The sequence below is a fragment of the Juglans regia genome, chromosome 2 (genome assembly GCF_001411555.2).
Source record: "Juglans regia cultivar Chandler chromosome 2, Walnut 2.0, whole genome shotgun sequence".
Taxonomy (NCBI): Eukaryota; Viridiplantae; Streptophyta; class Magnoliopsida; order Fagales; family Juglandaceae; genus Juglans; species Juglans regia.
In genome coordinates this window covers 35,093,650-35,237,100 of record NC_049902.1, presented here as the reverse complement: position 1 = coordinate 35,237,100, position 143,451 = coordinate 35,093,650, and the positions used below count along the sequence as shown (strand labels likewise).

Here is a 143,451-nt window from a genome sequence, read left to right as displayed (position 1 = left end):
ATATACGTCGGATATAAAATTTGAGGTACCGAACCGTCAATATTACATTTAGGCTTCATTTAGAAATTAAAATTATCTCAATTTATCTCAATTCAACTCATCATTATAATTTTTTTAAATCTCAATATAAAATATAATAAACAATTCAATTTTTTCAAATCTCAAAATAATAATAATAATAAATAATATTTTAACAATATTTTATTATTTCAATTCAACATCTAACTGCACCCTTAGTGCAGTCTACAGAGTACTATTAATAATTAATAGATGATAACCGACTATACATCCAAGGATATAAGTAGGAAAATGTTAAATATATTGAGGATAATTTATTAAAAAATTTATTCTTTATATATCAGTTATTTATATGTTAAAAAATTTAAATAATATTATAAATAAAATTATAACTATATATAATACTACTCTTAATAACATATTGTGCAATATAATACGAAGAATAAAATTTTGCCATGCTTTATTTTATTTTATTTTCTGGTCTAAAATTATAGTTGCCAATTTCTAGCTTGTTGTCGGGCAAACATCATGAGAAACGTCTTAAAATTATTTTGCAGGTGTTTTGTAAACATGACTCTTATTTTTTAAAGGTTGTTATAACTAGCTAGGTAGTTAAAAACAGTTGAGAGTAAGTAATCCAACTAATTATAAGGATTATATATAGTTTCAATCAATTAGCTAGGTGGTCAAGTTACATTTAGATCGAATAAGAATTCGTCGATCTATTTCTTTAGGGATATTTTTTTTTTATGGTAGTGCTATTATGTCACCCAAGTTTGCTTGCTCGGTGTGCCTCTAGTGTAAATTGTACTTTTTTTTTTCTGACTTTTTGTTTCAAATATTTTTTAAACATGTTTAAACATTTAAAAAAAAACACAAATACACTAATAATCACTTTTTTAATCATTAAGTAAAAAAATATTAAAAAATAAAATAAAATATATGAGCGATCAAATTGAGGAAGTAAATTCAGAAGATATAGTAGAACTATACAAGAAACCGTAAAATCGACCGGGACTAACTCAGACCGACCGCTGGAGCTCGAAATAGGTCGACCGGCGGTTGAATTTAGCTAGAACCGATGTCTAGCGGTTCGGTCCCGATTTGAGCCTGGACCGGACCGCTGAATCGACCAATACTTGAAATGTTTTTTTTTTAAATTATACATATATGAAACAACGTTGTTTTACTTAAATGAGTAAAACGACGTCGTTTTGAGACTTAATGTTTGAAAAAAATATAAATGAAAGCCAAACGGCACCGTTTCCTCTAGGGTTTAAATACTCGCACTCACCCTTCTTCTTCCTCATTTCTTTCTTCTCCTTTCTGATTTCACACCAGTTCACAGTACCGCTCCACCCTCTCTCTCTCTCTCTCTCTCAAATCTCACCTCATGGCTCGCAGCGTCATCTATCTCAAATTGCAACCACCTTCATCGCCACCGAAGACGCCGACAAATCGATCGGAGTTACGTCGAGACCGATGTAAACAGTTTTCTCCTCCTTCACCGGCCAATTTCGGTCGAGATTCATACAATTTCACATATCAGTGCTGTTTTCGGTTTTGGACGGAAACCGAACCTTCGGTTTTCACCCCTAGAATATAGTACTATCATTCTCCTTTTTTTTAATAAAAGATAATAATTAAGACATTGGTTAGTCTAAGGGTCTTTCGTACTCAAATGGATTATAGATTTTGATGAAATAAAGTTTTTGAGGCAGTATTACTGTATTAGTTGCCATATTTTCTCCCACCCTTCTTTGGATTGTACGTGGGCGGTGGACCACCGAGTTCTTTCTCCCTCTATTATAATAAAGTAACATTAGAGCCACCGCTAGGAGCCCCTTTAGTGTATTTTATGTTTTTTTTCTTTTTTTACATACATTTTTTAACACTTTTAAATATTTTAAAAAATATAAAAAAATTACAATATCATTAAAAAGTATTTTCTTAATTATGAAGTAAAATAAGAAAATCAAAATATCCATATATATATATATATATATGTTATATATATATATATATAGTAACTCGGACCATCTTATGCGCTTGACGATCAGTATTGTCTTCTGCTTTCTTTTACGTATTGTCTTCTACCATCTTATCCTGATCATAAGTACTATTTAATTGGTAATGGTAATATTGGTTGACTGTTATGTACAAAGACAAAGACAATAGATGCGTATGAGAGTAGCTAGGGAAACTGGTCAAACGTGAATAAAGATAAATAAATAAATAAATAAAGGAGCATCCAGGGCTTTTGGATAAGGCTATAGAAGTTCAATTGTCGGTTTGCTTGTATTCTTTTGATTTCATGTAGATCATGGCAGATATCTCGTGTTTTGTTGCACATGATGATCGAGCACATGCATGCGTTGGTCATCAACATTTTTATTATTATTATTATTATTATTATTATTATATTTTTCATATATGCACCTATATATGAATTCTGTTACATACAATTATTTTTGCCTATAAAATTACTGTACATAATATTTTTGCATTTATATATATATATATATATATATATATATATATATAGAGTTTTTCAAAGTTCCAAATGGGGGGAGATATCATTATCTGATAAAGAATGTTTAGTTTTTTCCTGTATTTAATAGCAGTGTTAATACGCACACAGTACTCGCTGCTTGTCATCATGATAACATTCATGACACCGATCAGAGTGACTAAACGAATTAGGATATATCATAACTATGATCATACCGTGATGATAATATTTTTTAAAGTTGCGGTGCTCACCCCTTTTGTTATAAAATCCTCTAATGTACGTCTACTTTTGCTGCTAACGACCCTTCTTCTCAGAAGGCCACTCTCACATAGCTTTAATAAATGCCCAACAAGCGAAGAAAATAATAAAAAGATGCCTGCCAAGAATAATGGAATAATGTCACGGTATACAACGTCAATAATTAATTAGAGAAACTCTTTGAAACAGCCCTGTTGCTGTTGGGCGAAAAACAGCCCACCTGATTGCACCTAAGATGATGGATGTGATAAAATATTGTTAGAATATTATTTTTAAATATTATTATTATTTTAGGATTTGAAAAAGTTGAATTGTTTATTATATTTTGTATTGAAATTTGAAAAAATTGTAATGATGAATTGAGATGAGTTGAGATGAGTTTAGATCCAAACTCACCAATTGAAGGAAAGCAGCTGATTAGTCTCTTTTCCCCTTCCCCTTCCCCTTCCCCTTCCCCTGCACTGATTACATTCCAGCCTTCTCCTGCATCGAATACTCCAGCCCTTCCCCTTCCACTACTCCGAAGTTGATTTTTAACAACTCAAAAATTACTATAAAATCACTGACCATAGAAAGTCAATCTTGTCGTTGCCTTTCACTCCTCCGAGATCCCTCCGAGAAGAAAAGTAGCTGATTTGGAAAAAAAAAATTTCTTTTCTTTTTTTTTCACTTGTAAAATAAAAAGGATTCTCAATTCTGTTTTCTTTTCATGAATGCTTTTTTGCTGCTCTTTTATTGATCTTCAATGAAAGCAAGTTACTCTACAGGATTTTGAGCTTAATATATACAATCCTAAAGGGTTGTCAACGAGCAGAAATGTTACTTGCAACAACTGTTTTTGTGCACACCGTAGTCGATGCATTGGAACATTCGACAATTGCCCTTACATGGTCTCTTATGTCTCAACTGAAACATCTACATATGGGATATTGGTAGTGGATGTTCTGCACTTAACAACAGAAGATAGTTATCATGAACTTGTTGATGCGTACATAAAAGGGTAGCTGCCGTCGAGAGGCAATTGCCGGTTCTCTATAGTTGGGGATGAGTGGGGTGCCGTCGAGTTTGGGTTGGGATGGAGTGGGGTGTCGTTGGGTGGTGGGTTCGAATAGAAAGAAAGGGGAATGGAGTGTGCTGTTCGGGTGTAGTGGGATGAATGGTAATGGTGTTAACATGATGACATCTCGCATTCTGATTGGAGGGCTGGTTTTATGAGATAACTAGATGGACTGACCTCCAGGTTTTCTCAATTAATTAATGCCTACAAGAATTATTATATCTTTTCAGTATTCAACGTGAATAATGTCACAGCATAACTAGTGTAAGGCAGTACTGCATGCAACATTCGTTGATTAAACCCTTGAAAACGAACTCTTCCCCTCCCCCAAGAAAACAAAAATAATTAGGTACGAAGTACATTTGTAGACAGATGTTGTGGAGTACATACATAATATTTGTGCATGCATATGAAATAAGATTATTCGCCTGATTAGTGTTTTTTTTTTTTTTTGCAAGCTAATTGAGTTTACATGAGCAGCATATCACGACTGACATTTATATTGTCTCCTAATTTCAGGTGCTGGGATATTTGGCCATCTTTCAGACTCCTTCCTGGGGAGAAAGGGCTCTCTTACAGTAGTTTGTATCTTAAATGCCGTCTTTGGTTGCTTGACAGCGTTTTCCCCAGACTACTGGATCTACGTCTTACTACGCCTCCTAACTGGTTTCAGCACAGGCGGCGTTGGCCTTTGTGCTTTCGTCCTAGCCACCGAGCCCGTTGGCCCTTCAAAGCGCGGGTATGCCGGGATGTCCACATTCTACTTCTTTTCAACCGGAATCGCGCTACTCTCCGGTATAGCCTACATTTTCCGGTCATGGCGTGCTCTCTACATTGCTTCCTCCATTCCTTCCCTTCTCTTCCTCGTCACTGTCCTTCCTTTTATCTCCGAGTCCCCAAGATGGTATCTTGTTCGAGGAAAATTAACGGAGGCCATGAAACTCTTGCACTCCATCGCTAAATACAATGGAAAGCACCTCCCCGATGGAGTTTTTCTGGCACTAGACGAGGAAGCAAATAACAGTTCAAACTATGAACAGACCTGCAAGCATGAGCAACTGGAAACTAACAAAGCAATAAGTGGTTCTCTCGTAGATGTGGTTCGCTCACCAGTCTCTCGCATCCGTCTTTTTCTTGCCGTGACCATTAATTTCCTGTGCTCGGTTGTGTACTATGGCCTTAGCCTAAACGTTGTCAACCTAGAAACTAATCTTTACCTCAACGTGTTCCTTAATGCAGTAGCCGAAATGCCAGCTTTTACGATCACAGCAGTGTTGCTGGAAAAGTTCGGAAGGAAGCCATTAGCAATAGGGACGTTATGGTTCAGTGGATTTTTCTGCTTATTGGGAAGCTTAATGAGAAGCGTGGGGATATGGAAGGTAGTGAGAATGGTTTGTGGGATTTTGGGAATCTTTGGAATGGCTGGAACTTACAACTTGCTGTTCATTTATACAACAGAGCTGTTTCCAACGGTGGTCAGAAATGCAGCACTGGGATGTGCAACACAGGCGGCGCAAATGGGGGCAATCTTAGCACCGTTCGTGGTGGTTTTAGGGGGTGGGTTGCCGTTTGCGGTGTTTGGAGTGTGTGGGATTGTGGGAGGGATGCTTGCGTTTTACTTGCCGGAGACATTAAATAAGCCTATGTATGATACTATGGCAGGTATGGAGGATGGAGAAAGCTGTGCTGATAGATCAAGTACTGTGTCAAGTTGTTGATACTAGCTAGGGCTAGGGTGTTTACCCTAGTTTCCTTTTCTTTCCTTTTTCTTTTCTTTTGACGAGAGGTTGGTTTCTTAAGAGTTATGTTGTTCATCTTTGACAAAGAGTTACGTTGCAGGGAAGCGGGTACGGTTTCTCTTTGTGATGTGCGAGCTATGTATTCGGCTGGCCGGGCATATGCATGGGCATGGAAATAGTTTTTATCACGAAATAATTGGTGACAAATAAATAATTTTTCTTATATATAGTGATATTTTCAAGCACGCTCGGGAGACGAATTTTATTACAGCTTTTATTATAAGTAGTCTGAAAATAGATGATGCGTTATTCTCATCTTAACACTACGTGTCAATTGGATGGTCTGTTGTGTGTTGTGTAAAGACCTTATAATAACATTTTTCTATTAAAATTTCTTATATAATCACAAATTTAAATTGATATCTATAACATTTTACAATGAGACCCGAATATTATGATATCTTAATTTAAGACTATCTAATAATTATTCAAATAATAACAATATCGGTGATATACAGAAAAATGGTTACTGGAGCAGGTAAGTTTGACCTATAAATTAGTATGGAGAAGAAAGTTCACAATCGGTTCATAGTTGGAAAGGCCTACCAAACATTACGGTAGGTGGGCTACTTGAGCTAGCCCTCTTCTTGCAGCAGGAGTCAGGCCTGTCGCGCAAGACTTGGTTGCGTTTGGATGTTGAAATGAGTTGAGTTGAGTTGAGTTGAGATAAAAAAATATTGTTAGAATATTATTTATTATTATTTTGAGATTTAAAAAAATTAAATTATTTATTATATTTTGTATTGGAATTTTAAAAAGTTGTAATGATGAGTTGAGATGAGTTGAGATGAGTTTTAATTCCAAACGTACCCTTAGAGCAGCTCAACCACACAGGCTTTCCAAAGGTATAGGGGCAAATCGTCAAGAACTGCCAGCAATGAAAAAAGACTCTTGACGAGGATCTATCTAACTTTGCAAAAAGTTCGGATTCCAAATTATACCACGAAAACTTGATAGATTACGAGGAAGTTACTTCTGTATAAATCTATTTACAAGCCTCTAATTTATTGATACACTAAACTTATTATTAATGTGAAAGTCTGACATATAATTTACATAAAAATTTATGGGTACTTTGACTTTCATTATAAATATAATAGATCTCACAATAAATAACATGTTACACATTAGATTTGTAAATAGTGTAACCTATTTTTTAATTCCAAGCCATGGTAGTCATGTATAGTGGTTCCGAACCACAGGAAGTGGAGACATCACGGCATAAGTTGGCTAATATATATAAATATATGTACCATAGAGGCTTTTTGGCTTATGGAGGTCTCGAGTATTGTTCTAATTCTTTTTCATGTCTAAAGTGAAAAATAACATATATGGCTTCGAAAGAGGGTAAAGCCTCAAAGTATTGAGCAGCTTGGTCGACAGTTTAGGTCATGGGGCTAAGGCCAATCAAGCAATTTGTTGCAGTATATATAAGAGAGGGAAAGAGTGAATTCATGATGATTTACATTTTGTGTACCAACGGATGTTAGAACTTACAAGTGGCGTTTTTACATGTTGAGAAGAAATTTGAAGGTGTAATGTCTGGATTAAGGAATTTAGAAACGGTTTTTTTTTTTTTAATTTTTAATTTTTTCATTTCTAATAAAAAAAAAAAAAAAGAGGAGAAAATTTTCTAAAGTTATAGTAGATCTCACTACATAAGTAGTGTGTTAACACATAAACGAATGTGTAGCAAAACTCATAAAAAATAACATATTTAAAATTTATCATATCAACAAATATGACTAAAAAATAATAAGATTTAAAATGAAGATCAATATTATTATTACTCCTCAATTAAACAACTAATTAATAAGCAATTTGTACGATGTTCGATTACAAGCAGTAATTAATCCCTCAGTTGGCAGAGTAAAGCCAAAGTCCATAACAGATTGTGCTTAAGACGTTTGAGTAGGCACCGTGGATTCTATCAAAATGTGTTTGAACATGTGAACTAAATTAGATGTATTTTAATTTTTTTATAAGAAGTTATTAAAGTAGTAGTCCTAGCAATTATTGGTTTATGGTTGTAATGATATAATAATAATAATAAAAGTCTCATCAATAAATAGTACCGAGTTAAGATTATTTCAAATAAAATAAGTTATGTATATTTAAATTGAAAGTATCTCCATCCGTACGGATCACTTAGCATCAAAATGGATTCTTAGCATTGGTATCGGATTAGTTATCTTAGGATACGTTTGAATGTTGAAGTAAGTTGAGTTGAGTTGAGTTGAGATAATAAAATATTATTAGAATATTATTTATTATTATTATTATTATTTTGAGATTTGAAAAAGTTGAATTGTTTATTATATTTTGTGTTGAAATTTAAAAAAGTTGTAATGATAAGTTGAGATGAGTTGAGAGGAGTTTTAGTTCCAAACGAAGCTAATTTTCAAAATTTGAAAAATATGTAACTTTTTTACATTTAGGGTAGATTTGGAGGGTGAGATGAGAATTTTGTGTTTTGTTTTGAAGTTTAAAATATTATGTTTTAATATTATTATTGTTTTGGGATTTGAAAAATGTGTATTGGGATTTGAAAAAGTTGAATTGTTTATTATATTTTATATAGAGATTTAAAAAATGTGTAATGATGAGATGAGATGAGATAAGAATTTTGTGTTTTGTTTTGGTTACCAAACCAGCTCTTAGCTAATTATTCAAAATTTGAAGTCTACATTAAATTAATCATCATATTCTTTATAATAATAAAATATTATTATTTTTTATTATTTATATTTCTTTGATTAATTTTTATTTTTTAAATATTTTTATTTTTATTTTTATTTTTATAATCTCCAATAACTCTTTCATAAGCGATATTGCTTAAAATAAATAGATCTACTGCAGCAGTATTCACACCAGAATTATCGAAGTCATGTATTCATAAAAACTCATGCTTAACTCTGTTATACATTTCAAGTCTAATAAAAAACAGAACAAAATGCAATTAAAAAACATCAAAACCAACTATGTTTTCACTATAAACAAAAGATATATCAAACGAAAGTAAATAAATCTAACCCAAAGTTGAAACTAGGAAACCCAATGGTTCATCCAGAGAGTGATCACATCTTTTATTTTTCTTTATTTTCCTATGCTTGGAAGGTAGGAAAAGATAGGAAACAACAAACGGCTATAACACCATGTGAAAATAAGACTTGGAACCAAATCAACAAATTGTAATCGCAAGAAAATTGACCAGATCTAGACCGAAAAATCGTGCCAACCAAATCAACAACAAGATTTCCCAAGAAAAACATCAAACACTCAAAATATAAAGAACCGGGAAGATGGCTGTATGAGGAATTAAATTAGTTTCGTTAGCTTCCATTGCATACTGACCTGCAAATGTCTCGGAGTGAAACTGTCGTGGATTTTACCAACTTGCAAAACCAATACTTCCTTCATGGAAATAAAGAGGAAAGATGAAGAGAAAAAACAGGAAAACAAAAAAACAAAACTAGAAGAAGAGAAAGAAGGAAGATACGCGTGATAGAAATAGGGAAGAATGAGAGAAAGAGAGAGAGAGAGAGAGAGCTATAGGAGAGTGGAGTGAAATTAATAAACAATTCATTTAGACTTTCAACAGTACTTTTCATATTTAGAAATATGGATGAAATTACTGTAAGTTATATTTTAAATGAAAAGGATTTAGCTAATTCAATGTGCAACAATTTTTGATAAAATTGGTTACATTTAAAGATGAAAAGTACTTTAAAGAAGCTAATGAGGACGCTCTTGGAGCATTAGCATTGTACTCATCAAATGAGTCTAATTTTCAAATTTTGATGAATTTAACTGTAAAATTACTGTATTGAATTCATTATATACACAAATCTTAAATTTTGAGGTACAAGATATTCATCTTTATCTTCAAATTTGAAAAACTAATGTTCATAGCTATCCGGATTATTTTATACTTATTTGAATGACGTTGGCAGCTGGACCACATTAAATAAATGTATTGAGACTGGCCAAACATTGTCGTTTTGATACATGAAGCAAACAAAACGAAATAGAAAATTATGCATTATATTGTTGCTCAAATCACATGAATTCTTATAAAAAAAAAATCACATGAATTTGTAGTTTTTTATACAATTCTCTTTATAAACTTAATATTTTTCTACGTCTCAAATAAATATATTAAGTCTAAACGTGAATAAAAATTAAAAAATTATATAAAAATTGTGCATTATAATTTATATATATGATCGTTGGATAGAAAAAAAAGTTAGTAAAATGTGTTTATTAAATAATTAGGTTAAAGAAAAAAATTAATTGGAAAATAATAATTTAAGTATCAAATTAAATTATTAATTAATATATAATTAATATAATTGTAAAATACGAAAGAAAAGAGCGCTGCTACACCACACTTTTTGAAAAAAAACTTCCGAATACTCTTTGCGAATAGCACGTTTCAATTTTTTACTTTTTTCTTTTTTTTTTATATATATTTAAAACACTTTTTAAATTTCGAATTCAAGACGTTTAGCATTTCTCTTGGCTAAATGATGATCTGAGGTAGAGGCCACACAGAAATACACATTAATCATGATGTTTATTGTTTACTGGTGTTCGACACGAAGGGCCCAGTAGGAGGGGAACCCACCACTGAGTCGCACTGACCACTCATCCAAATTCAGCATTAGATTTCACAATCTTGCACTCAAAAAATAGATTACCACATCAATATTATCAAATGATCACCACTTGGACCCCCTTTGCTGTATTTTCTTTAAATTTCTATTATATTATTCAAAAGCAAAAACCTTTCAATTTATCTTCTTTTAACCAAAAATAAAATAAAAATCTTCTTGTAATGGCATTCTTTCATTAATATTAATACGATTTTTAATTATCATTCTTTCATCTTTATTAACACGATTTACAGTTAAATAAATAAATAATCAATCTTTTTAATAATTTAGTGCCACTACAAAAATAAGAATAAAAAATAACGTGTATAAATAATAATATGATTAATAATAAAAATAGCAAATTTATGGTTAAAAATTAATGAAGAACATATTTATCAGTTTATTCAACTAAATTTGGAGGAAAATTCTCTGCCGATTGAATCCATACATGTGAAAGAAAATACGTACACAAAATCCAGGAAAAGTTAATGGGAATTTATTTTCTAAAGTTACGCTTTCAATCCATAAGATTATTTACAAGCATATGAAGAAAATGAGGAAACCTCGAGTGAACGCTAATCAAAACATGAACGGAGTCGGAGCGAATGCCGGAATGACAGTCGGAATATGATGAGTTCGCCTGCAAATATTCACCACCAATAAAAAATCCTCAACTATGTTTTCTATTAATCAACTAAAAGTTTAACATAAACAAAAAGAGTGCCGGCCCGTGACCGTGGAGAATTAAAAGGAAAGGTTGTTTTACCCGTAATCGTCACCGTAGCTACGGACATGAACATGAACTCCGGCTCCGGACCCGCTCTTCCTCTTCGCAGACCTCTGAGCCTCAGATCCAGAATCATTGGCGCAACCGGGTTTCTCTTTCTCCATCATCACCACCATCGCGTTGTCCTCTGCGATGGCGCACAGAGACGGCTTCCACTCGGACTCGGCCGCCGGCTGGCCCAGCCGCCCCCGCCTCGTCCGCCGATTCCTTCTAGTCGGAAAAGACGGAGCTAGGCACCTCGTCTCCTCATCGTACTCCGCTCTCTCCGGCGCCGCTCCCTGGCCCGAGCAGGCTGCGGATCCACAGCACGACACAAATTCCAATAAGAACTTCATTCCAACAATACGTGAGTCTGTATTCTCTCAGACTATGATAAAAGAAATTATAGGTGAATACATTGTAGGAGAAGCGGAGGTTCCCTCCTTGTAGCCTTCATTTTCTCCATCTCCATCTGCTATACTACGGAAACCGGAGGGAGAGTGATCAGAAGTTTTATAGAGGGTCGATTTTGTCTTTATCCGTAAGTGCATAACATCGCCCCTAGTTTTATGAATTTATTGCGAGCGTGCCCATGAGTTTGATGGGTGGATGTGCGGCGGGACCGGGGGCTTGTTAGGATACTCCACACATTAAGGAGGGCTAATTACCTTTGTAGCTAGCATGTGCCATGTCAATGTGTATCTCACTCTACATATGCATCATATTCTCGCTCTATTTTTAGTTTATTCATAATTTTTCTTTTTTATTTCAAGTCTCAGTAAGAGTCATGGGCTTTTTAAAAAGTGAATAAATTTAAAATTTGCATAAAAAATATATTTTATTAATAATTTCATTTTTTTAAATATTTTTTACCTAATATTGTATAACTCAGAATGGTATCTAGTATTATTTTTTTAAAATAGATTTTACCTAATATTGTTTTATAAAAAACAGAATAACATGCTAATATTTATTGCTGAGATATATAATATTCTAAAATCTATTTATAATATTTAGTTATTTCGAAAGATTATAAAAAGTATTTAAACCAGAAAATAATAGGGAATGATCATTTTGATGTCATAACATTAAAATGGATGGTTATGAGAACATTTTTAATAATAGAAAATCTTACAATAAGATGGAAGCATTCTCTAATTTATAGTTGGAAATTATCTAATAATTAACTCCATAAACAGATGAACTATCCAATGTTCGTAGACGATATATACAACCCATAAATAGATGAGGTCCCTGCCTGGTGCATATGAGTTATATTTGCTAGACTACCTAACCCAACAAAAGTATCAAAAGAAAAGGCAAATAATAATATAGAAATAATATTTATAATTGTGAATGTGCAAGCAACACACAATCATATTAAAAAAGAATAAATATGAGATTCATATAAAAAAATTAATTAATTTTTTAATAATAGACTTAACTTAACTTTTTTTTTAAATAACTGTACGATATTTATGTATTCTACGACTATAAATATGATTATTCTAAATAATATTATTAGCGTTAGGTTAACAAAGTGGTGTGTGTATATCTTTAAGAAAAAAATCTTGCAAGATAATGGGATTTATATGTGGGCCTTTCGACACGAAATTGGATGTAGATTCCACTTAACTCTTTTATTGCCGCTTTAGTTGAAAAGATCCATAAGCCTTGAGTTTGATTGGCGCTTTGCTTAAATATTATTGAAGAAGAAATCTTGCAAGTATCGTTAAAGATCAGAGAGCTTTGTCTTGGAAGCAACTTGGGTGACGTGTGTTGTCAAGTTCTGACATAATGAAGTTTGATCAAATGAATTAGGTTAAGAGTCTCTTTTTTTTTTTTTTCTTTTTCTTTTTTCTTTTTCAGATGAGAAATCGACTCGACCATATCTCTCCCCTTAACATAATACCTCATTTTTCTTTTTCTTTTCCTTATTGACATGACATGATACCATTCTTTTCTTTGTATATTCCAAGCAAATTAATTAACCACGTGGGTCAGCTCCTTTCAATCGATTTTGAAACCACAATTCCTCTTAATTCATCTCAATTTATTATTATAATTTTTTTAAATTTTAATATAAAATATAATAAACAATTCAACTTTTTCAAATTCTAAAATAATAATAATAATAATAATAAATAATATTCTAATAATATTTTATCAACTCAACTCAACTCAACTCAACTCACATCCAAACGCAATCTTAGATATTCATGCATGAATTCAGTGACCCAATCAGCATCCTACTACTACTATTATTATTAGTATTATCGGTGATGTTGGTATTTTTGGCTTTCACTCTTTGTTATTGCGTGTGCTTGCTGCCAGTCACCCGTCCTACATATAACCTACAGAAGAATCTATTAAATTGTTTGTGATAAGTGATAACTGTTGAAGTTTCTCACACATGATCCTTTGGATTTTTATGAAGTTTTCTCGTAAATAGTGGACGATATTCTATTTTTTATTTTTTATTTTTTACGCAGTTTCATGGAGTTGACCGAGTTTTTGCTCCATGTGCAATTCCAAAATTATATTTACTCAATTAAAAAAAAGAAATTTTATTTATAATTTTAAGTGGAAATTACGTCTACAGTCTCATTAATAAATGAGATAAAAAAAATATTATTATAATTTTAAAATTTTGTTAAATATAATTGTATGAATTTATATGAATAGTCTCTATTTAAAAATTATATATAGATTAACTCATTAGAAAATACGTACCTGCAATGCTCTGCTCATTTACACCTTCAGAGCATATTTAAGAACTGTTAGCAGCAATGTTGTCATGTATTGTAGCAAACGTGGAAAATAAAATTAATATAATAAAATTAAATAGGGCAATATATAAGTTACGTATTGGTAAAATCATCTAATTATTTAAAGAGAGCTTTCATATTGAAGGGAAAAAAAATACAATTTTTCATATATCTGTAAAATTAAAATTATAAAAAACACATCTTATCGTCCATTTTAGATTTCTCATGACAGCCTTTCCTGAAATAATATTCACATTCCATTATCATTTTTGTAATGATATTTTTAAAAATTTTGTTCTCAATAAAACCTAACAGTTGATTTCTCATTATAAGCTCATCTTCTATTATAGTATGTAAGCTAGTTTAACAATTTTTATGAAAAATCTAGATATTTTAACGCCACATTAAATATATAATGCTACATTTGAGATCTCTAATAAGGATTTTCTTACTTAGCGAATTCTAAAGAATAAAAAGTTCTCAACTACCTTTTTATATACAAGATAATAATATATCAATCTTAAATGATTCTTTTAATGCTTGTTTCGTTCCATATTAAGAAATTTAATATTGTATAATCAATAACTTTGGGGTCCATATTAATAATTTATTATTCTCATAAATCTAATTTTAATTTTAAGCTTTTTAGAATTTACCCATCAAATTAAAAGAATTATTGGGGGCAATGATATATAAAAATTAAATATAATATAGGTAAGAAATAGAGAGAGGCATTTCTATATGTATACATATTTTAGAAAATTTTGAGGAGTACATAAAGGTTATAATATCTTTGGGGGAAATTCTGATAAAAAAATTTTGAAGAGTACATAGAATTTTTATAAAAAGAAAAAGGGAAGAAAATTCTGAATTATAATTTTTTTTTGGAGGTGGTTCTGCCACTGCTTTGGACAAGATGCATCAGGGGTGTAGGAGGGCGGGGATGGGTGGTGCATGGTAGTCACGCACATTGAAGATGGTGTGCGATGATTACGTGGCGATGGGATGAGAATAGAAAATTGTTTTGACATATTGAAAAAATCTATTCAGTCGTCGATTTTATTTTTGGAAAAAACTACTTTCCTTTTCTAAACGTACTTGACCGTTCAGGATTAGTATTTTTTATATAATAATTTGAATTGTATTAGTATATTTTTTTATTTTTAAAAAATATGAAAAGAAAAAAAAAATCAAAAGTAACGTGCGATGAAGGCTACTCCGACTCTTTATTTTTCTACACCGCACACTGACGTGACAAACCCGGTTTGGGGCCAAATCACGATTCTTGGTGAAAAATGAAAAAATGGATCCCATGCTTCGTCTCTCTTCCCTCCCGTCTGAAGTTTTCTCTTCTCCCTCCCATGCTCCTCTCTCTATCTCACTCGTTCAGATTTCATCCTCTCACTCGTGCTCCCGTTGGACTCTCTGTCTCTCACTCTCACTTCTTCTATGCTCCTCTTTGTGATTAATTAGTTATTATCGAAGTAAATGGGAAAGAGTGTATGTTGTGGAATTAAATTCATCGCCCATAGCTCTTCACCAAGCTCATCCTCGTCGGTGCTTCTCCAAGGTAAAACCAATAATGAAGAAATCTGCTTGAATACACATGTGATCCTGTGTGATTAAAACTATCTCCGTCTATTGGGTCGATTGCAGTCTACAAAAAAAATATAAATTGGTGCTTAAATTGGAGGGGGAAATACAGAGAAAAAAAAGAAAAGAAGAAGCTTCGTAGGGGGACGAGATTCAACGAAGAGGGAGAAAACGGAGAGACGAGCCAGAAGGGAGGCGGTAATATAATGCATTTCGAAAAGAAAAGCTTTGTAGATTCAACGAGGAGGGAGAAGAAAACGCAGGACCGGGTTTTTTTTTAGTGAACCCGGTTCACACGTGGGGTGTGGGGTTTAGGACAGTGGCCGATGAAAAGAATTTTCCTTAAACATATTGTCATAGCTTTTGAAAGTTCCAGTTCCTCGCCAAATGTTGCTGATTTCCCCTACTTTCCTTCTAAAATATTCTGATAATTTAGTTAGTTTGGATAAGTGTTTGATTTCATCTCATTATTATAATTTTTATATAAAATATAATAAAAAACTTAAAATTTTTAAATTTTATAATAATAATAATATTAAAAAATAATATTTTAATAATATTTTATACAAATTTTAAATTCTATTTAAAATCATCACATCTCAATATCCAAATCACACCTTTTGTCTGAATCAAGGAACAGGTGTACACTTGCAAGCTTATAAGAAAGCAACCAGTGATGATATGCAATAGCCACAATGAATTTGAAACCAACGTCAAATCATAATGTAAAATCAAAATGCTATGTGATGCATGTGTGTGTGTGTGTATATATATATATATAGAGAGAGAGAGAGGTAGGTGTCGAGAAACGAAGATGCATTCATTCCATTTCATGGACTACTTCAATTCCCTCCAAACACTTGTATCGAACTAAAACGATTTCTTTGTCCTAGTTTGATGACAATGCACTTGAATTCGAAATATCCAATGTTCAGTTGCTTTCAGTTTACGTTTTGTTTTTTGTTTGCTTCAACGGCAAGGCAAATCAGGTGCCCTCGAAAATAATGCGCCCGGCATTTACTCACTTTGTGTCTTTAAGAGATATGAAATTATTGAGCACGGGGCCCATCCGATGCGTGTTTACGAGTATAACCTAATCCAAATTCTAGAGTCGGGGATGGGAGAGCGATTGATGCATGAAAGTGTATTTTATAACATTTCAAATAAAATTTTCAAGTAATATTAAATGCCCAGTAAATACTGTAAAGTTCACTTCACGGAGATAAACAACCACATCCACACTTTCTACTAAACCTCTTGTATTTGAAATCAAGTTTCCAACCACATCCACAATTTCCACTAAACAACTATACCTCTTGAATTCATTCAGCGCATTGAAGAAGTATAGGCATAACCAACAGCTTCACCTGACTAGTAAACAACATGAAGGAAGTTCTACAAAATGTTCATAAATAGCCAATCCAGATCTTGCCACGACAGTCGCAACATATAACAATTAAAGACTTGTATTTTTTCAGTTTGATCTGATCAATATGCATTTATAAGGCTAATATCCACCACAATTTAAAACTCTGAGGCCATAAAAAACCAACCATCCCGTCCCTTTAGAAAAAAGATAGAGAGCCACGATTCATAATTGCTATTTGCAGACCGAGCCAGTTTCATGAATGACAAACTTTTTCGTTTATTGGAGTCACTGACGGTAATATGGAGAAGCCATGTTGTTCTCAGGTGGGCCAGGTGGTTGCCTGGGTCTTGCATACTCAGCAAATATAACCCAACCATCAAGAAACTGCACAACAAAAACAGAAAGAATGATACAATTACCAATTTTGATACAACTATATATTTACCAATGGAAGCAATTAAAGAAACAAAAAACCAACACCATCAACGGAACAGGGAAAACAGAAAAAACGTTGAATGATCATTATCACCACCGTTCACTTGCCAGTAGTATATGGACTTCTTTCTTTCTATAAATTAAATATTGAAAAAGTGTGCCTTAAAGTAACTTAATTCATTCTCCAGGAGTTCATGAAAAAGTTAACAAAAAGATTCCATGACTGTGCATTGTTTATCTCTATCTCAATAGGACGTTGTGAATGAAGATGAAACATTTCCTCAAGACCAGAATTTATATATCAACATAACATATGAACTTCACTTTTCAGAGGTTTGTGCCTGAACAGGAGCACATTTGTTCGTATACCTTTTTTTTTTTTTTTTTTTTATCAGTAATCAAGAAATTTTATTCATAAGAATAGGCAAAGCCCAAGTACACAGGGAGACATTTGTTCATATATTTAATTGACAGAAAGATTGGGACATCTTGACATTCAGAATGCAAAGTCACAGTCACACAACTTTTAACTTCTCAAGGGAACAATGTCAACTCACCTTCCCATCCATGCCCTCGATACCTTTTGCAGCCTCTTCTAGAGTAGCATACCTTACAAAACCAAAGCCCTTCGAATATCCCGACACCCTATCGGTCACAACCCTAGCTGTATATAGCAAAAAGTAAATCTGACAGTTTGCTGGTGAACAGAAAAGTAGAAACGTAAATAACAAGAGAACAAACCATGCAGAACTTCACCAAACTGGGAAAAGGCTTCTTGAAGTTTTTCTGTAGTAGTACGCTTACTAAGCCCTGTAAATAGAACAGAAAGAGAACCTCATAAACCTCACCATCACCAACAAAAGTAATCTGATCATCCCAGTCATTGACAAGTCTGGTTAAGATGATTATAAGAGGTTGAATGTGATACAGAGAGATTCAATGAAGCAAGGTCTCTCCAACTTTTGTTTTTTTTTATAAGTAATAAGAATTTATTAATCCACATAATTAGGAAGAGCCCAAGTAGAAGTATACAAGAGAAAAACCTAATTACAAGCTAATTGCTGTGAAAAGCAGCATAAAAGTCATTAAAGCTAGTCCCATTCAATACAATAGCAGAAGCCCATACGAGTCTTTGCTTTGTATGAAAATAAATCCATGCAAGTCTATCTCTAAAAAAACATACAATAGCAGAAACCCAAGATAACAAAGTATGAAAGAAAAAATCTCTAAACCCTCCCATTGGACGATCCCTATTATCAAAACAGCAACCATTCCTCTCATTCCAAGTACACCACATTAGGCATAATCACCATATTCCAGACAGCTGCAATTTGACAATTGCCCCAAATTCCTCTACAACATGAAAATAAATCTACCACCCTCCTAGGCATTACCCAAACGATACCAAGCCTACTAAAGATTTCAACCCATAAAGCATTAGCCACATCACAATGAAGAAAAAGGTGGTCCACCGATTCTCCATTTCTTTTACACATAAAACACCAATCCGTTACGATGATGCCGCGCTTTATTAGCTTGTTGATAGTCAGGATTTTCCCATGGGAGGCCAGCCAACAAAAGAAAGCAACCTTGAGAGGAACTTTACTTCTCCAAATGCTCTTCCAAGGGAAATTAATAGAAGAATGGGACGACATTACCTTATAAAAGGAATTTTCCCATGGGAGGCCAGCCAACAAAAGAAAGCAACCTTGAGAGGTACATTACTTCTCCAAATGCTCTTCCAAGGGAAATTAATAGAAGAATGAGACGACATTACCTTATAAAAGGATCCGACCGAAAAGTTCATATTTCCCGAGTGAATCCAAAGCATCTTATCCTCCCTTCCAGCCTTTAAATACAGTGCATATAACACTATAAAATTCAGTAATGTCTCCCACCACTCAATACTGGACAGCTCTAATAAACCTCACAGACCACTGAAGAAAACCAGTAGATATGTCCACGTAATCAGCCACAGAGGCACCCAAGGTCCCAAACCCAATGCAATCCTATATAGAGAAGGGAAAGCATTCTTCAAAGAAACATTGCCACACCATATCATGCCAAAATCTGATTCACGTTCCCCTTCCCACCTCAAATCTGAAATTTCTGAAAAAAATCTCCCCAACCATTCCGGATAAATTTCCAAACACCCACACTATATAACTTATCAAAAAAAAAAAAAAACACCCACACCATACACCACTCTTACTTCATTTGAGCACCAACCCCCCCAAATACTCCCATATTTGACATCAATAACATTCCTCCACACAGAAACCCCTTCCCGATGATACTGCCACAACCATTTCCATAAATGTGCCTTATTGAAAATTCTCAGTTTTCTAACCCCCAATCCTCCACAAGATTAAGGGGTACAAACAATTATGTTGTGACCCCCAATTCTCCAACTAAGCAGCATAAGGAATACAAGCATGTTGTGAAAAGAAATTAAGTATCAAACAATTAAAAACATTGAATCTTGACAGCATTTACAATAGAGAAATTTAATAGACACAATGAATACTTGAGAAGGAAAAGAAAAAAGAAGAGCGGGGAAGACAAAAAGGAATACATCATTCAATTCTAAATTAAATTGATTTGAAGGGTTATATATCTTGGTTCCCCTCTTCTATGAGAATTCATTTGTTTGCCTCAAGACTCGTATTCTCTTCTCGTATATATTATTTTTATAAGTGTATTCTCTTCTCATATAATTTGAGTCTGTGTAAAAAGTTAAACTTGAGAAATAATGAGGGTGAAAGCAACAAGGGAGAAAAAATGAACTATGGCTACTTTAAGAAGACATAACTAGCCAAGCTTCAATTGTTATGCCCCTTTGTCACCTCAAAAAGTTGCATGTTGGGTAGAGTACATTTACTTAGTCACGGGGGGAAGGGGGGGGGGAATCATCCCATTTCAACCCAGCCAAGTCAACTAACAGTAGTCTACAACAAATAAGACTCTCTAAGATCATTCAATAAAGTCAATTCTTAGCCCAAAAACCCTTTCCAGAATGATGACCTATGAGCTCGTCTATTTTGATTGGGAAGTTAATCACCAAACTCAATGGTCCAAGCATTAAGCAATGGTTGCTTTGTACCAACTAGACTATGTATCATAGTCAGAAAAGGCAACACGATATAAAAGCACAACATTCCCTTCACCCAAGTATATCAGCTAAGGTCGGGCATACCCACAAGCCATAATGTCACAAATTCCATTCGTAGCCCAAAAATCCAAGACCTTTTCTCAAGTCCAGTAACAAATCTGTGCAACAGCTAGACTGACACCAATTAGACATCCAAATACATATAATTCTATCGGTCCATACCCTCCACTGATTTATATTTTTTATTAGTAAAGCTTCAACAATGAACAAAAGAAGGTGTTGCCTGAGTAAACATACATGAGCAACACCAAGCAAAAAGAAGAAGAAGAAAGAATAAGGAAGTCCTGAAAATTAGAAAAATGGAAAACCAAACCCTACATTGATTTATACTTAAAAATTATTTGAATCTATAACCCCAAGGTAATGGCTAGTTAAAGTAACAAGAGTATTTAGAGGAGCTATTATTTTGTGAGCTACAAAACAGATGAGACGCCCAATAATGAAGAGTACAATACAATAGAAGCAGGATTTCCTTTCATGATTTTATTGTTCTTGTATTGAATGGGGATAATCTTCATGTATTTTTTTTTATAGGTATCTTCATGTATTGAATGGGGATAATCTTCATGATTTTCTTTCAGCTTTTCCTAGTTCCTAGTTTCTAGCATGTATGCATGCATTTAGGTGTTTCCGCTTGTATACTTCCGTCTACTTGGGCTATGCCTATTTACTTGTCTTAATAAAATTTCTTATTCCTTATAAAAAATACAAAGGAGCAGGATTTCCTTTCGCTTAGTACATCTTCTCAGGAGGCAAACACAGCATTGAAGTACTCACAAGAAGTGAATCACAAAACTGAATGTCACCAAATTCTTAGAGAAGAAAACGGAACAACATGAACAAAAGTACGATAACCCAAAAAAAGCACAAGGAAAAATATGATATAAATGAAAAAATATGACAGAAATGAATGGTAAAAAATGAAGATAGATAGAGAGAGATTAAGAGACGTGCCAGAGACGAAGAGGTTAGTGCTGGGCTCGGCCTTTTCTCTCTGCTGAGCCGCTGCGGCTGCCGAAGGGGGAAAATTGAAGGCTGGGATCGAAGTTGAGAAGAAACGCCTCAAACCGCAAGGCGCAGCCGCAGCCGCTGTTCTCAAAGCCATGGCCTTGGGTTTGGGCTGTGTGGCACAACTCTTTACCTAAAACCCTCACTCTAAGTTCTGAGACCAAAGATTGGGACTTTTCTTCAGAGAGAGAGAGAGAGATTGATTTTACAACAAAATAAGATAATAGAAGCGTCAGTAACCGAAATTACCAAAGTAACCCAACATTTTTGTAAGTCAAAGCATACATCACATTGGACAATGGACAATAACTAGGCGTTTGTCCGGAGGCTTGATTAACTTGACTTCGTGGCTGAGTTAGTTTTGGGCCATTAGAATCAGCATCAATGACCAAGCAGCAAGGTTTATATGGTACGTGTGTATATACATATATATATATATATATGTTTTATTAGAATATATTACATGTGCCTAACAACATGCACGTGCCTAACAATACGTGCCTAACATAGGTATTATGTTTGGGGCAAAATGCGAACATGAAATTATATATATAATCACGAGCGACATAAAAACTTTGACTTAACATGTCGAAATAATCCTCATTTTCTTGAATTTTATAACCATTTTATTGCTATATAAAAAAAGTATTTATAACAATCTGAATGACTGTTCGTAAGATGTTGCAGAGAGCCGGTTGTTGGAACAAGGCGAGCGTGATTGAACTGAACACAAAGGTTATAAATGGACAAGGACAAGGTGGTAGGTATTTGGGTCCATACACTAGACAACTCTTGATTAATTAGGTAATAAACTAGACAACTAATCTTCATGGCGTTGTGGGACTTTGCAATTAATCATTTTGTAAAAGATACCGTGTACGCATGCCCAATAATATTATATATATATATATTTTGTTCGAAGATTTTATTTAAAACTCCAATATGGTTTTTTTTTTTTTTTTAATATATAGAGACTAGCTAGAGATGATAACATTTTTAATCACGAGAGAGTATGCCTGACTTTGTTTTTTTAGTAAAAGGATTTGTTATATTCGATCGATAATCTCTAATAAAATCTGAAATGCAATGATGCATTTGATTTTTTTATAAAAAAAAAAAAAAACCAATTTGATATTAAAATAAATAAATAGATAAAGCAGTGCAGAAAGTTGATCACGATCTTCACATGTCATCGCCATTATCTCTTTCCCCTACTGTTCATTTTTGGGCAGAGTTGCCCACGCAGTTCATGCACCTACAGGCAACAACTCATTTCGATAAAGATATATCTTCAACCATCAAAAAAAGAAAAAAAAGAAAAAGCTATCAAATCCTATTGTTCTCCACTCCCCCCAATAGGACAAACATCTATTGACATATGGATATATGTACTTATATTTCTTTATAATGCAATTTAAAAATAGTTCATAGGGTAAACATTTTAATTACCTACTACAGGTACGTCGCATAAGTTCCATGTTCTGTGAGAATGGCATAGGACCTAACATCATTACCTACTGATATTACTTCAGCATGCATTTTAACCAAATATCTCAACGCATCATATCGCTTGTTAAAAATATGTTTATTTTTTTATTTTTTTATTTTTTTTAAAAAAATGAGAACGGAATCTCTATAATTTTATTAATCTCTATGCTTTACATAAGTCGTACCCATTTTATCTAACCTATACAAACCTTTCAAAGAACGTGGAAGCTGTGCAACATCTAAAATTAAATTATCCTCTCCCAACGCATTATATTTGGTTAAATCATCCGCCACTTTATTCCATTTTCTAAATAATTGTTTGATAGAGAAATTAAAACCTTCCACCAAACCCATCAAATGGTCCCAATAAGTGTTTGTTTAAAAAATGCCTAAACACATCAACAATTTTTTTTGTATAATGAAGATTAATTAAGACGTGATAAACTGAAATCATAATGTTTTTTTTTTTCCAGAAATAAAGACAAAACTAGCAGATCAATGAGAAAACTCAAATAATTTATGAAAAAATAAAGAACCAAAGGAGATAATTGGAGAAAATATATAGTCCTCTTCTTACCTTACCAACTAAAACCCACAGTTGACGTTTTTGTTTGAACTTCAACATATCCATCTTAACAAAACAACCAAAAATAAAATAGATAAAAATTCCTCTGAAGTCTGAACTCGTCATCTCTAACGAGCACCTGGATTCTCTGTACAAAAATCGTATAACATGTGTCATCTCCGATCCTACTTTTTTTTCCTTTTTTCGCCTGGTTAGTATCCGACCTCTATCTCTCTCTCTCTCTCTCCCCCCATATATTATTGCATAACGTGTACACAAAGGGCAAAGAAAAGTTTTTTGAGCTAACATACCCACGCCATCTTTCCGAGAAAACCAACCTTTCGGTACAAGAGTTCCCGGAGTCGCTTTTGCCCATTAACCTTTACAACTAATATAACCAGAGATGCCTTCCTCCATATAATGGTAACCTGCAATTTCTTCTGAAAACTCTTTGGAAACAATTCATATTCAGTCCAAAACCTCTGGTCACCATGGAAGTCAGCCTGCTTTTCTTTCTTCTAACCCGTCTCTTCGTGAACTCAGAATCAATTAGCAGAGTTGATTTCTCGGATGGGTTCGTTTTTGGAACAGCTTCCTCTGCTTACCAGGTACTGCTTTCACCTTTGCTAGTACTAAAATTCAGCCACAAATATACTATGTACACCATATATAGAAGCAGCTTAACAATCAGGGTGATTCTCTGTGTGCTAGTTTGAGGGGGCTGTGAATGAAGGAAACAAGGGAGCTAGCATATGGGATACTTTTGCGAGGCAACCCGGTAAGAAATCAAACGCTTATTTATACAGAAAAGAATACATAATTACCTTTACCCCTGCATTTAATTTCTCAACACTTAAAAAAACTTTTATGTTACAACAGGAAGGATTTTAGATTTCAGCAATGCAGACGTGGCTGTCGATCAGTATCATCGATTCAAGGTGCATTACAAAGATACATTTGTTGGTTTCAGATTATATTTTTTCAAGTAAAAGCAGCACATGATTAGTTTATGATTCTATTTCTTCAAGTTTATCCTTGCATAGCCGATAGGTTCCTACAACATATATTGTCCAGGACAGGCAAAATTTAAGGAGAAAATCATCATTGCGGTTAGAAATCCTGATATAATCAATTCATAAGAATCATGGTGTACTCTTGTAAAAGCAAGATTAGTGAGATCATGTTGACAGTGATGAATCACCAACTTTGTAGTGCAAGGATAAATGTAGAATCACCCATTTCTCCCCATGAAAGGCCTAATAGGAGGAGTGAGGTAACTCCTTATAAAGCCCAGGATGAGTTTGTTTCTAAGCCGTGTGGGACTTCTCAACACGCCTTCTCACGTGTGGGCTGGTATTTTCGGTACCATCATCGTGGGTAGGTCGCAGGAGCTCATAATCAGTCATAGGTTAACCTGCTCTGATACCATGTAGAAACACTTATTTCTCCCCATAAAAAGCCTAATAGGAGGAGTGAGGTAACTCCTTATAAAACCAATGATGAATTTGTTCCTAAGTCATGTGGGAATTCTCAAGAATAACGAATATGGGAATAAAACTCCCCCCAAATAAAAAATAAATGCAGCAATTTGCATATATTCTATAATATTTTCAGTCAATAAAAGACTATAAAATGTAGCATGCTGACCAAACCTGACATAAAACCTCAAAATAACAGAGTGACAGCCACAGAGCTTGACCAAAATTGAGCCCCAATCATCTGGATAAAAGTAGGTGATGCAATCCATTCTTAACAACCATAAACTAAACAATTTTTTTTATAACTATGGTATTTATTTAAAAAAAATTAAGATTAAGACGATGATCGAGATGCTTGATAATGATGTGTTAGTAACTTCTATACATAAGAGTATTTGAAGCAGACATTGGCATAAATTTTTAAATATAATGCAAGTGTGCAGTTTGTTGGTTACTGATTGAGATAAAAATTTAAAACTCACAGAGTGATATAGAGTTGATGAAGGATTTAGGAATGGATGCTTACAGATTCTCAATATCATGGCCGAGAATCTTTCCAAGTAAGATACTATTCTGACCAAAAGTTACTTTCTATCTATTTTCCATCTTCCTCTGTCTATCACTAATTTCTACTATAATAACCTTTTACAGATGGAACAGGAGAACCAAACCCAGAAGGCATAAACTACTACAACTGCCTCATAGATGCTTTACTGGAAAAAGGTGACACTAGAAACATCAGATAGAAATTGATTTGTCTATTTTACAATATTGTTAAAGGTAAGCTGCTCTTTCAATCAGGAATCCAGCCTTATGTAACTCTTTATCACTGGGATCTTCCACAGATGCTTGAAGATGAATACGAAGGATGGTTGAGCTCTCGGATAGTGTAAGTAATACAAACCATATATCAATTTACGACATCTTTGTGATTATCAATCAAGCTTCACAATAGCCTCCTCCATTTACTTACAGAAAAGACTTTGAGAATTATGCCTTTACCTGCTTTCAAGCTTTTGGAGATAGAGTAAAGCACTGGATCACCTTCAATGAACCTCGTGGTTACTCAATCCAAGGTTATGACTTAGGCGTTCAAGCTCCTGGAAGATGTTCTCTTCTTGGTCATCTGTTCTGTAAAATGGGAAAATCGTCCACTGAACCATACATTGTCGCCCACAACATCCTCTTGTCTCATGCTGCTGTTTATCATGGTTATCAGCAGCATTTCAAGGTACTCTGATTTGCGTACACGACCCTTATAATACATAGGGAAATAATTCCCACATGTGGAAAAAAAAAAATCAGAGAATGAAAAGCATCTTTTTTTTGTTTACCTAATCGGGTCATTCAGGAAAGACAAGGAGGTCAAATAGGAATAGCACTGGATGTCAAATGGTATGAACCCATATCTGAGAGCGATGAGGATAAAGATGCAGCACACAGAGCAATTGATTTTGGGCTTGGATGGTAATTTCTTTACTAAAAGTATAAACACATGACATTTGGGAAGAGATCAACTTTCATATAGAAATAAATCTAACACAGCAAAATGATCCAGGTTCCTTGATCCACTTATATTCGGCGAATACCCTCTTTCAATGAAGAAACTTGTTGGTGGGAGATTACCAAACATTTCATGCGCAATCTCAAAATCCCTCACCGGATCCTTTGATTTTGTTGGCATAAACCACTATACCACATTGTATGCCCGGAACGACAGAACAGGGATTCGGAAACTGATACTGCAGGATGCCTCATCCGATGCTGCTGTCATTGCAACCCGTAAGATGTCAAAACTGTGTTATCTCATACACACGCACACTGACACACGCGCAGGTAAAACAGAAGTTGGATCGAACTTTTGACTGATAATCCACGAATCCTCTGTTGTAGCATACCGAAGTGGAGTTGCTATCGGAGAAAGAGTATGTTTCTATGACACTCACTAAAGCTTAAGGTTCATAGGTTTGAAACTAGAATTGGCTCATGAGTTGTTCCTCCAGGCAGCTTCCCGTTGGCTACATATAGTCCCATGGGGCATCCGAAAGTTGGCAAGATATGTGAAGGATAAGTATGGGAACCCCCCAATGATTATAACAGAAAATGGCAAGTATTTTCTTGGTGAAAAAGCTAAACATCTATACTGTTTAGAATGCAAATAAAATATGAAATTTACATCTTCAAAATTCATGACAACAGGTATGGATGATCCAAATAAAGCGTCTATAGCTTTAGACAAGGCTTTACAGGACGAGAAAAGGATAAGATTCCATAGGGACTATCTCTCAAATCTGTCTGCTGCTATAAGGTAAATAACAAGTAACAACACCCCAGGCTGATTGCTCACCACATCTTAAGTTGGGTTGCTGCGTTTTATGAATTGCTGTGCCATATGATATAGGACCTCAAAACTACAAATTAATGCCATCTAACATAAAACACTGCATATACAAATGCAGGGAAGACAACTGCAATGTACGTGGTTATTTCGTGTGGGCTTTGCTTGACAACTGGGAATGGAACTTCGGCTATAGTGTGCGGTTTGGACTCTACTACGTGGATTACAAGAATAACCTGACAAGAATTCCCAAAGATTCTGCTCGATGGTTCAAAAGCATTCTCAGAGAAAAAAATATGATCCAAGATTGAATTTACTTTGTTGTTGTTGAATACAACATATAAAGTCAAACACTTCAATTTATCATTTTTTTTAACGAAGATTGCATTCAATTCAAAACAAAGTACAGTAGGCAGATGTGGGGTTCCAATTTTACCGTGTAGATTCCTTGAGAAACTCCCTGTGTCTCTGTAAACATAATAAATCTTATGAAACTTTCTTTATTTTCATCTTTCTTTCACTTTAAACTTAGAATTTAAATTAATTTATCCAGAATTTGATGAATATTCACATACATTCCTCTCACCCATCATTATTTTAAGAAATTTCTGTGTCGGCAGGATAGGAAGTTGATGAGTAAGGCACTTTAGTCAAAGATAATACCTAAAAGTATAGTTTTGATTCTTGAATAAAATGTAAAATTAGATTTTTTGAGCAAATAAAATAATGCATATATGGCCAAGAGAATATTTATGTATATTATTGTCGAATGAAAATAAATTGAGTTGTAAAAAAAATCGTGTTTATATAAATACTAAATCAGAGATCATAATAGAAAAACCCTTTGCCCAGTACTAAATAATACTCTACCAGCAAAGTAGTTTTTAGAATCTTATTTATGCACATAAAGATTTAGGTCTCTCGTTTGAATTCAGAAAGTGTTTTATGTAATTATTATAATTTTTTTAAATTTTTACATAAAATATAATAAATAATTCAACTTTTTCAAATCTCAATTTAACTTTTTCAAATCTAAAAATAATAATAATATTAAAAAATAATATTCTTACAATATTTTTTTTTTATTTTTATTTTTTATCTAAAACCATCTCATCTTATCTACCTCTGAATCCAAACTAGCCTTAAAATTCTTTTATGTGAAATGATATTTGCATCACAATAAAACTTGCAGTTCACGTAGAAGGATTTCGCATCATGACATGTTTAATTCTAAGTTGCTTAGGACTTATGCTATATGCTACATTTTTATTTTATTTGATCATTCTATAATTTCTATTTGACGTTTCGTTAATTCTTAAATTTTTTTTCTTAAAAAATTAAGTGTTGATATAAGGGTTTTTAATAACACCACGCAAACTTTATGAAACAAAAGTAATATATATTTATATATAAATAAGAAGAATTTCAGATCTACAAAGAGATTTTATTAAAATAAATTTACAAAATAATTTGACTTGGTGTAATATATCAAATATATTTTATAGTAAAAAAATTTACAATTTGATATACAACGTACATTAGTTATAAGTTAATTTTTATGAGATGTCTCTCTAAAAAAGAAATCATATAAGAGTACAGTATATAAAATTTTTGTTTGTTTATAATCTCAGCAGTCATCTTTGTTTTAATTGAGTATATAATTACCTTAAAATGTTCTGTAAATGGTAACCGAGATGTTGTAATTTTAGTTTAAAATGATCATTAATTTTTTTCTTTTCTTAACTTCGAAATGTACGGCAGAGATATCTATAGCGAAAGTGGTCTCCTAGTTTGACCCATTTAGGCGGTGTTTGGTCCAGCTTGAGCTCGCATAGTTTATACCTCCGTTCAAATCTGCCCCAATCGAAGACGCAAAAATCCCTCTTTGCTCTCTCCAGCTCGTTGCCCCCCCCGCCCTTTTTTTTTTCCCCTCTGATCAAACCCGATAAAGAACGCACCTTTACATTTCCTGTGTTCCTTGTTCTCGGAAACAAAAACCGCTTGATTGGTGCCAAACCCACATTTCATCCTATTCATCAGAAACCCAGAACCTGTTTTGAATCAGAGTCGTTATCATTTTGATCGTTTAGAAATGAAACGAGGGTACCCAGAATCTTCGTCGGCCTCTGTGGGGCCACCTCAGTCCAAATTCAAGTATAACCCTGAAGGTAAATTTTTGTCCTTTCCCCGGGTTCTTATTTGTAGGATTATGATGATGTTGATAGGTTTTGAGGTTTAATTTGGGAGCTTTTGGATCTGTGGTTTGTGGCTTAGTTTGGTTGCTGGAAATTGGAGGAAAGACAGGATTTTTTGTTGTGTTTTATGTTATTGAGTATTCTGGTTTCGAAAATAGCCACTAAAATGTGATTTTAATAACAACAACAATAATAAAGCTTACCTCATTTCACTAAAGTTAGTATCAGAGTTTGCCTTGTATAAGTTTAAATGAGCGTCAAGATCTTGTTTAATTGCAAGTGTTTTGCTCTGTGGTCTTAGGTGATGCACACTTTTTAGAGGATGAAAGCACCAAGATTATTGCGCGGAAAGTGGCTGAGCATTACAGTGCAAGGACGAATCAGACTCTGGAAGAAAGAGAAAATAGTCCAATCATCCATTTAAAGAAACTCAACAATTGGGTTTGTCCTGTGATCTAATGAATTATGTTTTAAGTTTTTTACACAGCATGCATATGAATGTTATAATTGGTTGTACTTCCTTCTTTTATTAAACAGATTAAAAGTGTACTTATTCAGCTCTATGCTCGCCGAGGGGATGCAGTTCTTGATCTTGCCTGTGGCAAGGTACTACAAAAAATCCCCCCTCCCCCCAAAGCACCAAAACAAAGAAAAGAAAAAGTAACTTTTTTCTTTCCATGTTGATCAGGGTGGCGATCTGATCAAATGGGACAAGGCAAAAATTGGATATTATGTTGGTGTTGATATAGCCAAAGGCTCAGTAAGTGCTTAAGATTTTCATATTACCGTTCATTTGTTCACTTTTTCTTGGAGATGGTATAGGTTGAGATATAATTGAATGCCCACAGTGGGGTTGTCTAACAACTCATTATGGTAGTCAGTCTTATCAGTGAGAGACCAAAATTATTTATCCAGTTATCATCTTTCTTAATATGTCAATCTCCAATTCAAAGCAAACAGACTGATGAAATGGCTTGTGATAGTGCAAGTTATTTTGTGGCCACATTATGTACCTTTTGGTGCTGTAGAAAAATAATATAAATTCTTTTCATCAACCATCTTATCATTGTTTTCAGCATTTACGTGCAGATAGAAGACTGTCGTACACGTTATAATGGTGATGCTGATCATCATCAGCGTCGTAAAAAATTCACATTTCCTGCCCGACTCATATGCGGAGACTGTTTTGAGGTATCTACGGTTCTTGTTATCCAGGTTATTTAGTCTTGGCATCAATTGATCGGTGGAGTATTGTGTTAATGTAATATGTTGTTGTGAAGGCCTTGGTCTTGGGGTATCACTCCCTTCAAGGTCCCAGGTTCAACACCTCATGGGTGCAAACAATCATTTGGGGTCACACCTCCTGGTGAAAAACCAGTGATTTAACTAGTTCCGTGTAAGGAAACTTCCAAGGGTGCAATGCATGGGACCAAGGTTTACTCTGCAGGGGTGGATCCAAAGGGCCCTACCTTGGAGAGGTTCCCTGACATAAAAAAAAAAAAAAAAAAAAAAAAGAAAAAGAAAAAAGAGTGGAATATGTTGTTGTGAACAATAGTTGTGCATTCCGTAGAACGGGAACATCAAAATGACTTTATGATCAGCTTCTTTAGTATCAGTTCATGTATTTCGTCAAGACCACAGCAGAAATAATTGATTTTTATGTTCTCAGATTCGCTTGGACAAAGTACTTGCAGATGATTCACCTTTTGATATTTGCAGTTGTCAGGTGAGTGATATCCTTTAGCTATGTTTGCAATACATTATACATCTACATATACACATATATAAAAGAACATGGATGCTAAATCTGCAGAAACAGCCAAGCTATTGTCTTTATTTCATTGAAATGATTATTGTTTGACTTTACCTTGATTTCTGAGTGAGTAAAATACATACTCTAGGAACTGTGTTTTGCAAGTGCATGTGTCAAGTTGTCATATTATGATAGTTTCATTGCAGACATGGAATCACGATTTTTTTTTCACGTCTTCAATAAAGCTCAATATTGTCTAACTTTCCCTTCCAGTATATTGTGAAAATCATCTATATGGATATTTGTCACTTTTTCAAGGCATAGCTTCGTGGATTCTGAACATCAAAATTCCATAATTTTTGTAGTTTGCCTTGCATTACTCCTGGTCCACTGAGGCACGTGCACGGCGAGCCTTGGCAAACATATCAGCTTTACTTCGTCCAGGGGGCACCTTGATTGGGACTATGCCAGATGCCAATGTTATTGTAAAAAAACTTAGAGAAGGTTTTATCATGCACCTCATCATGTTTACTTTTGTTGTTTAAACTGCAATGTGAAAGAAGCTGAAGTCTAGAGTCTTAGAATTTCCTTCTTTCCTTGATTCATTTTGTTTTCTTTCTTTCTTCCCCTAATTTTCTTTTACTTTTTCTGGGTCAATTAGAGCAACAATTTGATAAAGAGCGAGTTCAGGGATTATGATTTCCATAAAATATCTAAATATATGAGCAACGGCTTAATTAGGTTACTTCTATGTTCAAACACATTGTGGTGAACGATATGCTGCCCTTCTGATTTCTAGAAGACTTAATTTTTCTTGCTTCCTTAATAATAAATAGCAGAACATAAATTTGTTTCTCACTTTTGGTGCATTACATCATGAAGGAAAAGTTACGGACCTCACCAGGAAACTAATTTCTTTCCTACAAGAAATATTTTCTCCCAAATGTCAACCTGTACATCTGACAGAACAAGCCATTGTGAGAAATTTGAGACTGTTTTCCCAGTAACTTTCCTGCTTAACTTTCCTTCTAAACCAAGTAGTGAAGAGGAGAGGTTTCTTTTCTTTTCTCTTTACCTTGCTTTCCCACTTTTTCTGCAAATTACATATTTTCTCCAACCAAACAAAGCATCGAGCTGGCAAAACCTAATGGTAGCTACAAGGGGAAAAATGTAAGGGGTCTTGGATAAAGACACTTGTTGTGACTTGGAAACAGTAGAAGTATGAATATCACAAAAGTTTCTCTGAGTTAAATTTTGATTCTAGTCAGATTGTGATTAACCAGTTCTGATGTATGACTGATGATTTAGTTACATGAAGCTTGAAAATTTTTCCTAGCATATACAAGCATTGAGATTCTTGAGTTTGGCAGATCATTTTGTTCTTCATGAAGACATTTTTACACTCTGAATATGAAATGCAGCTGAAGGGTTGGCCTTTGGTAATAGTGTCTACTGGATACATTTTGATGAAGAATTTTCTGGGAAGGTCTTTCACTTCTTGCATCTACCCGTTCTTTCATTTGATTTTTGCTTTCTTCCTGTTTTCTCTGCTGTTTCTTGAAAATGAGGGTTTTTTCCTATAATTTATTTACTGGAGATCACTTCTAACTTGACATATCTTCATTATCTTGTGCAGAAATTCAAATCTTCTCATCCTTTTGGTATCAAGTACAAATTTCACCTAGAGGTACCATTAGTTATGAGTTTTCTTTATTACTTCTATTTATAATAGTGTGTAACTATGTATCTGTATTGCTGTAATGTTAAAGGACTTGCGTCTCAGAGCATGTGTGTATGTTGTATAGTAGTCAGTTAGCTCAAATTGATTGAATTATTGCAGATATATCCATTGGATAGCTAATTGGTATGTTTTAGGCCAATTAGCCCAAATTGCATGCTTTATGGAATTAGATACTACTGTACAGCCAATGGTATTCAAATTTAAACCCTTTTTTTGCAGGATGCTGTTGATTGCCCAGAATGGATTGTCCCCTTTCATGTCTTCAAATCATTGGCAGAAGAGGCATTTATAACTTTGTGTGCTGGTTACTGCCTTTATGATATTTGTGGCAAAACTCTATTGTTACTTTTGTTGAAGCCTTATTGAAATAATTTAGGCATTGGGGTGCATAAACCTGTTTTGTCGAAACAACTTAATGTGTTTTCATTTTTTTCAGTATGATTTGGAGCTAGTTTTTGCGAAGAACTCGCATGAATTTGTGCATGAATATATGAAAAGGTCAGACTATGTGGAGCTCATGCGTAGGCTTGGTGCTTTGGGTGATGGTAACCAAGATCAGAGTAAGTTTCTTTTGCCGTAATTCCTTTTCCTTTCTCACTGGGTGGGAAACAAGTCGATCTGAGAGACTCTTGTTCTAGTTGAAGATCTTTTGACCTCATCTTATGTGATTTCGTACCATACTCTATGCTTAAACTCCTTAAAAAATTGGATCTAATTTTTATTTTTTAGTCATTCACCTCTGTCATCAAAGTGCTTCAGATCCACCTGTCCTACCACTGAGAGTACTAGTCTTGCTTTGTTTTATGCAGGTACACTCTCACAAGATGAATGGGAAGTAGCTTATCTATACTTGGCATTTGTCTTGAAGAAGGTGAGTACCTCAACCCTTTTCCGGCAGATATAGAGAAGAGAAGAACGAGCGTATGTGAGACGACTATATTATACATGTTACAAATCTCTTGAAACTGACTAGGGTTTGTATTATTCTCAGCGTGGCCAACCTGATCAGACACAAGGAAAAGCCAGGAGAGACAGGGGGCAGATGCATATATCAAAGGAGGACATCATGTCCCTTAGTAGCGATTTTTAAACAATGCAATAACACCGGTTGTTAGGGCATGGGGAAGCCTGTGCAATGGAGTGGTTTTGTTTTAAAATGCTCTGCCACCAATTTATCCGAATTACAGACTTACAGATATATCAATTCAATTTTGTAGAACCAAAATAATAAGGGTAGTATTTTCAATCTGTCTTGCTGCTCCCTAAAAGATAAGTCTATACTTGTCAAAAGAGGAATGTTTAGAGAGAAGAAAGGCTGTGGTGACGGCAACCATTGCTGGATTGGAAGTTTGATGTTATTTGAGTTGTATTGGAACATGTACTGGAAATGCCATGCTAATTTTTCTCGGTAGATGAACGGTGAAACCATTGTAATAACGTAATCACGTTCATTGGATTATTTTTAATAATTTTAATGGCCAACCTAGCAACTTGACCACCATTATTAGAAGGCTGGCATGGGAGGGGAACTTGACCTTTCAGAAGCCAATTATGAACACGAAAGGAGACAAAGCGACCCACCAACACATTATGAAAAAGATAAAATCTTTAAAAGATTAGAAATCTTATAATCATCAGGTCCCACCTATAATAATCATACAAATAAATTTGAAGGGAAAGCTAGAACAAGTACTTGCACTAAAAAACTGTTTGTGTTATATTAATTGTATGGTAGTGATCATCTTTATGCATGCAAGCCAAAAATACTTGAACATGATATTGATAAAATAAAAATAAAAAAATTTATTTTCTGTCTCTTACGACGTTACTAATTGTTGTAGGTGAGGTGAGGTGAGGTGAGGTGGTAAAATAATTGAGCTTGGCCAATACCAATCAGAGCCTTGATCTCTAGCTAGCTGTTAGCTGTACCCAATTTTCTTATTCTTCTTTTGTGACCTGACTCTGAGCCCCTCCATGTTTCGCATGCATTCAGATTTCACTGTAATGTCAATGCCCAGATCACAAGTGTTTTGGTTCAAATAAACCATACACAAAACTATTATCCTTTCATGGCAGACGGCAGCTAGCTGTTGAATATTATATAATTGTGGGCCAGAAAGGCTTAAAATTAGGGCGGAAAGAACACCAAACTTCGTGCACACGAAGACAGACCATCGATCCCATCTCAAACATGCATGCATGGTTCCAACCAAACAAAGAAAATGATATATAATTATAGTATTATATGTGAGAATGTTGTAGTGGCCGGGAGATAAGTCTCATGACAGTGCAAATTAGGGCCAAGTCGCAACAAAGCAAAAGAAATGGGACAAAGTGATCGGCCAATAGGGTCCACCCCTAGCAAAGGTGCATGCGTCGGACCCACATAATACAGAAGACCAGTATTGGTGAATCTGATTGGCCCGCATTTCCCGCGTTACACAAAAGAAGTCGCCAGCGGGATCGATGAATGGAAAGATTATAATGACATATATGGACTATTCTTGGGGGGGGGAAAATAAGAGAGTTACAGATCAAATCTTCGTATAAAAATACAAATTCTTGAAAGACCGGAAGTGTTACGATTTGTCGGCACCACGGTCCACAGCACAGATCAGTTCGCCCGTGACCAGAATATTTTCCCCTTCATTAATTCATTTGTCGATCGAGGATCAATAAACCTCGTTAATTGATCTACAGCCTCAATATGAAAGCTATGAAGATTCAAACGACTTTCAGATCAATCAAAAGTAAATAAAATCATAAAAGAATTATACTTGGCAATATTATTAGCTTGCTACTTTCTGTCAGTTCCGATTTTCTTCATTCTGCTTGAACATTTCATGTTATCACTTCATGGAAATTCATGTACGTCTTTAGAAATTGTTATCAATTTCGATATTCGTTTTTTAAAGGGTTTGAAAAAGTTAGAGAGAGATGGGGATCATCTATCATTGAGATACAGGATAATTAGATTCTTTCCTTTGACAGTCATCTAATGATCTTTTTCCTCTAAATAGATTTAAACATATATAAAGGAATGAACAAAAGTTTGAAGTTTAGAACTTAATATCTCTTCTAATATTGGGACATCTGATTCCAGAATGCACATCTTTACAAAATATTACGTACTCAACCTCTAATCTAATTCCACCTCTACGCATATAACTATCATTAGGTTATTACATCGCATAAAAAAACATAAACAAAACAAAGTACTTGAAACAGATCGACATACGTTCGTCTCTCTATCTCATAACCTCAAAACCTTTCTCCTTCCTCTCATGATTCTTCCAGGCACCTGCACTACCACATATATAGTTAGCCTTAATCATATATAGTTCACAACTTAATAAAATGATATATATATATATATATATATATATATATATATATGCACACACATTGATATTTGCACTGGTTCCCTTTACTGAAAAAGGCTCTTCCACTTGTATTTTAATACGAAAGTTGATTCAAATTAATTATTTTTTTTTTATCAATTAATGTTATTTATTTGGTAGGACGGTTCCCTTTTTTAGGGTTGTTTAGAAGACAGAAAATGAGAGGAAATTAAGTATGTGTTCAGTTTTTGAAAGCACCAAAGAAGATGTAACTGGAATTATCAGCTATCACATATTACTGGAGTTATAGCTGCAGCTTCGTACTCGAGCTATAACAGAAACCAACATCAAAACAAAACAAACCGCTGCAGCTGTTACAAACTCCAAAGCATACAAACAGACAAGGAGAACAAAGAAAAATAAAAGAAGAGTAAAGCACCCAAAATATATAGGATCAATTAAAACCAATATGAAAATTAAGAAAAAACCAAATGCTATGATAATTGAAGAAAAGTAAGCCAATCTGATCTGAGACCCAGATACCAATTTACCTACCTTGAGGCTTACAACTCGGCGGATCTTCAAAGAGTGACAAAGAAAGTTGCTTGTGAGCGACACCTATGTCAAACAGTATCAGCCCCGATCTTGGATCATCGACTATGATATCTTTCACTGGCAGCCATAAGAAAAGCTCTTCTTGGGATAGACCCACCACTCCTATGAGACTCCCATAGGTGAGATTAGCCCTCACAACACTGTCAAAATACACCCTGTTCTCAAACTTGGTCAGGCATGGCCCATCCAGAAAGACTTCTAGGGTACCATTCTCTAAGAGAGTGTAGGACTTGACCTCCCTGGGGAGCAGACCAGGTGGTAAGCCTTTGGAGCGAAGGAGGTCATGGATGGAGGAGTCGGAGAGCGAGAGAGGTAGAGAGAAAAGGATCAGAAAAGTGCAAAGGAGGACTGTGAAGTAGGTGTTAAAGAACTTGGCCATGGTTAGAGAGAGAGAGAGAGATAGAGAGGGTTTAAGGCGTGGTTTTTGGGTAGAGCTGGAGGGAGGGTGGACACTGGAAAGTGGAAAGACTGTTTTAAAAAAGGGTTTTTATAGACAGAATTACGAGTTTACCCCTGGTTTGGTGACTAGGTGGGCCATTGGGTTTGTCCCCATGGGTTTAATTGTTTTGTAGTGTACCAACTAATGGACCTTAATTAATTATTAGATCTGCGGTGATTATACTTTTATACTTTACGTGGGGGTCATTAATTTGGTGCCTTGCTCATTGTTTCATTTAATTGTCTTCTAAGCCTTAACTTTGTTACTTTAGCATATACTTTGCAAAATTTAAGAGAAAAAAGAAAATATTCTAGTTACAAAGAGATTACATAAAAACAATCTCACAAACTGATGTGGTTTAATGTGACTCATCAGATTATAAAATTATTTTTATTGTAAAATAGATCTAAAGGATCAGATGAAATCACATTAATTTATAATATTACTCTTATGCAAATCATTTATAGATGTAACAATACTTAAAGCATATTAGACTACCTGTCTACTTTCATTAGACTAATTTCAAGAGCAAAACTCCTCAACTTTGAGTCATTTCTATGATATTTCTCTCAATCTTAGCACATGTTAATTACATAATATGCACTTTGAATGTCATCCTTGTCGAATAATTCTATTATCAAATCAATGTGTAGAACATATTATTCATTTAACTTAAATAGTAAGATTTGATTTGTAAGATTTAAATTTTTAATTTTATCTTTTAAATCAAATTATATCACATAAGCAATGAGTGGTATAAAATTCTTAGAATAAAAATATTCTCTCATTGCTATACAGTATAATGAGATTATTTTTGTAATCGTGAAGTGTCCCAATTTGTTACTGTAGTATTCTTCATAGCTATAGGTAATAGACAGGCAATAAAATTACGATGTATCATATTCTTTTCTAAAAAATATTATATAGTAAACATGTAAATTAAAAGGTGACAGTATAAATCAATTCATTCTCATCACCTAACATTAAAGCCAATAATAGAATAAAAGGAAGGGTGATATCACTATTGCATATTTCATGCAGTCATGTCATGGTCACAACCCAATATATATATATATATATATAAATATATTAATATATACCTTGTTGGGTTTGTCAGACCTTGCATATTAATTTACTCTTTTCATATGGTAATAATAATATAAATATCTATATAGAAGTGGTCCAAACAGCCCAACCGGTGTACATCCATGTTGGTCACATTTCGTGATAGGAATTGACAGAAAGATTAATTAACATGCAAGCCTAAGTTGTTGCACTTGCACCCCATTATTATTGCAATAGAAAGAAATTAACCAGGGTTAAGCGGCAAAAGGGTATTTAGGTCAATCAACGATTTTCACGGCGTAGTACACTGAGAACGTAACGGTTGCATCTGCAGTCAAAAAGCCAGAACTCAATTTGTTACAGAGTGAAGGGCGGAAAGCGAGCTGTATAGCCTATGTCTTAGGAGAAAATTACGAAGTTTTGATTTAACTTTGACGAAGAAGGACAGGATAGCTATCTGGATTTTCCGTTTATGCCACTCAAGTGTCACGCACGCTGTGATAGTGCTCGGGCAGGAAAATTTCTAGAGATAATGATTACGTTACCCATATGGGGACCTGAGTAGTAGGGTGCCCACAGGTGAATGATTTGATAAACGTGGACAAAAGGGTGACCGGCGGTTTACACCTTTCATTAATTTTATCATGGGATTTCTCGAAATATCCAATTGAGAATTGTGAGCTATGTTACCAGGTTGCCGGTTGAATTTGGCCCACGTGTGGGTTATGCAGGTCCCCTAGCGTCGTAACATGTGCGTGAGCCCCCTCCTCTATGATGATTAATTTGTACCCATATAAATCATTTCTATTAGAAAAGGATAAAAGGATAAAAAAAAATCTCCTCTCTCTCTCTGTCTTTTTTTTTTAATTAATAGTTCTTTTTAAAAAAAAAAAAAAATCATAAAATTCCCTACAATCACATATATAATGACTCTTTTTTAATCCTTTTCTTATAATTTTGAAGTGGTGAAAAAGTTGTTGTTTAGGTATTTAGGAAGAGAGAAAAGTAATGAAAATATATTTTTTCTGTCTTATAAATTAAATGGATATTTATCCATATGAAATTACATAATCTCGTTTTAATTTTTTATTTCTCAGCAGCTTAGCTTTTGAATTTAAATTGACAACTTTGTGAAATTCTGATAGACGAAATGGCGATCGATTCGAGTAATTGGAATTAAGAGGCAATGGCCATTTAAAATTAATATGCTATACCCTTTTTTTTTTTTTTTTTTCTGTTTAAATCTAAATAGGTTGTTTGTGTAATAATTGAAGAAGAGTGAAAAGTAGAAAAACACTTTGTTATAAAAAATAAAAAAAAAATGATATCAGGTTGCCTGCCAAATGTGCCCACTAAATGTGCAGACCGATACAAATCAGTTTTTTTAAGTATTTTTTAAATATTTTTAATGATTAAAAAAATAAAAATATATATAAATTCATTATTAATCATTTTCTTAATCATTAAAAAAATATTTATATATATATATAAGTGGATATATTTGATATTCGTACTATCATTTTCTTAAAAAATAATATTAGTGTACGTAATGATGTGATTAGACATTATGCTATATAGATATTACTTTTTTTTTTATGTTAAAATATAATTTTTTCATCCTTTTATATTATTTTAGTTACTGGATGACAATGAAGTAGAATGAGATATTTCTCATTAATTGACAATATATTCATCTCATGATCTTAATTTGCATGGTTTTCCAGCTAGCTGACAGCTATTTAATTAGTTTGAAAGTAGCTTTAATAACATTTTAGTCTTCAGTTACAATCTAGCAAGGGTTGTCTGGTTAGATGATTATTTACGTTTCATAATTTATTGAATATAATGTACAAAATACTCCATGAAATCCAATCCAAAGTGCCTTGCAAGGTTATCTACGGGTGGATGATTTTGGTCTATAAATGAATTAAGGATCATTCACTCAAATCAAGTAACTGTTTGTACGATCATGTTGAATGTCAATAATTATTATCATTAATATATAAAAAATGAAAAAGAAGAAGAATAAATTGGAGACGCAAATACTTACAACATATACTGATAGAGAGGATGCCTACCTCTCTTGCGGTGAAAAAAGATCATGAAAGAAAATAAAAAATTAATTATACCATATAAATATTTCCATAGTTCAGTAACGTGTTTACGTTCACGGAGTTGCAGATATTTTTATTAACTTGAGGAATGATAAAATACACTTTACTTTCAGACGGTTATATTGTTCATTAATTACATATTTATAGAGTTCTAAGGCGTAAATTCTAATTTTACAATTTATGAGTTATTCATTTAAACAAAGTGTCAAACGAGTCTCGAGCAGACTCTCTGCCTATTAATTAATGTTTACTCAAGTGACTCTCTGCTAGAATTTCATTTGAGCGATTTGTTAGGCAAATTTTTTATTTGGCATGTCTCGAGTCACAAATCGGGTCAAAAGGTTTTTTCGAAGGCTTTGCCTTTGGACCCTTGCAAGTCTTGTCCATGTTCGTAATCGTATCAGCCCAAGCCTACACTTCATGGCTGAAGCTTTATTGAAACTCTACTAAAAAATTGTGACGAATCTTTATCAAGTAAGATCGGATCATCAAATCGAACCACACCAAGAATGAACCAGACACTGAAAACCCAACACCTCTAAGAACCATAAGCCCCTCGATGTATGCAACGTAGAACTTGAATTTTTAACCTCCGATACAATTATTTTGTAAATAGTTCATAATTTGGGGGTTCTTGAAAAGATTCTCTTTTCTAGAGGCTATATTAGGTCGACAAGGCTAATTGGGAGCATCCAATGCTCTAAAGACGATAACCAGTAACTTTAGTCAACAAAAGAAGCTGCAAAAAGTTATCAAGTCCATAAATTATAAAAATGGCTCGATCGGAGGCACAATCTCCCATGCAAAAATTATTTAAATTGATGCAAAATTAGACGCTCGAAGAGGAGTATGTAGTATGTACTATCTACCTAAGAAAAAAAGGAAAAATTAGTTACCTTAATTAACAGAAAAATCGGAAACAAAAGAAGATCATAGGTGGTCATGTAGTGCCAATCATTATTATACATCCAATGACCAAAACTCCGACGTGGCATTGTCTTTGTTCGTGAATCTTTACCCTATAAGATATATGATTACAGTGCTGGTTACGCCGGCTGTGCTTCCACAAATTAGTACTTAATTTTAAAGGATTTATTCCCATGTATACTACGGCAGAAGGACAAAGAAAGTTCATTTTTTATTTGAACTCCTTTAGGAATTCTTTAGGGTCCCTTGAGGCTTGTGTTTGGGTGTTTAACAAAGCCGATTTACATGGCTTACTTTATCGTGACTGACTGGCAGACAGAACGAGGCACACCTCTTTCATTTGTTAAAAGTCAAAGGAACATGATGCAGATAACAAGAGCAGATGGTCCTTTTACCCCTCGGACCCTTTTCCACTGTTGGGAATGTATGCGGTATGTTTGAGGATTGATCTTCAGCAAAATTTTATACATGGGTTTTTGGACAGCCAGAGATTAATATACATTCATTCATATATGAAGGAATGTCACGGGCCTCATGTTAATTGATTGATTGTGAACATTCGGTGCACGCATCATAAATTATGCCCAACCATGGCCCGGTACAAGCCATATAATTATTGATTAAAAAAAAAGGAATCCAGATTGATTGTGTACTTGGTTTACAAGAAAGAATGTTCTATTGAAAAAGATAGATTTAAATTCATGCTCTCAGAGACTGTGTTTTTGGCCTCCGTCTTTGTGAGCACGGTCCATGCAAATTATATATGTAGGTAATTGAAGAAAGTGTTGAGGAATAATCTCACATTGACTGTGGACAAGGTCTTGGGCATGTTTATAAGTAATGAGCAATCATCTCTTATACAACCGGTTTTATGAGATGAGTTAGGCCCATAAATTTCATCATGGTATCAAAGCCTGCCACAGGACGAATGTGGACCTACACTACTTATCCCGTGACAAGGACCAGAAAAAATACTGGTCTGCACGTGAGGGAGGGTGTTGAGGAATAATCTCACATTGACTGTGGACAAGGTCTTGGGCATGTTTATAAGTAATGAGCAATCCTCTCTTATACAACCGGTTTTATGAGATGAGTTAGGCCCATAAATTTCATCAGAAAGCAAATCTCAAACTTTGATCTTGATCTGATGCAATACATGAAATAACTTTCACGACATTAATTTGTTAGATTCATGCTTTTTTTTGCAGGAAAACTTTACCTGGAATGTATATATATCAAGCTGCAGCTTGCTGTTTGAATATTGAAGTTTCTAGCTAGATTGCAATAATCCCTTACAGGAAAATTTCTAAGAAGTTCGCGGCAATGGAACCCATCATAATGTGGTTGGCAAAAGAAGTGTAAGAATCATTGTTAACGAATACAACGTGAAGAAGAAACAATAATTTGTAAGTAGCCCGTTTATCATTACCCAAAAGTCACTTTCCCCGAAAGGCAACCCAGTAGTGATTGGAATATTCAATCACTGTATACCATTAACTTTTAGTAGTTTTTGACCACCATTATATATTTGCCTGGCATACACAGACCGATGGTCAAATTCCACAAAAATATATATGTATGTGTGTATGTATTCTGGAAAGCTGTATAAGCTGCTGCCACTATAATTCAGTAGTAGCTCAGCGTCAGTCTTGTCACCTGAAAGTGATCTCTAGTGCTGCCCCGCAGCATTCAGCAATCACAGTTAGATATCCATTCTGATCAGAGAAATGAACTTTTAGATAGAACTAATTATATATCAAGAGTAAGGATTTCTCAAATATATATCAAGTTTTTGGATTTGAAGTTCGTCATGAAAGTCACGGCTAGCTACGATTATAGTGAAGTAGTACTAGTACTTCTCGATGATCTGCAGGCTTTGCCATGTATCTAATTGTTTGTCCCTATTTAATTAGTTATATCCAGCATATATAACATGATTTGTTGTTTTTATCAAGAAACCGTGCTATTTCCCTATAACTGATTTCACTTTATATTCATGTATTTCATTCGAACATTGATCGATAAACCAAAGACTCCACAACCATATAATTAATTGAGTTTCCTACAAGATCAAGATCATTGTATTCCCCTATCTTGGTGCGTACTTCATTTAAAAACAGCACACAAATTAAGATCTTGACCTGTAAGGAACACATGAGAATTCCATTTTAAGACAAAATACGTATGAGAAAATTCCAATATTGCACTAATAAGATGGCTTAGCGACGTGGTAGTGATGATAAATCATAAATCCTAGGTAAGACAACAATGATATTCTCAAAGAGAAATATTTTAACTATAAAAAATTATGTAAATTAAATTTAAAAATTAGATATAATATGTCAAATTATTTTTGTTATAAAATATGAATCATTATATTAAACAGTTTCTCAATTTTTAAATTTATTTTTATATAATTTCTTTACGATTGAATCACTTTCTTTGTCAAAATTCGTGCCAATGTCCGAAGCAGTGTGCTTTAAGAGTTAAAAGTGATCAAGAGACTAACGACAATAACAGGTATAAGCCCAAGAGCAACCGCCTAACAATTTTTTTTTACCGATACACTATTAAACGGCCGTGACATGACGAGAAAAATAATATTTTGTTAAAAAATAATGGTATCTAATTTTATTCATAGTGGTTTATGAAAGAGGAATACCATATTACAAACAAGTCTCAGGTTAGCAAAGTCTCAAACTAAGGTTTCAAAAAATCCTTATTTAAGTTTTACAATATGTGAGCAATAATAGGGCTGTACAAAAACTGGTGAAACCCACCGGTGCCGACTCAGACCGACCGTTGAAGTAGAGAGCCGTTTCAAAATGGGATTAATAAACACCCCCCTTTTTCTTCTTCTTCCCCACTCCTCTGTTTTCTCCTCTGCAACTTTTCTTCTCATACTCATGACAAACGATGCAGCTTCCATCTTCTGTCACAAAGATGTCGATGCTAGATCGAAAAACTGCACCGATACACGTCGAGACCGAGACTATCGGGTTTCTCTCACCCAATCGATCGATTTCCACCCCTAGTGAGCAATGGAAGCATTAATTATCAATCCAAAAACAAGTCTATATAATACAAAAACTGAAACATCTTTTTCCCTCTGAAATTTAGCAAACTAGATTTATCAGTAACAAAGATTTCATAAAGTTGTCAAGACAGTTGAGAAGTAGAAAAAAAAATAAAGTAATTAATACCTGTAGATCTAAGGTTAGTCAAACCATCTGCCATTCTATTGCCTTCTCTCTCTATTAACTTTGTGTTTCGTACGTTTTTGGGTCAAGTTCCAGTAATTCAGGTTTTCAAAATTGGACCTACGAAAATAGAGAAGAAAAAAATTGGGAAAGGGTCACCTCGGAGTTGGGGAGTCTCCGATGCCAAAATTAGCAGAGTATTTTAGAAGTTTGTAAATAATGAAAGAGTCTAGGGATTAGAGATATTTTTTCGTACCTGAAAATTGCTATTTATACCGGGGGTCTGGAGGGGGGGGGGGGATAGATCGTGTTTGCCTCCATGGAGTTCGTGTCCTTTTTACCGTTCTTTTTGTCAGAGTCATTTAATGCGGCATGTCTCTACGACGACGTCATTAATGTGGCGTATAGCTCGAGTAGTGGTGCCATTAATGCGGCGTGGTTCCTCGATTTGTCTTACCCTGCTGGTGCCCTAGGTGGTCCATCGATGTCTCATTGTCAAAAAATTGAAGGTCCCCCTTACTTCTCACCCATTTACGTGGACAGGTACTCAAGAGTCAGATGTTGTTCCAGGGACCTGCAGGATGGCCAGGCCCATCCCCCTGCAATATGCTCCCTCATAGAGGCTGTGTCTATGGGGCTAGCCCATGAGCCGGGCTGAAAAGTCTATTCGTTCTAGGCTGAACCTTCATTTCTTATTTACTTAGTTACCCTTCTAAGGCCTATTCAAATAGAGGGGGAAAACCCCTTACACACACACTCTCTCTCTCTCTCTCTCTCTCTCTCTCTCTCTCTCTATATATATATATATATATATATATATGCGCGCGGGGGCTGAATATCAAAGTCCAGGTATATTTTCTCAAAGATCCACTTACATGGAAGGAAGGTTTTTCTTATTCTTATACCGGTTCATGCACACAGGCCACAGCGATGAAAAAAGTAGAAGAATGAAATGGAAGAAAAATAAACAAATTAAAGCAAATATCAACTCGACCAATTGAAAGAAGCGTTATTTATATAGAATGGATATCGTTTGGTCAGAATAAACTATCTTCTAATTGGGCTTTAGGTCACTTTTAAGTTGCTCGTGGCGTTAGATTAAGCCTAAGTTCAAGAGACATCTGAGTGCACACGATTGAATCGGCTGGGCCTCATTCAATGACGTGTATAATTTATTGGTTTCGTTGCAACCTAGTACGGCTTCGTTTTCTGATCTTTAGTTGCTTATTTCCAATGTCTAGTTTTCTACATTCACGTATCTCATGTTTTAGACCCACCCACAAAAACCCAACACTGTTCATGCTTCATTCAAGTAACTTTTTGCCCCTCTTTTTTCTTAAGCTAATTATAGTTTTAGAACGTAAGAGGGAGGGGAGTGCATTCAAAATTTCAAATCCCTTTTTCTTTTCTTTCTTTTTTTTGATTGGAGAGAAGGATTTCAAACTTTAAGCTTCCATTTTGAAAGCTAGAGGTGGAGGTTATATCAATCAGACCACAAGCTTTTACTTAAACAAATTGAACAATATATAATATGGATGCATCATGCGTAATGAGGTGGAATGAGGTTTAGGTAGGTCACAAATTCCAATCTTTTTTGGTTTTTTATTCTTGAAATCGAACGGTGGCAATGTATGCAGAATGCACTCATGTAACATTTTGGTCCCCTCTCCGATCCCCTCCTTTTCCTCTGCCTGATCTCTCCTAATTCGTCCACTCGAGAAATTAATGAATTTCGGAGGAGTAGATCAAGCGTATGATATAAATATTAAATACTCTCACATATATACATCTAAAAATATCATTCTTTGAAGCAAGGGGATAAGTACAATATCCCCAGAAGACAAAACAATAATGCTAGAGAAGATGATTGGGTAACTGATCTTTATTCTTAAACTAGTACTCTTTCAAGCCCTAATCATATTATATAGAGGTAGGAGAAAGTGTGACCTAAAGACGTTGTCATGACAATTTTCTATCAGCCATGTTGATGTTGTGGTCCTTAATCTCATGCACGCAGATCACTAGGTGGCTAATATTTGAGAAATGCGAGCATTAATCGAGTTAAGAATATTATATATATAATATAAGGTCAAGACACTAATTAAAAGAGTAGTTCTGGGCGGCCGGCTACCTGATCTTCATATCAAACCTGTCTCTCGACACTGTGCCTAACTGCATGCATCATGATGTTTTCTCTCTATCCTCATCATCAACACATATATGCATATAGGTGGTCGCCATTGTCGTAAGCAAGCGAATAAGATTTAGTTGAATCTTTTGCAGTGTTAGACATCAGAAAACATGTTTTCCTCAACATCCATTTATAACGAATATTAATTAATGACAACTATTAAAACTATCAATCATACTTTGAAGAAGCAGGCGTGTACATATATATAAGAGCTAGGAATCTCAGCATGCAGTGCAGTAATATATATATATATATATATATATATTTACACATATACACACACACAGGGCATAATATCCTATATATCCAAGAAAGTTTAGGAAAAGATCAAAAGGGCCAAATTAACAGAATGCAATATTTCAGGAGCCAGCCTTGTATTGAAGTGGTCCAATGCCTGCAATAAAACCGGCATCACATTCGGAGCGAGTTCATACCAGCTAGCTACTTTCTGATCAACATGAGTCCAAACATCATATATATATATATATATATATAACAACAATTATTTACGCGTAATTATGCTTTGAAACTGCAATCATGAACCGAGGAATCTGGGCAGTGAGCATCTACCTCACATTTTAAAGGAATGCATTGCATTATTTTAAAACCTAACACTGAAATTAGAGTGGTCCAACGTCATTAATACAACCTGCCTCAGCTTTGGGGTGTATTTCTTATATTATTTTCCAGTCTTCCACTTCTCCTGTAGCATCATTGAATACGCCATGTTGAAAGCAACACAGCAACTAAAGAAGTTGAAGATTAGGGTAAAAAGAAGCACGATAAGCTAAAGAAACAAAAAAGAAGAAGAAAAGATTCAGTGCTATTTATTGTCTATTTTTCTGACTGTAATTAATTAAGACTGGACATCATCATGCAAGACTACGGCACATTTGTTAGATCTTCTGGGACGATCGACATGAAGAACGCAATAATAATCGAAGGCAAAAGGAATATTATTCTTTTCTTTCCATATTTAAGAATGTTAAAGTCGAGCAGCAATCAGTGATGAAGCTTAAATATTATTATCGAAACTTTTTTTAAAAATATAAAATATAAAATATAAACCCCGATTGGTCGTCAATAGATCAGTACTGCAAATAAACAACAGGCCAGAGTAGTGATCTTATATGAACGACGAATGGTCGTGTTTTGATGGCTATATACATACGTACATATACATATATATTTATATATACGTCTTTATCAATATATTATATAGTACTGCCTAAGTGCCTAAGTCTGTTTTCAAGTACATAAATATATATTGATCTGCAACATCTTTTCAACTTAATTTTTTTTTTTTATACACATTATGATTCCTTGTGGTTTTACAGCTTTGACGTAACTATCAAAAAATAGATTAATTCAGCAATGCTAGATGTTAGGAGGACATTAACATCCATATATACATAAACTGCTCAACGATCCCCAACAGGATATATAATATTATGAAATTGCAGTACTACTAGTCATCAGGAATCTTAGCAGAATGGTAACATATATATATATATAATATATGTATATATATAAGCACGCATGTCTTCTAGAAACCACATTAAAATACTAACCCAATATATATATATATATATATATATAAGAAAATAAAAGGCGTTTTCGTGTGGGCATATTAAATCTAGAACTTATAAAAATTTCAACTTGCTAGAAAGCCTGATCTGATTGGGTCTCCTTGGCCAATAATATTAAGATGAATTAGGTAGTTAGTCGTGACATCATTGTTTATAATCTTTGTTTTTTTTTTTTTTTAATTAAGGTTCACAAAGATTATGTATGAGTAGATGGTGGTACTGAATGTTATCATCTTGCGATTTGTTTGATTCTTTCAAACCATATTAGGTCTGACACTTATTTAATAATTCAATATTAATCGAACACAAGAAGCATGTTTTTCTTTTTGAAAAAAAAAAAAAAAAACCTGGAGACCACCACGGATAGTTACAAAAACACTGTTCATGACACATTTTGGGCCCGGAATGGGCCAACCAAAGAGATTGTAAGGGCCCAGCTAGGAAACAAACCAGATATCTCCCCACGTGCGGGGTGGTGTTTAGCTGGGGCCAGTCAAATTTCAATATTCCTTCAGGGTCCACACGTGTTTCGAGGCTACTGTCTTTTAGGATGGCCACGTGTGAGGTGACATCAGATTGTGCCGTCTCAATGACACAGGTTAGGCCGTCGCCTTCGTCCCGCCGATCCGTAACATTTTCACGTGAGTTTTGGGCCAACATCTAGTCTTTAAATAAGTGGCTCTTGTTTAACTGGGCTTCTTCTATGATTAATATTGTTTTTATTAATATATTACTATATTTATATATATATATATATGAGAAATTATTTATACAAGTTTCAAATAGAAGAGTCTCATATAACTATACAAGTCATTGTAAAAAAATAGATCTCACTTTAAAAAAATATAAAAAAGACTATTATTTATTAGTGAGATCTATTATTTTACAAAAGATTTATATGAGATTTATCTATGGATAGTGCTACAGCCCCCGCTGGGGGCTCCCGCTGGAAGCTCCCGCTGGGGGCTGTAGCATGTATTTGTTTGTGTTTTTTTTTTTTAATTGTTTTTTATATAAATTTTTTTAATATTTTTTAATATTTTTAAAATATAAAATAAATATAAAATATTATTAAAAACACTTTCTTAATCAAGAAGTAAAAAAAAAATTATTAAAAAATACTTCCTTAATTATGAAGTAAAATAAAAAAATATTAAAAATATATTTTTTATTTTACTTCTTGATTAAGAAAGTATTATTTAATAATATTATAAATTTTTTTATTTTTTAAAAATATTAAAAATTATTAAAAACATCTATATAAAAAAAGAATTAAAAAATACACATATAAAATACACTAGAGCTCCAGCATTTTCCTTTATCTATTTAAAACTTGTATCTAGCATTACTATATATATATATATATATATATACACGTGTTGCCCAATATGGGGGCTCCTTTTTATTTGAATTTTCCACTTTTGACTCAGTTGGGAGAATGGTGATCAAACCATATACCCAAAAAAGGGAAGAAAAAGGAAAAATAAATATAATATCTTCTCAAGTTGCAACTCTTATCTACCCAAAAATAAAATATTGTAATGTGGGTTTGAGGGTGTTGAAAGCTTTGAATCTTTTGAAGCCTGTCGACGTGTTTATTATTTTTTAACTTAAAGAATAATTATAGGATGTACTTCGTATATCATGTATATATTATAGTACTCGGGCTTGTTTGAATAGAGAAGTGATATCATCATTCTAATTTTTTTAAATTCTTGCACAAAATATAATAAATAATTTAATTTTTTTAAATTTTAAAATAATAATAATATTAAAAAATAATATTCTAATAATATTTTATTCATATTATCTTACTATCCAAACGAGCCCATTAACATACTGTACAAATTTATTGATAGGTCAGGAAGCCTTATATATTCATAACTAGCACAAAAGAAATTCGTGCTTTGAATTTTTGTTTTTATAGTTGTAATTAGTTTTATAACAAATGGTGTATTTACAACTTATAAGTAGAAAGACTGTTAAAATCTAGTATTTATTTAAACAATTTTAATGACCTAATAAATTTAATATTGCATTATTCAATAGTTCAAGAATAATTATTCATTTATATATATAAAAAAAATAATAAGCATTTGTGATGAATTATTTATGACGATAACGATTATTTACGATAAAAATAGACTTATTTTAATAAAAAAATAATTATTTTTATTAAAAATAATTGATTACGAATAAATAATTTTCTTTCAATATTTAGAATTACATGTCATATCAATATCTTATCACGTGGGACGCATGCGCACACATGATGCAATTAGTTAAAACTGCACCAAAACGGAAGCGTTTGCTTATGTATGTGAAAATAGATAGATAATTTATACTGTTAATTATTTTTATAATTTTTTTATTCATATCTTATGTATGTATCTGAGATAAATACATGATATGATATAAAATAAGAGGGATGCTACCTTGTCGTTTGAGTAGTATCGCTTATTTATACTGTTAATTATTTTTACTTTGTCGTTTGAGTAGTATCGCTTATTTATACTGTTAATTATTTTTATAATTTTTTTATTCATATTTTTTTAATATATTTAAATATTTAAAAAAAATAAAAAAAATTAATATATTTAAAATTATTTTTTTCATCATTAAATATTAAAAAAAAAACACTGAGCGGTGGAATGGAAAAGTAAGTTTTAAGCAGCATAATAATTTTTTTCAAAAAATAATTATCTCCCTGGCCAAGTAATAATGGATCGGATATATCTCCAAAAAGCCTGCTACAAATTTTTATATATAAAGTGTGTAAAAGAAAAGAAAAAGACCTTGGTTTTATCTGGTTGATCGCTCATCACAGTTGATCATCCACTTTTAAAAGATATATCTGTCAATCTTGCTCTCGAAAACCCAACTGAACAATATTTTGATTCATTCATTCTCCGGCCTTTCTGATCACATTGCTGTCAACCTTTCTTTCGTATCAATCATTCTATGCTTAATTGTTGTTACAATTATTCTCAATATTGGCTGCTCTGATATATTATTTTTCACTTTTATATATGTTTTGTCTTGTCCTGATGATCAGTGCAGACGTTATAATGGCCATCTCTTTCATTGTTGCACTAATTGGCTCTAAAGGTATTGATAATTTTTAGTCAGTCCCAAAACTGTCCATGTCTTATTAGTCATTCATGCATCTTTCAATCACTCTCAAACCTGTTTTTTCACCATCGCTGTTGATCAGATGCATATATGCTCGCTAGAATCCTTTATAACCTCGCCTCTCTCACTGATTCATATAAATTAACACTTCATCGATCCATCCCTACTGGCTTTCTTATGTCTTAATTATTTTTGTTTATTACTTATTATAATTAACTCGATCAATTGATTCCAAATCCTAATTCCCGTTGTATGTATGCATAAAATAAAAAAACTCATGTATATAGGATCCCAAATGTTCACAACATGAATCTATTAAAAATATGACATATCTCAGCAAATATTCTTGAATGTTTCAAGCTTATCCATAAATAAATAAATAAATATCTAGAAATCATTTACATAAATGAATAGAATGCCAATTTAGGAGTTGTTTGGATACAAGAAACCTATCAACTTATTTCATTTCATTTTATCTAATTATTAAAAAAATTTTAAACCCCACACAAGAAACAATAAACAATTTAATTTTTTTTTAAATTCTAAAATAAAGATATACTAAAAAATTATATTTTATTTAATTTTTAACTTTTATCTCATTTCATATCATCTCAATTAATTTTTTGAGTTATACCAGAAAGTATGGTCATCAATTTTATTATTTGATTGATTTGATTTTAATGCATACATTGTTGTAGCTTGCAAGTCAATTCTCAATCGTTTCATTCTCTTTATTCACATGAGAGTATTAGTATTAGATTCATTATTTTTATCTTTAAAATTTAATGAAAAGTACATATTTTTTATAAATCTAAAATCTCTTTATCTATAACTCTACATTGGATTAGTTATTAGATTCATCCAAATAAAATATAATATTATTTTTTTAATAATAATATTTTTAATTTATTTTTTTTATATTTTATAATTACACTAACTATATGTTCATTAATAATTTAATTTAATACTTAAATTATTATTTCCTAATTTAAATATATGGTGGCTCAAAATAATAATTTAAATAAATAAAATAATAGTTATAAAGTGTGAATTGTGAGTCTTTAAATTTAAAGATGAAAAAAAATATACTGTAATTAAAAACTTGACATTTGAACATATGATGAATCTAATATTAAAATTTTAAAACTAAAATTATCAAATTTTGAAGATTTGACTCATCAATGAGTCAAATATTAATGCTCTAAGTAGCTCAATTATATTTTTTTAAAAAAAATAGGAAATTAAAAACCTGACTAGTTTTTATGTTTATTTCAATGTAAAAGAATTTTGAAACATAATTTCGTGTTTCCAAAAAAGAAAAAACGCAGTCTCAGATCTAAACCGCTTGTGATGCACGTAAGGAGGGGCCGACCAAGAGAAAACAGCCCCACGTGGATCGCTGTGCTGTGATTGGCGAAATCCATGGGGGTCCCACGAACAGCCCTGTGTCTTAATTCTAGGCTCGACCCTCTATTTAAAGCGTCAGGTCAACGCTGATGCTTAACACGTGGCGAGATTTTATGCATGGTCCCCCACTGAAGAGCTTACCCCCATCAGAATAATTTTTTTTTTTTCCGGATTCCACGCTACTCGGGAGCCGTGACTGCATGGTCCGTGGACCCCGCAGACAATGCGATCGTTGGTTACGTGGATCTGTTCCCTGCCCCTCCCAAGTCCTCCTCGCCGTTTATTTGGCATTGCATTTTTCTTTTTCTTAAGCACGAAAAAGAAAAGAAAAATATATGTATATAGATATTTTAAGAAAAATAAAAACGTAATTATCTTCTTTTTATAATGAAGAAAGTGATTGGACAGCAGTACAGTCTCCCATGTTTGGCCTTTTAGCGGCATCACTTTATTGGGATTGTTTTACCACAAGTTTTTCACTCAAGTGTCAACTGACTCAACTATACCTTTTCTTTTTTTTTTCTTTGTTACTTTTAATTGGTCACTACGGCAAGATATTTTGCTACAGCTGGACAACTTCCATCAATATTCAATGGAACTAAAAAATAATAATAATAATCTTAGGATAAGTCAAAATAATTTGTGCTATTTTTAAGAAAAAATTAGTCATTATTTACTATTTATTATTTTATATCTTATAAAAAATACCTTCATATTCTATATAAAAAAAAAATCTATATATCAATTTATAAATTTAATTTTATAAAAAAATTTTGTGAGCATGAATCATGTCGAAGCACTAAAAATTTAAAACAACTAGCAAGCTAGCTAGCCATCCGATAAAGTTATAAGCATAAAAAACATTTACCGAATTCATAGTAATTAAATTACCATTTTACTTCTTACAACCAAGAAATTCATAGTCCAAGTTGCTTTCAAATGTCTGCTGATTAGTGATTACAAGCTTATCCAAAAATCAACCTTATCATCAACGTATTACGTGAGACAGTCAGGAAGCACTTTGCCAATGAAAGCATAGAGTATATTCTAAAAAGAGTAAGTTGACGAGATAGGAGACGGCTTCGGTGTGGGTTTTCTCGGTTCATAAATAAATTTAGATAAATAACATATATATATATATATATATATAAAATTTTGTGTAAAAAATTATAATGGATATTCGGAAGTGATTTAATATTTTATCCAATTGAAATCATGGTAAAAATATGTGGCCCGAGTTCCGACGTGATTAATCATGATCAGAATTTTGCACCTAGCTAGCTCGCCGATTGCATTTGGGTGGAATTGGCATACGTGAACATATATTCGTGTTGATCAATTTTGGAGGTGCGCATGGAAAGTCGGCAAGTAAATGGAAAATCATGAAGAAGACAAAGGCGTATGAATGATACAGTTGCTTGCACCACTACTGGAACAGAAACAAAAAAGACCTTATCCCCAACCTGAAGTGCTTTTGAAGCTTTTTTCAATCTGCAACCTGAAGATTTGTCTGTGAAGAATTGTCTCTTTTTTCTATCTTTTTCTGGTGTTGTCTGGGGGGACTACTGTTTTTTGTCGACTCACAGCACCTTGAAAACATTTTCAGGAAATCAAAAACTGTTTTTGTTTGTTTTCTCATACAAAGGCACACACAGGCCAGGAACAGTCTTCTGACTCTACCCTCATCTGTCTAGTCTTGGCACTCCAATACAAAACTCCCTTGCCCTTCCACCAGTTCTTGTCTTTTGATTGGTTGTGCAAATTCCCGGCTAGTTTCATGGCCGGAACAGAGATGGGTCCTAGTGTTCTTGCGTTCAACGTCACTGATCATCGCAGAGAGGTGGCTCCATTTTTTTTTTTTCATTTTCGATCTCCAGGTGCTGAATACATCATGGGTGGGCTTAAAAGTGTATTTTAGCATGCAGGCATGCAATTTTGGCATGTACATAAATACATTACAGCTGCTTACTTCATCACATGAGTTGAATATAATATGATCTAGACTTGACCAAACAAATAGGAACAGGAATCCCAAAACCAGGCGGCAGGCGCATGAGACTGATAGATATGTATAATATGATATGAATGCTTTTAGGTTATCCATCCACAGTTGGAAATTAATGGTCATATATATATATTAATAGATCATCCCATCCAGAACTGTATTATTTATTTACTTTTTTCTTTTTTTTTTGTTCATATAAGGCCGCTGCCTTTATTAATAGTCATCTAACAAGGATTTTTTTTCGAACACCGACTTATAACAAGGAATTAATTGGTTTAATTTAAATATATATGACTTCCTATAGAAACAAGTCCTGCCCTAATATTCTGGACCAACCAAGCACATGCAAGGCTACAGTTGTGTTCGGATGAAGACGGAAATAGCTACCATCCATTTTCCTTTTTAAAAAAAAATATATATATATATGATTAACTTTTATTATGCCAGATCAATAATTATCATATGCCGCACGTATTGATAAGTACTGGATATATCTTGGTGAATAGGTTTTGTTCCCTTTTTATATATTGTGTCTTGTGACATGGATATATATATAGTTTATTTAATCAATGGGTCATTTGACAATACACACAGATAATGGAGAGAAGCTGTATCCGACCAAAGGAAAGGAAAGGAAAAGAAAAGAGATTTGCGTTCCGAGAGAGAGAGAGAGAGAGAGAGAGAGAGAGAGATAGCTTCGTGTGTCATGTGGACAAGTCACTCGACAATTGGATTAGTTTATCTTTAGGAGACTGATTTATACCTAGACTAAAACACAATTACTATTAGAAAAGTTGGGTGTCCTTTTCTTGAAAATTATGGAAAAAGATAGTTCAGATCAGGAACTGGCTTTCTAGCGGCCGTTTTGGCAAGGTAGCCCATCAGACTTCAGTGGTCATGATTCCTTCCAGGAATATTTAAGAATCAAATTCGCATAAAACGTGATGATTATTGCAAGAACAACAGCAAACAACTGAAATAGAAAAGCGAGTTAAAAGAAAGAAAATAAGAGAAAGCTTTCCTTGAAACAGGAACCGTTTTTGTACATGGGCTAATTCAAAGTCTATGCATATTAGACAGCGACTAAAATATTCGGGAAAAAAAAATGAAAAAGGGAAACATTCAAGAGATGGGTTAACCTAAAATGGATAATTAACTTTTTTCCTAAGATGATCACAAAAACAGTTCTTGTGAACCTCCATGAAAGCTACCAAGACTGAGTACTGGTACTTGTTCCGCAGTCCCTGATCTTTAGTTTCCTTCAATCCTGATTGTTCCATTGCCTGTGGCCCGGAACCCACTTGGGACATTTGGGACTGAAGTAGTTTGACAGAACCCTCGAGTTCAAGAGCTCAACAATGGGTAAAAATTTCACACACCTCGGGGTCTTGTACTGGTTTATGGACGCCCCTAAGCTAATGGCATAATCCATGAGCTTATCGAAGGTCCCGGGCTCAACAATCTTAATCTCTAGGGGGCCAATTGACTTGTCAGAGACACGTCCCTGGCGGTACACGCTGTTGAGGGACTCTTCAATAGTCAAGCAGCAGTCCTCAAACACTGAGGGCGGAATTGGGGTTGACCCATTGAGGCTAAGCTCCCAGAATAGCACATAGTGGCCTGGGATTGTTGAGGTTTCCGCATGGCTAGTGTATTCAGCCAGAGTTGCATTAAATTGCATCAAATGGTTCACCGCATTCTTTACTGCATTTTGCAGCTCAACTTCATCAGTCTTGTCAGAATCAATGCTGAGGACCACATTTTTCCGGCATATGAAGTTGAACTGAGGGGCCTTGTTCTTGAATCCAGCTACTCGGAGCACATCTCCAACCCTATAGCGATAAAGTCCTGCAATATCACATACTCGTTAAGCACACACAAGTTCCAATATGGCAAAATATTGTAACTATATGCTTTAAATCGCGAGTTGTTTATAAAAGAACAGGAAAAACATACCAGAATAAGTGGTAACAACAAGCTCATATTCTTGCCCAAGCTTGACATCAACTAGATCCACTAACTCTTTCTGTTCTTTTTCACTGAGGGATTTAGGGACGGAGGGAGAGTAAGTGACCCCATTATTTCTGTGAACGGGCAGGAATTCGAAATAGCACATGGTGGGAATGAGGGTGTAGGAAACTTCACTAGGCTTGCAAAGAGGATTAAGGTTGACACCGAAGTAGCATTCAGAGGATGCATACATGGTGCACACAAGTGGGAGGCCATTGCTATAGTGATCAAGAGTTGGAATGTACTGTGACATGGTCCCAGTCACAATAACATCCACATACTTGGTGTTGGGCCACAACCTGGTTATGATTCCTTGCCAAGAATCTTTGCTACACTCGACTTCAATGAAATCTGCAAGCTTGGGATCAGGTTTTAGGATCTTCATGACAGCCTCTCGGACAGAAGGGTCAGTGATTTGGGGATTGATGTTTCCGGTTCTGATATCGTTGCAAAGAGAGGCCCAATGCTTCTCTAGGAAACGGATGGCGCGGATAAAACCAGAGGCAAAAACAGCTCCAACCCTTATAACTTCCTTGTTATGGCAGAGGCCACAAAGTAGTTGTGTATACATGCTTTGGTAGGAGTCAGGGCAGAGGATGGTTTCGTTTGGGCTGGTGTAGTTCGTGTAAGGGTCATATTGCCTTTCTTTGAAGTGGGAGCTTTTGTAATAGCTAGTTAGAACAGGGCGAGCCAAAAGACCTCCAGGTGTCTTGGCCTCGGATTTTATGAACAAAAAGTACATTCCTTTGCCTTCCTCTAGGCCAGCAACAAATTGGCTCATCACAGGCATCAAGAGGCTATATAGCTGTGACCTCCTTCCTAGTTCTTCTTCTATGGTGGGCATCAATTTTCTCTCTCCACCAGATGTCCCAGAGCTACAAAGCCGAATCCAAAGAAAAAAGTTAACCCATTTAGCGAAACCATCCAAAAACACCACTCACACCAACACCAACACCAACACCAACACCAAAACAAACCATTAAGCCAAAATAGTCAAAGAAATGTCAAACAGTTCCAGATTAAGCATGGAAAAAAAAGGTTCTTGCAGGCAGACCTCGTCAAGAACTCCGAAATGGGCCTTGAGCAGAGGATTGGGGAAGTGTCACCATTGGCAATACGAGTGATATCTGACTGGATATCCTCGTAGGTGATCACAGGCATGACTTTCTTGAAGGTATCGCGGTCAGTGTGACCTTTGAGGCCGTGCCTTTGCAAGTACTCTACGTTAGCATTGCGAGAGAGGATTTCGGAAAGAATACGCTTCTGAACTTCATCAGCGTTGGCCGTGACATCTTCAATGAACTGAAGAGTCTTCTTGTTTTTCTCTACAAGATTGTAGTTTGTGGGTTTCAATGAGCAGTTTGGAGCCTCAGGCATGGTGTTTCTTCCCGGCCCCTTTTTTCTTGGCACCGTGAAAGAGAGGTAGCTTTTCAAGTATATGGGAGGATGCTAAAGAGAGAGGGAGAGAAAAAGAGAGTGTGTTCGTTATAAACGGGATGATGCTTTTGTGCGTGGGGGAAGAGGAAAGAGAGCAAGTGGGTTTATATAGAGGCAGAGACCAAGCTGGCTGTGCTTCACCCAAGGGATTAGGAAGTAAACAAACAGTACGACCAAGGGTGAAAGAGTAAATTAAAACACTCTCTGTTATCTTTTATTTCCCTTTTAGAGTTTGAACTTTGAATATAATTATTTTTATTTTATTATTTATCTGAAAGTTCGAATATTATTAAAAATTTCGTGACGAATGTGAAAACGCACCACTAAACGGTGAGGCAATTAAAATTTACGGAAAAAATAAAAATATATTCATTTTATATAACTCATGTGACAAACTTCTATATTATCTATCATATTACATGTACATAATAAAGTCTGTCAATATGACGGCTTAAAAATTTGATGTTTTAATCAGTTTCCACATCACATACAAGTACGGAGAGATTACTGATCTGCTACTTTTGTCATCTGCTACCAGCTGAGCCTCCCTTAATGGACCATTTCTCCGCGTTGTTTCATTCAAATTCCATGCACCCACTCGTCGCCGTACGGCTTCACCCACCCTCGAAGTCTTTAAAATACTACTCGATCGGCTAATTTTAACTCGTGCACGCAAAGCCCATTTCAAATTTCTCCTTCTCTTCTCCAGAGGAGGAGACCGATGGGGGGTGCCAATCGTGGTGCTTGTCGTACAAGGAAACCCAGGATATAAATGCATCAAGCTAGCTGTTTCAACGACACAAACATGTCATTCTTAACCGACCGTATCCGATATTTAAACACGTAGTGAAATCCACCGGTTATGTGCGTGCTTGTACTGCGCGTGTTCCATAAAATACCGGCACCGACTCGCATTTTCCTCATCATACCCGAAAAACGGCCTTCTTTGCAATTTTATCGTATGGTATTTTTTTTTTTTTTTTTGCGTCCTATGTTTCTTGTTGGAGAATACAATTAGCAGCTGGCTGCCTAACTTGATAGATTGACAGGTGTACAGATAGGCCGAATGCATGCATCCTGTGCCTTGGCGTAGTAGTTTATGTGGTTATTTGCAAGAATTTTTTTTGGAGTAATGCTACGTGCAGTCATAAAATGCGCAACTGTCGTACAATCACTTTTAAAAAAGAGTGAGATCTATTATTAAAAAATTAATTTCTTTTCATGTAGATCTCATATTTATTCTTTTTTTCAAAGCGATTGCACGATACTTAAATTTTCACGACTGTAAGTATCGTTTATCTTTTATTTTTTACACCTTTATGCATTTTATATACATCATGCATGTACGTATTAGATGATAACAAAATTTTTTTCCCATCTTTAGTTAGCAAAGACAAAATTTTGATATAAATTATATATTGAGATTTTATTTATTTCTATTAATTGTTCTTCATGTTGTTCAAATTCAATGCCTTTTTTAGATGCACAATCGTGTCAAAATGATAGTGTCTGAATAAGAGTTTGACAAAAGAAATGACCGAATATGATTGATATTGGGTACCGGTGGGTGTGAAAAGAGGGAGAAAAGTAGGCTGATGAAAATCTTAGTATACAATTAACCTAACCACGACTCATGAAGTGGAAGAGAAAATAGATCACCCATCATCTACATATTAATTGCACCAATTATATATATATATATATATATATAATATTCTTTGGTTTCTGGCCGGCATTTTTGCTGACTATATATATATTTCTCTAAAGATCTATTTGATCACGTACGATGCCAGTTATGAGGATCAAAAGCGCTCTAGTTAGTGATCCCTAGATGGCATATATAATATCAAATGCAAGCAAAAATGGTTACAATTTTCTACTAGTTATAAACATTGATCAATTAACGTACGTAAGTTGAGTTAATGTCAACTAGCTAGAGAGGCCAGGTAATGGATATATTTATGATCGCTACTTGTGTGTATATATGTTTCTCTAAATTCAAACCATATATATATATATATATATATATATATATCGATGGGCCGCTAATATTTAAGTAGGACGAGATCTTATCCATTTCATTCTTTGTTTTTTATTTATTTATTAGGAATTTAGATAACTATTTGTTATAAAGGAAGAAATATTACCATATGTCGCAGATCAAGTTATCGATATACATATATAATTAGTCTTTATTTAACTCTAAATACTTAAATTTCAAGACCAATTACTTATACCAATTAGCCTTACAAGCTTAATAACTTTACTACAAATTAGTCAATTCAAATTACGTCAGTATCATGTACATGTGTAGATTATTGACAATGTATAAGAAATAACTACTGCACGGTTCTTTTGTCTTATGATAACGATTATGGAAAACAAAACATGATTTATTGATGTTACTCTCCATATTATTACAAAAAAATATTAAAGTTCTAGTGTCTTATGATAATATTAAATGTTTTAGGTTTTTAATTTGATGTATGAGTTTTGGTCCTTTATGATTATTTGTAACCTACAGGTGTCTATCTGTAATCACGATTTTTTTTTTTGTCACAAGTGAGAACTATTAATAAATTTGAGATACCGTCCTCTTCTTTAAAAAAAATAATAAGCACAAAGATAACACGTTTAATTCGATGTGGGAAATCAGAGCAAGATAAACAAAATGATCAAAATACTGATCTATTCGACTTGGTCAACCAAATGTATTTATAAACACAATATATTATACATATATCAAAGTACTCCATGATTTTCACATAATAGATCATATTTTTCATAATGAGTACGATTATATTCAGGTAGTAATTAGCCACCTGTCCTTGTACTCAATATCTAACATATATAATTTCAGTATCTTGTTTTAGGTCAAAGAAATATTTGTACACGCCATATAATACGCAAGACACCACAATGTCAACAGAGATATTATTAATTATCCATTTGATATTATGCTTAACCGAACACATTTGACCATATCTTCAATGCGATAATCATACTATACTATGTTTTTGGACTTTTTTAAGGTTAAGAATTAGTGATCATTACTCTCCCAACATGGAATAAGGGTCTGTCGAGGCTGTAAATTAGATTCAAAGTACCTTCTTTCACATAGACAAGAGTTTTGAGTAACTCGGCGCTTGATCAAGAACGATAGCCATTCTCATAAGATCATGTATCATTCTGTTTGTACGGATTCATATTGTTTCATTATTATATATACTGTTTCAGTCGCGGCTGATTATAATGGATAAGATGTAGCAAATATTTACACAATACTATCCTATCCCTCCAATTATCCGTATATATATATTTCCCTGAATTCAAGAGAGGTTGTTGGCCAAAGTGCTATCAAGCTGATGTAATGGCCACATCATCACATTAACCCACCACCATGAAAGTTTAGACTTTTGCCACGTGTCTGTGCCCCGCCTCTGTCGCCACTTGTTCACCCTCGTTTGCCCTTTTTGAGTCTCCCTCGTTAGACCCTTTACCTGAGGGGAATAGCACGTGTCGTACGTACACGGTACACCTGGCCGCTTGACTCGTCAAACTCCCCCACCGGTAGTATGATCGGATGGTCAAGAACCCAGCAAAAATTAGGAAGATACAATATTTAAAATCAGGAAAACAATTAGAGAAACTAGTAGTGGGACCATCTTGCTGGATGGGAGGAGAAATAGGAGGAAGGCGGGTGCACCGAGGCCGCAGGTAGGGCCGCACCCAAGTGGGAGGGCATTGTGCTTGGTGTAACTGTGAGGGTTTTGGGGAATGTTGTGAGAGAATGTGGGTGTGGATGTGTGTGCCTGTGAGGGAGTGTGGGAGACACAGACAGTAATGCAAATCTTTGACCGTTGACCTTTTATCCCAGATATTTTTGTTTACTTTCTTTATTTAACATCTCGAGGAATATATATATATATATATGAAAATTAATGGTAGGAATAGTTATAGTAAAAAAAAAAAAGGAAACGTGCATGTTACAAATCCTGAAAGAAGGCCATTTTATATTCTTTTCATATATTTAATTAATGCAAACCATGGAAAAGAAATGAAAGTTAAAAAGCACACGGAGTTCAAGAGTACGTATTACTGGATATTTTTGAGAAAAATGTGATGAGCGGCCAGCAGCTAGCTAGCTGTTGTTGGATGGAGTTAATTATATTTATATAAATAAAATGTTTGTGTTCATTAATTGGGACCAACCACAATATTGGCACGTACGTACGTACGTACATATTTAATTAATTATGGGCTATTAATTAGTTTATAAGCTTAATTATTATTCTCGTATATTTGTACATTATGGATCGAAGTACTAAACGTTCCGTACGTAGCTTGATCTGAATTATGAGTACATGACCTACCTACATGGATCCGGCTTAGTCATAGTTTAATTACCGACCTACCTAATTAAAATGCATATACATTAATTAATTATTTACGCATGTACGTACAATACTACGTAGTTTAAACTGCTGCTTAAACCATGCACTCTGATCTATTTAACTTATCTATATATCTCTCTATATATATAAAGAGCCTATGAAACAGAATTTTCTTATTTTAACGGAATATGCTAGTTTTCATTAACTTTTCATCCGTTTGTAATAATTACAGAACAAAGGGATACAATTGTATTTTCATTTACATTCTATTTATGGCTACTTTTATGATTTCTATTAGTTTCTATTCCACTATTAATATGTTTAAATATGCTAATAAAGTAGATTTATTATTAAATAATCATGGATTCAATTTTCAATTTGAAAATACGTTATAATAGGAAAACAGATTTATGTAGATTTATCATTTTATATTCATTATAATAAGAAAGTATTATAATAATTTACAAATAGTCTATCTTTCAATAACTTTTAAGATATATATTAGTAATAAAATAATAAAATATATGTACTTTATTTTTATTTTAATAAAATATATTAATGCTTTAAACTGCACATACGTGCCTCAGGCACGTAACATCTTACTAGTATTTATATATATATATATATATATATATATATATATATAGCAACACACCTTGCGGGGATCTTGCAGCACGTACGAGGTGTGCAAAAAATTAAATTAAATCCTCTTGATTAATTTTAATACAAGTTCCAGCCTGGAGCTAGCACATCGAAATATTTTGGCTAATTAAACTGCTATAGCTAGCTTTTTAAGACATTTTTTTTTTCTGTTCTTTTTAAAGCATCATTAACTTTATCATGAAACCCAAACTGTGGTCCCCGATATTATGTTCCCATGCATTTATATGTAACATGCATGGAGCAGATTTTTACTGACAGCACTAGCTAGCTAGCATAAATTAAGAGACATTAATCAACTGATGATCTATCTATATATATATAATAAAATTCATCACCAGATCGTACTTAAGCCAGGAACATCTTGCATTAATGCTAGCTCTAATAGACAATATTTGGGTTAATTCCCGTGATTAATATTTAAGTATGCGGCCGGGTATGACTTAAACCCTATTAATTAATTGACTATATGTATAGTTTCAAAGATTCATATATATATATCGATGTAAACTGTAAATATATAAGTACTATTTGCAAAACACATGCAACGTCTTTTTCACTTCATATCATGTATATATGTTTCCTAGAACAATCATGGTAAAAGGTGGTGGCCTGGCCCTTTTGACACTTCGAAAGACATTGAAGCTTGTGCATTGTATCTGTAACGCCCTTTCTCTACACGGTACAAAATCATGGTTTTGCACGGTAGTTTTTGCTTTTTGAAGACTACTGCATCTATGCCCACCGGAAGGAAGGCTCAGCTTCCAAGTTTTGAAATGATGGAGTCAGGACCCTGAACTTCTATGAGTTCAGCTGCAGCCCTACCAGTTTGTTGCATTATTGCTGGAATCTTTTTATCTTATTCAGATGAGAAAAATAATCTCAAGTAGCAAAATCATGAACGTCATGAAACATGTTGAAAACAATAAAAATGCAAATATATAAAAGAATAATGCTAGCTGGATGTTTCGGTGCAATTGCTTGCAATGCTTATTATGTCTCGATTGAATTCAATCCACTGAATCCATTCTGAGCCTACATGGCCTGGCCTACTATATATACATTGCGTGAAACTCAAGTCACGTACTCTAATAAGTAATGTGCGTATAATTCGATCGGTTCTCATGCAGGGAAGACGTTCAAGCCACTATACTGATCTATATACTTACACAGAATATATATGGTCGGTCCGAGGTGCATGTAATGGCAGACGAGTCGATCGAAATATCGTACGTATAGCAAGATCATCGAGAGGGTAAAAATTTTGGCTGCAGAAATTAGCTTTAATTAGGTTTTAATTTTATGGAAGCCTTATCACCTCCAAACATAGGTTAAAATTACTGGCAAGGATAATTAATTCATTAATTCCTTAATTATCTTTCCATCAAGCTTAACATTAATTCAATCCTGTACTTTTGTAGCCATTAAGATAATCTTAGGTTAATTAGTGGATGCCGCTCGTACGTAGGCGTTGTTATAATTATCAGGGTGGCACATGCATTTACTCACATCGATGGACATTAATTATTACAATGTAAAATCAAATATCTGTGCTGTTTGTCTATGAAGATCATATATATATATATATACATGAGACTTTCAGATTTTCACTTCTTTCTTCGCTTATCATTCTTGATCCACTTTTATATATATGGTGCCAACGGCCTTCTCACCGACATACATGCAATATCGGAAACTTGGCCGACATGCATGCATCGAGATCGATCATCATCGATCATACATAAAAAGATAAAAATTGAAATGATCACAATATATGTATAGCTATGCACGACGCAAGTACTTGGCTCGTACAACATCCGGACGTGCCCTGCATGCAGCTTTCAAAAGAGATGAAAAAAAACGATCGATAAAAGAGAAAAAAATAATATATATACCACCAAAAGGCAAAGTTTATGTCACTTTATCTAGCTTTATGTATGATAAGTATTATTCCATGTCGTCCACTTCATGCACCAAATAGATAACATAGTACAGCCATTTCTCAAAAGCGAGATCGCTGTCGAAAATTTCACTATCTCCAACGGAAGTACTGTCAAAAATCCACTATTGCAATTAAAGCTACAGGAGAAATCAGACACCCTTTTGGGGCATAGACTTCAATCAGATATCATATTGCACTCTCATGGCATGGGGAAGGTGATGTCCTTATCCAGGTCTTTATCCATTTGTAACCATATAAACATGTTGCCGATAACTTTGGCCTTTTGGACGTGCTTTATATCTTACTTTGATCTTTCACTTGTATTGTCAATTTGTCATTTACCCATTAGAGGAATATTGGGTACTGCTTCACCTTCATGGATGGTGATGATCATGGCCGGGAGGTTTACTGGTACAGGTCTTTATCCACAAAACTGTACGTTTGTGCACTCTTGTCGGTCAAGTGCCACAAAAAATTAGGGCACACTGTTCATGCCTCTGTAAGTCAATCCGACCTGTGCTAGAAGAATCCAGAATTATTCATGCAATGTCTAAATGCTTTTCACTAACAAAAGCAGCAACCAATAATTCTGTCACTTCAAAAACTCTCATGCATGTGCATTTAACAAAGTCAGGATCAATTTTACGTCTTACATATATTACTATATATAAAAGTTGATTTTCTTAATTATATTCCTGTCAATTGATTTTGTGACATGATCTCTAAGGGATGATATGCATTATCTGTTACTTTTAAACGTAATTTCTCAATCTTTGCAGCTGATAAATCCATGCAGTAATGGTATCCTGATCGATCATCAAAAGCCAATTTAAAGGCCGGCAGATAAAGACCGCTCATGAACCCTAAAAAATATCCACTCGCGCGGCGTACACGTATGTGTAGACTTAAGCTGTATTATTTGTGGCTTTTTATTAAAATAATATATAGGGGTTGATCATGAGTTGAGACATGTAATTAAGACACATTAATGTTAAGATCTAGTTAGATCTCAGATTGGCTTTTCAAAAGAGATCAGAATTATGAAAGCATGCATGCACACTTCCATTGTCTATGAAAATATTAATATATATATATATATATATTTATTTATTTATTTATAATTACAGACTCTATCTACTTGGGAAATTAATATCGTACCATATAAAAAAAAAAATCTTACACTGAAATTAATTTTGTTAAATACTGTACTTCGGGCAGCAAATGCGTAAGCAATAGATAATTACTATTGACATACAGCACTTAAGAGTGGCATGGGGGGAAAAGTCCTTAGAAGAAAAGCAAAAAGGAAATGATCCTGAATTCAATCAAAAGCATACATTGCTCACAGAATCTAATTCAACTGCATGGGTTCTAGCTGTACTCAGCTTTCTAGACCTCCCTCCCGTCTGGTACTGGTGACGTTGATCATCAAATACACTTTTACCATAGCTTTTTATGATATGATTAACATCGGAAAATCTTGTTTGAGGGTAAGATTATAATCATGTTTGCCAGCTCTGTGGAACAATTAAACTACAACTTGATTAAAGGGATTTATTTACATTAAAAAAAAAAAAATGAAGTGCCAGCACCAGATTAATAGCACTATGGCCTACAGATCACAAGACCTAATAAGGAATGCTTCCTAATTAGGAAAAAAAGGGCATTTAACAAAATCATGATTGGTGCTTGGCCAAATTTATTTAAATTCTGGAGCCATAATTAGGACAAAAAAGAAAAAAAAAGAAAAAAACAAGAAGCAGAAGAAGCAACCGAATGGGTAACTTGCAGCTGGGTCGAGGCCACAAATCACATGCTAATACCAATAAAATGAGTTTGTCGGCTACTTTCCCAGGCGGAGATTGGACGACAAGTGATAACCCATCGTGTCCAAATACAAACATTTTGATTATGGTCTAGCATGTAGGAGAGGATAAACATTAATCTAAAGTTGAACAACATGACAAGATGGATTAAAAAAAGAAAAAGAAAAAAAAAACGATATAAAAATCAGCAAAAGATAATGAAGGTGACAAGGGGGGGCTGTGTGGTTCCAAAACAACGATTCTCCATCGTTAAGCATGAACTTGGATTCCCTATAATTGTTGTTTCTGGTTTCCCAATAATCAAAAGCATTAATTGCATCAAATTAAGTGACTTAAGACTGTGGAGTTAATGTCCAATCCTAAGATCAATTTGCTTAGGTAAAACCTTTCAGCCCATCTTTTCATGTCCCTAAATGGGCTACCTAGTGGGACCTTGTGGCGCGAGCACCCGCTTGACCACAAGTACGCAAGAAAGAAAGTTTCTCTCTTTTAAATGATGATTGCAGTCATATAGAGTAGGGGCATACTTGAGGTTGCATTCAATAAATCTCTTCCTTTTTTCCTTTCTTTTCGTGCTTTTAATTAGTTTTTTGAAAAAAATAGTGTCACATAGATCAGGTATGGATTCGGACAACAACAGGAAAAGAACGGAGGGGAGGAGGGGGGTGCTCGAGACCAAGAAAGGTGGGGAACATATTCATAATACAAGTTGAAAATAAATAATGTACATAGGCAAGTAGGTTGCATACAACAGTGTCCCCTTGCTTTGAATGCGATTAGGGATCACCATATTTTCCAATCCAAACTGATTTAAGACGAAGGGGTGTTTGTGGACCATAGTCGATGTTCGGAAGAGTAGCTGGTTTGTCTAGATAGTGCTGTGAAATATGGACCTATATAACCATATTTTAATTCAATTTTTTTTTTCTTTTTAGAAATATTATTTGACTCGTGTTTGTGTTTATGTTTGTGTTTGTGAGGTGGTGCGTTCAAAGATCGGGGCTTGGAGAAGTTGGTCCCATTCCCATAGGCATCTAAAGGGGAGGGGGGGGGGGGGGGGAGAAGAGAGAGAGAGAGAGAGAGAGAGAGGTGGAGTGTCATGTCCCCCCTACAGTTGATCCCCATGAAGAAAATGGAAAGGAAGTCGCATGATTATGTCATGTCTATGTATCATTTTGGCCCCTACTCTCCTCCTGCTTTCTCATGTAAGGAAAGTGGAGGAACATAAGCACAGCTCTTTGTGATCGATGCCTCCACACTACCTGCCGAGATCGATGACTATCTTACTGTTCCATGATATATAATAGGAATTTTTGCTTTCAAGTACTTGAAACATGCACTAGGCATGTTAACTAGTCGCTCTCAATCCCTTCTCCATGTTCTTTTTGTTTTTCTACAAATCTATATATTTATACGTCTATAAAAACTCCTAGCTAGCTAGGTTGAGGATTCAAATACACTCCAATAATACATGATCTTTTGGGCAATCATCTGCATCCATGTAAAGGGTTCCATCCAATATCGGGTCTCTCTTGATCTTCCTGCCATCATGGATACCCTAGATGCCATCTACTTGACTTTCACAATAAGATTGCGGCCAAGCAAGGATTTACTTTTTGGTTTCTTTCTTAATTTTAGTTGTAACTCGAGTACTTCTGATCATCTCATGTGCTCTTAGTTTGGTAGTTACAGCTAGCTCTCCGGCTGTTCTTTTTAATGTAAAAATCTTTGGATTTTTTTTTTTTTTTTTTCATTCTCGAAAGATAAAAGTACCACTTTCATGCATGCTTGCTCTATAAGTAGAAGGACTTTCCCATTATAATATCGAGCGGTGAAAATGATAGATCAACTTCTGCATCGACAGAATTGGGTCTGGTCATTCAATGTGCAACCATCAAGTCCCAATTGGCGGATGATTCTTCTGGTGATCAGGACGATCTCATTTTAGTCATTTATAGCCATGACTTACGTTCAAAGCGTGTTTGATTAGAAACCACAAAACCCCATTCAAGGCAGTACTACTGCATGAGAGTACGACAATAAATCGCCGCAATAACTCTAAACGCAAAGTGAACAGTACCATTCTCCCTCAGCATTTCTCAATTCTACGAGAAATAAAGCTTTTTCCAGTGCTCAAGATTGTCACAAAAACTCACTAAAATCACTGCAATTGATTATTTCTGGCAATTTTTCAATCACTACATGTTCGCCGTAATAAACGTGCCACTTTTGATCGATTTTAACGATAAGCAAAAATCGTCGAAAATATTAATTATTTGAGGCGATTTTTTTCGGTCACAATTGTTTCAAAATCGACGGAAATGACCTTTCCTTTTACGTCAATTATGGCGATATATATCATCGCAACAAGCGTTAAAAATCGCCGAAAAAAGGCCTTATTATTTCCACTGATTTTCAATTATTGTCACAACTATGTATTTCTAGCGTAGTAATTGTCGCAGAAAAAGTGTATTTTCGGCGGCCTAATGTCGCTGCAAATGCGACGATAAATTATTTGTGGTGAACTGTACTTGCCAGAAATTAAAAAAATATATATATTGTTTCAGAAAATTTTAAAAAAAATGCACAAAATAAAATACATAAAAAATATAATACACATCCAAATTATATTCACTATAAAATTTATGGATGGCCACATAAAGCTCAAGCTAATTTCAATTTAACATTTATATCAAACAATAATTAAGAACTACTAAATAAAAAGAACACCCAAACAAGAAAGAGAGTGAAAGGGAGAATAAAAAGTACCTTAATTTAATATCCATAGTACTGTTTTGCCACTGCAAGCCTGCAATGTACCTATAGTAATACCCGCAATTAGAGTTAGGCAACTTCTTACAACTCCACGGAAAAAAAGGTAACATTCTTACAACATTCTTAGAAGCTGTAAATGTTACCTTTAGAGAAAAACACTGACATCAAGCAACAACAACTTTGACTCAAAATCCAGGTGCTAAAGCCTTGGCTAACATTTGCTGGTTAAGTTAAAAAAGAATTTGACTCATAATTTTTAGTTCTTATTAGTTATTATCATCCTTTCTATTATAATTGCAATTTTCTAACTAAGTTCCTGAAACTAAAACTTGCTTTGTTCTACCCCTTAGTAAACCAAGCACCATGGTCAACTCCAAAAACCAATAAAGGTTAGAACCAAAACAATAGGTAACCAAATATATATCAACTGCTATCGAGCTATTTATTTGGTTAAACCAATATTCCATAATACAAGTACTTTTCAAGCACCAATCTTCTTCAATTTGTATATATTAGATCTAAAAATAATCTGTTACAAAAATAAACTAATTAAGGAAGATTCATATGATCAATCAACTATTCTTTTTTTGTTTTTCTAAAAAAAAAAAAAGAAGAAAATAAATAAATGACTAGAAGATAAAAGCAATATGAAACTCATGCTGCATATACAACCACATTTGTACTGTGTTTCATAAGCAGTGACTAGATGACATCAAGAGATCGTTGTGTCATTTGCTATAGCAGATCTGTGTCTTTTATGCTAACTTCATTTTACATGCATATAAGTCATGTCTTTTATGTAAAGTAAATAAAGTTAACAATTGGTTCATAACAATATTGTATATTATGAAATTGTTTTGGAGGTTCAAACTATAAAAAGTTCAAATGCTTGAAGGTTATCAATTATTTGATTCATGACATGCACTTGGTTATAGATAATAAGCACAGCCAGAATGGTGCAACTAGTATATTCAAAATGGTGCAACTAGACCCAAAGCCCAAGACGCTGAGCCCAAGACGCTGAAATGTTATAACCACACAATTATCTAAAAGGAAAGACCATAAATTGCTCATCACAATGGTCAAGTCAACCTATTATATTTTTTTTATAAGTTCAAGTCAACCAATGGTAGAATATATTCAGTAGAAAACACAAAATCGAGCCTAAAAATCTTGATACACCAGCTTGATATGAGGACCTCATAATTCTTTAGTATATACCCGATGTTTAGTGTGAATCTAAGAGACTCCAAAACTCACAGGCTGGAAAGTTCCTTGAGTTTCGTAAAAAAAATATAATCACACGGCACAAAAAAGATACAGTAGAATCTAGAAGTCTGTACTTTAAAGGCCAAAAGCAAAGACAAACCTAAAGCAGCTCATTTTCATTAGTAGAACCAAGCATCTCATTCACTAGTAGCAAGCGTTCACTAGGAAAGTTCTGCAATAAAAGAAATGTGAAGACAGAAAAGCAGAAGTGCCAACAGAATCTTTAGGAGAAACTTTAATTGTTAAGAAAAGAAGAGAAAGTAATAGAATGGGAGGCTGGAAGGCAAAACAGATGGAAATAACACGCCCAAAGGACTTAAGAGTAGTCCTGAATGTGCCAATAAGTACAATAGCAAATTTAACAGGCACTCTTCCAAATATAACATGTATCTTTAACCAACATGTATTTATCTAAGTGATGACACTTAAAAAAAAAAATTGTTTGATGGGATTTCCATGGGTGTTGCTAGTAGTTGCTTTTATGCTTAGCCTTTCTTCGCATGCCGAGAACTTCCTCCCCCTATCTAGAACCTACTTTTTGTATGCTTCAATCTTACAAGGTATGAGTAAAAATATTTATAAATGCAGAAAGCATATTGAGTACAATCAACTGGGCTGTACATAATGATTACGATACCACATGATTTCAACTATTTGAACACCATCCAGTAACATACAAGTAACATGTTATTGTATATATTGACCTAACATGTTTGGTTTTCCATAATTCTTTTGTTCTCTCTTTACTGTCCTCTTAAAAACTGATAGTAGAAGAGACAAACAATTCAACCCATAATATATCTCCTCCAAAAGAACCACCACCATAAAAGCCAACTCATATTATTTTTTTGGGCTCTCACTTTCTGGTACAATTGACTTTGTTTGTAGCATGTGCTTTAAGCTCTTTTATCAATATCTATTTTAAATGATTCAACTGATCATTCTGGATAAGCATGATCGATCAATAGCTCTAAAACAAAGCAATCACTTCACTTAAACTATTACAAAATAACAAGTGTCACCACCATGATCAGTTGAGGGTCTGGAAAGAGCTAGAAGGCCAGAGAAGTACTCACTCTTCTCAATGGTTGGAGAAACTTAATTTAATTAGAGAAAGTGCTGCAAATGTCCTAATTTCTTCATGTTTGTTCTTTACAAATTTACCCATTTTTCCATTGGGTATATATCATATCAAATATACCCGATTGATGATCCCTATTATTCATGATAAGCTTTAACTCCTAATTTCTGAATATATAATTATTTCAATACATGTAGATCCAAAGAAAAAAAGAAGAAGAAGAAAGAAGCTGAAAGAAGAAAGAAACACCCTGCCCATAGGCATGTTTAAATGGGCATTCCATGGTCCTCCATTTACAGCTCTCAAACCCATGAGAAACAGAAACTGATGGATACAAGGGGTCCTCTATTTCGGTGCAAATTACGTTGCTTTACCCAACTACAAATTCACAAACTAGTAACACATTTTGACACCTATATCAAACCATTGAAGACAAACTTAACACAAATTGGAAATAAGAATGGGCAAATTTTGCAGACAATGCTGCTGTAGTTGATATCCATTGGAATACGAGTCTTTGTAGTGTTTCTTTAACAACTTTGAATGCATGAAAACTCAACAATAAAAGCACTTCCATAAAGGCTTGATGCAAATTAGCCATATTCCATTTTAGATGTTTATCAGTGGAGGGTTGTTAAGTTTGAAGTTTCTGCTATGGTACTTTACTGTTACACCCTGCAACTCTTCTTGCTAAATGACGTGGAACAAGATCAACCTAAAAATGATTGCAATTAGAAATGAAGTTTTCAAGGACAACAAATTACATCCAGCAGGCAAGATCAACCAGTAAACCCCTCCACGAGTTTGTGTTACCCCACCCTCATTTGTGTAAACCTCCATTCTCTCTACCTGCATATAAAATTAGATCATATTGTAAATATTTTTTTTTTTGTTGACAGATCATACTGTAAATAATTAAGCAGAAAATAAGTGTAGAAAACCAGCAAATACTCTATTCTCATGCAATAAAATCAATACTTTCTACAAAACTTGGCTTTAAAATTGGAATAATTTAGATGTCACCCTGAACATGCACACATCAAGACAAGCTACAAATAATTTTAAAATTTGAACATATAGATATTCATTCAGGATCCAATTTTTCTTTTTCCAGAAAAAATGGGTATGTCCCTTCTTGGATCCAATTGAAGATAAGCTTCCCAAATGGTGAAATCAAGTGTTAGAAAACTTGGAAGTGTTGCGTGAGCAGAGGAGAAATGAGAGGGAGCTTACTGCACAAAACGTAGGAGAAATTCCCAAAACCCATAGACTGCACAAATGAAATTCATTTCACAGAAATTTCATAGGAGTGAAAATTAACTTGAAGTGAATGTGGGTGTGTTCGTGAGAAGCAGAGAAGGAGAAGGGTCTTACCACCGATCAGCAACTCAGAACTCCAACAACGAACACAAACGCGCAACACCAAACCCATAAGAAATTAGCAGTGGAGAGAGAGAGAGAGAGAGAGAGAGAGAGAGAAATACCTGGATGAGCACCATGCGAGAGAGGAAGATGGATCGGGGAGAGAGGGGAGGGGGCGAGGAGCAACTGGAGGGAAATGAAGAAAGGAAAAATGCGAGTAAATTAAATTTTGTTTTCTTTTTATGGCGATATTAACACGCCGCAAAATAGATAACATTTTGCCGCCAGAAGTGATAAGCTCATTTTGAAGATTTAGAGAATGGTTGGAATTTCTTATTTACGCTGACTAAAACTCACCGGAAATAGTCTAGTACAGTATTCCCTCAATTTGGCAAAAGGCCTATTTGTGGCATTGTTTATTCGCCGCTAATAAGAATTAATTTGCCGCATCAAAATTTTACGTCAACAATCTTCGCTGCAAAAAGAATCAATTGCAACAATTTTCCTTTTTAGACAGAAATAAAATACCATTATGGTAATAATACCTATTGCGGTGACTTATGACGCCGTAATAAGGACACAAATCACCATAAATAAGGATTATTTGTAGCGATTTTTTTTGTGACAATCTAAAAAACACTGGAAGAAGCCTAATTTCTTATTGTGAATTCAAGACTTCCAGAGAATCATCATGTATTGGGTTCACCTCACCTTCCCTTCGGAACTTATAGTAATTAGATTCAATATAAATACATACACAGATTTTTAAAGCTGATCTAGAGAAAGTCAACCCCGTTTCTATAAAATTTGAACACGTTCTTAGGTCTTCTGTTTGAATTTGGACGAAATTGTTAGCAGAGCTATCTATTACTTAACAGCAAAAAACTTCCAAACGTACATCACCTTCATTTCATTTTATTGTCGCCGTTTTTCCTTTGCCAAAACGTGCATCAACTACATGTTGCATGTAAAAACGATACCGAACATCCTAGACGACGGAATAAAACAAAGATGCAAAGCACTCGAGCATTGTTGCCAAGCAGTCGAAAAAGAGATCGGAGAAATTTTACTTCACATATGTGGTCATTTTGTTTTCTCTAGGCAACCCCCGTGTTCTAAACGCTTTCAACATTCTTCTTCCTGCCCTTTTCCCGGCCCAACTTTCTACGAAACACAAACACTCTCAAATGGGCCGCAATCATTCAAATACCGAGACATCTCCATTCCAACTGCATGAAGCAATAACGTTAGGCATGGTAGGATGAAAAGCGACGTCCACGCATGCCGCTTCATAGGCCTTGAGTTTCCTGACAAGTTCCGACGAGCCGTAATAGTAGAAGTAAATAGAACCGTCCGATGAGCCTGAAGCAAGCTTCTGTCCATCCAAGCTAAAATTACATTTGATCGGAAACCCAGAGACACCATGGCCCTCATACCTTCTGTACTTGTCCAGCTTGAAAGGGGGGCTTGAAGAGAAGATTGCAATATAATTTCCATTTGACTGGGCAACGAAGAATGGATCAAATGGGTGGAACCTAACACACGGACAGGTGTAGGCTTCCACATACACCTGATAGAAAATGGAAGATAAGCTGTGTTAAATATCTTATCAATTAATATGAACAATGGTTTAGAATGGAATATTCATGTTTGATTTTAGACAACCACCAGATCAGAAATATTGCATACAACATTTGAAAGTTGAAACACAAAACATTCAAGTACAATAAAAAACGGTAATTTAGTAAATACATAAACCAGCGTTCCTTAAATCTCGGGGGTCAACCCTGTCAGGAAGACATGAAAATCAAAATCTCTAGCAATATTTATTTCTTGTCTGCAGGGTTTTCACCTATATCTCTGCAGTGTGTTCTTATGGGACAAGGATTTAGATGCAATGCCCATGTCAGCACCCCACACTTGTAAGGATTGTCTCAGTACTTTTCTCATGGATACAAAGTACCTGTACATGGACCTCTACCAGTTACCCCCATCACTGGGAAAAATTGTTTTGCTGCCTGTGCCTGGTGGCCCAGGTAATTGTGCCTTGCTAAAGTTCAAAACTGGAACATATGATCCAAAGACTAAGGACAAGTTTGGAGCAAATCAGACAGCTCTCCAAAGGAATATAGGACCATTGTCATCTCCGATATGGGTGTAAATTATATTTACGAATCTTTCTAATAAGCTTCCATTTATGCAAACCATTTGTTAAATATGAAAGCATGATAATTAACTAATTTAATATTGAAGATTAAAAGAACTCAATGGAGCATACTATCACAACCATTCACTTAAGTGAATCAATCAATGATTGACACATTAGAAAACTGACGATTTGAGCTGGGAAAAAAGGTCAGTATAAATATCCCACCCCAACAATCTTTTTACATGTAATTCCACCAATCTTGTGGTGTTCTAGAGAAGAATAATTACTGTTTAAGCAAAGAATTGGAATGGTTTTATCGGAAAGTAAGCTTAATTAGGGAAAAACCAATTCAACTCACAAGCACTACTCAGTTGACTTGGTCAACAAACTTAAAAGGCAGGTCCAAGCCCAACCAAACCTTTTACAAGAATGCTTGGGAAGAAATATAGGAAATTCAAATGAAGGAATATTGCACAGGGAGAGCATTACTTGTGATTACAAGCGAATATTTTGAAAGATACATCAAGTCAAATGGCTTACATCAAAAGCCTAATTGATTAAAGCCTTCGGGCAAAAGGCTCGTCATCCAAACTGCTTTTGTCTCTCTATCAAGCAATGACCAGAAAACTTGATGATGCCATCACATACAGGAGGAAAACTTAAGAAAGCCTCTTACCTGATTAGACAGGGGAACCTGGCGCGAGACATCCCAAACAATAATAGAATTTTCACTGACATTGGTTCCAGATACATCACTCGAAGAGATAAACTGCTTTCCATTTATCGCAAAGTCAACATCAAGGATCGGACCTAGGCTTCGGATATATTCATGGACCACCTTGCCACTTCTAAGATCCCATAACCTAAGACGACCCTTTGCTCCCCCAGAAAGGAAGAGGTTGGAATTGTCTGGATGGAACTTTACAACTCCAACCACTTGATCCTCCTGGAAAACCTGAGTTTCTATTCCCTTTTCAATATCAGTTAGCCTTGATGAGCCATCATATCCACAAGAAAGCACAGAACATCCTTGCAGGGACCACTTCACATCTTTCACTGCTGCATTGTGAAAGCTTAACACACGTGCTTTCTTCTGATCTCTGTTCCACACATTCCATATGCAGATCCTGCGATCCATACTGGCAGAAGCAAGAAGATGGGCTGTAGACTCACTCTATTGAACATATCAGTGAGGCAAGTAACGTAAACTAAGCACAATATATCATTCAACATTGTTATCGAAGTGCAGTGGACACCTTCCGACTCAAACAAATTGAAATTACATATTAGAGATTTTTTTTTTTTACAAGTATGAATATTTATTGATCCTCATAATTAGGCAAACCCCAAGTACACAGGTAGTATACAAGAGAGAAGTACCTAATTACAGCCTATGAACTAGAAAAAGAAGCATAAAAATCATTAACTAATTAGAGGAAATGTTCTGCAACTCATGGTAACTCTCAGCATGGTGACACAGGAATGTCCTAAAGAGCAGCCCCAGCACTTTAAGCAATTGGGACATGAATTTTTTGGGCCCAAAACAACAAGGTCTTAAGAGTGTTTTTTTTTTTTTTTTTATTGGAACGGGTCTGAGAGCAGTGTTTCAACTAATCCCGGGGGTGCACAGACCTTCACAAGGAGTTTCCCGCAAGTACACCTCGAACAAGGTCCTAGAATTAATCAGTCAGTTTTGGGAATTTTCAAAATCAAAACTGTATTTACCCTGTAATAATTACCCTGAAACCATATGACATTGGAAGTTATGCGTGTCTAGATTCCAGTGCATCAACGGTGTAAAACTTGGAATTTTCTGGAGTTACGAGGAATTGTAACTTCAGACCATCTCTGCTGGCTGGTGGGAATCCAAAACTAGTACATGCTAGTGTTTTTTGTTTCTACCCCATTTGTTTTGTCTTCCGGAGTGTCTTTTCTATTTCGTAAGACACGTTAGTTAGTATTATTCATTATTTTTTTATCAATAGTCTTAAGAGTATTGGCAGTTAAACTCTAAGTTTAGGTATAAATACATAGTTGTATAAATGATTTCACATTTTGTATTTGATCAAACCCTCGGTAGATTCCAATGAATGAGCTTATTTACCATCTAATAGTATTTGCTTGTGTTCCCTTATTGCTGTCCAAAATTGGGTACCATAGGGCACACCAGATAGCGCAAATCTTAAATCTATAGCTGGAAGAAAACTTACCATGGTTTGGTGACCAATGTATAGCATTGATGGCCTTTGTATGGCCATGCAAACCTACAGTTAGCCTTTCACATATTCGGCCTACTTGCGAATGGCCCCCAGCTTGATGTCTCAATGACGACGTTATGTGATGGGGTAGATTGGAATCTGAAATACTCCCCCAGACTGAGAACAATTAAAAAAAAAAAAAAAAAAAAACTTAGGCCGGAAAAGTATCATATCTCAATGACTTGGGAATTAAAATGCGGGTGATTCTTTATCCATGAAAGTTAAACGCAATATACACCAAAAGAAACATACATATTTTGCATAATTCTGTACCGATTTAGCTCATGATTCAAAAAATTAATGATCTAGTAGTTTAAACCAAGCATAGATAACACTATTAGAGAGAGAGAGAGAGAGAGACCAGGCGATGCTGTGGTGGCAGGTGTATTCGAATTCGCGTCGGGAATCCTAGTGGCCGAACCCAAGAGAGCTCGCTCTCTCTTGGATATATATCTGCCTGGGGCCGGAGCTTGTCTTGGGAATTGGAAATCCGAGGGCTGGTTTAAGCCAGGCATAGAAGAATAGAGTCTGGTGGAGGGATAAGCGCGGTGCTCGGGTTGTGTAAAGGAAAACGAATTATCGGGTTTGTGACGTTTCAGAGAAGAAAGGGCCAAGCTTTGACGGTTGGATGCACCATTCTTGTTGTCGTCGTCGTCGTCATCTGAAGCAGTCGAGTACGCTCCGCGGAGAAGATCCATGATTCGTAGTCTCAATTCTCGACTCTCGGAGTTCCTGCGAGGGACTTGCCTGCTGGTATCCGGGTCTCGGAGTTACATACATACAAACCCCTACCTAGTCGGCCCACATTTATGTAGTGAAGCTGTCCAGGCCCATTAAAATCAAGCCCATATTAGTTTTTCTTCTTTTTTTTCTTTAATATCAAGCCCATATTGGTCCAATCATCAAATAATCCTACGTAATTAGCCCAAACAACATAAGTACTGAAGTTGTCTCGGCCCTTTAAAAACCCTCCCGTCTATAGTAATATTGAAAACCAAGCCCGTGGGCTTGTTCTTCGTGCTTCTTAAATCACAGGACTAAATTTGGACTGTCCACCGTACACAGATAATGGAAAGAGTTAATTGGAAAGCTAACAGTAACTGCTTACCCAATTTGTTTTGAGAATCGAAAATTATCTTTGGCATTGATTACATAACTAAAATCACATTTTCTTTTCATTTAAGTTTTTTAAAATAATTGGTGATTTAATAGATCTGAAAGTGTCGGGTACCGAATGATCGATCCCTCATATATAATTTTAAAACTATTATTATTACGTTCTTATATATATATATATAGTTAATTTATTTAAAACTAAAATATAGACTATATGGAGATTGAATAAATGAACCAAGTGCAGCTAGCCCCATTTGCTTGAATTAGTATATATTTTTTCTCTTTAATTTAATTAGTTGTATTTTTAATAGGATCGCCTATCTTATGTTTGTTGAATTTCTTGGTTGGTCATATATATATAGATATTAGTATGTGGATTATTTATTTATGGTAAATGAAGAATTGATGGTGTGAACATGATATATAAAGATCGAGGATGGATGGCTTCATTTTAATCATGACAAGTGAAGAAAGCTGGGAATGGAAAGAGTAGGTCCATTCAATCCCTCCCTCTTCTTCATATCACAATCATGAAACCTTTAAAATAATTTCAAATTGCTTTTGCTTGACAATTCAATATACTTAATTCGAAAATTCACCATATCAAATATTTAAGGGAATATAATGTTTTATGATGCAAATATGAGGTCATGCTGTGCACCTGTATGTGTTCAAGACAAGTGGGCCGGGATTCTAGCCAGAGTCTGATCCACGTGGCTGCTTAATTCTCACAAAAAAAAAAATCCTCTAAGGTCAATTCCACATATTTAATTGCACGTGCTCTAAATGAAATTCAACGTACGGCCACAAAGCTTCGTTTTTGGAGTGGTGATATTTATGACCTTAATTCACACATACAAAAATTAAGCCATATATATATATATATATATGTGTGTGTGTGTATATATATATATATATATATATATATATATATGTAACCTCATGAGATGGGGTTGATGATCTTATTCCATGGCTCATGTTCTGACCCAAAGTAAATGTTAAAAAATTGTCGCCAGCAGGCTTATATAGATATATGGCCAATGGGATATAAATGATAATATTTAATAAAAAAACCAAAAAACAAATATTGGAGGAATCAATTAGTTCATGATAATATACTTTTTGCAAATATCATGTTGAAAGTTAGGTTTGAGTAGTACTGGCTATTTCTCACTTTATATATAGGGCAGATGATCGGAGATGAGGACAAAGTCCGAGATATATATTTATATATAATATATATATATATAATAGATTAATATAATGGTTTTGATTTTTCAAGAAAGCATGCATAAGCTAGCAGACAAGAAATATTAATATTAATATTAAAAATTGATTTGAACAAAAGTCTTCAAATAATGTAGGATGAAAACAAGGTTTTGATAGGTGGCCGGGGGTGGGGTGGGGGGGCCCGCCTGAGGAATGTTTCATCCAAGAGGGTCAAGATCCATGTCAACCCACCAGGGTGGGGCCGGGAGATTCAATTTGAGTGGCAAGACACATGCCCACTAGTCAATTTGTTTTGTTTCTTATCATCATCCTTTTGAAATAATAGCTAAGCTTGCTCCTCCTTTTATGGTTGAAATCCCATTACCAAATTTCAAATGGCAATTTTTCCAATAAATTATTAAAAGTCAATGAAAATTAAGTATATATATATATTGGTACGTCTCATGATTTTATGTGTACTGTACGTAAAATTTAAAGGATTTTAATTAATTAGTACGTTAATTTGCTTAATTAATTAAGGTACGTATATATAAAATTTGAAATGTTATTAATGTATATATTATTTTCAAATCTGAAATAATATTATATAAACAAGAGAAAAACAATTTGCCAAGTAATTGTCTATGGACCATTTAATTTGTGGATCTTACTAGAAAAAAGAAACTATATATGGTAGGATCGATGGATCATATAACGTGTACGTCTTCATGATATTTTAATGATCCGTATGAATTATTTATAATATATAGTTGTTAGAAGTAAATTCCTTTGTGAAGCCCAACTTTATAAAAGTTAGTGCACAATTGTCTTAAAGACCATATGTGTATATAATATATTATACTTAATACTTATTTGTGCAGGGCGAATTAAGATTACGAAAGTGGAAGTCTTAGTTGGCTTTTAGAGGACTATCCGATGAGTCCAGCTGGGGCCCAACGGCCATGACATATTAAATTATTATTAATATATTTATTTCTATTTGTTTTTCTTTTTTTCAAGAGAGAGGCAAAATACCGATTGAATTTGAGATCATTCTCAATATTTTTTTTATGTTTTTATATATAATATATATAAAACTCTTTTCATCTGCTTAAACTTTTGAGATAAATGATAATTTCATGTAAAAAAAAAATTAATATATAATTAAGGCCATGAAATACAATCGAGGATGAAGAAATACCCAACTTAATTAAGGCTCTTAAGTAAATTGCCAAAACGTTGATGAGCTAGCTGCCCCTAAATGAGAGTAGCATGTTTTCTTAACTTGTCCCGTAATTAAGAAAAATAGTCATGCATTGATTCATCTCTAATTGTGGAACAATCTTTACGTCGAGACCTTTTTTTTTTTCATTTCTAATTGCAATAAATTAAATGTAGAGGAAAAATGAAAAGGAGTCAAATAAATACAAAAATTAAAGCGTCTAAGAACGATTCTGAAGTCCACTATATAATTTATTAAGATCATGACCTTATAGGTTCGAAAACGTATTAAAACAGTGATCTATATATAATTAGGGCGATTTTTGCAAGTGCTGTCTTCAACATCACAAATTATATCATTTGCAATGATAAAAATCATCGCTAATGGACATACCATTTACGATATGATCACAATTTTGTCTATATATGTGACAATAAAAATATCGTTGATAATGGGTTTAGTACTATTTGTGACATCAACATTTCATAACTTTTATGCCATACATACATGCATCGATCCTCGCAAGGGTGCTAGCTAGCTGGTATATATGTATGTATGTATGTATGTATGTATGTGTATATATAATATATATATATATATAGGGCCGTTTTTTTTTTATAATTTTTTTTAGCAAGAATGCTTTTTTCATGTGAAAATTAAGTATTTGAAATGGGTAATTTTTTAATCATCACAAATTAATTAGTAACAAATTATACGACTATTTTTGCTATGAAGTGATACATCTTAATTTGTGAGAAAAGATTACACCATTCGCAACAAGTTTCAAATAATGCAACTCATGATGCATGCAGGTACTACTCATGTCTTATATATGGTTCACATGACAATACGTATGGCAAAAGCTAATTTGTTCACATTAATCACCAATAATTTCAAGGGCCACTTACATCTTGGCGGTGGAATAATATTGAGAGAGTACTACAGGCCGGAGGACTGTAACTCTATTAATATATATATGGATTAATGATGCAAAGAGAAAACTTTCTGCATATAATTAGGTAATTTGTATCATATATAGCCAAATTCATCCATGCAAGAATTAGAGCATTGAATTATAAATTAACCTCAGAAAAGAAAAAGAAAATAGAAGAATAAGGAGTTGCATTATTATTATTTTCCATAAAGGTCAGTTCATTAGATTCATATATATAGTCAAAACCAATTGAGCTGGACCATTCAATTTGCTGGCCGGATCGGCAGGTTCAGAAGTCAAGCTCAAAATTATATCAGTTGACTTCTCTTAAATATTTTTAACTAGATTGACTTATGACTTCAGCGAATGCATGGCCCCAGTGGGTGATCATGATCACTGCAACATTAATCCATCACATCAAGCCAATTAAGACTATGCTAGTGTATTCTGACATATCATTTAGGATTAAATCCCAGCAAGTTCATCATCTACTTAAGAGAGAGAGAGAGAGAGAGAGAGAGGGAGGGAGACACATCGGACTATCGGAGTCTCGATCTCATTAGATTAAGCTAGTGTTTTGCAGACAGTGATATTTATTTAGTAATAAAACCCAACGAGTCAATCCACAGAGAGAGAATGTGTGTGTGTTTGGCGAATGTGTATGCGAAGTAAACCTACCCATGATTATGAAAGGAGGGCATAGTCAGCGGTGCGTGTTTCACTCTTTTATCTTTTCTGATTTGGTTGACTTAAAACAAAGAATGTGAACAAGAAATTGAAAAAGTAACATGCAAAATATCTGGCACATATGTTATTGGATTGGAGAAAACACATGGCCGCGGGAGCTCAATACACAAAGGCTCCTGTGTTGTGAAAACACGATGAAAGACAAAGCAAAGTAATAAATACAAACACATAAATAACGCGATATAAAGTTAACGCGATTTGATGATGTGACTGTGTCCATATATAGTGCTGTATATAGAAGATTTTATTATACAAAGAATTACAAAATACATTTTGAAGTGAAATTTTACTGTTCAAAGTATTCAAGGTGTACTAAACTATTTATTAAGTACATATTTATAGTGTCACATAACAGAAATCTTAATTTTTATTTTTTTGTGTTATTTACTCGAGCAGAGTATCGAGCATGCCTCAAGTAAGATCTATGTCTAATGTTCGCTCAAGCTACCTGTCGAGTGAGACTCGAGTGAACTCTTTGCCTGAGTTTCACTTGAACTACCTGTCGTACAAACGTTGAACAAACTTTTTGTCTACACTTTTTGCCTATTGGCCCAATTAAATCTTCACTCTGTGACTCAAGCCTCCTTGAAAATCGGCCAAAAAATCGTAATTCATTCTTGTCAGTTCGGGTTATCAAATAAAGCTCCACAAAGCCAACATCCTGCTCATGTGCTTTGTATTCGTTCCCAATAATGTGACTCAAAACGTCCCAGCTGCTGCTTAAGGCTCAGCTTGTACTACATAGTCTTTCTTAGTACTCATGATTCTTCATTCACTCGTGTGGATTGTCCTTTGTCCCCCCGCGCCCCTTGTCTGTCTCTCTGAAATGGAGGGAGGCCGGGAAGTCACTACTTTGTGTCTATACGTAATATAATTAATCTGATTTAGCAAAGCTTATTAGTCTTTTCACTAATTTGTCACGACGCACACATCAAGCTCACATCAGTATGACATCATATCCCACTATATATCTATATGATCATGATTGTTAATATATACTTGTCCAAACATGTTTGAAAAACATTGGCCAAGGAAAAATGACTACTTCAGTTATTTATTTTTACTTTTTTCCTTGACTATAATTTATATATATATTTATGGGAGATTTGTGATCATCAGTACTCATGACTCATGAAAAACTGGTTGAAGCAACCAAAATGTATTCACCGACGTTATTTTCATGAATTCCAATATGCCAGCTTCAGCTTGGTGCATGCATGTAATTATTTACTGCAGCAGTACTACATAACTTTTTACATTTTACTATTTTACACACCATTATATATAATCATGCAGGATTCATATAAGTTGAGAACAACTACAAGCTAGTTTGGTTTACGGATAAACTTAATTCATTGAATGCAGAATTGTTGATCTTTTCTTCACCCTGCCCTGCCCTAAATTAACCATGAACAATGATCAGTAAATTAGGTCATGAAATGATAATCTTCACCGTTATCTTAACCAATCTACATCATTAGGACATGACAAATTGAAAAACAGTGATATTAATTCTAAAGTACAAAACATAATTTTTTTCAAGCAGTTAAATAACGTTCAGAATTGTCATGGATATAATTATATATATATATATATGTTAAAATATGAAAGGTGAAAAATATTTTTAATCTGTATACTATATATATATATATATATATATATATTTATATAATAAAAATGTCGGTATTATAGATATGTCCGAGGGGGCCGGGAAAAACCACAAACATGCCCCGGCCAAAATACATGCCGCAATTTGCGGTATTTCCTTTTAAAGTAGTGAACTATATATATATATTGAGTTAATTGCTGTGAGCTTTTTTTTTTTTGGTCACTGCCAAGTTAGTAAGAGTCCACTTCCATATGATGAAAAGGAAAAATATATATATATATATATATAGTGTTTTGTCATTTATGTTGGAGTGCAAATTTTTTGTTCACAGTACTTGACGATACATATAATATATGTTTGCAAGAATATTCTCATTGAATCGAGATATGACTTGAAACATATATAGTCCCATTCCTTAGCCTCTTAACCAATTGGGTTTCAAATGACTTGTACCAAAACGAGAAATTCATGTGATCTTATAAAGAATATTGGCGGATGGAGCATAATCATATAAATATATATATATATATATATAATTCATTCAATGATCGAAGTTTCTTGAAGTAGCTAGGAATTTGTACTCTAGTTTGACCCCTTGATCACTTGTCATGCAGCTTCCTTTGGGAAATCTTTCATTTTGGAAGAAAAACGACTTTGACCTCTCTCAGTCACCAAAAACATGCCAGAGGTAATTCATCATAACAAAATTAAAAAAACCTGAAAATTTGAGGAAAAAAATGGATAGGAGAATGAATTAAGATGATCATCAAGTGAATTAGAAGAAGATGGTGTAGTAGTAGTACTAGTACTGGTGGGTGGATACGCGTAGATGCAGCAAGGGTAGGCCGAAATGCCAAATGATTAGGATGGAAGAATATGCAATAATAAGTCACTTTCGGGGCTCTGACTCTTAGGGGGAGGCTAGAAAGAAGTGGATCCCATGTGTCGTCGCACGCGTGCACGCCGTGTGGACCCTATTCGTTGACCCATTTTCTCAGAAAAGTCGTAATGTTAATAAGCATGACGCCAGAGTCAAAAATATTATAAAAAACTTGCTACCATATTCCGGCCTTTTATATAATATAATATTGTTTTCCTTTCTTTCTAGATAACCACAGCAACTAGCTAGCTAGTCCCAAGGAAAAAATGAAAATAAAAAGCGTGGAAAACCTTCCATCTTAAAAAGAAAAAAGCGTGGAAAAATAACCCAACAACAAGGTACGTACAAAAGATCAGGTCAACACTGATAAAAACAAAAAACAAAAACATTTTGTGTGGAGATGAAGACATCTCATATGGAGTTGTATCATACAGTATTTTTACATATTTAAATATAATATTTTATTTCTTAAATTTTAAAAATATTCATTTAAATGAATAATAAATAAATAGTATTTTATTTTTTAAGTCAAAATTCTATCATTTCATCTCACTATCTAAATATACATTTCGTAACAAATTATCTCATCTCTTCTTAATTCAAAAAATCTTACTACTATTTAAAATATCTCATCCGAACGGTCTATCTAAACCCACCTTAATCTTGACTGGGTTCTTCCCTCTAAATTAAGCTTAAATACATTGTTATCCGTACATATACAAAGCACTAGTAGAAGAAATAATGCAATTAGGAAGTAGTACCCCTGCCCTCATGTATGTATATATATATATATATATATGTATGTATTAGTGGGGGGAAGGGAAAGGGATATGACCAAAGTTGCGCACCTCGGGAGTTATTAATTATTCTAAGACAGAAAATAATTATGATCAACTTAAATTTGACGCAAAACATTCAATTAATCCAAATTTCCAATACTAATTAGGATTAATGCGTTTGAATTAATAGAAAACTCTTGCCTAAAGTACTGTCATTAATTAGTCAGTACCTGAATAAAAACAAAACTTGAGACATTCATGACCAACATGCAGATCATCTGCTCAATGGCAGTCTTTTCGAGGAAGGTTTTATTCCCACGTCAAAATTTACGTACGTTACAATGACCTTAATTAATTGGTACGACATATTTGACCCTCCCACTATATATATTTATTTATTTTATTTTCTATGTGCTGAGTTAATAAGATCAGTTGTCAACTGCTGGCCTTCAGGTGATCCCATTTTGTTAAGATCGGTGATGGTACGTCTAGGTGGCCACCTTTAGTACTGGAAGACCTTTTTAATGGAAATTAGAAGAAATATTTAAGACATCATATTTCTAAAAACATACATATATATATATATTAAAAATTAAAAACCTTGATGCATTAATTTAAGAATAAGATCGAATTGAAGAAGCCTATCACCTAATTAATTAAGAAAAACAAGTCGATCGTCGCAAGCAAGCTAACTCTATAACTATATTTTTGGGTAGCTTGTTTTGTATTTCATGATCAAGTGTCACAAAAGCTTAAATGATGAAATTTAATCATTTAGTTGTGGTAAATCTTATAATTAAAATGGTGATATAATTTTATGTCATTCGGGAATAATATTGAAGCAAACTTATGGAATACACCTCATGATTAGGCGTGATCTACAAGTTGAAGCACATTGCATGTCTGGTTTCTAAGCCACATGACATGTTTTGTTAGGAACCTATATATTATATATATATATATATATATATATATATGTCATGCACAGTTTATATATGACAGTACTGTTTCTCTTGTTTATCTAAGACACCCCGTCGTTTTACACAAAAAATAGTAATGATGGAGAATTTTCATGTTGTAGATCCTGCTGGTTAGAGAATTAAGCTTACTTCATTGATACTAGTAATTACGTACTAATATTCCAAAATAAGTCATGCATGATCACTTAAATGAGGCAAATTAAGTCAATTCTGATAGATTATGCTTGAGATACTCAGATTACTTCGCAACTATTCTAATTTTATCATCGTTTATTATATATATATATGCAAGTAACAGTAGTGTAATAAACTGATGATCTTATATGTACCAGTGTGCTAATTTAGTGCATGCCTAGTTATAAATGAATTCCAAAGCATATATATATATATATATATATAATATGGCAGATTAGTGGGAGAAAATCAGAATATCTTTTAATGGCCGGTCTTGATCTGTAGCTAGCATACCCTAATTGTGTCGAGCTCCTTGATTGGCAAAGTGACACCGCTGATCTTCTGTGGACACAATTACCTGGCTGGGAAGATAGCGCGACGATGTTTAATTATATATTTTCCATTATTATATATTTGTGGAATTAAAAGAAATACTCCCAAAAAAAAAAAAAAATTATGAAAAAAAAGGGATATAAAAAGTAACTATTAAGTTAAATAAAAGAAATTCAATTCAATTCCAAAACGATCTCCTTGTCCAATCAGTACTCTCCCAGCTTAAATGTCAACCGCATTCCGGTTACTGCATGCTTTCATTCATACACAAATATTGGGTTTATCATATGTATAAATACCGCGATGCTGCGAACCGTTTTCATTCATTTTATGAAACCATAACAAGCTCAAAGAAACCGAACAACGAAGACGAAGAGGCCGGAGAATCTGAAGCCATAGCCAGAGACAGCTGGAGAAGAGAGAATCTATAGCATAAATAAAGAAGCAGTCGATCATCGAGCTTAATTTGTGACCATGGCGGATGAGTACAATACAAGTGGGAACTGGTGGGATTCATCAAGAAGCAGGTTCGAAAGCGGGACATCTTCTTCTTCGGGACTCAATAATCTAGGGAGCTTTGGATGGCCACCTGATATGGCGGAAATCAAAGGAAGGAGTACTGCAATGGATTCTATGTCGGTCTCCGGCAGTTCAGTGGTTTTCCAGGACACCCAGAAGCTGCAAGGACATGATTCAGTTGGTGGCGGTGATCCCAACTTGCATATGATGGGTTTAGGCCTCTCAACTCAAGCCATGGATTGGAACCAAGCTTTACTGTAAGTGCGGAATAAGAAATTAAGCTATTTCATGTCTAAAACCCTAAAAAATTAATCAATCTTTCATATCGTTCTTTAATATGCTTTTTTTTTTTGGGTGGAAAATAATATGTGAAATCGAGCAATTTGTTTCTAGCATTAGCTAAGATCACGATCAAGCTTTGTTACATCGTTAATATTTGGACAGTCGTACTGGTGAAAAGGCTGAAAGCGGTTTCCGTTCGATGCTTCAAGAAAACTTGAACTCAAGCAACAACTTTCAGCAAGAAACTGGGATGGGATCTTCTCAGGTTCAATGGAGGGAAAGATTGTTTTCTGGAATGAGTGGAAGCGAGTCCTCCGCGAACGAGTTCAAGCAACTTAATCGTGGTTTTTCTTTAGATCAACCCCCATTTAGCCCTCAATACAGTTCCGGGGATAGTAGTACTGTCACATGCCAGGGCTTGCCTACGAGTTTCCAGATGGATTCAGCTCTGTATGGAAGCCCTTCAACTATACTGCAAGGGCTATTGGGACCGGATAATCAGCCTCATCAAGTACAGCCAAATTCACTTGAAAATAGGCCGATGAATTTTCCATATCCGGCCAACTATGGCGTGAATTCTACTGATCAATTATTGCCTGCTTCTTGGTCGCCTAAGCTTCCTCAGTTTTTGAGAACTTCACCCCCAAAACAGCCACCCCATAGCCAATTGCATTTCTCCAACAACGCCCCGTTTTGGAATGCGTCTGAAGCGGCCATGAAGGATGTTCGGCCGGGCTTTTTCCCCTCGCTGCAACCGCAGTTTCCCCCACCAAACTTTGATGAAAAACCAAAGGTATGAATATATTATATATATATATATATGATCATGATTGAGAAAGGAAACGTTGGTGTATTCGACATTAGTAGGGCTTCCAGTATTGGGTTTGGAAAAGTAATTCATATATAAGATCCTCCATTAATGCTTAGCAGATCAATATATCCGAAGTTCGGGAGTCAGCCACGGTGGGGAAGAAAAGTGGCAGCGAAGCTACATCTAAAAGGCCTCGGAATGAAACGCCGTCGCCTTTACCTGCTTTTAAGGTACAATAAGTGCAATAAGCCTTTTGAAAATAGGAAGCTGCTTTAAGCTTTTGGGTATTTTATCTTAATTATATTTCATAGACATAGATGAAAATTCTTAGCTTTGATCTTAGGTGAGGAAAGAGAAGATGGGGGACAGAATCACTGCACTCCAACAATTGGTATCGCCTTTCGGAAAGGTAAGCTTAATTCTGAAGAATTGATCAAATATCAATCTGATCCTTTAATTACTTTCACAAAGAATAGAGTGAGTGATCATTTTCATTCTGAATACATGGAAAGAGCTTTATATACTTTGGTAAATCTTAAATGATGTTATATTCATGTGTCAGACTGATACAGCCTCAGTGCTTTCTGAAGCCATTGAATACATCAAGTTCCTCCATGAACAAGTTACTGTAAGTCCCAGAAAGCATATATATATATATATATATATATATATATATGCACCTTTTTACATTGTCAGAATGATATTATAATTAATAGTCATAATTGATGAGAAACCAATTAAGTTCATGATCAGTATCCCTTATAGACCAAAGTATCAAGCTAGCGTTTCTGACTAATGTCTGTATTTTAAATAATCAGGCCTTAAGCACACCTTACATGAAAAATGGAGCTCCGGCCTGCATGCAGCACCAGCAGGTACAGTAGTAGTACTAGATTCTCCATCCCGGTAGTTTATAAATCCAATGACAGTACTACTACTCAGTTTGATTATTATTTTTGTTCATTTGAAATGTTATGATTTTTGTCTCTATATATAACAAGCAATTAGGGGTTTTGCTTCTCCTTGACGCAGATCAATTCTGACAAATCTAAGGTGGATCCTGATCAAGGACCAAAACAAGATCTTAGAAGCCGAGGACTATGTTTGGTACCGGTATCAAGTACATTCCCTGTAACTCACGAGACCACAGTCGATTTCTGGACGCCAACATTCGGAGGAACTTTCAGATAGAGCAAAGAGAAATGGTGCCAACCTATTCACTCATGATCTGTAGCTTAACTCATAGTTTATAAATATCTAATCAAAACCCTAGCTATATATATATATATATATATATATATAGCCAGGTTGATAAGATCAAATTAGATAAAGAGCAGATCGAAGACAAAGAAAGCCCACATTATTGTACGAACTAATAATTTGTGTTGGCTTTGAATTTCGGGAAAAAAACAATGGCGAAAGATCAGAAAGAAAAGGAAACAACTCTTCAAAGGACGCGCCATTGTTAGGCCAGCTACAGGCTAAATGATGCAGGTGTGGCCAATATTAATTGGGACCACTGGAATTAATTAGCATTCTAATTCATGTTTGTAATAATTGAAGAATTATGATTAGGTCGTGGTTTAGGAATTAATAAGATCATCATCATCAATTTATAATGCTAGCTGCTGAGTTTAGGGAAAGTTGCAAGCTGTCTATTAATTTAAATTTTAGAGAAAAAAATATATGTTGTTATTAGAGGAGAAAAGATGGAGATTTTTCTCTTAATTATTAATAGATCATCCGCTGGCATTACTGAATTACTATATATATATATATATATGCCTTTAATTTAAGATAAGTAGAAATTAAAAATGTGAAGGAATAATTGAATTATAGAATAGGAGTGAGTGAGTGAGTGAGTGAGTGTGGGGATGTCATCATCTGATTGGAAATCTCACTTTTTATTTGTTTATGTGTTTGGAATATTATGTTAGTGGTAGCCTGCAGAGGCGGCCCCCACAAGCTAGCACTCCTCCAGCTTTCAGATTTTTACAATTAATTAATATAATTAATTTTTATACTGAAATTCGCATTATTAAAAAAAAAAAAAAGAAAGTAAATTAGAAAATCATGTATGTCAAGGTGCATGCGGGCCATGCATGGGGGTGCTCTCAGTTATGCTTTGCTTTCGTGCTTTTTATCGACTGGTCACATTGAGGGGTTTCCATCGAATCGAAGCTAATTATAGATATATAAGCCAATTACAATTCTCAGTGAAAATATTTTGAAAAATTATACATGGAAGTCTTACACCACATGACAGTACTACATGATTCACATATCTAATCAACATGTGATTTGTTATTTTTATCTTTATATTTAAAAGTACATACATATTTAAACATTAAGATAAAATGATAAATTACGAATTAATTAAGTGGATATGTGTGTGGTGCAAGGCTGCCATGTAAAATTTCTCAACATTCTTATCGTCAATATTTCATGTCATTCAGTTCTAAATGTTAAGATGAATGAAAAATAGGTAACATGACGACACAATATCAAATTTTAATAGATTAACGCATGAATGATTATAATTCATTAATATTTGAAGAAGGTGTAATTAATATATATGTCAATGTTGATAATTTTGGGTACTACGTCTAAAGTACATAAAACATATCTGTTAGTCTTGTAAGGGTCAAAAGTAGTTCTGTATTTTCTCCTTTCTTAATTTTATACCTTTTAGATTAAGAACTATGTTATATGATTCTAACTATAATGGCCGCTCCGATCCCTAGAACGCACAGTTTTTTTTTTTTTTTTAAATCTTTTTTTAATTTTTTTTCTTGAGCTGATCAGCTTGATACGGCTTACTCTACTTCTTGACTTTGATACGTACGTGGTTGGCAAAATATGTCATTGGCTAGCTAGGAGCCTGGTGATTTAGGTACTGCTTTATAAGCTGATTAAAACTTAAGTTATCATGACTTAATTAATTAATCAAGCTGATCCTGACTAAGAATGAATGGAAAACGAAAGCAATCGAAGCATCGACTAGCTAGGCGCGCTAGGTCATGCATGTTGATAATTATCATGTGACTAGCAGCTCCAAGATATTAAAATTAAAGCTAATATTATAAACTTTTTTTTTTTTTTTGAAAGGGGAACGGCACACTAAGAATGTGCTGCCTCAACTTGTATTCAAGTAATCAGAAACATTACAAAGTTTGTCTTGCAACAATGCATTACAAATAACATAAGGTCCTTCTTCCATCCATACTCTCTCCTCCCCTAAAACTAAAGTATATTTAGCTAACAAATGAGCAACATTATTGCCTTCTCGAGAAACAAAATTCACTGTCCAGTCCTCCCTCTCTGTAATTATCTGTTTAATGTCTTCTATGATATGCCCCATCCACGATTGATCTTCACCATCCTTTCTAATTGCATTGATGACAGCAGCTGCATCTCCTTCAAAATAAACTTTTGGCATTGCAAGCTCCTTGCAAATAACCAAAGCCTTCCACAAAGCCATGCATTCTGCAAGTGCCGGATTGTCCACATGTGCCTTCACATCACATGCAGAAACCAACACCTCACCTTCCTCGTCTCTAATGCAAATCCCTATCCCCATTTTCTTGGCATGTAGATCAAGACTAGCATCCCAGTTAGCCTTAACCAAACCAGGATGTGGTCTTTTCCATTTTTTCTTTGATCCATCCAGAACACCAGAGACTGTCCTACTACTAGGAATTAGTTGTGCAGCCTTATAATCCTCCAGTCCTTCACTAGACATCTGAATTAATCTCTTTGGACAGTAGAATTTATTGTTGAACAAAAGGCTGTTTCTTCTTAACCAGATCCTGCGCATTGTTGTAGCCATCCATTCCAAATCTTCCTTTTTTAATCTGGTCATCAGCTTTGCCCATAGATCCATAAAATCATATTCATCTATCACCCATTTCTGAATAGGACTGATAGATTCAGCCCAGACATCTACTGTAGAGGGGCAACTCCAAAGGATGTGCATCACTGATTCTTCATGCCTTTTACAAATTGGACATAAAGGACATTCCCCCACATTCTTTTTGAACAGATTACTCTTTGTAGGAAGAATATCATTTGCAGATTTCCAAAGGAACAACTTAACAACTGTAGGAACTTCCAGAGCCCATATAGACTTCCACACAGCAGTACATTGATCACTTCTTGAAGCTTCCCCTTTCCTTCTTCTTTTCCTTATTTTATCGAGGTGATAAGCACTTCTGACAGTAAATAAACCATCTTTTGTATAGCCCCAAAATTGCTTATCTATAGCCCTCATTCTGCTTAGAGGGATTCTAAGTATTGTTTCTGCTTCTTCAACTAAAAACAAATCTCTAATAAGCTTCTCATCCCATGTCTTAGTATGGACATCAATCAATTTATCCACCCTCTCTTCCTCCCATAGCATATTCACAGGAGATTGAACACACTTAGAAGTAGGAGTTGGCAGCCACTTTTCTCCCCAAATCTTAATGTCCTTCCCATTGCCCACCCTCCATTGGAGACCCTCTTTCAATAAGTCTCTCGCAGATAACACACTCCTCCAGATAAATGATGGATTTAAACCAATTTTAACTTTTAAGAACACAGAATTTCTGAAATACTTATCTCTATAGATCCTGGCAACAAGAGATGAAGGATTTGTAAGAAGGCGCCAACCTTGCTTGGCAAGCATAGCCACATTAAAACTCTCTATGTCTCTGAATCCCATCCCACCATTAGCCTTCTGCATTCCTAACTTCTCCCAACTCCACCAGTGAAGCTTCCTTGAGTTGTCATTGTGTCCCCACCAAAATCTTGAATACAAAGAATTTAGTTCCTTACAAAGTGTCAATGGTAGCTTAAAAACTCCCATTGTATATGATGGTATTGCCTGCAGAACAGCCTTAATAAGGACCTCCTTTCCTGCCTGAGACAGGAAGTTGTTCTTCCACGAGTCAATCTTCTTCCACACCTTTTCTTTAACACCTCTAAAAGTTTTATACTTAGCCTTACCCACCATGGCAGGAAGGCCTAAATATTTTTCATAATTGCCACACACAACACCTCCTGCTTCAAGAAGAATTCTCCTCTTTTCACCTTCATTAGTATTTGTGCTGAAGAACAGAGAAGATTTTTCCTTGTTCAGAACCTGCCCTGAAGCCTCTTCATACACTTTTAGGATTAAACTTAACCTCCTCCATTCTTCCCTTGTTGCCCTTCCAAACAAAACACAATCGTCTGTAAAAAGCAGATGATTAACTCTCATTCCACCTCTAGCCACAGAAACTCCTCTAATATCACTCCTTTGGTCAGCAGAGTTAAGCATGGAACTTAGGCCTTCAACACACAAGATGAAAAGGTAGGGAGAAATAGGGTCTCCCTGCCTTAGGCCTCTAGAAGGATAAACCCTATCCCCTGGTTTCCCATTCAATAGCATTGAGTATGTTACTGAACTTACACAGCTCATTACCAGTTGGACCCATTTCCCATCAAAACCCAATCTCCTTAGAACAACCTCAAGAAATTTCCACTCTATTCTGTCATATGCCTTAGACATATCCAGCTTTAAAGCCATGCTCCCACTCTTACCTTTCAGCCTTGTCTTCATTGTATGGAGCACTTCATAGGCTACCATCACATTATCAGAGATAAGTTTTCCCGGAAGGAAAGCACTTTGATTAGGAGCAATAATACTAGGAAGCACAAACTTGAGCCTATTAGCAATAACTTTGGAACACAATTTATACACGACATTACAGAGGCTTATTGGCCTATATTCACTAACCAACATAGGCTTATTGACCTTAGGAATTAAAGCAATGTAAGTGTAATTAAGAGATTGAGGGATGATACCACCATTCAAGCATTCCAGCACAGCAGCAGAAACCTTGTCTCCCACAATGCTCCAGTGTTGTTGAAAGAAACATGCTCCATACTCATCAGGTCCAGGGGACTTTAGAGGCCCCATCATTATCAAAGCAACTTCCACTTCCTCCCTTGTAAAAGGCAAACACATCCTCTCATTCATCTCAGCAGAAACTTTTGGCTCCAGGTGCTGAATACAGTCCTCGATCTTGACTATAGTTGGTTCAGAGGTCTTATAAAGAGACTCAAAAAAACTATGAAACACCTTTTCAATCTCTGCAGAATCCTTAACCAACCTATTTTGGTAGCTTGGACCTGAGTAATTGAGTTTCTCCTTCTTCTCTGGTTAGCACATGCATGGAAGAACTTGGTATTTCTGTCACCTGATTTATACCAATTCTTCTTAGCCCTTTGTTTCCATTTTAAGTCTTCTTGATCCAAAAGAAACCCCACCTCTTCTTGAACCCTTTTTAACTCCTCTACATTCTCACCACTCTCCTCAGTTTGTAGTTTTTTTAAAACCTCTGTTTTCAATTTAAGCTCCTTACCTCTCCCTTTATGAATCTTATAACTCCAACTACTTAGAGCTGTTCTGCAGTTAGATAATAAGACCTGGACCAATGAAGTGGAATTGCATCCAGACCTTTCTTTTCCCCATTCAGAGGCAATCACCCTGCCACAATCCTCCTCCAGTGCCCAAGAAGCTTCATATTTAAACCCCTTCTTCTTGTTACTATCTTTCCTTGCCATCCTGTCAAAGCACAATAAGATTGGCCTATGATCAGAGCACCTTGCTGGTAGGACTTCAAGAGACTTATTTGAGAAAAGTTCAAACCACCTTGAATTTGCCACCGCCCTATCCAAACGCTCCTTAGTAAAAGAAGCATCTGAATGCCTGTTGCTCCAGGTAAATTTATCACCCAACCATCCCATATCATGTAGCTCACTCTCCTCTAGCATGTCCCTAAACTGTGCCATCTGACTTTCTTCCCTAAGTCTACCACCTTCCTTCTCATCATGAGTGGTTATCTCATTAAAATCCCCCATAACACTCCATCCAATCCCTTTTCTAGGTTTGAAAGAAGCCAACATTCTCCATACTTCCTTTCTTTTTTGCAAATCAGGATGGCCATAAAAGCCAGTAAACAACCATCTCACTTTTGTAATTGGATCTGTAATCCAGCAATTTATGTGCCTTTGAGAAAAGTTAAAAATCTCAGCCTCTACATCATGCTCCCAACATAACAATAGTCCACCTCCTCTACCTATAGCATCCACCTCAAAACAGCTAGCCATACCAATCTTTCTCTTCAGCCAATCAATATTTCCTTTATGCATTTTTGTCTCCATTAGGAAGACTAAATTGGGTCTCTTATCCTTCACTAAACAGCAAAGGTCCTGAACTGTCCGAGGGTTCCCAAGCCCTCGGCAGTTCCAACTTAATATTTTCATGGTGTTTGGCGGGGCTGTTCAACAGCCACCGCCACTATATCCTTGATTCCTTCTACCTCAATCCCTTTCCTACCCTTCTTCACTCTGCCCCCCTTCATTTCACCTTCCTTCCCATCCTCCCTTCCACGTTTTAAGTTCATTAAGACCAGCAAAGGGTCCTGAGACACCCCTTTATCCCTAGCCCTCCTCTTCCATTTCCCCCCACCCTTTCCACCCTGCTCAAGACCTGTACCCTCCACAGTATAGAGAACTGTTTCTACAGGGTCACCCTCCCCCTCCCCTTCACTCCCTTGCATAGAGATAAAATGAGAAGGAGGATCCTTCATCTGGCTAGAGACAAGTTGCTGAGAATCCCCAGAGACTGAATCATCAACTCCCTCACCCTCTAAATTACTCACACCTCCCATCCCTTCCCCTTTAATCACTCTCAGTCCCTCACCATCATCCAAACTTCTACCCACCTCACTAAACAACTCATCAGAGAACTTGTTAGGAGCTGGTTCCTTTTCCATCCTAGTACAATCTTGCACAGGCACCTGCCCCCTAGCAGATCCTTCTGACCCTGTTTTGGATCTTTGCCTAGCAAATCTCTTCCCTGGAGGATCTGCCCTAAGCCAAGGGCCAAACTGACCATCTCTCCCTTGTTTTTTCATAGTCTCTTCATCCCTCTTTTCACACCTACTTCTAGAGTGAGTAATCCTCCCACAATCAAAACAGATTCTAGGGAGTTTTTCATATTTAAAGGGAATCCAACAGCACTTCCCTTTTACAGAAATCCTTCTCCCTCTCACCAAGGCCTTTAGTAGATCCACTTCCACACGAATCCTCAAGTATTGTCCCCAACCACAACCATCCTCATTTGCATCAACCCCAACTACCCTGCCTATTGCTCCTCCAATCTCCTTCCCACACTCCTCATTCATACAAGCCAAAGGAAGGTCATGGAGCTGAACCCAGAACCTTTCTATAGCAAAGGATATTTCAGCAGGCTGAGTCAATCCATCATACAAGTTAAGTGCAATTAGGCAATTATCGAAGAGCCAAGGCTTCCCTTCCCACACCCTCCATTTATCGGTCTGAGAAGCAAAGGTTATCACGAATACATTGGGCCTAACCTCCCTGAAGGAAGCTAGCCGAGATATCCGCCAGACTTTTGCCATAGTTGATTCTAGAACCCATTTCCCTACATTCCTCTCCGTCATCACCCTCCCCACCAGACTTCTATTCCTTCTATCTTCCAAGTCATTCAAGATGCTATCATCCGCTGCAAACACCTTGTCTTCCTCCTCGGTTAGTCTCAGCCTTTCCCATTTCCCTTCCATTTCCTCCATCGTAATCATACACATACGATGAGCTACATCAACACCACTCAGCCACTACAAAATTTTTCTTCCTCGCTTGCTACCACCGTAGCTCACACCTTTCCGCCCCCGGGACCACCACAGAATCTTTAAAATTCTGTTATAACTGCCTCGCACTTCCTCACTCTACCACGCTCCACCCCTTTTCCTAGAGAGAAAAGAGAGAAGATTTTTCAGAACTACTGTTTTGATATTTTGAAATTCCGTAGCTAATATTATAAACTTTATGATGATCTACATATATATAAATATATAATATGCATTATAAATACTAATTTGCCTTCACTAAGAAGTTAATCACGAGTTGTTCCTTTCTTAATATTCTTCCCAATTAGTCGAATTTACGTACAAAACTATCTGCAATTAATTACTTTTATCAGTGGGCCGGAATCAGTTCTCCCTGCATCGAAATTGCTTAATTAATTAATTAATTGTCTAGGAAGCATTTTTCTTTTCCTGAAAGCATAATTTTTTACACGCTAGCTAGCTTTGAAATCATAATTAGCAGTATATACTAGCTAGTACTACTACTACTGACGTTTAATTAATTATAGTTACTGAATTTAATTAATTGTTCTGGACACTTTTATCTCTTTTATATATATATATATATATATATATATATATGAATAAATATAGATACAAGTTATTATTGAGAGTATTCATTTTATATATATGATGTGGCATCATCTAAACCACACATTTATTCAAATGAATATTGGAAACAATCAACTAGAAATAGCCACGTAGTGAATTTAAAGAACCACACATTTATTCAAATGAGTACTGAAAACAATCAACTAGAAATAGTCATGCAGTGAATTTAAAATGTACACTACTATAATGACTTCTCTTTAACATTACTCTCTATATATATATCTCTTCGTAATTTCAAAGTATTCATGAGATGACATATATATATATATATATGTTTTATATATTAATTGGTATGTCATGTAAATCACACATATATGCTTACGCCTAAAAGAGAAAACTTAATTAAAATAAAATAATACGTAGATGAGTTTGAAACCATTGATTCATGTCAACTTGAACTCGATCGGCCAAGCAACATTACGTACAGGGTGGGGAAAAAAGAAGAAGAAGAATTAAGAAACTAGTTGTACTACTTCATGTATATAGTCCTTCTCACCTACTGCCGAACATAATTGCATATGAATTAATTTCGTTGATAGCAAGCAAAGCCATGTGACACAAAAGGCTAGCTAGCTAGGAAGAAAATTTAATGTACGTCCCAATTGTTAGACGTACGTACGTGGGGCAAATTTTGTTATAAGATAATTTCATACTTTAATATAATTACCCTTCACCTCATTTTCAAACCTCTCCATATTTTCTATATATATATATATATATATATCAAGGACCAAGCTGGAAAAACCAATATTAATTTTGTATGCGTATGCAATATCCGTGGTGCAAGCTGCATATATATATAATTGCATCGGCTTACTGCATTTTTTAATAGAGGAAAATTAAGGGGTTTTCCAATATATTGAGAAATATATAGAATATTAGAAATAATAAAAATTGCAATACTCCACAACGGAATGGTCACTGAGTCAGTGATGTACTGAAGTGTGCATGCAGTAATCAACAAACAAGTGGATTAATGGCCTTCAGCATGCATTTTTAATTAAGCAGATAAAAAAGAAACTCATGCGATGGCGTCCAGATCTTGAAAGAAGATAAAGAACAGCAGACAAGTGGAAGAACTACTTGTCACATGCATGAATGAGATGATTGCAAGTTGATGTAGTCTGCAATGGCCAAACCAAGTTGCAAATTCTAAAGCAATCAGGAGCGGCCAAGTACATAAATTTTGCAAAAACCAATTTCTAATTAAACACGTTAAAATTAAACAGAACGCATGACATTGCCGTAATTAAGGCTTGACCAAATAGCTATATATACGTATATATAAACAATTTTTAAATTACAATGGCTTTTGTAAAATACAATTTTTTGTAAATTATAAACAAAGTTGCTCAAAAGTCCATTCCAATGAATTTTGTATTACATCTTTATTATACGCTTTGCTACAGTAATCCTGCTAGATGTAGAAGATACTGTTCACAACTCTAAATTAATATTTTAAATTAATTTATCTCCCCTCTAAGTTTCTTTTCCCACTGCTCGAAAGTTATCATATTTTCATTTCAACCATTCTCTCTCTCATTTGATGGCATAATACTTAACATTTCATGGTATTACTGTAAATAAAATAAAATCTTGCACCTTTGAGTGTAACTACATTCTATGACTAGCATTTTTTCTTATTCGGATGAGAGGGTGGATATGGTAGAATGATTGTTTTGTGTATTATCTTTCTTGTTTTCATAATATACTTTAAGAATATTTTCATAAATATAATCTCTTTTTTTTTTAATCAATTTATATTTTGGTTTAGCTTATACATTTAGATTAATTTAAAATAAAACATAATTATATGGCATTGTATATGGAGAGATATTGCAAATATCAAAATATATGAGGATACTATTGATAGTTAGAAAAAAAATTTGAAATAAATAAAAAATATTAACAAGTATAATATTTAAATGATATAAAGAAAAAATAAATAAGATGATGCATAATATATTGTAAAAACCAGCATGTAAAATAGAAAAAGTAATTTTTGGTGATGTATTTTAAAGAATATGATGAAGAAGCCATTGGGAATGCTCTGCCAGATAATATAAAGGAAACCGGTGGCCTGGTTTGGATTCAAGAATCACTCCAATTCATATCATCTCATTTCATTTCATTATTACAATTTTGCTAAATTTTCACATAAAATATAATAAACAATTCAACTTTTTCAAATTCTAAAATAATAATAATATTAAAAAATAATATTCTAACAATATTTTATCAAACTTTTAATTTTTATCTAAAATCATTTGATCTCATCTCACTATTCAAACCTCACTTAGAAAGTAGTGGATATGGTCAGATGCAGAAGAGTACACTCAACAAGAAAAGTCTTAGATCAATGCCTTGGATTAATATGTGGTTATATCTCCTTGAAAAGGATAGCTAGAAAGAATGAAACTGTGGTGGGAAAAATCGGGTGGTGGTGTTGCTGTGGATCAATAATAATAACACGAATTCGAATGAAACAGATCTCAATAGATTCGGATATTTGGTAATGAGTTTGTTCAGTTCCTGCAAGTAAAACAATATTAGGATCATGATCTTTCGATATCTATGATTGGAATGGGCTAGGATTGCATACTTTATATTTTTGCAGCTTGTGATTGATACGAAATTAATATGTTTCTGGTAAAAGAAAGACCCAACTATATATCCAACTTATCGAAAAGGTTGGCCGCCCGCATATCTCCGCTACAACATCATCTATGCCAACAAGGGTCCCAGATACTCTATTCGTGTCTTAGAAGGCACAACACTGAAAAGCAAAAGAACAAGCATCGTTTAATGCTTTAAAATAGAAGCCAAGGAGGTACCAAAATTGCCCCATGTTCTTCAAGATCAACTGGAAGGTACCAAAAGATTGCCAACGGATAAAACTGAGAACAACTGGGTTTCCGCAGAAAAATAAATTAGAGCTAAATCTCATAAAAAACAAAAAAAAAAAACAAAAAAGCAATTGTGCACCGATGAGATAATCAATCAAAGTTTTACCATTAATAATAACCACTGTATTGTGTTACACACAAACAAAGCATATATCAACGACACAGGAACTATTTTTTCTTGCAAGCACAGAGAAATAGGAATATGGAATTCTAGGAGTAAAAAATGGAAAAGGATTCCAAATGGTATCTTTTATGGTGGCATTAATTTGGGAACTTCAAGCTTTAAGCGGCGCCCTTGAGTTTTTTTGTGATGGTGGCAACGTACTTCCCTTGGTGGAATGCTTGCTCCAACTCAAGCTCAGATGGCTGTCTTGAGCCGTCCCCAGCAAAAGTTCCAGCACCATACGGACTTCCACCTTTCACTTTTTCCATTTCAAACATGCCAGCTCCAAATGTGTATCCAATGGGCACAAAAATCATCCCATGGTGAACCAGCTGAGTAATTGCAGTCAACCTAAGACATCCATGATAAGTCAGTTTTATTTTCCCTGATTCCGAATATTTAGGATATTTCAGTTCGTTTAATGATTCGTGTGAACTTACGGAGTAGTCTCTTGTCCACCACCTTGAGATCCGGTGCTGTAAAAGATCCCAGCTGGCTTACCTGCAAGCTGTTGTGTTCTCCATAAACCACCAGTTGCATCCAGAAAGGCCTTGAATTGAGCAGCCATCATTCCAAATCTTGTTGGGAAGCCAAAAACAAACCCATCAGCATCAGCAAGTTCATTGGGCGTAATGATTGGTACATCACTCTTTGGAGGTGCGCTCATCTTCCCAAGTGCCTCTTCTGGCAGTGTCTCAGGGACCTGTTCCACATGTCCACTAAACTCGGTCAGGAATTCTAAGTCAAGAATATAAAGGTTTTGCCGTTTCAGGCTTATGCTTGAGAACCATGGCCCATCCAAGAAACCATTGCTTAACCAAAAACAGCCAGTTCCTTGAATTTGTTGAATTGGGACGTGAGCAAAAACTAAAACAAAATTCTGATTTCTAGATGTACCAACTGGCAGGGGAGACGCCAAACTTTGAATGACATTGATCACAAATATATGTTGTAAAATGCCGAGCTAAACATGAAATATGCTCAAATAGTAAACGAGAGACGGGTATTAAGATAAAAAAAGAACACAGAAGAAGAAAACATCAAAGGACTAAAACCTTAAAAGTTTATATAAGCAGGCACAAAAAAATAAAAGATTATTGCATGCAGGGGAACCGAGACGAATCCTTGGAAAATGAGCTCGCCCAAACAGTCTGCAAATGACCCAAAATTTTGAGAAGGCACAGTCGGTGACATTGAATGGTAACAAACTACCAAAACACGGTTTCAAACCCAAAATTTCTCTTAATAATAACCCAACAAGGTCTAAAGTTCAGAACCCATTCTAAAAAATTGTCCCCTTTGCTGGCAAAAGGATGGACATTTATTCATCTAGAATTGATTGCTGCCCACTAATACTATGTCGTAGGCTCGTAGCATACCCTAGATACTAAACACTAGACTTGGTAGTTCATAAGGCAGGGCATGCGATGCAGAGGTGCTATAAGAATGCACATTCTTACCTGCCATAGTTTGGCTTCAACACCTTCAACAGATGCAGCCCCTTTCTTTATCTCTTCTGCTAGTTTCTCTACATGTCCATACATGGAATAGTACCTGTAGCAGCAAAAAAAAAAAACAGATAGATTCTGAGAGTTGTATGGTAATCAGTTCCTACAGTAGCATACTGGAGAATAGAGTTTTACCATGACATCTGATGAAAAATACTAACTTGCTTTTAGTTCAAGGGAAAAATTGAGTCCAAATAATTAAAAGAACCGTGATTACTTGCAAGTCTCTGGAAAAAACAACTTGCTCAGATTTTGGCCTCTAATGGATTGCTGAGTTGGAAGTATTTGTCCAAAACAAATATCTTCAAACTTCTCAGTTTTGCATGTATGTGCATGAGTGTAGACTATTCCCAGGTCCCTTCTCAAATTTTGGGCAGATAAAAGGCCAATGGAAAATCTTAGAAGCCCACAACATAGCGGAACAGGTAACTCACAACATTTAACGTAAAAATATGGCCCATAAAATTGTTACCGTAAACATGCCAATATGCCCTTGACCACGTATAATGATCAAACTAAGATATAGAGTCAGGAGATCAAACATCTGGACTTAGCAATTAGTTTTTGCAGAACCATAAAGACGAAGGGGACACAGAAAGGATTGGATTGTGCAAAGGATGAGGATGCGTGGTGATATGAGTTTCGACAACACCAAGAGCTGGTTAAGGCATTACTTTTGAAGGGTTCAATATGCAACAGAACAAGTCTTTCTTTTGCATATTTCCAAAGTAGTTCAATTTTTAAAATTTAAACAAATCAATTTCTTGAAGAAAAAAATTAATGTGAATTGTTTCAAAATTTTAATCGACCGTGATGCCTAACACAATAAATACCATAGAAGCTCACAAAAGCTCACAATGGCCATAGAAGACCATATTTAATCTTAACCCTAAGATGAAAAATGGAGCCTTGAGGAGATACAAGGCTTGCCAACATCCTATTCATGAACTTTGGAAATTTTTTAATTATAAAGCTTCGTCTACATTTTATCAATTGCAAAACTATTAACACAATTTGAGATATTAGGGTCATGCAGATCCTGCTACCAAAAGTACTCATGGTTCTAAATTCATTCTACTTAAAGTTTCTTCAAATAAAACACGTTTTCATAACTGTATGGCGAAAAGAAGAAATCTTTTTCATTGCTCTTCACTAGGTTCCACATCAATGCGGACAGTCAAAAAAATTATTAAGATGAAAAGTACAGTTAGAGTTGTGAAGAATTGCATCGCAGAGTTTTTTATCAATCAGAATATCAGATAGTGTATTGACTCGGCTATTCCTGTCTTCGTTGTCATTCTCAGATCTTGTATTGCAAGTGTAGAACAAGAGGTTAAAGGGTTTGTCAAGTAAAACTAAATAGCACAGATATGAGATGTGCAATGATTTCTGGTCAAAGGTTTAACTTATAGAAATTTCTCAGAACCGAGCAGAGTATATGAGAATCCAGCCCTACAGTTTTACATTTGAAGGCCAACAAGGATATAGTTCATTTGGTTTCTCAAGAAAAAAGAAAATTCAAGCAGAAATACCACCAAAAAAAAAAAAAAAGCTGAATCGAAAATAGTTTCATTTCAATAAGATTCTTCGAAACCATGAGACTCGCCGAACACAGCAATCAAAGAGCAAAACCCTGACCAAAGCAAAAGCCTCTTATGTCAGGAATTTTTTTCTTTGGATTTCAGCTCGAGAGAAAATTGCAAAAAAAAAAAAAAAACTCTGAAAAGATAGTCTACAGGTTGTAATTTTATTAAATCAACAATCAGAAAGAATTAAAAAGAGATCCAAGAAATATATTATAGAAGCATCAGCCCGTAAATCTAGCAAAAGTAAAGGATAACAAGTTATGAGCGAAAGACAGAATATTGGCGAGAAACAGGGTGAATTTTGGAGAGATCAATATCTGGGAAAAAAAAAAAAAGGAAGATAAATAAGATTGATACATACACAATATACACTTTGGTGGCCATTGATGGAAGAGTTAACTCCAAGGTCTCTGTAATTACTCTCGGATTTCACGATCCAAATTTGGGCAACTCGGACCAATGCGAAGAGAGGAGGGGAGCCAACACCCAATATATACTTGCACACTGGCTTAGTTTAAGCAATCCAGAAGCTGTGAATCCATTGCTAGGCTGGGTCAATCCATCGATTGAAACGCGGGTAGTATTGCTACGCTGTCGTTTTCATGGGTTTCCCTTGCTGGTATCAATTACGGCCATGGAAAATTGTGGCTTCTTTTTGGGATTAAAATGATTAATGATGAGATAGTGGTGTCAGGCTCCTCATCATCATGCTCCTTCCAAACTTTAATTAATTTCTCTACAACTTTTTAATTTATTTATTTATTACTTTTTGGGTTTTGGGTTTTGTTAATGTACGTGCACGTGTAAAATCCTAGAGTTAAATCGATTGATAAATGGGGATTTGATCTCTAATAATGTACACTTGAAATTTAAAATCTAAAGACCATATAGGAAGAAATATTACACATATCTAAAGGATTAGTATACATAAAGTATAAACTTCATCGGCGTATGGAAAGGATTGACGTGATTTAATCGTTGTTGGTAGTGTGCAACCAAGATTATACATGCCTAAAAGATTAGTATGAACAAGTAGCTTATTGTAATATCAATATCAATGTCTATTGGAGAAGTACTATCGTCACAATTTTTTTATAAAAATAAACTCATAAATTAATATAATTTTATATGATATTTAGATATATTTTATGATAAAAATAAATTTATAATCTAATACATCATATCAATTTACGTCAGCTTATGAATTTATTTTTAGAAAATCATTTTATAAACATTCCTCTTGAAAACAAAGAAAGTAACATTCTTCTACGTGAAAAGGAAACTATTACATGTTTAAAGGATTAAAAATAAAGTGGTGTTTTCCCACTTGTGAGAGGGATATTATAGATACATGAAGATTAACGCGCCCGACTAATTAATTATAAAATGAGAAAAATGGTGACTTAAGTTTTTTTTTATAATTTTATTTTAAGTGAAAGATAAATTATGTAAAATTTAATATATAAATAATGAATCATGTTAGGGCCATCGAAAAAAGTGATCGCTACATTATATGGACAGTGTAAATTCTACTTTAAAAAAAAAACATTTTTTAAACTATATTAAATATTTGAAAAAAAAAATTATAAACTTATTAATAAAATATTTCTTAACCATTCACTAAAAAAAAAAATAAGATCGTTCATTTTTTAAATTTTTTCAGTGTCTTAAATATTTTTTAAATAAATAATGTTACATATAATCGTAAAATATATAAATATTATATAGTAATTTAAAAAAAGAGCAATGCTAGGTACAGTCCCCACTTGGAGACTGCATGTGCAGGCCTAGGCTATTTTAACTTTAAAATTTTGTAAAATTACAAAATTATCCCTCCTAAAATAATGTTTTCTCTCATTTAAGCATGTGTCTGCACATGCAATCCCCACTTCAGGACTGCAAATAGAATTTCTCTTAAAAAATATATATATTATTAAAAATTAATTAATTTTTATATAGATCATATATTTATTTATTTATTTTAAATAATTGTTCAATATTTATCTACACACGATTATAATAATTATTTATTTTTTTAAAGATAATTAGCATATAAAAGAAAAGTTTGCACGGGAGGGGAGTTGACAAGACAGGGTGGAACGTGGTGAATGGGATGGGCGTTTTAATGGGAATCAATTATATTGGGGATTAATTGGGGGGTTATGTGGACCAATTACTAGGTGGGTTTGCGGGCAAGACTATTCCCAATTGGTGGATGCCATTATTTTATTAGTTGTGGCCAAACCGAGATGACGCATCGCACGCTGCATGCTGACCAAAAGTAAATTGATATTTATGTCCATCCAATACAATTTATCCATGTGTGACCGAGAGAGAGACCACTCTTTAAATTATAAACAATACAAATAAAGTTTTATGTTCCCAAAAGGAATGAAAACCTTGTCCATAACAGAAATATTGTTATAGTCGTGAAAATATAAATATCATATAATTATTTTTAAAAAATGAATATATATGAAATTTATATAAAAAATTAATTTTTTAATAATAGATTTTTTTTTTTAAATAATTATACAGTATTTATGCATTCTATGATTACATATAACATTACTCTGTTCATATATCCTAGAGATAAGCATACTCACTTTTTTTTAAATACCACAAAATTATTTTTGTTAAAACAAAAAAAAGACTTTTGGTTGGGTGTAGACCTCTTTAAGTTTTTGACCCTACTCTAGAGTTTAAATTGAAGAGAGATAGATAAATAAAGTAGTGTCAACAATATTTATAATTAATCAAATAATTTTTTTTTAAATATTAAATAAGCAGTAAATATTATTAGTCTATTTCAATAACAATCAACCCCAAACAAGTACAATTAAACTTAAACACGTAAACTAGGCAAATCAAAATAATCTAATCTAAGCAAACCTCTAATGTGTAGGGACAAATCATTGGAACGCACATATCTACAATTCAAACCCTCTTCCCCCTACTTTGTTAGGAAATCCACCACTTTATTACCTTCCCAAGACAAATGAGAAATTGTGTAATCAAATCTATGAAGAGTTTGAAAAAGCTCCTCCAAAAAATCTCATAAATACCAAACAGTACAAGCTTTATTATTAATCCATTGTACAACCAAAGCCGAATCACATTCTATCTTAACCTTTGAAATCCCATCTTCTGACAAAGTAACAAGCCAGAAATAAGCGCTTTAAGTTCCGCTTCATTATTAGTACCAAAACCAAATTTAGAAGAGAAAGCAGCCAACACACACCTTTCATCATTTCGCAAAATACCACCCCCTCCACCACTCCTTGAGCCATCAATATTGAGCTTAACCCACCCTTGTCTTGGTCGATTCCATTTTGCAACTTGTGATCGCCGCACTATTGTATTTCGTATAGGGATATTTAGCTCAGCTAGAATTATGTTCAGTTTGGATAGACAAAACATCTCAATATCTTATTTCATCATTAAAATTTTTTTAAACTTTCACATAAAATATAATAAATAAATTAAAATTTTTAAATTTTTAAATAAAATTTATATTATAAAATTATATTCTAATAATATTTTATTTAAATTTTTTTTTTAAAATATCATCTTATTTAAATTGCATAACCAAATAAAGTCTTAATCTGTTTGAACGTGTAGCCATTCTGTCCCTCGGTTGGAGTATAGCCTGTATGCTTGTATTAAAGGTACTATTAATAGGAAGAGAAATGATTTTTGTAGTCGTGAGTGTGTAAATACTATGTAGTTACTTTGAAAAAAGTGAATAAATATGAGATTTACATGAAAAGAAATTAATTTTTTAATAGTAAATTTCATTCTTTTTCAAAACGACTGTATATCGTTTGTACATTTTACGACTGTATGTAACATTACACTAATAAAAATATATTTTTTAAATTTAAAAAAGGGTACAAAAAAATTAGTGCAGTAGTCGCACGTCCTGACATGCATGGTGCAGCATCTTATAACCAAACGCAGCCTTATAGATCCACCTGTCTATCGGAAAAAGTTCGCAGAGTTGGTCCAACTGCTATACAACATTATATAGGAACAAAACAAGTGCTCCTCTGCTTACAAAAAAAAAAGTGCTCTTCTTGTAAGTTAAGATTTCAGAATGTTCGACGCAGCCTATTGATTTCACCTAAAAAAAACAAAAAAATCGTTCTTTTGTATCTCTTTTTTGTCTTAGATTGTTCATCGAACTAGAATCGGTCTGCAGAAAGTACACCTGCCTCGGAAAATGTGAACTCGAATGTTAGAATTGTTCTAAAAGACTTGTTATTTTTGACACGTATATATATAAAAAGAAGGCGAGAAATTTAACCACAAAAAAAAAAAACTTTATAATTAATATGATTTAATGTGTTAGGTTAAATTATAAATATATAATTATTTTTATAATAAAGTATGTAATTCTTTTGTGTCAATGACACTTTTTAAAAGAAGGCAATTAAGAGAATATTGCAATATTTATAATTATGGGATCTCCGTTCTGTGAAAGTAACTTTTTTCACATTGATAGGAGAAAAGGGTGAGTGGGTATCCCTTGCCCTTGGATTACCAGAAACCTCAAAGTCACTCTTCATAAACCATAATTATGTTATGCCCAGAGGAGGCCCAGCATGCAAGTACATAAAAAATAAAAATAAAATAAACTGGCTTTTGCTTCACGAATCCTATACTGTCTGCCCATAATTTGTTCACTCCTATTGCCTTGTTCACAAAGTCATACTTATAAATTTATAATGATCTCCATCATTGGAACAGCAAAAAAAGAAAAAGAAAAAGAAAAAAGAAGAAGAAGGAAACAGATCAGAAATAAATAAATCTTAGTAGTAGTTTGTTATAGATATGCCTAGCTAGCTAGCTAGCTAGCTACATGCATGCATATATTTCTAGCACTTGCCAGAATCTCACTGCCTGTTGGCACTGTTGTGTGCTACCCAGATAAGCAAAAAGCCAAAAAGGGTGTGCCAGCTTGATTTAAAGCGCGAGAGGCTTCTGAACGCGTCTAGCTTGATCCCGTCGGCCTTCGATCGAGCATGCATGCATGAGATGACAGTTGAAGGCAACCGCACACCCTTTCACCTTGAATTTTCGTAGGTCTCGTCATCCACGTACTACTGCTGTCAAATTTAAGTGACCGGCCGGGAATAATGTGAATTAAAAAATTCTATTCATAATTTTCACATATTACATATCACTTTTATTTTTTTACTAAATATGTAATATATAGATAATAAATAGAAGAATTCAATAAGTTTAAATAGAATAAAATTAAAAAAATTAAAAAAAAATAATGTATAATATATGAAGATGATGATTAACAAAGTTCATATAAATACCTAAAACAACAAGTAACGTTAATTTAACAGATTATTCATGCGCCTATATATCTCTGGCATTTTTTTTCCCGATCAGATTCTAATTCTGGTCTCAAATTCATGATAGGTGGTGCTTTTTTCTTGTTGTTTTACACTTTAATGCCGACATATACAGTTATTGATCAGAACCATACAAATGGGGCTATATCTGAAGGTTAGCAACAACCTTTTCTCTGAATTAAGTAACGAAGTGTGGGTAAAGGTAGCCAGAGTTTTTCTTCAATAAATTAAAGATAAAAACGAAAACCAATTCAAAAGTCTTTGAGCTTTCAATACCCATGTGTGTTTCTTTTATATATATATATATATATATATATGACCAAGTGAAAGTATATATGTTGATATTGTGTTTTAAACTCTTCTTATGATATCCTAACTTCGATATATATTAAAAAAATATGAAAGTTATTTCAAGCAATTTTATATGAAAGTTATTTCTGTTTAAAAATTTTGGTCTACGCCTAGCTAGCTAGTTTACAGAATGTACACTAGGACACACTACAATACAAATACTAGCATGCATATATGGTTCTCTATCCGCTATCGAGCCTCTAACAGTGTAAGAGTTATCTCGTTGGCCGAAGATTGATGCTTGCTCGATGAAGAATCTGCATCAGTGGGATTTTTCCTTGCTAAGAAACCTGGTTCTTTAGGTTCAGGCAATAAACTCTCACCACTCAACATCATAACCACAGACGACATGCTGGGCCTATCCTCAGGATGCTGTTGCACACATACGAGACTGATTTGGATGCACCGCAGCATCTGATCTGAAAAACTGCAAGAGTCTCTTAAGCAAGTATCAACCAGTTCTAAAGGCCTGCCTTCTCTCCACAGATTCCATGCCTAGAACATTTTGAACCCTTTCTAGTTATTCATCAGTTCATTATATGTAAAATAGAAATGTAAATTTTTGTTAACACTCACATGTCCAATAAGATTAAGACTCTGGCCCGGATGGTAATACGCGCGGTTCTTCTTTCCACTTACTATCTCCATCAATAATATTCCAAAGCTAAAGACATCAGATTTTACTGAGAAAAACCCATCAATGGCATACTCAGGTGCCATATAACCACTGCAGAGCATCATTAGGAAGAAAGAAAGATTAGAAATAAATGGAGACCATATATTGAGCTTGTCCAGTGATACTTACTAAGTTCCAATCACTCGGTTTGTCTTTCCTTGGGTCTGATCTCCTTTAAAGGTTCTAGCTATGCCAAAGTCCGAAATTTTTGGGTTCATCTCACCATCAAGTAAGACGTTACTTGCTTTGAGATCTCTATGTATAATCCTCAATCTGGAATCTTCATGAAGATAAAGAAGCCCCCGAGCTATGCCACAGATTATGTGGAAGCGCTTGGACCAGTCTAGGACTTTACCTCTTGCTTGATCTGGGAAATTTCTCATTTATGTTAATCCATAGCTACCCTTAAACTGTAAAAGAAAAAAAAAAAATCTACGCTCTTGGAAGAAACCATAACAAAATTGCATGTGTGGCTGAAATTTCTATGTTACAAGGAACTCGAACCGAAAATGAAGGTGTCCAGGCTTTTGTTGGTCATGTGTTCATAGATTAGCATTTTCTCCTCCCCTTGAATGCAACAACCAAGAAGCCTAACAAGATTTCGGTGCTGGAGCTTGGCAATCAATATGACTTCAGTTTTGAACTCATTCAATCCTTGTCCAGAACTCTCTGAAAGCCTCTTCACTGCAATTTCCTGTCCATCTACCAGTGTACCCTGGAAATTAACATTGTAGAGAGATGATCATAATTCTATGAATGCTACTATTTTCTTAGGGTCCTCAAACTAGCATGTTGTATATTACCTTGTATACAGCTCCAAAACCACCTTCCCCAAGCTTGTTATTGCTTGAAAAGTTGTTAGTGGCTTTAGTTATTGTCACTAGGTTGAAGAGGGGGAGCTCCGGGTCTTTGTTTCGGCCTTCAACGCTCTGATTTATGATCAAATTTCTCTCAACAATTTCTGATGAAAGAAAAATGGATTACACAAGAAATCAGAATTGGGTGACTTGTAACACGTATGTTTGGACTGAATACATGGTAGTCCAGTCAGAAATTTAGAAATATATATAACATGATCAATAGCCATTTATCCAAGGCTAATAAAAAAAAAAAAAAAGGAGAGGAATATTCGAATACCTCAAGCTATTTAAACTCTCTCTCGTTTCTCTCTCTCACCAGCTCTCGAATCTATGCCATGAAACTTGAAACAAGTATTCAAGTCACAAAGTCCAAACAGGGCCGGTGATCAAGGTTAATAGACACCTTACTCTTTTTACTATTCCAGGTGGGAACACATTGACAAAATGAGAAACAGAAAATGCCTCAGCCTTTCAATTATGTCTAAAATGATTGTTTGAGAGGCCATTCATTGCAATTGGGCAGGTAAGAAGAGAAAATATATCATTTTGAAGCCAAAGGGGAAAATTGATTAAAAACAAGGACTGTAAGTTTCTAGCTCAAGTCGTGCTTGTCAATTTAAAATGACATTAAAAGGGGGTGCAGCTCACAGAAAATCTCGATTTACTCTTTGGCATTTTCAATGGATTTTGATTATTATCAAATGGCTAATGATTTTGCATCATATCTTTCCTTGTTCAGAGTATCAACAGCTGTTCCATACATTTCTAGGAGATGCTCCGTACATTTATAGGATGGTCAGTTGAACACTATGGCAGCAAGTTTACCTGAAGGTTAGAGAAAGTAACATTACCTCTGAACTTTGTCCTCCATTTGCACAGGAAACAGGCCATGAAGAGCATCGCAGAAACAATGGCAGGAACGAGTACAGATATTACTATCACCTTTGTCTTATGCTCGTCTTTCGCCTCTTCGTGGTTGATATGACATATAAAAGCAAACAAAGTTTAAGACTAGCTGAAAAATACAAACAGAAGCAATGGCAAGCGAAAAAAATTGTTTTTAAGCAATAACATAGGCTCAAGTTTGCAAAGTACAAATGGTTTAACATCAAAGTCACATTGACAAAATACGAAGAAATCAAACAAAACTAAGTTCCTACCTAACTCTGAAGCAGGCATTCTAACATACAGATTCTGTCCACCAAGTGAAACTTGCCTAATATCGATTAGATCACCATACCAGAGGGCGCAGCCACTACCTCCTCCTCTGATATCTGAATTTGTATAAGCCATACAGGAACAATTATTCAAGCATTTGCTCCTGCATTCGTCAAGATTCATACTCTCGTTCACCCAGGAATTTGTAGTCTCTGGCAATTTTAGCCCAACAAATTTAATAAACCCATGTTTATCTTTATCTTGACAGCTTAGTTGAGTAATGCGCACACATCCTTGAGACCAGTCCTTTGGGTTCCATGTTTCTTGTGATTTAGACTGGAATCCTTTTAAACATTGACAGACTGGTGACTCACCAATGATACAATTTCCATAGGCGCCACAAAGGTTGTAGTCATCACAGTTGTCTCTTGGCACAGATGAATACAGGCTCCAAGTTGAGGTTGCATCGATCCATATATAGCGTATACGGGAATAGTTAGTTTGGTTCATAACTATTCTTGATATTATCGATTTATTTATAAGATGGTATTCGTAGTATACCTCGTTCTCATTGTTGACGAAATTGAACTCGAAAACCGGGTTGTCTCTCAACTCCGGAGCACCGCTGTAACGAAGGCCATTCCAAGGGCCACTCCTGAAGTACTTCTCGGAGCCCTTCCACATGACTGCTTCAGGGTTATTAGTAAGTTCTATTCCCCAGGTAAAGTCTCCAGGAGATGGGTCATCCCAATTCTTCCAAGCGGATAAACGCCGGTCAAGACCAGTCTTGAAGTCCCACCCAAACTTCATCCCTGGTAACAGTGTATCTGAAGGATGATCAAAGCTTTGCCACAGATAATTCTCTGAATTTCCTTCTTCCCTATCTCTCAGTACTAAATTTCCATTATCTAAAAGCTGCAATATTGGACTCGAAGCCTCTTTTCTTGAATTTGCCAACCAAACAACACTAGTATTCTGGCTGAGAAGAACAAGGTTGCCGGTGCTGTTTATCATCAACACACCAGAAAAGTCTTCGATTGGATTGCGTCTATTTGCTACCCAAACAACAGTTTTAACTGGGATATTCGTGTACCAAATTCCCAAGTAACGGTTGGTGGAACTACCAAGGCTAAAGAAACCCAGTTCAAAGCCGCCTTCTCTGGAAATCAAGGTACTGCCCTCAATGATGGACTGGGATTGAGTAATGATATCAGCTGCACTGGAGACTCCGGAGAGGAAAAGAAGAAAGTTGGCACCCAAAAACATACAAGAATAAACGTCCATTGCTTAGTAGAGACAGAGATCTATGCTTAGAAGTTGAACTCGAGACACTTTCAGGTAGAGTCACAGAGTAAGGAGCAATTTGAATGTCATATATCACGACGACATGATGCACACGGGCTTGCTGACTTTGGGGGCTTGCAGTCCATGGTCCATTACAAGGCCGGCAGATGGTAACTATCTGCATTAAAAACGAAAATGATTGAAACCTTATTCATTATTGACGGGTTGGCTGAAAGTTTCAACTTTTTTGTGGAATACTACTTCCTAAAGTCAAAGTTTCTAATGCTAATATAATCCCTTACCAATACGGAGTGAATTTTTGGACTCGTGGGGACGAAGATAACGTTGTATAAAGAGAATAAAATTTGGTCCTTGCCAAATGTACCAAGGATATATATCAACTTGTCACTTTTATGTCTAGCAATAAATTAATAGAGATAGAGACGGGCCTTGTCCATGCATCTGATCTGTTGGACCCGTTTTAGTTTTCTTCTTCTTTTTTCCGTTTTGGTACCGTGATAGTCTGGATATTTTTTGACTTGGCACAAACACTCATGATCTAGACTCTTCTTGTATGGGACGTTAAGATTACAAGTTGATGTTAATATATATCAGCATATGGATATGTCTCAGTCCATAGGCTTTCCTTCTGCACATTAAAGTTAATAAAATCTACCCCATTTATCAGCCTAGGACAAGGTTACAAATTCTAGTGATCCTTACAATATCTGTTCTGTGGATAGGTGATGCAGAATCAGATGCCCGAGCATACATCCTTATCGAGCCTCCAATATTGAAATGCTTATTTCGTTGGTTGAAGATGATTCATGCTTGTAACTTGAGGAAGAAAATGTCTCGCGCGAATACTTTTCCATCAAGAAACCAGGTTCTTTGGGCTGCGGCAATGTAATCTCACTCCCCAACATTAGAACAACAGATGACATGCCCGGCCTATCCTCCGGACGCTGCTGCACGCATAAGAGACTAACATGAACGCAGCGCAACACCTCTGAAGCCGAGACTGCGTCCCCCAAGCAAGCATCCAGCAGGTCCAGGGGCCTGCCTTCATTCCACAGTTTCCATGCCTAAAAGCATTGCAATTTAAAATTATCATTCGCAGGTCTAACATATCCTGAAAAGAAGACTTAAAACTCTTTATATAAGACTTTACATATCCTATGAGGTTGAGGCTGTGGTCTTGATTATACAGCCCTCTACTTTTCTTTCCGCTGACTATCTCCAGCAAAAGGATGCCAAAGCTGAAAACATCTGATTTTGTTGAGAATAGTCCATCAAAAGCATATTCTGGCGCCATATAGCCACTGCATTTAATAATATCATTAATCATAAAGGAATAACATCAGTTACTAAACGCAGGTTTATAGAGATAGCATATGAAAATGATCAATGATACTTACTAAGTGCCAACCACTCTGTTTGTGTTTCCTTCTGTTTGATCCCCTCCAAAAGTTTTAGCCATGCCAAAGTCTGAAATTTTAGGTTTCAACTCACTATCAAGTAAAACATTACTTGCCTTGAGATCTCTGTGTATAATCCTCAATCTGGAATCTTGGTGAAGATAGAGAAGCCCGCGAGCAATCCCGCATATGATTTGGAAGCGTTTAGACCAATCCAATATTCTACCTCTTGTTTGATCTGAGAAGTTTTTAGTTCAAGTTAATCTAAAATTCTCAACCAACAAACTAAAATTTAAAATATTCTATCGAAAATCGATGAAAGGATTACACTAGCTATGCCCAACTAATTAGAATAGGTTCTGAGGGATTCAGACCAAAAAGGAAAGAGTCCAGGCTCTTATTTGGCATGTATTCATAAACCAGCATTTTCTCTTCTCCCTCAATACAACAACCGAGAAGCTTCACTAGATTTCGGTGCTGAAGTTTGGCTATCAGTTTCACTTCATTTCTGAACTCATCCGGTCCTTGTCCAGATATTCTCGAAAGCCTCTTCACAGCAACTTCTTGTCCATCTGCTAGTACACCCTGAAAGTACAAATTTTATCAAACGACTGCAAAAAATATAAGCGAAACAGGTGCTTATTTCTTTGATACTTATTGTCTATTGCATAGCAAGTTTACCCTGTATACGGGTCCAAAACCACCTTCTCCAAGCTTGTTGGTGACTGAAAAGCCATCAGTGGCTCTAGAAATTGTGGATAGGTCCAACACTGGAAGCTCCATGTCTTCCTCTTGGACTTCCCTGTTCTGACCAATTAGTACACTTTTCTCTGTTTCCCCTCATATGGGAAAAAAAGTAAAATTCAGAGTGAGCTTCACTTAATAATACGATATGGACTTAAAATTCGGTAGATATTACACCATATTTATACGCAATCACAGGCTTCCCATTCGCAATAGTTATAGTACCTATAAAAAATCTGAATTCAGATTGCCTGCCCGGATTGCAGGTGACCCTAATCAACAAAATCTTGGGCCATGCTCTTATATGAGAAACACATTCTTTCTGGTTAAAAGATGCCATCCTGATCTGACGATCTATTTCATTTGTTAACGTGTATGAGTGCATTTATAAGTATTGATTCCACATCGAAGAAAAACAAAGAAGTTGAGCAGATGCAATACATAATTCGACCCAAAACCATTAGCTGCTTTTTGTCCCAAAACTGTTTATAATCTGCCGAGCCACATCAAGTGCTCAGTCCGTGGGATTACAAATCCCTTCATACCTAGAGTATTAAAATTATTGCTATGAGTGTATAGATTAAACGGCCATACTTCATAGAGTAATAGGTAGTAGTCAGGTCCCACGTCATTAGTCTACGTAATTTTACCTTGTAAGCTTTTCCTTCTGCAAATGTAATAATAGCTCACTAAAAGCATCCCAGAAACAACTGCTACGGATGCCACAACTATCGCTACCGTCCTCTTCTTACGACCATCTTCCATCTCTTCATATTAGATTTATGAGCAGAAATGCAAATTCAGTTAATCGTCAAATGAAACTAAAACAAAATTCAGAAAGAAAGGAAGACGATCGAAATGATAATTGAACTTGATAAGGTATCAAAATACTTACTGATGAAGTTCTATCATGCCAAGAAAAAAAAAAAAAAAGGAAGAAGAAGACGTTTTTCTGTCACAAAACAAAACCCATACCTAGTTCGGAAGCTTGCATTCGAACATATAGAGTTTGCCCACTAGTTGAAAACTGCCTAATATCTAGTAGATCACCAAACCAGATGGCGCAGCCACTGCCTTTTCCTCTGATATCTGAGTTTGTATAAGCCATACAAGAACAGTTGTTCAAGCATTTTACCCTGCACTCGTTGAGATTCATACTTGTGTTCACCCAAGAATGTGTAGTATCTGGGACTTTTAAGCCAACATATTTTACGAATCCGTCCTTATATTTGTCCTGACAGCTCAAAGGTGTGTTGCGTACGCATCCTTGAGCCCAGTCCATTAATTCCCAGTTCTTTAGCGACTTAGGTTTGAATCCTTTTAAACATTGACAGAGGGGAGACTCTGTCATCAAACAATTTCCATTTGCACCACAGAGGTTATAACTGTCACAGTGGTCTTTAGGAGATGATGAGTAGGTCTCCCAAGTCTTTTCTGCTTCTAACCATACGCAGCGTTGAAAGGGAGCATAGTTGCTTTGGTTCAGAACTGCCATTGTCTTCATAGCCTTGTTTTTGAGGTTGTACGTATAGTAGACCTCATCTTCATTAGAGACAAATTTGTATTCGTAAACCGGATTTGGCTTGAATGAAGGTGCTCCACTGGTTCCGATGCCATTCCAAGGGCCCGTGCGATAGTATTTTACTGAGCCTTTCCAAATATATGATTCTGGGTAGCTGTAAAGTTCTAACTCAAAAGTGAAGTCTCCAGGAGACGGATCATCTCGATTCTTCCATGCTGTTAGTCGCCGGTTAAGACCTCGCCTTAAGTCCCATCCGAGCTTCATCCCTGCTAACAGTGTATCAGTCGGATAATCAAAGCTTTGCCACAGATAGTCTTCTGAATTGTCATTTTTCTCGTCTCTTAGGACAAGATTTCCGGAATCTAACAGTTGCAACAACGGATTTTGAGCTTGTCTCGAAGAGTTTGTGGACCAAACAACCATCTTATTCTGACCGAGCAGGAGAAGGCTGCCTGTGTTGTTTATCATCAAACTGCCAAAAGAGTCGTTGATTGGGCTGCTTCGGTTTGCAACCCAAACAACGGTTTTAACCGGGATACTCTTATACCAAATTCCCAAGTAACGATTCTTGGAACTTCCAGGACTGAAGAAACCCAGTTCAAAGCTTCCTTCACTGGACACCAAGGTCTTGCCATCATTTAAAGATTGGGTTTGAGTAATGCTCTCTACACTAAACGAGGCCTTAAAGAAGAATAAAAAGATTAAATTTGGAATAACGAGCATAGAAGAAAGATTACCCATTTGAGTTTTAGTTCTTGAGCTAGCTCTCTGGTTCTTAGTTATTGTATAGACAGGCTCCAGTGATGGCGTATTCAGAAGGGCATTCAGATTTCAAATGGCGCATCTGGAGGAAGGGGATAGGCCCTAGAGATGGCGTAGTTACAGTCAAATATCATGTGTTGACTCTTATGCATGTAAAGACGACACCAGGTCCACGAGGGTCAGCGTCTGCGGGACCAAGAGACCCAGTCTCGAAAAATGTTGCTTTGTAATTCGTTCAGGTGATTCATGAGTGAGTGAGAAAAGTTTTGAAGAAGTTTTTGGTGGCTGGTTAGTGGTTACTCCTCTCACTTCCAAGAACATGAACATCCTCTGGAAAGCAGGGATCCATGAGACTGATCAAATTGTTCATCTGGAAAGTAGCTAGGGACGATTTCACATGTCCATCCTGCAACTTGACAAACGAGACACGTGAATTGAAATTGACACACTTAGCCCGGATTGAATGACAGATGAGATACAAATTATCACATCTGAATTGGTACGGCTGGTTTATCTTAAACCTTAGTTTGAAGTTTTGTATCTAATCTCTCAAATTTCAACGCTCTGCAATTACTCTCTGACGCCTACAGTAATGCCTACAGTAAAAAGAACTGACGCAATATCAATTCAGCAGGCCTCCTTCCTTTCCCCATCCCATCTACATTAACTCCTTTCCTTCTGATTTAAAAAATTAACAATGATATTGATATTTTTGAGAGCATTGAAGGTGGCTGGCTGCAGTTCGGGATTTTATTAAAAAATTCGAAATTAATGAATTGAAAGAAAAAAAAACAATATTTTTAATATATATAATTATTTATTATAATTTTATATTTTATTGCAATATATAATTAAAAAAATATATTTCGAACTTAGTAAAATATAATATAATAAATAGTTTATAATTAAAATAATTTTATTTAACAAAAACAATACGTTCATATTTAAAAGTATTGAAATAATTAAGCCCAATACAAACTACAAAAATATATATTTTGTAAAAGTTAAAATATTTATGAATTTTAAAATTAATAATATATATTACTTATTTTTAATATATTCATAATATTTTTTACTCAATAATTAAATAATTTTCATTAATTAGTAGGTCTCACCATTTTATCAAATGTCTAAAAAATTAAAATTATTTCATCTAATTTAACTATTTAAATACATTTTTTTACAAATTATTTCATTTTATCTTAATTTAAAAATTTTACTACTATTTAAAATATCATATATCATTTCATTTGAATTATGTAACTAAACGAACTCAATTTAAAATTAAAAATATTTTACATTCAAGTGATATTTAAAAATAAATTTTTTTAAAATATTTGAAAATAATTGCATGCATTTGCTTTATTTATTTTTTTAAATAAAATGAGATTGTTTGAAATAAAAATTAAAAAATTATTAAAAAATATTTTTTTAATATTATTTTAATTTTAAGATTTAAAAATATTAAATTATTAATTTTGTTTTTATATATAAATTTTAAAAAATTATAATAATTAAATAAAATAGATAAGAATAGAAAATAATTAATATTTATCTTCAATGAATAGGCGCAGGCCTAATTGAGTTATAATTAGGCGTTGTCCCTGCTTACTGTGATTCTCGTCTCGTCTCTTCACTAACGTGCCAAAAGACTTGCAATACGGTCCACTATTTTGACTGTTTAAGAAAAAAAAAAAAAAACGATTTCTTATCAACTTTTTTGTTAGCCTTTTGATCAAGAACCCATAACATCGAATTAATCAACTCTATTTCCTGATTTTTGTGTAGGGCTTGTTTTGGGTATTTATTGGGACACATTTGGTATTTTCGTCCATTTATTTAATAAAATAGTATCTTAGTTATTAAAATAAATAAATAAATAAATACATACAAGAGAGACAAGTGAAAGGAAGGGCAAGAGTTTATTTGAATCCTAATAAAAGTTAAAAACTTTTACACATTAAAAAAGGAAAAAGAAAAGGAGAAAAAATAAATTAGCAGTCAATGTTGGAATTCATGTTCTAAAGCTTCGTCTAAACAAAAGTAGGACTCTTCCATGAGCTCAGGGCTCAATCTGAACATCAAGACGCAAAACTCCATCTGATTAAGGGCACCATCACCGTCGAAATCGCCTTCCTTTAACATGGAAAGCAGATCTTCATCTCTCAAGTTGTGCAGACCCAGCAGAGCGGAGTTCCTCTTGAGGCTATCGAAGGTGATGACCCCTTTGTCGCCGTCCACCAACAGATCGAAGCCGTTGCACAGCTCACCTATCAGGCCGTCCCCACCGAGCTTGTGAGCCATGGTCGGTAAGAAATCTTGGAACTGGCTTTCTGGGTTTTGGGATGCCATTGCAGTTTCTTGTTTGCAGAGAGAGAGAGAGAGAGAGAGAGGAGTTATTAAATTTGGGATGAAATTATTAGGAATGTGTAAATAGACACATATATATAGGGTAGGAGCTGGAGGGGGTTGAGATTTCGAAGAAGGAGAGGCCATGGAAGACAACTAAGGTACAGATCATATCACGAGTAAGGAGAGGATGGCGGTCCTTTTCGAAATTGCCTAGGGGTTTCTGAGAAGGCAGTGAAAGGGGTATAACTGTAATTCCGAATTAATGAATGTGTCGGACGAGTTCGTATCGTAGCTTTACTTCACTCGGAAGCTCGATCTCAAGGGTGAAACCGTACATTTAAGAGAGAAGGAATGATTTGTTCAAAAAAAGAAGAGAGAAGAGATGATGTACTCGGTCGAATCGACGCGGAAAGTTTTAATTACAGCCATACCCCTTTGACGTGAACCAAGTGCTACGTGGAGGCCTTATTTGCCGAAAGACACGTTTCCAAGCGATGTGGACCAGTAAACGTTCTCTCTTATTTGGGCCTGAATAGAGGAGGACCTGTAACCATCGAATTCCTTAAAACTCAAAACTTTGCCACCAAAAGCCCAACAACGAGCCCTGCAACAAAAGCAAACATGGATTAATCAAGCTTTTTTTGTGTTTCATATATGTCCCGTCGCGTTTAGATAAAGAAATATTTTTATTTTATCTTATTTTATTTTATTTTATTATTATAATTTTTTTAAATTTTTATATAAAATATAATAAACGATTTAATTTTTTTAAATCTTTAAACATTAATGATATTAAAAAATAATATTTTAATAATATTTTATTCAACTTTTACTTTTTATCTAAAACAATCTCATCTTATCTAATCTAAATAAATGACTAGAAATAAAATATTTATTATAAAGTTAAAAGCTATCTGTTACGTACTAACTAGGAGGGGTGTGCTTCATGATGCGCACCACCATCCCACTAGGTTAAAATTCACATTTTCTTGATCTTGGCAACTGTAATTTACTCTCCTTCACATATAATGATTAAAACAACTTTGTATAAACTACGGATAAGGATTTTTTTTTTTAATATTTTAGAAGAGGCTTAAAGTCTAAATTGTCAAAGAGATATAGAAAGAATATGTAGATTTGTAGTATATATTTCCATACAATAATAAATATTGTAAGACTCATAAATAGTATTACATGTAATCCGATACATATAACACGCATCCTATTAAGTCTTTTGTTTTTTGACATCCAATTACGTCAATGACACAGATCTCTTTTCTTGCTAATCACAAAGTAAACAGTCAACGCCAATAATTCTTTTTTTTTTTTTTTTTAAAAAAAGATGACGGCCCTCCAAATTTTATTAAAAGCTCTTACTTATGGCGGATAAAAACTGTGGTTACTGAAAAAATTAATGGGCCTAACTCATCTCATAAATCAGATTCTACAAGAGAGGATTGCTCATTGCTTATAAATATGTCCAATACCTTGTCCACAGCCAACGCAGACTAAATTTTTGGACTCTTGGGGACAAAGATAACGTTGTATAAAGAGAATAAAATTTTATCACGTAAACTATCACAGTTTTCAAATCCTAAACCGGACCAGTCGCTATTTGGTTGGCAAATGAGATCTCATGTAATTATTATAATTTTTTTTAATTTTTATACAAATTATAATAAATAATTTAATTTTTTAAATTTTAAAATAAAAATTATATTCTAATAATATTTTATTTAACTTTTATCTCATCTCATTTTTATAACCAAACAAGGCCTAATTCTCTTCATTTTGGTCCACCATAGTCAACAATAATTACACCGGCTACATATATTTACACGATATTTTTCACATTGAAATCCAAAAAATAAAATAACTCTGTCTAATACAATTAGTTGTCAGTTTCTGTAGCTGAAGTTACCAATAACTTTATAAGATTACAAGTTTATGTTAATATATATCAGCATATGGATATGTCTCAGTCCATAAGCTTTCCTTCTGCACTTTAAAGTTAATAAAATCTACCCCATTTATCAGCCTAGGACAAGGTTACAAATTATAGTGATCCTTACAATATCTGTTCTGTGGATAGGTGATGCAGAATCAGATGCCCGAGCATACAATCCTTATCGAGCCTCCAATATTGAATTGCTTATTTCGTTGGTTGAAGATGATTCATGCTTGTAACTTGAGGAAGAAAATGTCTCGCGCGAATACTTTTCCATCAAGAAACCAGGTTCTTTGGGCTGCGGCAATGTAATCTCACTCCCCAACATTAGAACAACAGATGACATGCCCGGCCTATCCTCCGGACGCTGCTGCACGCATAAGAGACTAACATGCACGCAGCGCAACACCTCTGAAGCCGAGACTGCGTCCCTCAAGCAAGCATCCAGCAGGTCCAGGGGCCTGGCTTCATTCCACAGTTTCCATGCCTAAAAGCATTGCAATTTAAATTTGTCATTCTCAGGTCTAACATATCCTGAAAAGAAGACTTAAAACTCTTTATTTAAGACTTTACATATCCTATGAGGTTGAGGCTGTGTTCTTGATTATACAGCCCTCTACTTTTCTTTCCGCTGACTATCTCCAGCAGAAGGATGCCAAAGCTGAAAACATCTGATTTTGTTGAGAATAGTCCATCAAAAGCATATTCTGGCGCCATATAGCCACTGCATTTAATAATATCATTAATCATGAAGGGATAACATCAGTTACTAAACGCAGGTTTATAGAGGTAGCAGATGAAAATGATCAATCATACTTACTAAGTGCCAACCACTCTGTTTGTGTTTCCTTCTGTTTGATCCCCTCCAAAAGTTTTAGCCATGCCAAAGTCTGAAATTTTAGGTTTCAACTCACTATCAAGTAAAACATTACTTGCCTTGAGATCTCTGTGTACAATCCTCAATCTGGAATCTTGGTGAAGATAGAGAAGCCCGCGAGCAATCCCGCATATGATTTGGAAGCGTTTAGACCAATCCAATACTCTACCTCTTGTTTGATCTGAGAAGTTTCTAGTTCAAGTTAATCTAACATTCTCAACCAACAAACTAAAAAAAAAAAAAACAAATATTCTATCGAAAATCGATGGCAGGATTACACTTGCTATGCCCAACTAATTAGAATAGGTTCTGAGGGATTCAGACCAAAAAGGAAAGAGTCCAGGCTCTTATTTGGCATGTATTCATAAACCAGCATTTTCTCTTCTCCCTCAATACAACAACCGAGAAGCTTCACTAGATTTCGGTGCTGAAGTTTGGCTATGAGTTTCACTTCATTTCTGAACTCATCTGGTCCTTGTCCAGAGATTCTCGAAAGCCTCTTCACAGCAACTTCTTGTCCATCTGTTAGTACACCCTGAAAGTACAAATTTTATCAAACGACTGAAAAAATATGAGTGAAACATGTGCTTATTTCTTTGATACATATTGTCTATTGCATAGCAAATTTACCCTGTATACGGGTCCAAAACCACCTTCTCCAAGCTTGTTGGTGACTGAAAAGCTATCAGTGGCTCTAGAAATTGTGGATAGGTCCAACACTGGAAGCTCCATGTCTTCCTCTTGGACTTCCCTGTTCTGACCAATTACTACACTTTTCTCTGTTTCCCCTCGTATGGGAAAAAAAAGTAAAATTCAGAGTGAGCTTCACTTTAGAATACGATATGGAGTTAAAATTCTGTAGATATTACACCATATTTATAAGCAATCACATGCTTCCCAATCGCAATAGTTATAGTACCTATAAAACATCTGAATTCAGATTGCCTGCATTCCACTGCCTGCCCGGATTGCAGGTGACCCTAATTATTGACACCATCCAAAACTGCTCATTCCCAGGATCTCAAAATACACAAAATCAGCCATGAAATCCTCATCATAATTCTAGGAATTGATTTGTAAATATTGATTCTAGGAATTCATTTGTAATTATTATTTCTTTCCTTGTATATGTTTATTTCCATTCACAGTCTAGCCTCTTGTATCTATTTAAACCAGAACCTATCATTGTATTTGGCAAGTCATTACAATAAAAATATTCTATTTTTCACATTTTTGACATGGTATCAGCCTAAAGACGATTCCTAGCCTACCCGAAACCTCCATGGCTTCCTCTTCAAACTCCACTGTTACCTCCCCATATTCCCTTCACCCCTCTGATTCCCCTAGTCTAATTCTTGTATCCGGCCTCCTTACGGGCGACAATTTTCCAAAATGGCAAAAAGCCATGACTCGAGCACTCAACGCCAAGAACAAACTCAGTTTTGTTGATGGCTCTCTCCCCAACCCTGATTCGACCTCTCCAGATTACAACCAATGGAATCAAACCAAAGATATGGTCCTTACCTGGATTTTAAACTCCATCAGTCCATCTCTAGCCAACTCCCTTGAATATCACACCAATCCACGAGATGTTTGGGTTGACCTTCAATCTCGTTTCAGTCACTGCAATAATGCCCGTCTCTATCTCCTCAAACGTGAGCTTTCCTCTCTGCAACAAAACACCACCTCCATTCATGAGTATTACAACCATATCAAACAAATATGGGATGGATTAAGCCATCTTCAAAACAACACTGACCTCAAGGATTTACAAAAACAAGCCGATGACGAACGCGTCTTCCAGTTCCTTCTTGGTCTAAATGATTCTTTTGCCCAACTCAGAACCCAAATCCTAGCTATGGAACCCCTTCCTTCCATCACAAAAGTTTTCTCTATTTTATTTCAGGAAGAGCAGCAGCGCCTTTTGCACATCCGCCCACTGCCGACGGAATCCATGGCCTTCGCAGCAACCAACTCCAGCACTGCCCGAAGCCATCTTCGCTGCACTGAATGTGGCAAAACGGGTCACACCCGCGACCGATGCTGGAGAATAATCGGGTACCCATCTGGCCGTGACCCACGCTCCAAGCCGCGCCCCTCCTTACTCGGCAAACCACCTTCTGGCTTAACTCCGGTCGCAAATCAAGCCTCCTTCTCCGCAGATTCCTCGCCGGTACCGGGATTGACGCCGGAGCTCTACCAAAAATTGTTGGACTTGCTCACACCGACACCCTCTTCCTCCAATTTCGTCGATAATGTCACTACTTCTCCTTCCTCCTTTGACAGCCACCACGATTGGGTCGTGGACAGCGGCGCTAGTGCGCACATGTGCCACGATCGCCGCCTATTTTCTGCTCTTAAGTCCCCCTCCCCTTCTCTCTCGGTGAAGCTCCCGAATGGCCATACCCTCTCTATTATGGGTATCGGCTCCTGCACCTTATCCCCGAATCTTACCCTCTCAAATGTCTATTATATCCCTGAGTTTCATTTTAATCTTCTATCTGTCCCTCAGCTCACATCTAACACAAATTGCATTGTTTCTTTTTCTTCTAAAATTTTTTTGTTTCAGGACCCACAGTCGACGAGGCTGATTGGAGCGGGTGATTTTTGCAATGGGCTTTATGTGTACCGGCCCAACAATGTTCTGGCTCTCTCAGTTCAATCCACTGCTAATAAAGACTTATGGCACCAACGCCTAGGTCATCCTTCCCGCCTTATTATTCCTCAATTATTTAATAATTCTCATGTTATTTCAAATTGTGATGTTTGTGCTCGTTCTAAGCACACACGTTTGCCTTTTTCCTCTAGTGATAATAAAAGTTCTTTTGCTTTCAATAGAATATTTTGTGACATTTGGGGTGGATACCATACTTCTTCTCTTTGTGGTTCTCATTATTTTCTCACTATAGTTGATGATTTTTCCCGCACCACTTGGATTTATCTTATGCGTTATAAATCAGAGGCCTATACAAATCTTATACATTTTTTTGCCCTTGTTCAAACTCAGTTCAATACTACAGTAAAAAAAATTCGTACTGATAATGGACAAGAATTTCTTTCGCAAAAATTTCAATCTTATCTTCACAATCACGGCATTATTCATGAACGTACTTGCGTTGAAACTCCGCAACAAAATGGCGTTGCGGAGCGAAAACACAGGCACCTTCTCAATATTGCTCGTAGTCTTCGCTTCCAAGCACACTTGCCTCTAAAATTTTGGGGAGAATGTGTACTCACAGCGGCATATCTCATTAACCGTACATCGAGTCGTCTCCTTCAAAATAAATCTCCTTTTGAAATTCTCTTCAATACCATTCCAAATTACAATCACCTCCGTGTGTTCGGTTGCTTATGTTACGCACAAACTCTTTGTGCTCATCGAGATAAATTCTCCCCCCGTGCCTCCAAATGCATATTCCTTGGTTATCCCAGTAACCACAAAGCATACAAACTCTATAATCTCGACACACAAAAAATCTTCTTTTCTCGAGATGTTACTTTCCATGAAGACATCTTTCCGTTTCAAGATCTCCCAGATATTTCTCATCCCTCTCTCCCTATTCTCCCCTTACCCGTCCCCGAACCTATCCTCTCATTACCTGCTCCCGACCCAACCCTTCCAACACCACCCCCTCCTCCTTCTATTACCGCCACGGACTCTCCCTCTCCCTCTACTTCTCTTCGTCCTCGTCGCACTACTTCTCGACCCACTTACCTTCAGGATTATGTTTGTCCGACTCTACACACAGAGCCCACGGCACCATCACTCGCCACATCAACCTCAGGTACTGCTCACCCTTTATCTGCATTTCTTTCATATTCTCGTTTCTCACCTTCTCATCTTACATTTTTACATGCTCTTACCTCTTCTGTTGAACCTTCTTGCTATTCCACTGCCCTTCGTCATTCCCACTGGCGTGAAGCAATGTCTAATGAGCTCCGTGCACTTGAAGCTAATTCTACCTGGACACTTGAACCACTCCCTCCTGGTAAAAAGCCCATTGGTTGCAAATGGGTCTTTAAAACCAAGCTCAAAGCCGATGGTTCAATTGAAAGGTATAAAGCTCGCTTAGTTGCAAAAGGTTATACTCAAGTTGAAGGCCTCGATTATCATGAGACTTTTGCACCTGTTGCAAAAATGACTACTGTTCGGTGCTTGTTAGCTGTAGCCGCTGCTCAGCAATGGATCATTCACCAACTCGATGTCAACAATGCTTTCTTACATGGCGACCTTGATGAAGAAGTATACATGACACCACCTCCTGGATATTGCCCTAAGGGGGAGACTCGTGTCTGCCGCCTCCGCAAATCCCTCTACGGCCTCAAACAAGCATCCCGCAACTGGTTTTTTAAACTAACAATTGTGCTTCTTGATGCAGGTTTTACTCAATCTCAAGCAGATCACTCTTTATTCACCTTGGTCAAACCCACGAGTATTACCATCGTACTTGTCTATGTTGATGATATTCTGGTTGCTGGAAATGATCTTTCCCAAATAGAGAAATTCAAACATGCACTCTCTACCAATTTCAAAACCAAGGATCTCGGCCCCCTCAAATATTTTCTTGGTCTCGAAGTTGCGCGTTCCCAAAAAGGCATCTTCCTGAATCAACGAAAATATGCTCTTGATATTCTGAATGACAGTGGTCAACTTGGCGCCCGGATCGCTTCCTTTCCCATGGAACAAAACTTGAAGCTCACAAATCAAGATGGCGACCTTCTTTCTGATCCTAGTACCTATCGACGACTCGTGGGACGACTCATCTACCTGACCATCACTCGGCCTGATATTGTCTTCGCAGTGAACATCCTCAGTCAGTTTATGCATGCCCCCCGCCTTCCACACATGCAAGCCGCCACTCGTGTTCTTCGATACATCAAAGGTAGCCCAGGCCAAGGCATTTTCTTTCCCTCTTCCACTACTTTACATGTCACTGCTTATACTGATTCAGATTGGGCCAGCTGTCCCACAACGCGTCACTCTACCACCGGCTATTTCATTCAGCTTGGCACTAGTCCTATTTCATGGCGCACCAAGAAACAAACGACAGTAGCACGCTCTTCCGCTGAAGCTGAATATCGTGCCATGGCCGTCACCACTTGTGAGCTCACCTGGTTAAAACAACTCCTCGCTGATTTTGGTATTTCCCATCCTGAACCTTTTAGCTTACATTGTGATAATCAATCTGCTCTGCACATTGCTCATAATCCTGTGTTCCATGAACGCACCAAGCATATTGAGATTGATTGTCACATTATTCGAGACAAGATCCGGTCTGGTCTCCTCACTGCCGTCCATACGTCATCACATGAACAAGTTGCGGACATCTTCACCAAAGCCTTAGGCCGAGAACTCTTTCATCATTTTTTATGCAAGTTGGGCATTACGGACCTTCATGCGCCAACTTGAGGGGGAGTATTGACACCATCCAAAACTGCTCATTCCCAGGATCTCAAAATACACAAAATCAGCCATGAAATCCTCATCATAATTCTAGGAATTGATTTGTAAATATTGATTCTAGGAATTCATTTGTAATTATTATTTCTTTCCTTGTATATGTTTATTTCCATTCACAGTCTAGCCTCTTGTATCTATTTAAACCAGAACCTATCATTGTATTTGGCAAGTCATTACAATAAAAATATTCTATTTTTCACATTTTTGACACTAATCAACAAAATCTTGGGCCATGCTCTTATATGAGAAACACATTCTTTCTAGTTAAAAGATGCTATCCTGATCTGACGATTTATTTCATTAGTTAACGTGTATGAGTTCATTTATAAGTATTGATTCCACATCGAGGAAAAACAAAGAAGTTGAGCAGCTGCAATACATAATTCGACCCAAAACCATTGGCTGCTTTTGTCCCAAAACTGTTTGTCACAAAAAGCATCTCGTGGGATTGCTTTTGTGTAAATAGCTAGAGTATTAAAATTATTACTATGAGTCATAGCGTAATAGGTAGTAGTCAGGTCCCACGTCATCAGTCTACGTAATTTTACCTTGTAAGCTTTTCCTTCTGCAAATGTAATAATAGCTCACTAAAAGCATCCCAGAAACAACTGCAACGGATGCCACAACTATCGCTGCCGTCCTCTTCTTATGACCACCTTCCATCTCTTCATATTAGATTTATGAGCAGAAATGCAAATTCAGTTAATCGTCACATGAAACTAAAACAAAATTCAGAAAGAAAGGAAGACGATCGAAATGATAATTGAACTTGATAAGGTATCAAAATACTTACTGATGAAGTTCTATCATGCCGAGAAAAAAAAAAAAAAGGAAGAAGACGTTTTTCTGTCACAAACCAAAACCCATACCTAGTTCGGAAGCTTGCATTCGAACATATAAAGTTTGCCCACCAGTTGGAAACTGCCTAATATCTAGTAGATCACCAAACCAGATGGCGCAGCCACTGCCTCCTCCTCTGATATCTGAGTTTGTATAAGCCATACAATAACAGTTGTTCAAGCATTTAACCCTGCATTCCTTGAGATTCATACTTGTGTTCACCCACGAATGTGTAGTATCTGGGACTTTTAAGCCAACATATGTTACAAATCCGTCCTTATATTTGTCCTGACAGCTCAAAGGTGTGTTGCGTACGCATCCTTGAGCCCAGTCCATTAATTCCCAGTTCTTTAGCGACTTAGGTTTGAATCCTTTTAAACATTGACAGAGGGGAGACTCTGTCATCAAACAATTTCCATTGGCACCACAGAGGCTATAACTGTCGCAGTGGTCTTTAGGAGATGCTGAGTAGGTCTCCCAAGTCTTTTCTGCTTCTAACCATACGCAGCGTTGAAAGGGAGCATAGTTGCTTTGGTTCAGAACTGCCATTGTCTTCATAGCCTTGTTTTTGAGGTTGTACGTGTAGTAGACCTCATCTTCATTAGAGACAAATTTGTATTCGTAAACCGGATTTGGCTTGAATGAAGGTGCTCCACTGGTTCCTATGCCATTCCAAGGGCCCGTGCGATAGTATTTTTCTGAGCCTTTCCAAATATATGATTCTGGGTAGCTGTAAAGTTCTAACTCAAAAGTGAAGTCTCCAGGAGACGGATCATCCCGATTCTTCCATGCTGTTAGTCGCCGGTTAAGACCTCGCCTTAAGTCCCATCCGAGCTTCATCCCTGCTAACAGTGTATCAGTTGGATAGTCAAAGCTTTGCCACAGATAGTCTTCTGAATCGTCATTTTTCTCGTCTCTTAGGACAAGATTTCCGGAATCTAACAGTTGCAAGAACGGATTTTGAGCTTGTCTCGAAGAGTTTGCTGACCAAACAACCATCTTATTCTGACCGAGCAGGAGAAGGCTGCCTGTTTTGTTCATCATCAAACTGCCAGAAGAGTCGTTGATTGGGCTGCTTCGGTTTGCAACCCAAACAACAGTTTTAACCGGGATACTCTTATACCAAATTCCCAAGTAACGATTCTTGGAACTTCCAGGACTGAAGAAACCCAGTTCAAAGCTTCCTTCACTGGACACCAAGGTCTTGCCATCATTTAAAGATTGGGTTTGAGTAATGCTCTCTACACCAAACGAGGCCTTAAAGAAGAATAAAAGGAATAAATTTGGAATAACGAGCATAGAAGAAAGATTGCCCATTGAGTTTTAGTTCTTGAGCTAGCTCTCTGGTTCCTAGTTATTGTAGATAAGGCTCTAGTGACGTATTTAGAAGGGCATTCAGATTTCAAATGGCGCGTGTGGAAGGGGATAGGCCCTAGAGATGGCGTAGTTAGAAGGGCGTTTAGTACAGTCAAGTATCGTGTGTTGACTCTTATGCATGTAAAGACGACACCAGGGCCAGGAGGGTCAACGTCTGCGGGACCAAGAGGACCCAATCTCTAACCAAAAATGTTGCTTTGTATCCGTTCAGAGCAGGTCAAATTTATTATATTTTCCTATTTTATTTAAATACAATCTTCACGTTAAATTATCTATTTATTATCTATATAATAATAAAATATTATTAATTTAATAATTTTTCGTTTAATTTATTTTTATCACATTTTATAGCTCTACCAATTAAATGTTAATAATAATTATATTCTAATTAAATTAATATTAAAAAATCATATTTTCAAAAGTTTATTAATTTAATAACAAAAAATATTTGATTAAATTCATCTAAATTTCTTAATTAGAAACCAAATAGTATTTTTACTTAGAGTGAGAAACTAATATTTTAATGTTTGCTTGGCGTGAGAAATTAGTATTTTAATGTTTGATGAATCAATTGTAATTCTCCATCTTTTGCCAACTATGCAGCAAAAGTCTAAATTATTTTTTATTTGCCCAATTTAATATGGGATGTTTTTTACATCAATTATGCAAAATTTAACTAATCTTCTCATTTAGCTAACCCAAATCTTCGAAACTGACAATCTTTTCTCCCACTGCGAAACCCTAGCCTCCATCGCATTCTCCCTTCTGTTGCTATTTTCCTAGCCCAGGTTAGTTTCTTAAAAGCACTTAATTGTTTCTTACCTCTTCCTTCTGCTCTCTGTTTCACTTTCCATGATTCCAACTGTCTCTTCTTCTAAAAACACTTTGTTTTGGTTTGATTTCTCGTCATCCATTTCTTCTCTTTGTTTCTTCTCATTCTTTTTATTCTTTGAAGAAAATAATATGCTTTAAAAGAATATGCTTTTTTTTTCCTACTTTCAGAAAGTTGATTTCCTTTTCTTTTCCGCTTGAAGACCTTTTCGATATTGATTTCCTGGTTTTGGAAATGACTGTATTTTTGTGGATTTATGGTTTTTTGGCAATCGTCGTGTATACTTCAGTTAAATGATGTTAAAATAGCTTCTTCATGTTGCGAAACTGCCGAAACCTGCATAGAAAGTGAACTTCTTCAAGTTGTCAATTATGGCTCATGGGCTGTAGGCTAATGAAGAGGAGAATGGGCCAGATTTGATCGATTCTCTTCTATCCACTCTGATTTACATTTACATTTCCATTTACAGGCAAGATCATAACATTGTCTCAGGTTTTGACTAATACTTTCCATGATGATTTTCTTTTTGCTACAGTTGTTGGCAAGGTCAGTAAAGGAGATCATCATGAATTGGATTTTGGACTTTTTAGATTTTCTTCAGTATTTTTTTGTTAGAAGCCTTCCCTTTTATTGTACTACAGTCTGTTTGTAATGTAAATGGTGAAGAAGAAGGTAAACAAAATGCTGGAGCACAGTCGGTGTTTGATAAAAGTCCTCAAATGGAATTGTAAATGATCTAGTCGATTTTTAATAGCTTGAATCCAACTTTTTGTATGCCTTCATGGATTATGAGATCTGAATATACTCTCAACGTTATTTATTTATTTATTTTATAAACTCTCAACTATTGTTATTATTTATTGAGAAAGTGGCTAAGAATTAAAATAATAATAATAAAAAAACCACCGACCTGACCCGCACAGTAATGGGCCAGGTCGAATCGGGTTGCTGAGCAAACAGTAGCAGGTCGGGTCGAACCGGATCCAGACTCGGTTAAATGTCATCGGGTTGCAGGCCCATTTGTCACGTAGCTTTTCCATTACACATCCAATATCCCTGCATACAGCTGATAACCCCCAGTAACTCCTGTAACTCTTTCCCTTCCCATCTTCCACCGAAGCCCCTTACCCTCCACCTCTCTTGTGTGATCCCTTGACCCTGAGCCACATTGAGCACTAATAGTGTAACGCCCCAAACCCGGGTGGCTTGAAGAATTATTACCTGTCACTCATAAACATGTCTCCCAACACATCCAAAGAATAATCTCCAAAAATCTTCATAAATGAAATCAATCTCATATCTTCTCATTAATCTCATTACAAACTCCACACAATCTTTAATGCAATCATAAAAAAATATCAAAGGGTCCACAATCTCTCGGTAATAGTAACATACCAAACTGATAAAATCATAGGTCCTACTAATCCGAAAATATAATTAAAACTCAAAGACATTAAAATTAAGGACATCAGAAGTCCTTCTTCTAACCACATCTCCTCAACTTAAACACGTTCACCAATCTAATCCAGATCCTCATTTGGACTCTCCATATCATCTGAAAAATATTATCATGATAGGGGGTAAGTTATCACAACTCAGTAAGCAGAAATCATATGCTAGCGTGCAAACATGAGCATTTACAAAAAATAGCATGCAGAACAAAATATTTTTCAGAGTTATCATGCAGAATAGAACATATTTTCAAGAGTAACAGAGCGATGGTTTTAAGACAAGTAAAAACCCATAGTGCTTTGGCATGACATAAACTGAGTATCATCATAAGATCAAAATAGAGCACAAACAGAGCAGAGACCATGTTTCACCCCCGTGGTAGGGTTGTGCTAATCCCGGTGGCCAAACCAGGCAGAGACAGAGGTGAAATCTTTTATTTATTCTTCTCGGAGCCCCGAGTGTGCACACAGGAAAGACCATAATAAAACCACTTTGTTTCCAAAATGGGTGCACTTAGAGACAGAGAAGTTGGTACCAACCCAAACAGAACAGAGCATAACAGAGCAGAGTAGAGCAAAGCAGAGACAGAGTCAGATACGAAAACCAGTACACCATGCCAAAGGTTTTCAGATGTTATATCAAAATAATACAGAGTATCAAAACAGAATCAGATAGTTTACACACACTGAACACAAAAGCCAGAATATCTTTTCAAATAAATGCACAACTTTTCATATTCTCAATATCGCTCATTTTTCAGATTTCAGAAATCACATGACAGAATTTAGTTCATGTCTACACAATGCATGCCAGAACATATTTTTCTCTTTTTCACACAGATTTCATGAATAATGCAGAATAGTGACCGAGGTTGATCTTTGTTTTCACAAGTTCCCAACACAACACAAATTATGCAAGTTTTCATAAAATCAACGCCAGTCTTATTAACTTGTATAAAACCCAGCATAAGAACCCCGCTTACCTGACTCCTGCAGCGTATTATCTATACCTTGAAATTGTCCTCTATTAATCTCGACACCTATTCATAAAAACAAAAGAAATATACACCGAGTATTAAATGACAATTGGCACAACCTCCTCTAATAATTATAGAAAAACCCACAATTTAACACACTAATTCAACCACTTAACAACATTGGACAGCGTGCATTCCAACTCAAGATACCATATACTAATCTTAATATTTATTAAAACACCCACCAAAGCCATCGACAAACACCAATAATCAAAATATCAACCCCACTTCAATGGCCCCTATCTCCAAGCAATCATCACAACTCAACCAAAACTACAATAACAATGTAACTTCAAATGATTTAACCTCCACTCCAAACTGTCGTATAGCAACCTGAACCATACAAAAACAGCCCCTAATCACTCCCAAGTATCACTTGGTTTACTGTTCGGCCAACCCACAACAATCCACAATTCCAAGACCACTCCAACACAAAGTGTTTACTTACTCTTGAAAATGCCCAAGAACTCACAAACTACACTTTCAAATATTTTATTGAATTGAAATAAATTGACTTGAAAATAAAGTGTGTGTGCGTGCGTAAGAGACCAAGAACGAGGCTAACTTACCAACGAAAATGAATTTCTCCCGTAATGGTTTGACTAGTTACACGAGAAACCGAAAACCGAAAGTCCAAGAACTAGGAATCACAAGCCACGGAAACCCAAGAACCGACGAAAATGCAACTCAAACTCACGGCAACCAAAACTGTATAGATGAGGAACATCAAAAATAAATACCAAAAGCAGAATCTGCACACTACAGCAAGGGAAACCGAAAATCAAAGGAATGAAGATGGAACTCTTACCAGTCGGAAATGGAGGGATGTGAAGTGATGCCCGTGTGTTGTAGAGGAAAACCGAAATGCAAAATGAAGAGAAAACAAAGGAATGCAGCAGACGGCAACCACCGAAACTAGGTGCAGCGCAAGAGAGAAAACCGAAATTGAAGAAGTTTAGGGCAAGTGTTTCGGCAACAGGAACAGAAGTCAACGAAAAGAAAGATGAAAAGAAATGGAAAAGGAAAGAGTAACGTGGGAGAAAGGAAATGCGGGAGGAAAAGAAACCGAAAGGAAACTGACTGTACGAGAAGAAAGGGAGGAAGAAACGGAAAAACAGAGGAGAACTCTTACCTCCCAAAACGACGCCGTTCGGTGGTCTTACTAAGCACTAAAATGGATGGGCCATTTTCACGCGCGGTCCGGGCCACTTTGATGAAGAAACTGGGCCTTACAAATAGGTTGCATTTCAAGCTCCCGTTTTAAAATTGAGAAGTTTTTCAAGGTCTGCCAGCAGCATTTAAAAAAAATGAAGCCACAAATCCGATTCTTTAATGTGAATATAGCCATGCATTGGTCTGGGACTAGAACCAAAGAGAAGGCTCATGGGTTGGTGCAAGGCAATGAATTAAGAAATATCAAGCAAGCAACATTATATTTCATTTTCTCCTACAGAACCTTTACAAGAGATGTCCTAATAAACCTATATTTTCTGTTCATCAGTCACTTAATACCTACAAAAATTCGAGCACATTGGTGAAGATCCTGAAACTTTTAGTAGCATAAAAGAATAACTATGTTCAAGTTTTTGGCCACATATTACGGCTATGATTCATGGTCACTTACAGGATGATCCGAGATAGTGCCCTCAGATGATATATCCTCACCATCAGGTCGTTCAGTCCGAAGGGGATCTAATTGAGTTTTGCTAGAATCTCCACTTTTAGGACGGTCTTGTAATTTCTCTCTCGGATTTAAACTCCATACATTAAAAAGGTGAGCTTTGCTCAACTTTCATTTTTTCAAATGCTAAGCATTGGAGAAGTTGCTCCAATTCCCTCACAAAATCAATGGCTCCTCCAATAATAGAAGCTTGATCTCCCTTCAAATTATAGTCACGAGTACTCATGCATAAGATAACGAAGAAACGTAAAATGGAGTCTTTGTTTGATTATATTTTATACAATTCAATACCCTTTGTACGTATGAGCCAGGCATTAGGGACCTCAACACGCGAAGAAGTTCATTCATTTGCTTCCTTCTGTTTCTTTCAACAACGATGTGAGTCATCCGTTGGCTCTCCATTTCCTCACTCGTCTTGATTGTTCTTTATCTTTTCCTCTTGTTCTTTGCTTCGGGTGTAGGATTCTTTTGCAGATCTTCACCCAGAAACCGGAGCTGCGCACACTGAAGGTATTTTTGAGAAGAAACGTAAATTCTAAGAACTTCTGTTGGTTTTATCAGATGAGATCAAATATATTATGCATAGTATAGAATTGCATACGTGACTTGTTTTGATTGGGGGCTGTTAAACGCCCAGTAACGGCCCGACCGTTCCAAAAAAGAAACGTTTTAATATATATAATTATCAATTATAATTTTGTATTTTATTATAATACATAATTATAAAAACATATTTTGAATTTCGTAAGATATAGTATAATAAATAGGTTATAATTAGAATAATTTCATTTAAAAAAAATGCCTTCATATTTGAAAATATTGAAATAATTACCGCCTGGCCAAGTGCCAACTATAAAAAATATATTTTGTGAAAGTCAAAATATTTATGGATTTTTAAATTAATAATATATATTACTTATTTTTAATATATTCATAATATTTTTCACCCAATAATTAAATACTTTTCAATAATTAGTGGAACTCACCACTTTATTAAATCTCTAAAAAGTTAAAATTATCTCATATAATCTCACTATTCAAATACATATTTTTTTAGAGCACTAGCATTGGTTTCTTTATATATTTTTTTATTTCAAAATAACATTTTTTGGACATTAATTTTGCATATCAATAAAAACTCTAACATTCGATTATACATCTTTGAGCTAAATAATAAAAAATATTATTATTTTATTATTTTTTTCTAAAATTATTATTTTTTTATATATTTTGTAATTTGCACCATTACAAATTCTATCATTTAGCATCTATTAGAATTTTTTTTTCTAAATTCTATCCGTTGGTGGAGAGAAAGAGGGGAAGGAGAGAGAAAAAAGTAATAAAATAAGATTTGAAGAGTGGACAGTGCCTCTTAAAATTTGTAAAAATATTGTTCATAGTCATGTAAATTTAATTCAATGCAGCTCAATATAAAGTCATATTATGTAAATATGTAGATACATAATTTAATGCTAGTGCTCTTGCAAACTATCTCATCTCATTTTCATTTACTATCCAAACATACTTTTTTTACAAAACATCTCATCTTATCTTAATTCAAAAATCTTACTATTATTCAAAATATCTTATATTATCTCATCTGAACTGCGTAATCAAACGAGACCGATTTGAAATTAAAAATATTTACATTTGAGTGATATTTAAAAATAGAATTTCTTAAAATACTTGAATTTTATGTATTGACTTGTTTGTTTTCGCAAATAAAATTATATGAGTTAAGATAAAAATTAAAAAATTAATAAAATATTATTAGAATATATTTTTTTCTATTATTTTTATTTAAATTAGAAAATATTAAATTGTTAATTTTATTTTATGTGTAAATTTTAAAAAAATTATAATTTTATTAAATAAGATGATATGATAATGATTTCGAAAATAATGGAGCCCTAAAGTTGCATCGGCCCTAATATTTATCTTCATTGAATAGGCATAGGCCTATTTGAGTTATATTTAAGCGTTGTCCCTACCTACTGTGATTCTCGGCTCGTCTCGTCACGTCACGTCACTAACGTGCCAAAAGACTCGCAATACGGTCCACTATTGTGACTGTTTAAGAAAAAAAAAAAAGCGATTTCTGACCAACTTTTTTGTTAGCCTTTTGATCAAGAAACCAAAACATCGAATTAATCAACTCTATTTCCTGATTTTTCTGTAGGAGTAATTCCTAGTGCAGTCCACGGGCATGGACCGCTTTGGAGGCTTATTGATGAAACGGAGCGTTTCATGTAGCAGAATTAAGGAAGTGAAATTCCTTCCTTCCTCGGTGAAATCCAGAGCAGAGAAAAGCAATGTCGCCCTCGCAGCTCCCTCGGTTCATTGATGTCGCCTTCCCCTTTCTCAAGAGAGGACCCAATCTGCCCATGCGTCTCTCTCTCTCTCTCTCCATAGGTTGTAAGGTGTAGATGTAAGCTTCTATTTTCTCTTCTCTTCTATTGTAATTGATGTCTGGTCATTGTGAGAAGATGTAAGATTTGTTGGGGGCGATTAATTTGATATTCTGAGGGGCGATTACAAAACTGTTTTATAACCTTACACAATCAAAAGAAAGTTTACACAATATTATTGATGTAATCTTACATCTCCACAATTCGTCAATCAATTTGTTGGGTTATTACAAATCTATGAATGGGTTCCATGATGTTGTTTTAAATTTGTTGGGTTATTACTCTTCTATTTTCATTCATTGTTTTAAAGGGCAGTGTGCACTCTACTTGTTTGTAAAAATTTGTAAATGGGTTCCATGATGTTTTTCTAGCTTTTCTGCCCATGTCTTGAGAGTGCTTGCTGAAGGCCCGCCCAATGGAGAAGGAAAGAGACCATGGCTTCTCATTAATTGTTCAACAATTTATATCTTTTTTCTAAGACAATAATCCAAATTTAAAAGTAAGTTTTCTCAACAATTTATTTATAACTCTTCTCAATCTAAAGCACTGCAAATATGTATAATGATACCTGGATTAAGAAATAAAAAGTTACACAAATCTTCACGAATAGATGATCAATATATTAAGATGTCAAATACATCAATAAAAAGTTACACAAATCTTCATGCATGTCAAGAAAAGATTACTCATAAATACTTATAAAAAAAGAAAGAAAGAACATATAGTCTTTCTAAATTATAGCAGAATCAACATGTCCATATTAGTAGAATGGGTGATTGTTGATGTGAATGAGTCATTTACAATTAAAAAAAGGAAAGATAATTCATTGGCTTACAGTAGAGGAGATTGGTCATTAAATACACTTAAAAATAAAAAAGCCCCCTTTTTCATTGGCTTACAGTAGAGGAGATTGATGCTTGGAAAAATATGCACTCATCCCATGTTTTGGACACGACGAACATTTGCTGGAAAATAAAGAAAAACAACCTAAGCTTTGTATATGGCAATGGAGGACCCAGAGGCCAGACGCACGACAGTTTGCAGATGCCCAGACGCACGACATAGAGAGGGAGAGGGAAAGCTTAGATTTCTGACTTTTTCTTTACTAGAAATAAGGTTGTTTTGGTCAATTTTATGATAAAAATGAGGGTTTTTATGATTTTAATCTATTCCTATATTTGGACTGCCAAGGAGTCCTATTATGTGGACTGAAGGCAGCGCCACTCTTTGTGTAGGGCTTGTTTTAGGTAGTTATTGGGACACAGTTGGTATTTACTATTTTGGTCAATTTATTTAATAAAACAGTATCTTAGTTATTAAAATAAGAAAATAAATAAATACAAGACAGGATACAAGTGAAAGAAAGAGTTTATTTGAATCCTAATAAGAGTTAAAATTTTTACACATTAAAAAAGGAAAAAGAAAAGGAGAAAAAATAAATTAGTGGTCAATGTTGGAATTCATGTTCTACAGCTTCGTCTACACAAAGGCAGGACTCTTCCATGAGCTCGGGGCTCAATCTGAACATCAAGACGCAAAACTCCATCTGATTAAGGGCACCATCACCGTCGAAATCGCCTTCCTGTAACATGGAAAGCAGATCTTCATCTCTCAAGTCGTGCAGGCCCAGCAGAGCGGAGTTCCTCTTGAGGCTATCGAAGGTGATGACCCCTTTGTCGCCGTCCACCAACAGATCGAAGCCGTTGCACAGCTCACCTATCAGGCTGTCCCCACCGAGCTTGTGGGCCATGGTCGGTAAGAAATCTTGGAACTGACTTTCTGGATTTTGGGATGCCATTACAGTTTATTGCTTGCACAAAGAGAGAGAGAGAGAGAGAGAGAGAGGAGTTATTAAATTTGGGATGAAATTATTAAGAATGTGTAAATATACACATATATATAGGGTAGGAGCAGGAGGGGGTTGAGATTTCGAAGAAGGAGAGGCCATGGAAGACAACTAAGGTACAGATCATATCACGAGTGGAGAGAATGGCGGTCCTTTTCGAAATTGCCTAGGGGTTTCTGAGAAGGCCGTGAAAGGGGTATAACTGTAATTCCGAATTAATGAAGGTGTCGGACGAGTTCGTATCGTAGCTTTACTTCACTCGGAAGCTCGATCTCAAGGGTGAAACCGTACATTTAAGAGAGAAGGAATGATTTGTTCAAAAAAAGAAGAGAGAAGAGATGATGTACTCGGTCGAATCGACGCGGAAAGTTTTAATTACAGCCATACCCCTTTGACGTGAACCAAGTGCTACGTGGAGGCCTTATTTGCCGAAAGACACGTTTCCAAGCGATGTGGACCAGTAAACGTTCTCTCTTATTTGGGCCTGAATAGAGGAGGACCTGTAACCATCGAATTCCTTAAAACTCAAAACTTTGCCACCAAAAGCCCAACAACGAGCCCTGCAACAAAAGCAAACATGGATTAATCAAGCTTTTTTTGTGTTTCATATATGTCCCTCCCTTTAGGCCCGATATAAAAATAGTTTGATCCTATTTTATTTTATTTCATTATTATAATTTTTTTAAATTTTTATATAAAATATAATAAATAATTTAATTTTTTTAAAATTTAAAATAATAATAATATTAAAAAATAATATTTTAATAATATTTTATTTAATTTTTAACTTTCATTTAAAATAATCTCATTTCCTCTGAACCTAAATAAATGGCTAAGAATAAAATATTGATTATAAAGTTAAAACCCATCTGTTACGTACTAACTAGGAGAGGTGTGCTTCATGATGCCCACCACCATCCCACTATGTTAAAAATCACATTTTCTTGATCTTGGCAACTGTAATTTACTCTCCTACACATATAATGATTAAAACAACTTTGTATAAACTACGGATAAGGATTTTTTTTTTTTTTTTAAATTTAGAAGAGGCTTAAAGTCTAAATTGTCAAAGAGATATAGAAAGAATATGTAAGACTCATAAATAGTGTTACATGTAATCCGATACATATAACACGCATCCTATTAAGTCTTTTGTTTTTTGACATCCAATTACGTCAATGACACAAAGATCTCCTTTCTTGCTAAGCACAAAGTAAACAGTCAACGCCAATAATTGTATTTTTTTTGAAAAAAAGATAACGGTATCCTAAATTTTATTGAAAGTCCTTATTTATGACAGATAAAAATCATAGTTACAACATAAATACATGGGGACACAATTTTCCAAGAAAGTCCAAACCCAGGCATTAAAAAACCTAAAGCTACCAACCACAATACAAAAAAGCTTAAAATGAACAAATATCTCAAAAGATAAACCTGCAAGGAAAACAAGAAAGTAAGCACATAAACCAAATGATAAACCCGATGCAACTAACCAGGAACAAAATTACGAGATCCGCAAGTAAGGAAGACCAATTCTATCCATGCGTAGAAGACCTCTTAAATTGTTGGGAGATATTTCTTTAGCTACAAAAAGATTCCACAAAAGTAAACTCATACACTAACATAATTTAATGTGATATGTTAGATTATAAAGCTATTTTTGTTATAAAATAGATGTAATGAATTATATGAAATCATATCAATTTGTGAATTTATTTTAATGTGATCTCTTTATATCTATAGTAATTCTCCTTTACGAATTTCATCTCTTTGTACCCTCTCTTGTGTGTGGTAATAAAATATTAAAGGAAACATATATGCTGTCTGTATTAGTTGACTTCTTGGTTTGAAGTAATTCAATTGTTTATACAAAGTAAGGTATGGGTTGGCTTTTTCAGAATATCATCTTTTAATATTGTAAATGTTGCTGTTTTCAGTTGAGCGCTGATATTGTCATCTGAGTTGAATCGGTTTT

The 143,451-nt window shown here is 35.1% G+C and overlaps 14 protein-coding genes across 17 annotated transcripts in view; 4 read left to right on the top strand and 10 right to left on the bottom strand.

Moving 5' to 3' along the window:
• Window positions 1–5,904, top strand: part of LOC109014246 (organic cation/carnitine transporter 4) — a 6,916-nt gene extending 1,012 nt beyond the window's left edge. The window contains exon 2 of the mRNA XM_018996630.2: window positions 4,365–5,904. Coding sequence (XP_018852175.1) covers window positions 4,365–5,563 — 1,199 coding nt within the window. The 3' untranslated portion in view covers window positions 5,564–5,904. The remainder of the gene's footprint in view (window positions 1–4,364) is intronic.
• Window positions 5,905–10,764: 4,860 nt separating this feature from the next.
• On the bottom strand, window positions 10,765–11,558 carry LOC109014285. The gene is made up of 3 exons (XM_018996698.2): window positions 11,483–11,558; window positions 11,066–11,378; window positions 10,765–10,939 (listed from the first exon to the last, which is right to left on the bottom strand). Exons 1-3 carry the CDS (start codon window positions 11,535–11,537, stop codon window positions 10,879–10,881), a joined length of 429 nt encoding a protein of 142 aa, XP_018852243.1. The 5' UTR covers window positions 11,538–11,558; the 3' UTR covers window positions 10,765–10,878.
• A 5,110-nt stretch (window positions 11,559–16,668) lies between these two features.
• LOC109014290 (organelle RRM domain-containing protein 2, mitochondrial) lies at window positions 16,669–21,609 on the bottom strand. The gene is made up of 4 exons (XM_018996709.2): window positions 21,357–21,609; window positions 17,972–18,040; window positions 17,788–17,894; window positions 16,669–17,179 (listed from the first exon to the last, which is right to left on the bottom strand). The coding sequence occupies exons 1-4, from the start codon at window positions 21,505–21,507 to the stop codon at window positions 17,081–17,083; spliced, it is 426 nt and encodes a 141-aa protein (XP_018852254.1). The 5' UTR covers window positions 21,508–21,609; the 3' UTR covers window positions 16,669–17,080.
• Window positions 21,610–23,504: 1,895 nt separating this feature from the next.
• On the top strand, window positions 23,505–27,788 carry LOC109014252 (putative beta-glucosidase 41). Of its 2 annotated transcripts, XM_018996652.2 has the most exons (14): window positions 23,505–23,674; window positions 24,007–24,071; window positions 24,175–24,241; window positions 24,343–24,401; window positions 25,426–25,501; window positions 25,593–25,664; window positions 25,743–25,830; window positions 25,917–26,172; window positions 26,293–26,408; window positions 26,500–26,723; window positions 26,835–26,866; window positions 26,945–27,047; window positions 27,141–27,249; window positions 27,401–27,788. In XM_018996652.2, the coding sequence occupies exons 1-14, from the start codon at window positions 23,632–23,634 to the stop codon at window positions 27,588–27,590; spliced, it is 1,500 nt and encodes a 499-aa protein (XP_018852197.1). In that variant the 5' UTR covers window positions 23,505–23,631; the 3' UTR covers window positions 27,591–27,788. The 2 variants fall into 2 exon arrangements, with proteins under 2 accessions (XP_018852197.1, XP_018852188.1); XM_018996643.2 differs by having other exon boundaries at window positions 23,505–24,071.
• Window positions 27,789–29,090: 1,302 nt separating this feature from the next.
• On the top strand, window positions 29,091–34,379 carry LOC109014269 (mRNA cap guanine-N7 methyltransferase 1-like). The gene is made up of 13 exons (XM_018996674.2): window positions 29,091–29,447; window positions 29,776–29,915; window positions 30,012–30,080; window positions 30,163–30,234; window positions 30,564–30,665; window positions 31,144–31,200; window positions 31,593–31,731; window positions 32,649–32,713; window positions 32,864–32,914; window positions 33,188–33,250; window positions 33,405–33,528; window positions 33,778–33,839; window positions 33,960–34,379. The coding sequence occupies exons 1-13, from the start codon at window positions 29,372–29,374 to the stop codon at window positions 34,056–34,058; spliced, it is 1,119 nt and encodes a 372-aa protein (XP_018852219.1). The 5' UTR covers window positions 29,091–29,371; the 3' UTR covers window positions 34,059–34,379.
• Window positions 34,380–35,972: 1,593 nt separating this feature from the next.
• On the bottom strand, window positions 35,973–37,379 carry LOC109014275. Of its 2 annotated transcripts, none has more exons than XM_018996686.2 (2): window positions 36,865–37,379; window positions 35,973–36,269 (listed from the first exon to the last, which is right to left on the bottom strand). In XM_018996686.2, exons 1-2 carry the CDS (start codon window positions 37,301–37,303, stop codon window positions 36,217–36,219), a joined length of 492 nt encoding a protein of 163 aa, XP_018852231.1. In that variant the 5' UTR covers window positions 37,304–37,379; the 3' UTR covers window positions 35,973–36,216. The 2 variants fall into 2 exon arrangements, with proteins under 2 accessions (XP_018852231.1, XP_035543658.1); XM_035687765.1 differs by having other exon boundaries at window positions 35,973–36,274; window positions 36,865–37,372.
• Window positions 37,380–55,999: 18,620 nt separating this feature from the next.
• Window positions 56,000–58,516, bottom strand: LOC109014236 (indole-3-acetic acid-amido synthetase GH3.6). The gene is made up of 3 exons (XM_018996619.2): window positions 58,058–58,516; window positions 56,950–57,878; window positions 56,000–56,841 (listed from the first exon to the last, which is right to left on the bottom strand). The coding sequence occupies exons 1-3, from the start codon at window positions 58,378–58,380 to the stop codon at window positions 56,255–56,257; spliced, it is 1,839 nt and encodes a 612-aa protein (XP_018852164.1). The 5' UTR covers window positions 58,381–58,516; the 3' UTR covers window positions 56,000–56,254.
• A 16,010-nt stretch (window positions 58,517–74,526) lies between these two features.
• On the bottom strand, window positions 74,527–78,914 carry LOC109014230 (WD repeat-containing protein 25). The gene is made up of 4 exons (XM_018996607.2): window positions 78,518–78,914; window positions 78,109–78,273; window positions 76,575–77,059; window positions 74,527–75,319 (listed from the first exon to the last, which is right to left on the bottom strand). Exons 1-4 carry the CDS (start codon window positions 78,852–78,854, stop codon window positions 74,948–74,950), a joined length of 1,359 nt encoding a protein of 452 aa, XP_018852152.1. The 5' UTR covers window positions 78,855–78,914; the 3' UTR covers window positions 74,527–74,947.
• Window positions 78,915–88,375: 9,461 nt separating this feature from the next.
• On the top strand, window positions 88,376–91,394 carry LOC109014219 (transcription factor bHLH123-like). 2 transcript variants are annotated; one of them, XM_018996597.2, is made up of 7 exons: window positions 88,376–88,915; window positions 89,103–89,733; window positions 89,871–89,981; window positions 90,095–90,160; window positions 90,314–90,379; window positions 90,570–90,626; window positions 90,784–91,394. In XM_018996597.2, exons 1-7 carry the CDS (start codon window positions 88,614–88,616, stop codon window positions 90,940–90,942), a joined length of 1,392 nt encoding a protein of 463 aa, XP_018852142.1. In that variant the 5' UTR covers window positions 88,376–88,613; the 3' UTR covers window positions 90,943–91,394. The 2 variants fall into 2 exon arrangements, with proteins under 2 accessions (XP_018852142.1, XP_018852133.1); XM_018996588.2 differs by having other exon boundaries at window positions 89,868–89,981.
• Window positions 91,395–102,049: 10,655 nt separating this feature from the next.
• On the bottom strand, window positions 102,050–105,915 carry LOC109014187 (NAD(P)H dehydrogenase (quinone) FQR1). Its single transcript, XM_018996551.2, has 4 exons — window positions 105,584–105,915; window positions 103,589–103,682; window positions 102,569–102,831; window positions 102,050–102,479 (listed from the first exon to the last, which is right to left on the bottom strand). The coding sequence occupies exons 1-4, from the start codon at window positions 105,604–105,606 to the stop codon at window positions 102,248–102,250; spliced, it is 612 nt and encodes a 203-aa protein (XP_018852096.1). The 5' UTR covers window positions 105,607–105,915; the 3' UTR covers window positions 102,050–102,247.
• A 5,038-nt stretch (window positions 105,916–110,953) lies between these two features.
• On the bottom strand, window positions 110,954–119,742 carry LOC109013535. The gene is made up of 15 exons (XM_018995671.2): window positions 118,055–119,742; window positions 117,730–117,846; window positions 117,017–117,165; window positions 116,710–116,920; window positions 116,336–116,573; window positions 116,089–116,239; window positions 115,697–116,002; window positions 114,966–115,095; window positions 113,636–114,919; window positions 113,327–113,443; window positions 112,419–112,576; window positions 112,120–112,330; window positions 111,745–111,982; window positions 111,516–111,666; window positions 110,954–111,434 (listed from the first exon to the last, which is right to left on the bottom strand). Exons 1-15 carry the CDS (start codon window positions 119,340–119,342, stop codon window positions 111,129–111,131), a joined length of 5,055 nt encoding a protein of 1,684 aa, XP_018851216.1. The 5' UTR covers window positions 119,343–119,742; the 3' UTR covers window positions 110,954–111,128.
• Window positions 119,743–121,262: 1,520 nt separating this feature from the next.
• Window positions 121,263–122,040, bottom strand: LOC109014196 (calcium-binding protein KRP1-like). The gene has a single exon (XM_018996560.2). It carries the CDS (start codon window positions 121,857–121,859, stop codon window positions 121,365–121,367), a length of 495 nt encoding a protein of 164 aa, XP_018852105.1. The 5' UTR covers window positions 121,860–122,040; the 3' UTR covers window positions 121,263–121,364.
• Window positions 122,041–123,515: 1,475 nt separating this feature from the next.
• LOC109014161 (G-type lectin S-receptor-like serine/threonine-protein kinase At4g27290) lies at window positions 123,516–132,203 on the bottom strand. The gene is made up of 7 exons (XM_018996521.2): window positions 130,871–132,203; window positions 130,550–130,666; window positions 125,171–125,319; window positions 124,865–125,075; window positions 124,484–124,721; window positions 124,237–124,387; window positions 123,516–124,150 (listed from the first exon to the last, which is right to left on the bottom strand). Exons 1-7 carry the CDS (start codon window positions 132,156–132,158, stop codon window positions 123,842–123,844), a joined length of 2,463 nt encoding a protein of 820 aa, XP_018852066.1. The 5' UTR covers window positions 132,159–132,203; the 3' UTR covers window positions 123,516–123,841.
• An 8,774-nt stretch (window positions 132,204–140,977) lies between these two features.
• Window positions 140,978–141,510, bottom strand: LOC109014205 (calcium-binding protein KRP1). Its single transcript, XM_018996573.2, has one exon. The coding sequence runs from the start codon at window positions 141,423–141,425 to the stop codon at window positions 141,075–141,077; it is 351 nt and encodes a 116-aa protein (XP_018852118.1). The 5' UTR covers window positions 141,426–141,510; the 3' UTR covers window positions 140,978–141,074.
• Window positions 141,511–143,451: the final 1,941 nt, after the last annotated feature.

What these genes read in the sequence shown, in the direction of transcription:
- LOC109014285 (XM_018996698.2), bottom strand. Translation starts at nt 11,537, where the DNA reads ATGGAGATGGAGAAAATGAAGGCTACAAGGAGGGAACCTCCGCTTCTC. An exon ending in ACCTCCGCTTCTCCTACAAT is followed by an intron (nt 11,379 to 11,482) that starts GTATTCACCTAT and finishes GTGGATCCGCAG; the next exon opens with CCTGCTCGGGCCAGGGAGCG. An exon ending in AGCTACGGTGACGATTACGG is followed by an intron (nt 10,940 to 11,065) that starts GTAAAACAACCT and finishes GAATATTTGCAG; the next exon opens with GCGAACTCATCATATTCCGA.
- LOC109014290 (XM_018996709.2), bottom strand. Translation starts at nt 21,507, where the DNA reads ATGGCTTTGAGAACAGCGGCTGCGGCTGCGCCTTGCGGTTTGAGGCGT. An exon ending in CACTAACCTCTTCGTCTCTG is followed by an intron (nt 18,041 to 21,356) that starts GCACGTCTCTTA and finishes TTCTATTTACAG; the next exon opens with GGCTTAGTAAGCGTACTACT. An exon ending in TCGAGGGCATGGATGGGAAG is followed by an intron (nt 17,180 to 17,787) that starts GTGAGTTGACAT and finishes TTTGTTGTGCAG; the next exon opens with TTTCTTGATGGTTGGGTTAT.
- LOC109014252 (XM_018996643.2), top strand. Translation starts at nt 23,955, where the DNA reads ATGGAAGTCAGCCTGCTTTTCTTTCTTCTAACCCGTCTCTTCGTGAAC. An exon ending in TACTTTTGCGAGGCAACCCG is followed by an intron (nt 24,242 to 24,342) that starts GTAAGAAATCAA and finishes ATGTTACAACAG; the next exon opens with GAAGGATTTTAGATTTCAGC. An exon ending in ATGGCCGAGAATCTTTCCAA is followed by an intron (nt 25,502 to 25,592) that starts GTAAGATACTAT and finishes AACCTTTTACAG; the next exon opens with ATGGAACAGGAGAACCAAAC.
- LOC109014269 (XM_018996674.2), top strand. Translation starts at nt 29,372, where the DNA reads ATGAAACGAGGGTACCCAGAATCTTCGTCGGCCTCTGTGGGGCCACCT. An exon ending in TTGATATAGCCAAAGGCTCA is followed by an intron (nt 30,235 to 30,563) that starts GTAAGTGCTTAA and finishes ATTTACGTGCAG; the next exon opens with ATAGAAGACTGTCGTACACG. An exon ending in TATGCGGAGACTGTTTTGAG is followed by an intron (nt 30,666 to 31,143) that starts GTATCTACGGTT and finishes TTATGTTCTCAG; the next exon opens with ATTCGCTTGGACAAAGTACT.
- LOC109014275 (XM_018996686.2), bottom strand. Translation starts at nt 37,303, where the DNA reads ATGGCCAAGTTCTTTAACACCTACTTCACAGTCCTCCTTTGCACTTTT. An exon ending in GCCGAGTTGTAAGCCTCAAG is followed by an intron (nt 36,270 to 36,864) that starts GTAGGTAAATTG and finishes GTGGTAGTGCAG; the next exon opens with GTGCCTGGAAGAATCATGAG.
- LOC109014236 (XM_018996619.2), bottom strand. Translation starts at nt 58,380, where the DNA reads ATGCCTGAGGCTCCAAACTGCTCATTGAAACCCACAAACTACAATCTT. An exon ending in ATTTCGGAGTTCTTGACGAG is followed by an intron (nt 57,879 to 58,057) that starts GTCTGCCTGCAA and finishes TCGGCTTTGTAG; the next exon opens with CTCTGGGACATCTGGTGGAG. An exon ending in TGTTGTTACCACTTATTCTG is followed by an intron (nt 56,842 to 56,949) that starts GTATGTTTTTCC and finishes GTGATATTGCAG; the next exon opens with GACTTTATCGCTATAGGGTT.
- LOC109014230 (XM_018996607.2), bottom strand. Translation starts at nt 78,854, where the DNA reads ATGGATCTTCTCCGCGGAGCGTACTCGACTGCTTCAGATGACGACGAC. An exon ending in TGCCACCACAGCATCGCCTG is followed by an intron (nt 78,274 to 78,517) that starts GTCTCTCTCTCT and finishes AATTGTTCTCAG; the next exon opens with TCTGGGGGAGTATTTCAGAT. An exon ending in ACATTGGTCACCAAACCATG is followed by an intron (nt 77,060 to 78,108) that starts GTAAGTTTTCTT and finishes GTGAGTCTACAG; the next exon opens with CCCATCTTCTTGCTTCTGCC.
- LOC109014219 (XM_018996588.2), top strand. Translation starts at nt 88,614, where the DNA reads ATGGCGGATGAGTACAATACAAGTGGGAACTGGTGGGATTCATCAAGA. An exon ending in GATTGGAACCAAGCTTTACT is followed by an intron (nt 88,916 to 89,102) that starts GTAAGTGCGGAA and finishes ATATTTGGACAG; the next exon opens with TCGTACTGGTGAAAAGGCTG. An exon ending in TGGTATCGCCTTTCGGAAAG is followed by an intron (nt 90,161 to 90,313) that starts GTAAGCTTAATT and finishes TTCATGTGTCAG; the next exon opens with ACTGATACAGCCTCAGTGCT.
- LOC109014187 (XM_018996551.2), bottom strand. Translation starts at nt 105,606, where the DNA reads ATGGCCACCAAAGTGTATATTGT. An exon ending in TTGAAGCCAAACTATGGCAG is followed by an intron (nt 102,832 to 103,588) that starts GTAAGAATGTGC and finishes CATGTGGAACAG; the next exon opens with GTCCCTGAGACACTGCCAGA. An exon ending in GGTGGACAAGAGACTACTCC is followed by an intron (nt 102,480 to 102,568) that starts GTAAGTTCACAC and finishes TGGATGTCTTAG; the next exon opens with GTTGACTGCAATTACTCAGC.
- LOC109013535 (XM_018995671.2), bottom strand. Translation starts at nt 119,342, where the DNA reads ATGGGTAATCTTTCTTCTATGCTCGTTATTCCAAATTTAATCTTTTTA. An exon ending in GTTTTGGAGCTGTATACAAG is followed by an intron (nt 112,331 to 112,418) that starts GTAATATACAAC and finishes GTTAATTTCCAG; the next exon opens with GGTACACTGGTAGATGGACA. An exon ending in GTCTTAATCTTATTGGACAT is followed by an intron (nt 111,435 to 111,515) that starts GTGAGTGTTAAC and finishes AAAATGTTCTAG; the next exon opens with GCATGGAATCTGTGGAGAGA.
- LOC109014196 (XM_018996560.2), bottom strand. Translation starts at nt 121,859, where the DNA reads ATGGCCTCTCCTTCTTCGAAATCTCAACCCCCTCCAGCTCCTACCCTA.
- LOC109014161 (XM_018996521.2), bottom strand. Translation starts at nt 132,158, where the DNA reads ATGGGCAATCTTTCTTCTATGCTCGTTATTCCAAATTTATTCCTTTTA. An exon ending in AACAGAGTGGTTGGCACTTA is followed by an intron (nt 124,388 to 124,483) that starts GTAAGTATGATT and finishes TATTAAATGCAG; the next exon opens with TGGCTATATGGCGCCAGAAT. An exon ending in GCCTCAACCTCATAGGATAT is followed by an intron (nt 124,151 to 124,236) that starts GTAAAGTCTTAA and finishes CAATGCTTTTAG; the next exon opens with GCATGGAAACTGTGGAATGA.
- LOC109014205 (XM_018996573.2), bottom strand. Translation starts at nt 141,425, where the DNA reads ATGGCATCCCAAAATCCAGAAAGTCAGTTCCAAGATTTCTTACCGACC.